We start from the raw sequence: 144,179 nt of genomic DNA on the forward strand, positions 1-144,179 counted from the left end.
CAGTATCATAAACGTATTTACAGACTCTTATCTGTTGACATGACATCGAAATCAGCAAGAGTGAAAACTAAAATAAATAATAAGTTAAAGATAATGAATGTTTGACATTGTGAGTATTCGTGCGTTGAGTTTCATATCCAAAATTTACGTTTACCTGGGACTTGCATTTTCTGTCTATGATTTTTTTTTTATGTCACTAGGTCGGCAAACAAGCGTACGGCTTACCTGATGGTAAGCGATTACCGTAGCTTATAGACACCTGCAACACCAGAAGCATCGCAAGCGCGTTGCCGACCCAATCCCCAATCCCCCCCAGGAGCTCTGGTCACCTTACTCACTAACAGGAACACAATACTGCTTGAAAACAGTATTATTTTGCTGTGATCTTCTGTAAGGTCGAGTCGGGCTGCTCCATATTTTGAGCTGGAAATTCCTGCTGTGCCCTACCTCAGTTACAGTTTTGTGATACATTAATTTTATTACAGAGGCTTAAAAAGGATTCCAACCGGTTCAGATCAAAATGGAACGCAAATGACATAAAATTACGAAGTTTACAAAATAATTTCTGGTGTTATTTGATAGGATTATCATAAAATTTAATTTCAGAGACATTGATTTCGTAACATTTCACGTAAACATACGAGAACATCATCAACGTTCATGATAAATAATGATAAAATCTACCCAAAACAAGCTAAATATTAAAAATTTCAGCTAAAGTAATAACTACATAAGACTAGTGTAGGTATAAGTTATTATATCAAAGTTATTCCTTTACGAACTCAAAAGCGAGAATAATTTTTGATCAGTTCATACCCAAAACGATCACATAGGTACGACAATACAAAAGTATAATGTAACGTAAAAGAGTAACCAAGCAGCATTTGAGTCTACATCGTGAATTCCATTTTTAATGATAATTAATGCAAAACATATTTTAAGCTGGTTTTTAAATGGAATATTTGCATACATTCGAAATTGCGTGATGTAAGTTTCTTAAAATCGAACTGCCAATTCAAAATCATATAGAGGACACTTACGATCGATTTCGGCGTGACGCTGATCCTTAGACACTTAACAAGTAGGTATTGCGCATACGGCTTATATTTTAGCAAACGGTTTCAATGAATCCGTTAGCGTCGGTAACACTGGCAAGGATCACTGTCAATCGTCAAAGTGCACGACACCGTCGGTGGCCGGTGCGTCGCGCCTCGCGTGCTAGTCGGAGCGGAGTGCCGGCGTGCGGCGTCGACTCTTGTAAACAAATAGTTGGTGGGGGGGCCGCCGAAAAGCCTGGTCGAATCACGCCGCTCACTTACGTCACTACCAACCATACGTAAGCCGACTGCTCTAGGAGATTTACCTTCAATTACTCCTAGAGATAAGAGTTTGGACAAATACTTAAGTGTAACTCGGTTACTGGTATATAATTGAAGTAAATACGTACCGGCGTATTTTAACTTGGTTTTACGAGACAACCAATTGGTAAATGCTGTAATAGACGAATAGTGTCTGTAATAAATTGCACATAATAAATAACGTTCAGGTACATAAATTACACTCAAGGTAATATCTTAATTCTTTATACTCAAAAAAAAAAACAGTGGAATTTATTATACCATATTGATATAAAAATATAATGTTCACAGGGGTATTATCTTGTCATTAAGAAACAAGACCATTGTAAATGATTTAAATTGTAATGGTATCTATATATAAGTAAAGCACACACAGCACATAACCTTCACAAAAACTTTTAGACAATAATCCTCAAATTATTTAAAATCCGGTTTTATTCTACAAAATGTAGGTATGTCACTAACCAAAAAAAAGAAATCTAAAATGTTGCAGAAAAATTTAAGTTATAGAAATAAGTTTTTACGGTTGACAAGCCGTAATTAGTACAAGTTGCACAACCTACTTCTCAACATGTCGTCCTTAGACGAATTCATATGGCCAAAGTGTCCAATCTAAGTAATATTGGATATACTTGACATTCGGGACATACATTTTTTTTTAATTTTCCGCAGTCACACTTTGTATACAAAATGTTCACTTATTGAACATCTATTTTTATCAGCAACATAAACTTTACTGAATCGAAATTCATATTTATGATACGTTTATATTTGCTGGGTTCAAAAAAGCAACAAAACATATCAGAAAAATTATCTACTAGTCATTAACTACAATTTTGTAAGAATTAGTTGAAGAAGAAACTCTAAAAAGAACTTTCTATAAACAAATTTGTGTATCAATATAAAAATGGAATAAGATCAGATCAGTCGTTTCAGATCGTCAACATTCTAAAAATATTTCAAGCGTTGAATTTTCTCACTAACGACACAATATATTTGGAAAAACCGACCGTGAAATTGTATCAAAAAACTTCAATTTTGAATCAAAGCTACATATCATTATTAGACGTTTTATTATTAGATGTTACATTATAGTAGTAGCTTTGGACTGTGTGTTTACTGTTGTAAAGTACTATTCGTAATAAGAAACATGAGCCTCTACATTAAAGTATACGCGGTGTTACATATTCCTGCGGCTAGACCTGTTGCGATCACCGCGTACCAAGGCACTATTATTAGAGACACAGCAGAATCTTAGATTCACTAGAGTACACATCTAGAATGAAAGTGATAAAATGCTAATCTCTTAGTTCTATCAGTTAGAAAACGTGTTTATTGGCGAAGACCTATAGGCCATAATATATTTGCAACGCTTAAATCTTACGTTGTAATAAATACTAACATTTTTTTTAAAATTCACTTATAATATTTTTTTATAGTTGAACGTAAGTAGATACATTTTAGTTGATGTGACGCACTTGTATCCGATTATATATTATATTGATTTAGTCTCTGCTTTATTGCCTGTGATTGTAGGTGAATATCGTATTTTATAATATCGTGTGTCATACATAAATAGAAAAAAAATGTGCTTTAGACCACACGACTGAAGTAAAATTTCTTTAGCTTCTACAGTAATATAAGTAACGTAGCTCTCTCTCTCTCTCTCTCTCTTTCTATCTTCAATAACTTTATCTCCCTCTCAACTTTTGTTTGCCTCGCCCGATCACCCTTTTCGTAACGCTCCGATCACCAATTCACCAGCTTACTGCCCAAGTCAAGCGTGCGTGACGAAATTTTACTTCAACATTGTATTTACATTATCAAAGACGGGCGTCTATATATAAACGTTCTTATACACCTATCAGGTTATTAAATAAGCAATTCACTTATATAAACAACAAAAAAGTAATGCAAAAAGCATAATATAATATAAGAATTCTTATATTCTATTCTAGTATGAATAAAGTGCAAAACTAAAAAAAAATAATGAAATACAAAAATATTGCTAGTTTAAAAACAAAATGGTTTTAACATTGTTTTTCATTAAATAAATCTACTTTTTTATACATTACATATAATGTATGTATAGACTTTTTTTTTGATTTACTTATACAATAAATACCTCAATAAACCTGGACTAGACTCTAGACTAATATTAAAAAAAGAAGTTTCTATTTCAGACGTTAAAAGTTTAAAAAAAAAAAAGGTTACAGGCACAAGTTTGACATTTGCTAGAGATCCTTAAAATCGTTGCCGAAAGAAATAGATACAAAATCATACGAATCATTTTTTAATTGGTAATAATTACAGACATGTTAGAAATTAGAAAACAAAGATAAAATGAGATATTTACGTTTTTTTTTTTTTTTTAGAACGAAGATTATACGTAAATAAACACGTGATTTAGTATTTTTCGAAAATTTAATCTTCTGTTAAAAATAAAATGGTGGGTTGTTAAAAATATTAATGGAAAAATCTTTTGTTATTGAAATAGAAGTATAAAAATTTATTAAAAAAAAAAAAAACAAACTGGTGCTTCATTAGTTTTCGAAATTGCTTTAGCCTCAAAAATAGTTTTAGCCTATAAGTTGTACTTGTACCAATAGGAGCATGATATTTTTTTAATTGAAGTTAAAAAAGTCATGATTTGGGCTTTTCTTTAGAAAGTAAAACGAGTAAGTTTAGACATATTGTAAAAGATAATGAGCGATATTTTAACATATAATTGTTTTAAATAAATATTTTCTTATTTTATGATCTACTTCTGCATGATGCCGCCTTCAAGAGCCAGTATTTACATGTTTATAATAACTTATCACTGACACACTCATGACCCACTGTTCCTATGGAGCCTGGTCGTGACCACACTGAATGTAAATCTGCCAAAATGTCGGTCTAAATGAAGTATTACAAGACATGGTGTACAACTCGAGACTGTCTATATATGGAAGTTCTTATATACCGTATGCTATCTAGATGCTATCTACATAATAACATTAGTTTAAACTTAAATGACGATTTGTCTTTCTCGATCAAATATTAATTAAAACAAAAAAATATTTAAGAAACATTAGTCATAAGTTACGACGAAATTCGTCAACGATCATCGTGATCCATTGGAACCTTGGTATTTTATAATAACTACTTACACCTCAATAACTTTTTATTTCTAAGTATAAGGACTTTTTTTATTTTAAACCGAAATTATAACTACCAAGAAATCTGTCTATTCAATCGTACACTACTAGAAATATGATTAAACTATTTTGTGAAAAATGTTTTTGCTGTAAAAAAATATTATGGTCTTAGCGTTAATTTTATCTAATAATACCAATTCCTACTGTATTAATAATGAAGAGTTACCCTCAATAAAACTTGAAAAAAAAAATTAACGCGATCTTTAACAAAAACTCAATTAAAATCTATGGGAAAGTATTAAATTAAAAAATAACACCGACTCTATAATCACTCGTTTAAAAATACCTGTACATCATTATGCACCTGCACAATGTGAACTGGTCCAGAACTGTAGGAGTTAGAACAGGGTTACCACGTAATCGGAAAAATCTAGTCTTAACCAGTTTCTAAGTAAGCTATCAGACCGGACCGGACTCTGCCTATATTTCACCATATATACTGAATTAAATTCCTACCACTATAACAATCACTGTAGACAAAGGCGGCAAGGTTTTCAATTCGGACTAAAAATCTAAATCTTCAAAAAACTGGTCACATGTTCTACTATTATCGAATGTCATTGGTAGATCAGTGGGACTCTGTAGCTTAATAATTATTACTTTGACAGGTTTGTTATACTACTATTTAATCTTGTCATGACGTCATACTGGTATTATCAACAGATTTAAACTGCTCGAAAGTCAAAGGAAGAAGTCATTTACATTTGTCAAAATATTTTGATTTGATTATTAATTTCCTACAAGATGCTCAAATTCTTGACTACGGTAACCCTGACAGTAAAAACTAAACCAAGCGTATGTACAATAAACTCTATTCCTTACAAGGAAAATTCCAACTTCCAAGCACAGACAAATGAACAGTTTGTAAAAAATCATAATGAACGCAAACACGACCGATACTGTAACAATCGTTTCTTTTCTTTAACGCGATTATCGGGTCTGAACACGATCGCAGGAACGTTTATACCTTCCGATAAAACTGTTCACCTCAAAATTTGTAATTCTAAACGTTTACTTTACAATACATCATGTTCAGTGTTGTGATAAAGTGTTAGTGTCTATATTTTCAACCAACTGATATTTTTGTTACTCAGACAATGTACGTTTGAATTGCGTTTGTTTTAAATGTAGCTTTATTCAATTTCCTTTTTCGCAAACTTACAATTGTCCTTTCAAGGTCTTAAGGGTAAGCTAAGAGCCCTTTGTACAATAAATATTATGTATTATGCAATAAAGTATATATATATAAATAAATATAATAGGATTTATTATTATTTTTAACCTCTTGCGCTACTGTGTCCCGCGGTAACATCGTTTCTCACCATCACAGGTAGACTGGTAGAGATCTCTTATAGAGATAAGTTCGCCCTTGGCATCCTTTATAAAAATGATTTATAAGTATGTTTTTAAAGTGAATGATTCATCGAGTCCTTGTATAATGTCTGCCGTGGCTAACAAAGAGGATCTTGTTTCATTATAATGAGTAAAATTCGCGTAAACATTAGAAAACAATATGAATCTACGAACATAAAATTAAGCAAGTAGAACGTAAACACCCAATAAAGAGAAAATTCCTACGTCATTTTTTATGTCCAAGGAATAAAATTTTAGCATTTTGCAAATAAATGACGCAAGCGATTTGGACAATCGCTGACGCATCATTCGGCTAGAACTTCATCCAATACTGATCTCCGTCTAATATATGTAGCCATTTATTTCTCATTACCATCACTACTATTATATGAATATTATATATTATAAATGTGAGTAGAGACCCAGTTTTGCATATTTTAAAACGCATATGTTTTTATATATACTTAAATTGCAATTAATATGTGTAACAATAACTGCTCCAAATTTTTAATTGTATCTTCCATTACCTACACGAGAATTCATTTAAGCTAGTGGATAAATAAATCCATTTACCATTTAACCATATTAAATAATTTAATCCAATACTATATTTGTTTAAAAAATATTACCTCTTTGTTATAAAAACATATTACATTTTAACCCTTATATTGTTATTCAGGAAACCTTATAGAAAGCAAAAAATTATTACAAAAGAAAAAAATCTTAGGGCATATGCCATATGTTCTTAGTTTTTTTTTCTCTCGTCAGGTGCACAGCGCGTCGGGAGGTATACTGAGACCATGTCGTATTTACGACACGATGGAAGTAGAATTATTGCCACGTAACGAGCGTATTAGACGAGTTATCTACGAACACAAAACCACTTTTTGCTTCACATCGCATTACATAGTGAATGTGGTCAAAGACTCGCTTCGTATTGCAGTTTTTATTCGCCGTGGGACGGATTACACTGTTTAAAAATAAATAGTACAAAACTTATATACGGACGTGGATCGGTGGTTTTTCAATCGCATTGAATTCCTACTCAGCGTTCTGTACGACAAAGGGTGAAACTCTAATCACTAAGATTCTTCGGAAACTCAATGGGGAGATTACTGTTGTTATCTAAAGTCTTATATACATTCATATTCTATTTTTTTGGGATAGTCTTAAATAGTAAGAAATATGGCGTACTTCCGACCGCAGACAATAGAGTAATATTGTAAGTATAGTAAAGTGACACAAAGAGCAAATGAATGAACAATATTAATAAGCCATAGACGAATATAAAATTTATTTTATGTTCAAATATTTAACGCTAATAATATATTGCTAAAATTATTTCAAAACCTAATAATATATTGAATATTTTTGCTAAGAATTAGTAGAGGTACAGAATTACGATAAAAAAAAATATATTAATCGAGCATCGAGCATAAGAGGAAACACGTTTATGTGAAATGGTCGGTAAAAAAAGACGTCAAAAATAAAATTTACAAAAAAGCAACTGAGTCTAGAAAAAAAAGTCGACCCTATTAATATTTTTGTCACATTATTTGTATTTACTATGAATAAAAAACCTTGCGCCAGCGGCACACTCTCTAACATCTAAAAAAGGACTAATAACATTGTTCTCCAAGAAGCTCTTATTAGGTAATCCTAAGTCTCATCCTAAAATCAAAAAAGTAGTCTCAAAATTGTTTCCTGTTAACTACAGTAAACTTTTATGCCATTGCTATGTGGCATACTTTAATATTATATGAGATAGCGTTAAAAATGTTCAGGGTGAAATTGATATTCAGAAATATTCATAATATAAAATGAAGCCTTTACAATGGACACTTTACCATAAAATATTGACTTTGCAATATTTTGTAAGGATTATTATTGCGCTCAATATAAAAAAAAGAAAAAAACAATTAATAACAAAAAACAAATTAATAACAAATCGCTTTACGATAACATTATTTAACAAATTATAATTCGTGAAAATTTAAAATATAGGTAGAGAACATGGCCTATTTTATCGCTCATGCTGTTCAATCACTTATACTCATTCACCTCTAAAAATATTATGACCACATCCCTATTTGCTTTTTAAAAAAAGATATTGATATGTCATATTCAAAAATATTAGTTATCAGTACTCTCGGAATTCGTATTATAGTAGTTTTTATATGTTTAAAATTATAAATTGATATTTTTTTAAGTGAAATAAATAGTAAATGGAGTTTTACAAATGCCCGTAAGCTAATGTGTTATGAAAGTGAGTAATAAATGTGTAAAAAACGTGAATTACGATTAACGGGGGTTTGTTTACCAAATAAGACTCTTCCAAAAAAAAACGGAATATAAATAAATGTATCTAGTCAAAATTGGAATAGAATAACCTATCATGACTGTACACGATCACCAAAGCCTTCACAGAGAACAAAGACACCTAATTGCAATAGTGCGGAACTAGAAGCAGTAGAAACACAAACATACTTGGGACTTATAATAGATAGTTGACTTTACTGAAACTATCACGTTGAGGCTATCCGCCTTCGAGACATGTTAGCCAAGTTTTCTTTAATAAAGTAATAAGTCCCGTACAAAATTCTGATACAATTATATAAAGCTTTAATCGAATCGAAAATCTCATGTGGCTTATCCAGATACGTATGAACTTATAAAACTTCCTTAGACTAAATCTACTTATAACAACTGCGAATTTTAAAAATTAAACTTCTAGATAATATCATATAATATACGGATTACCATAACCTATTCCATCATTGCAATATTATATCGATCCACAAAAAAGTACACATACACGTCTTACAGAAGAATATTTAAATGAATAACAAAAAAGTTTAATTATTCATTATTATCATAAAATAGAAAGAAGAAAAAACACTTGTGAACACATAGTGAAAAACTTAATTAACCAGTTGCCATCTTCCTTATTAAAAGAAATCAAAGAATATAACTTAAATCTTAATATATAAATTAATTATTCATATCAGAAATCCCGTTTGGAAAATTGCAAATAAAAAAAAATAAAAGATAAAAAAAATAATTTATGGGACTCGTGTCGATCACTGCTTCAGTTATGTGTATTTAGTAATAATTATAGATTTTTAACAAATATTGGCGATAAATGCTACACGGAAAAGTTTTGTTATAAACTTATGCTGTACCTTAAAATTATATATGTAACAATATGTTATTGCTCATTTAGTAAATAAAATACTAATTTAAAATCGATTAACGTATGATCTCGTAATATAAATGTATGCCATTCTCTACACTAAAATTAGTCAAGTCGTGTAGTCCACATGGGCAACGCCACAGCGTAAAGCTAGTCTACATAAAAATGAAGCATGAAAGATATTGAAATGCTTCAGGGCCTACCTACGTTATATATTAACAAAGTTATAATAATATAAAACCTGTTTGGTGAAGAAGGCTGCAGGCTACGAATCATCACACTTCGGTTTTTAGAAACGGCGCAGTAAACATAAATGCCAACCAATTTGACAAGGGTCAAAATTCTATAAGAATCCCAACAAATCAATCGATCAATCAGTCAGTTGACATAAGAAATCATGACAAAAACTGATACATCATTTGCAATATTTATAACGACAATGTCATATGATTGATTCACGCAAGTAATCTTCTCAATTCTCATACTCGTTTATGGCGTGTTAAGAGGCTCTATTTTGTTTATATGATGCAGCATGAAACAGTTGCTACGCCTTTACAAAATTGTCTAGATAAAGTAGTTATACATATTTATGATAGGCCACAGTACGAAATATCGTCCTGAAAATTGAGCAGCCCAACTGGGTACCTAATCTTACAAAAGTTTCGTGTTGTTTTCATCTGGTGGTGAGGGCAGTCAGAACTCTTGGAAAGATTGGGCCCATTAATGCTCTTGTTTTTGTATTCGGCTATAGGCAAATCTTACTATCAGGTGGACCGTACCCTTGTTACCGTCCTTGTGCTATAAAAATCGTATATAATACGGATTATATAAAATTTTTATTCGCTATTAGGAAAGAAAAGTTTGTAGGGTTTTCTCTAAATTAATAAACTTATGAGCTTAGGACGGAACGGGATCACTTACACACACAAGTTTTGCTTATACTTATAAGTTATACTTTAATCTTTTACAAAATAGTCTTTAGCGTGTATCTTCTTGATTTAATATCATAATACATTTAAAATTTTCTGTCGACGCTAAAAGGCAAGTGTTATATGTATGAAGCTTTGATTTTCGACGTAATAAATTCCAGTTATTATATTATAAAATTGTTATGTGACACGCCGTACATTTTTCCATACGGTGGAATTAATATTAATTTCAAGTATATAATTACAAAGTATATATTCCACAAATATATATATATTTATACTAATATTTTATTACTTTTTATTAAGAATTGCAAACATATATTTCTGGACTCGACATCCACTGGAATGAGTACGTTTTAGTATTGATCCACGTTATATAATAACATAACAATATTGGATTCAATACCAAGTGGATTCAGCATACCAGTTGGATTCAAACGCTAGGCTAAATTGCTGCTGGAACAAAATAAATGGAGCATAAAATTTATATATATTTTTTAATTCAACTGTCGATATTGGTAAAACGTGTAAAAAGGGTACGGCTCATTTGATAGGAAGCAATTACTATAGCATAGACGTCTGCAACACCAGAAGCATCGCAAACGCGTTGGCGACCCTACTCCCAATCTTCCCCCCCAAAAGCTTTGGTCACCTTACTCACCAGCTCACCACACTACTTCTCCAGTCGGGCTGCTTCAGATTTTGATCAAGATATTTCCTTCTGTGCCTTACCTTAGTTAAACCTCCATTTATTGCTCATTTATATCTCAATAAAAAATATCATAAAAGAAACACTTTTTTAAAATGATAATGACTGTTAAATTATATCTGTACAAAAACGTAATTGTTAATACTCATTTTCAAAACCAGAAAACGTAATGAAACTGCGTAAATAAACGGTTACTATGGTTTAATAAATATGTTTTCTCGCAAACGAAAAAGAAAGCGACTTCAAATACATCGACAAGTAATACTAACGTATGTAGGTAGACGAAAAAATAGTAAAGTAAATACGCATTAGATATAATTTAAAAAGTAGTTGTCAAGACATGATTGAATTTAAATAGGACCACATGGCCAGCACCGCCTTTCGTTTAAAAAGAGAATAATCGAAATCGGTACAGCCTGTAAAAAGTACTGAGGAAACATACATAAAAAAACGAATTGAGAACCTTCTCCTTTTTTGAAGTCGTTTAAAAAATAATAACTGTGTATCAAGAACACATATTAATTTCGTTCAATCAAACTTGAATTAAAGAATTTCGTTCACGCTGTCGTGATTTATTTTATCATTAACTGTCATGTGTCTTACTCGTAATTGATCTGCGAAATGTATAATGGCTAATAATTGCTCAGTTTATGATCTTACAAGTTTAATTCCCACGGCAGTACAGAAACCTTAATTCTTTGTCCCTTGTAATGTATTAAAATTCTTTCCTTTCGAACAAAACTGTTCGCTTCTTTAGATTTTGTCTAATCTGGTATTTCCTTTTCAGACGATTTATAATTGATAAATTGTCTCAAAAGAATTTATCAATTTTTTTAGTGACAGTAGTAGTATAGTAGGCAAAGTTTTTTTTTCAAATCGACTTTTTTTACGATAACAATGGACGAGTCACGTCACGTCATGACCACCGACCATGTCCACGAGTCAAAAAAATACAAAATCGTTGAACATGTCATGTATATGCAACTAGTATATAAACAATTGAAAAATTGTCAATTTGATGTCAACTTCAAAAATATTCTCTCTAAATTTTATTTTTATATTTTATTATTTCGATCATATTTCTTTATTAAATTGACATCAAATTGCATAAAATAATTCCGACAATATCGGAATTATATATAAATTACAAGATTCCGCTTTAACGTTTTTTCTTTTTCAGATTTCCTGAGTGTGGCGTTGTCGAGCAATGACGGCGGCCTGAGGCAGACAGCCGGGTGCCCCTGCAGCGGGTCTCCGTGCTGCCGACGCCGCAGCAAAGCCATTACAGTGACTTTATGTGTGTTTATTTAAGTGTACATTGTCTAGTGCGATATTATGTCAAACAGTTTTAAAACAACCAATGTATCTCAACCGGAACTTTTCACTTGTCCAGAATGCACTAACGGTAAGTTGTTTAGAGGCCGCAAAGGCTTAAAAATTCACACCACCCGTTGCCACAGCGATCCATTAGTGCATTCATTACCTATTTTAACCGATACTTCGATCAACCGTAACCAGTGATAATAATTCGGTTCCATTTGAAAAATTTATTTTAAAATGTCACCAAAATATCCCGCATGTTAAACGAGTTCCTAGAGGAGCGAGGATGTCTTTAGCTAGATCTCTATTATCTGTGATTAAAAAATGTATTTCGGACACTGATTCGGCCTGGCAAAATCTTTTTTTGTTTTCCTACAAAATTTTACATGTTGAAAAAACCAAAAATGGTTCTTTATCGACTAAATTAAAACAGAATAGTTTGTTAGACATTCCGATTATCATTCCTAAAAACCCAGGACCTTTATATCCTGATTCTAGTAAAATTATTGAAAATAAAGCAATGGATGGAGATCTTAAGAATGCAGCTCGCATTCTTTTCTCTAGTGATACCCTCGCACCTTTTGATAACAAAACGCTATAAGCCTTACGCGAAAAGTATCCCTTACCGAATCCGGCGTCCTTGCTCCCAAGTCCAACTATTTTCAATAATGTTTTACAGGTTAAAGATAAAGACACCTATGCTGCAATTATGTCGTTCACAAGTGGCTCTGCTAGAGGCATAGACGGCATCACACCACAACATCTTAAAGATCTTGTGGGTGTCTACAAAACAAAAACTTTGGGATATGCCAATAGTTCACAATACTCATATAAGTTTTACGCAAAATCTTACAAGTAACAAAAACCACGCCAGGCTTTTAGCTGTGTCAAATAAAGAGTCAGGTCACTGGTTACACGCAATGCCGTCAAAAAAACTTGGGACACTTGTAGACTATGAAAGTTTTAGAATTGCTCTCGGTCTCCGGTTGGGAGCTCCACTGTGCTTTGAACACAGATGTCCGTGCGGAAAAGAGGTTGATTATTTCGGACTACTGTGCTGTGTGGCTACGGCACTAAAGAATTTAGCCACCCCCTCTCTTCCCGTGGGTGTCGTAAGAGGCGACTAAGGGATAACAAGGTTCCACAACCACCTTGGAACTTAAGAAGCCGACCGATGGCGGAATAACCATCCAACTGCTGGCTTTGAAATAAACAGGCCGAAGACGGGCAGCAGCGTCTTTGGTGCGACAAAGCCAGTACTGCGGTCACCAACCCGCCTGCCCAGCGTGGTGACTATGGGCAAAACACATGAGTTCACGTTATTTTTGACGTAAACTTGTGGAGGCCTATGACCAGCAGTGGACTGTATAGGCTGTAATGATGATGATAATGATATTTCGGACTACACGGCCTTTCCTATAACAAGAGTTCAGGTAGTTTAGGAATTAGTCACAATAATGGCAAAAGACCTGATGGATTAACGTTGGTTCCCTGGGAAAGGGCACGGGCGCTTTAGTGGGACGCAACCTGCGTTGACACATTTGCTCCGTCTCATGTCAGGGAAACAGCCTTAAAAGCGGGAGCCGCAGCGGAAAAAACTGAAACGACTAAATGGCACAAATATTCGTCACTAATTCCAAATTACATACTTGTGCAGAGGGCTGGTGCATTTTTTGCCCAGAGAATCGGCATAGCGATTCAACGGGGAAATACTGCCAGCATTCTTGGCACAATTCCTTGCGGACATGATTTGTACCAAAACTATCTGTAAATATTTAGTTCTTAAGTATATAAACTAAGTATCGATGGAAGTTATTACGCTGAGAATCTATATATGTATTAATACGCGAAACAATAACTTTGTTTCCCTTTTTACGAATAAGGCGCGGACGGAGGAGTATGAAATTTTGTACACTTATAGTTTATGTAGAAAAGGAGTGCAGAATGCTAATATTTTTAAAATTATGCATAAAAATATATTAAATCAATAAAAAAACATTCCAGACACTACCATGTATTCGACATACATACACGCATATTATACTCTTTTGTTTTATTGTCAACGTCTGTAGTCAAAATGAAACATTTTAAAAAAGGTCCTTTATATTCATTATTTTTTTGCTTTGTTTTTTTATTTAAATTTTTATGGTCGAATTTCAACCACTGGGTGACCACTAGTGTATATAATTCGTGTAAGGAATGGTTTCCAGTCTGTCCTATTTATCTGGACATATTTCCCAAATTTCTTTTCCTTAAAACTACAGGTGCACCTGTTACGAATATTCAGAAGAATACTACAAAATACAATTTTAATATTTTGACCAAATGATAAATGCTCGTATGAGTAATCATTTTAGACAAAACTACAAAACGGATAACGAATTCTTAAAGCGCATACCCTCTAGAATTCTGTTCTGGTGATTGGGTTAGCCATAAAATAGAAAAAAAAAACATATAATTAATATATCATTCTTTTAACTTTTCTAATTATATTAATATTGGCACGATTCGAGAAGGTTTCACATTAACTTTGTCGCGGTCCAAATCATTACTTACACAAAAAACCACTTATACCAATCAGAATCAATATACCAAAATACGAACACGCTTTTACCGCAAGAACGGTATGATCAATTCGTCATTTACAATTTATATAATGTCAATCTGTTTCAATTACAACAATTTTTCTCGTTGCTTACATGTGGCTTTAATTAAGATATTGAAAGGAGTAGATATTCCTGTTATTACATCGTAGCCATAAAACTTAAGTGAATTTGAAACGGTTTGAGACGTTCATAACTTTGTTCATGATAAACGAGACTATAATTATGACAGATAATGTGCAACTCACGTAGGTCCATAAGCTAGATGTTTACATTATTACAAGACTATAGTAGAATCATCATCATGAAAATGTATACCCTAAGAGAATTGTGATAAAGAATCAGTTTTTGATAAAATTTCTACTTTTAATGATAGTAATAAGGACGTTTCTACTTTTAATGATAGTAATAAGGACGACTTACGTTTTATGATAAGAGAGCGACAGTTTTAAAATGAAACAGGTATTAGACTTGTACACCGAACTGCTAGGTGCAAGCGTTTTCTATTTAAACACATTTTATTAAAGCTTTTTTTTATCAACATTGTAAAAAGACACGCTTTACTAAACCTACTGAATTGGCAAAACTTTTCAAAACTGAACAATAAACGACGGAGGACTTCTTGCAGTTTGATATTTAAAGTTGTTTCTCTGAATGTTCCTCAGATGTAATTAATAAAATGCAACAATCAAGAAAAATGCATCTACGACCCAAAATAAATTAAAAAAAGTTAAGAACACATATATCTGTTGACCCATCACGTACGCGCGAAAAAAAATACAAAAACGCACTGTTTTCGTACTGAAATGACCGATTCCGGAGTCATTCAAATCGATTTAAGATAGTGCTTTGTTTTATTGCTGTTTTTATCGTTATAGTACGATATAACGTGGAAATAAATATGAATATATATAATATGAATATTCACGCTTTAGTTTATTTTAAAATACGTGCCGAGGATTTTTATTGTCGCCTTTCTCATTTCATTTTATATTCGTTGTAATTACGGAACAGGTGAATCTTACCCTTTATAGTAAATTTGGTGTCAGTTATCTGATCGTAGTCAGTATTCACACATGACCTTGTTATTGTTTGCGAACTTATTACGCTTTAGCCTATTTTTTTATATAAGCTGACTAAACAGCGTAATCATATATTACGAATTTGTTTTAAATCTAATTTAGATACATGTGTTTGATACGTGTATTTTATTCATATGGGCTTTATTGCACAATTTAATGTTGATATATTGATTAATTCAATAACTGATACATTTTATATAAAATAGGAATTTTTTTTTAAAAAATATTATGAGCCAATGCCGAAAATGACTTTATCCATACAAATATTAATTATTCTGTCTAATTTTCAAGATAGTTTAAAAGACCCTAACAGCACTGTTAAAGTAATTACGCAACATTTGAAGTAATTACGCAACATAAAATTTGTTACAAATATTTTATAATGACAACCATGAAATACACATTGCCCAAGGAAACAAAATGTAGATAAATTTCAGCTATTTTATATTCAACATTAATATTAAAAGAGAACACTGCGTCATCGTTTAATATTTGAATCGCAGAATTGTGATCTCCTGTCGACTCGAATTTGACTTTCATGGACCCTTTTAAAATTCATTGTATTTTAAGAGAATGTTTACTGTTAGCGCCTGTAAACCGGCAGGTACGTTTTCGTATTATTTATTTATTTATAGTTTAATTACACGCAAAGAAATATTATTAGAGGCCTATTCTTCTTATCGTAACTTTGTAGACTATTCGTATTTCGATAAAGAGAATAATTATATTTGCTTGCAAACGAAAAAAAAAACCGACTTCAATTACATCGACAAGTAATACAACGTAAATATTAGACGAAAAAAATTAACAAACGCACCAGCCGTCAACTACGATTTTCGAGGGTTTCCCTCGATATCTCTGGGATTCCATCATCAGATCCTGGTTTCCTTATCATGGTACCATCCTATCTGGGATATCTCCCTTGAGTTATCCCCGAACATACATTAAAAAATATATATTTGTATATAGGTTACTCAATTCGACCACACACACACACATATATATATATATATATATATATATATATATATATATATATATATATATATATATATATATATATATATACAAATACTCCTCCTTTTTTGAAGTCGGTTAAAAAACATATTTCAAATAAAAAATGTTCACAGTAATACGGTTCACATACAGGAATATTATATTTATAGAATAAATAAAGCTCTATGTTTTGATCGCGTTGTGGAACTATAAAGGTACATTTTTAGAATTTTACTTGCCTAGACTTTACATGGTAACGCATGTGTATAAATATAATATACATACGTGAGGGTATACCAAGAGACAAACACCATAAACTGCATCGGTTTTACATAGCTTGGCTCAGCATCATCATAACTAAGTATACGTTTTAAATAATAAAAATTATAGATTATTAAGACTTTAGACTTTCTATCTTCGAGTTTAGAGATAAGTTACTTAAATAAATTATTTGGCACACATAACAAATTATCTTGATGCACGATATGTTAAAATAATCATTAATCGGATACACGCGTGCAAACCAAGGAAATATCAGCAAAACGGGCATTGCATAATTAAAATATACCCAATATCGCAATCCGATAATATTTCCTTATGATAAAATATCTTGAGATATATTTTTATACTACTTATACTAGATTTCTGATATATCTATGTGAGACATTTCTAGACACAGCTCTGTGGCCACGAATCGTATCGTAATGCCTAACACTGTTACTAGTTTAGCCTGTATCATCTCACTACTGGGCCTATCTCTCGCCGGTGTTTAGGTACCGTGCACGGACACGCACCACTATACCAGAGCAATGTCTAACACTATGTACCTTTAACTATTTTAAATGAGTGTAAATAATGAGTATGTGAGCTCATTCGCGCAAATTATTAATTTCTCAGTATATTAAATACTTAACGGCCTCTAGTAGGATATAAATCTTTTTCGGAAATAGAAAACAATCACAAACGCCGACACCCTTAGAAATATGTATAATGTATATGGCATATACAAACATTTGTCATGTGCTGGGCAACCGCGACTATTAGCAAATCAACAAGATGCTGTGACCATATCACCAACGCGTCGTCAAAAATATTCCATTACAAATTGTATTCCAGTATAATAAGGTGGATATGGAATAATAAAATGTTTCCGACATGAAATTCAAATCAGCTGATGTAAGTTCAAGGAGAGGATGTTTGGGTCAAAGCGGTATAATTTCAAGAATTGATGTTGTACCGTTGGTTTCACATAAAATTTATATGTATGAAAATAATCGAGAAGGACAAAAAAGTGTTTTGTATAATATTGAGATACTAGTGGTGTCCCACGGTTTTAATAACTAAAGAAGCAACGAATATTTAGGCCGTATTTTTCAGATATCCACGAATCCAGGATGGCTGGCAAAAGAGATTTCCGGTAATTCCTTGTATTGTTGGTCTTGGTTGATCATTATTTTTTAAATTTTTCCTAATTTTAATCCAGATTCAACAATTCTTTATTCTTGATTATATATAAATATATAATCTGAATCTCGAAACGGCTTCAACGATTTTCATGAAATTTAGTATATAGGAGATTTCGGCGGCGATAAATCCATCTAGCTAGGATTCATTTTTAGAAAATGTCGTTTTGTCTCTGTTTTTAGGCAACGAAAAAATGGCTACAATATCGTTAGAATACTAAGGTAAATTTCCCTACCTACTGTCAATAAAGTTGTAATAGCTCAGGTGGGAAATCGGCCGGTCAGAAACGACTGACGACCACGGTTCAAATCCCTGTCTACGTCGATTTTTTTTTTTCTAATTGCACTCGTGATTTTTATTTAAATATCTAGTTCAATTTTTTTTATTATGTCGGTAAAATCGGAAATTATTATTCATATTTTATCAATATGTAATTCGTATTTAAATATGATTTCCAAAAAACACGATTTACTAAAAATAACGATATAATGTGGATCTCGGAAACGGCTAGATTTTCATGAAATATAATTTTATTATTCATGGGGGCGATAAATTGATCTAGCTAAAATTTAGTTTTAGAAAATCGAGTCGAGTCCACCAGTCTGGTTATTTTTTCCCCTTATTTTAAGTTCCTACATTTGTAAGAAAACCTATTATTGGGATCAACGAATCTAATTCATACCTAAGATTATTTAAAAAAAAACAGTTCATATTTTATATTATTATGTCGGTAAGATCGAAAAACATTATTCATATTTCATCAGTATGTAATTCGTATTTAAATATAATTTCAAAGCTCGGTCATCCACGTACTATTTTCATAAAGACGATACAAAATAAAATGCTACAATTACTTTTTTTATATTTTTGGAAAAGCATGCATCTCGTATTACTGACTAGAACATTAATTGCAACAATATATAGGTTTTAACGGAGTATAAAGTTGAGTGTCCAAAACACACTGAAAAAGACGCATTCATTATGAACGTTGGACACTGACACGTAAATTTATAGCGGCTTATAATAATTATATAGTCTTAATCTTCGTACTACATAGTGAAAATATACTTTAAAGTACAGAAATGAGAAATATAATCTATATTATGACGATATCATCACTGAGTGAATTGAAGAAATAGGTATCCCATACGCATGTTCAATGCATAGATAACTGTTTAGAATAGCTTCGTACGTTTTACGAAACGATATAGTAATAGTAGGAAATTGGCCATCTGCAATTTCAAATAAAAAATAACATATTATTTTAATGATAGGATATTGCTGTGTGGCTACGGCACTAAAGAATTTAGCCACCCCCTCTCTTCCCGTGGGTGTCGTAAGAGGCGACTAAGGGATAACAAGGTTCCACAACCACATTGGAACTTAAGAAGCCGACCGATGGCGGGATAACCATCCAACTGCTGGCTTTGAAATACACAGGCCGAAGACGGGCAGCAGCGTCTTCGGTGCGACAAAGCCAGTACTGCGGTCACCAACCCGCCTGCCCAGCGTGGTGACTATGGGCAAAACACATGAGTTCACGTTATTTTTGGCGTAAACTTGTGGAGGCCTATGTCCAGCAGTGGACTGTATAGGCTGTAATGATTAATGATAGGCGGAAACGTTTGCAAATAGCCGTCATAGATGGAGGATATGGAGGACCCTAATCTGTTGAGTAATGATGTAGTTTCTTTCATTTATTCATTCAAATTATTGGCTTCCAATAGTGTCAAAATAGCATAGACAATATCATAGATAAAGATGAGAAACCTTTTTCCAAAACGAGTTTATTTCTTTTAAAAATTGTCCATTTATTATCTGTCGCATATCAAAAACTGTGTGTCAATTTTTCGCAGTCAAATTCCTGATTACGTTTACGACCTTTTAAATCCGCTATGGTTTCCGAACCAGCGTGTAATAAAATTTATTTTTATGCACATATCGTTTATTAAGAGAACAATAAACAGGCAATGGTCTGATATGAATTCAATGAGTTTTCTTCAAAATCTTTTAAATAATCAACTTACAAGACAGTAAATGATGATAAAAATTGAACCTATTGGACATTTACAATTTCTTTTTCCTCTATAATTGTGCCAGATAATTTATATAGGTTTTAAGGCACTTAAGTGTGGTTGCCTTGGCATTTGATAGTGTTCTTGAATATAAAAATAAACTAATACGAGAGTTTACGCTTTCTGCTTAGGAAAGTGAAACGGAGAATCGAATGAGGTAACGTGGGCGCCGCAGCCGGTAAACTAGTGACGGACATCTAGCTGCAATCACTTTCATTGGAGCTTAGATAACTTTACAGTCTCATGTTTCCTGTGATAGACTATATTACTTAGGAAATGTAGTAGTGTGTAAAAAAAATCTGGTGTTGACTACTAAAATAACAGACCAGAAGAAGTCTTGCATTCATAGCTAAAATGTTTCACAACCCAAGACGTAGAGACGCCTTAACTTTTTTTTGTTTTTTGACAGATGCGTTAATGCAACGGTGACAGCACTAGGCTGTTGCGCTAGCAGTCGCGAATTCGATCCCCGCAGATATCATATATTTATATTGGCCAAAGAGATGTTTGCTGTGGTCTGGACGTTTTTGCTTGTGTATTTTGTTAAAGATATTTAAAATATAATCCAATGCAAGTATGTACAGTTTTCCATAAAATATTATGTATTCTAATTAAATAATTGTGTTTCATCGCAAACAAGAAAACAAGAATCAGCAGAAGCGGTATACCCAGTGAGAAGTTATGCCGTAAAGTGAAAAGCCGTGAAAAGTTATAACATAGGTCGACGAAAAAAAAAAATAGGTAAGTAAATACACATTATTTGATATAAACACGAAAAGATTTTGTTAGATCTCAATTAAATAAAAAGGGACTACAGAACACGCTCCATCTACACCGGCGCAATACCATCTCCTCTGCACCTAGGTTGCACGGAAGAGATCGCTTTTCAACGATATACTCCTTTGTACCTTATGATACCTTGATAAAATCAATCTGATATGTATTATTTCTCTTTTGGTGTACAATAAAGTGTATTGTTATGCTATGTTATGGGAAGGAGTGAAGATGACATAAGGGAATGCTCATGAACGTCACAGAGAAACTCGAAGCGAGTTTTTAGGTAAAGAAGAGTATTTATTTATTTATTTATTTATATAAGAGTAGTAATAATCATTATAGATATAAATTAGATTATTAACCTTCAAAATCAAATTGAGCACATTTAAGTATTTAGATATAAAAATTTATATGTATGGTAATGATAGTATATAATGATAGTAATTAGATATTTTTCGCTTCAGCCTGTATTATCCCACTGCTGGGCAAAGGCCTCTTTCCCCATGTAGGAGAAGGATCAGAGCTTAATCCACCACGCTGCTCCAATACGTTACTTAATGTTAGTGACACGTAAGACAAAAACATGAAGAAATTTTTGTCTTACGTGTCACTAACATTAAGGTATGGTCATTTTCAAAAAATCTATTTATCTCTGGTTTTACCTACTAGGGGTAGATTTTCATCACAATTTGTATGGAGCTCACGTCAAAATTCTATCTCTAGCAAGCAAATCCAGAGATAAATAGCATATTGAAACTGGCTGTAAGAGGACAGCTTATTTTATTAATGTGCTTTTACACATTTTTATAATCCGTCAAATAAATTTGATAGTGTTTGTTATCACATATCAATACCTACTGTTAAGAATCTACCATATCTTGTTTTTCCTATTATGCATAAATAAATAAGTGAGCAAAAAACTGAAAATAAATTAGTAATTAAAATTGAATTTCAACAACTATAATCAAATGTTTTTATTTATTTGAACCGTAAAAAAGGTTATTAATAAATATTACAACACTATTCTTTTGTTCAGAACTTGGTAGTAATAATATTAAGCAAAGAATATTTTTTAAGACTTAATAACAACGTTTAAGACTTACCTTTAAAACGAAGGTTCACTGAAGTGTAGCAGGCACTCTCATTACTTTTACTTTCTTACAGAATTGCTAGTTATGATACAAAATATTTAGCACCGATTCTGCGAGTTACCGCGATTACAGCAACACTAATTACAAATGCAGCAAGAGAAACATGAACGAAACTATTCTCGGAATAAACTAAATTAACAATTTGTCGTATATTATTCGATACTACTTCACTCAGAGCCGAATTAGTAACTATTTCGTTACCGCAACAAGAATGCATCACAAATAACGATTTAACATTAATATATTTAACATAAAATAATTTATTATATTATCATTTATATAGTTTATAAAGAATTAGCTAATAATTTAATTACAAATTTGACCTAAATAATTTATTATCGGCATGTAAACACCTGAGAATGACAAAATAAAACTTTGACATATTCTAGGCTATGTTGCCAGAAATTTCTTATCTGTAAAAGTAATTAAAATTAATGATACCATTTCTTGACGTCAATTTTTTTGCATATTAAAGGTAATAAACTTAATGTACATTATTTATGTCGTAATTTAATATTTTATGTATTTACAATGCAAAGCTTACAAGCCTATATAGCTTATATATATTTAGAGAAAATTATGAAAATTTCCGTGATGAATGGTGCCTTTATTGAGTTTTTTTTCTCTTTAATAAAGAAAGATAGAAAATGAAGCATAAACCAAAAATTGTCTGAAGAAAAGACAAAATTTTTATAAATTTACTTGTGGAATTTAACAATTACAACAAAAATCAAAAGCTGAATTTGTGGTGGTGAAAAAGTAGGTACGCTAAAAATCTTTGTAACACTTATTAATCTTATTATCACCAATATTATCACTATTAAACTGAAAAATATTACTATTATTAAAATATTAAACAACGTAAAATTATTTTTTTTATGGAAAGTAAATCTGTACAAACTTAGGTATTTGATTTTATACCTATTTGTTAATTTTTGTAATTGTGGTAAAAATCAAACTGCGCGCTATTGTATTAGTTTACTCTTCAATGTCCATAGCTCCATAGTGCTAGCCACGAAGTATTGTATCTATACGTCTTGGTGTTAACCATCATGTGGTTGAATGACGTACGTGAAATTTTTCAATGTTACCAAAGAGTATATACCACCAGTTACCACCTACCACACAAAGAGTAAAATAACTTGCCTATAATAGGCTATACAGGAGTTACCACGTAGGGTTCCTGATTAAACTATTATGCTCAGATTTTGTTGAATGTAATTTTATGTTAAGTTGGTATCAATTTCACCATTTGTTAACAAAGTTTCTGAAATGTTTTTCATATAATTATGTATATTGCTATGTTACAGACATAGATCAAGTAATAATCTTTTTTTTACTTCATCTATGGTTACAGATTGAAAATATTTATTGTAATAAATAAATATTTATAGTTCTGTAACATACACACGGTCGTCTGTTTCTATGGTATACTCATGTGTTATGGGTAACAACTGGCTGGTGCAGCTACATTTTTTTTTTTCGATAAATACATATAAATAATACGTATATATAAATAATGCAACGGGAATCGAACCCACAATCGCCGGCGCAGAAAGCAAGGTCAATGCCAAATCAATGCAAACTGCGGCAACGGGCTAATCCAATAAATAAGCGTACATAGCTTGTCGACGACCGTCAAATAAAATTTTACTCAATTGGCTTCAGATTTAGCTCAATCCCGTAAATACACTTGTAAACAATCAATTGAAATTGCCAATCACATATAATTGTCAATTGCAAATAATCTTCACTTGAAGACATAGGGGAAAGACTTAAGGGCTCTTTTCACATAGTAACAAAATTGACGTTACAAGTGTACTGTTATGGACAAATAATATAATAACACTAGCTGACCCGGCGAACTTCGTATCGCCTAACACAAACTTTATCGTATAGTATTAAAGTTCAAATTGACTTTTAAGTATTATCACAAATCTTTTGTATGGGAGTATAGAAAAGTGTTGTTTTTAGACTTTTTCGGGAAATTTAAATTTTTTTTTTAGAATTTTTCTCTCCGTAAGAACCATCCTCGTACTTCAAGGAATATTTTAAAAAAAGAATTAGCGAAATCGGTCTAACCGTTCTCGAGTTTTGCGCTTAGCAACACATTCAGCGACTCATTTTTATATTATAGATAATGCAACTTAAGCAGTATGTAAGCCTGGGAAATTTGCACAAAATTGTTATGTCAGCGCTAAACCCCGTCGGTTCCATTTTTTGTGTTACAAGACTATTGTATTTAGTTAGTTCTAGTCCGATTTTGTGTTAGAGCAGTTGTCAGTAATTAAATTAATTTGCAGCAAGTAGATAGTGGTTTTTTAAAAGGACTAACGTAGAGCCATCCTAACAGTACGTAAGAGCGCTCATCGTGTCAACCCACGTTCTTTTCATACGTGTAATAAAAATTTGATTAATTTAGAAATTATTTATTCTCTAAGACATTTTTCTACCTGTGTGGTTAAGGTAGTAAAGAATACAGCCACCCCCTCTCTTCCCGTGAGTGTCGTAAGAGGCGAATAAGGGATAACGCAGTTCCACTACCACCTGGAACTTAAAAAGCCGACCGATGGCTGGATAACCATCCAACTGAAGGCTTTGAAATACACAGGCCGAAGACGGGCACCAGAGTTTTCAGTGCGACAAATCCAGCTCTGCTGTCACCAACCCACCGCCTGCCCAGCGTGGTGACTATGGGCAACACACACGAGTTCACGCCATTTTTAGCGCGAACTTGTGGAGGCCTATGTCTAGCAGTGAACTGAAGTGATGATAAGAATATGTACGATTTTATTTTTGTGTTACCCACATTAGGAATTCTAAACATTTTTGAATATCATATCAAAAATTGACCGCTCCAGCGGGGTTCTAGTGCAGGTAGATCTAGAACTTAGAAATCCGTTTTGGTGTTCACTAATATACATACGAAAATGTCTTTGAAGGACAGGACAAACAAGTGATTCAAATATTTTGCCAAATGCAGAAAGTATTGAGATAGGCCTATAATTTGACACATTTTCCTCAGATCCATTCTTTTAAACTGGAACTGCTTTTGCTGTTTTCCATACTGAAGGAAAAACACCTGTAGAAAGAGATGTATTTAAGATTGTTAGTAACGGATGAACTAATTCACCCACTAATGTTTTAATGAAAGAAGTAGGCACGTTGTCTGGACCTGCTCCTTTATTATCATCCAGTTTCTAATTTAGCTAGACTACTTTCATTATCCAATAATGGCGCGTCAAGGGATATTGAATTTAATTTTAAAGATAAAAGGAAATGTGAGTGGACAACACTGAGTGGACGACACAAGTGGTGTTTTTTTGTAATGATTCTGTTCATAAACAGAGGAAAAATTACTTGTAAACATATCGCATACGATCTTCGTATCAGACGTAGTTATATTCCCATCAGACATACTAGCTGGATATCGACTAGGACCACCTCTTTTACTTTTAACTAAAGACCAAAACAACTTACGATTCTTGGCTAATCCAACTTCTAGCTTCCCCATGTTACACATTGTAACAATGTGTAGCTAGCCTTTCACACCTGCTACCAACAATATATTCAATTCGATCACGAAGCTTGTTATATGTTTGATATCGAAGTCTTATTTTATTTTTTTCTTTGAGATTTTTAATTAATTTTTTACTAAACCACGGCGGATAAGAACTAGTTTTTACTTTCTTTAATGGAAAGAATTGCTCTATTGCCTTATTTAGATAAAACCTGCCAACCATCCCATCAATATCATTATTTCTACTAAGCAATTGTTTCCAGTCCAGTTGATAGAAATATTCACGAATAGAATCATAGTCGGCCTTTTTGAAATTGTGTTCTAGTCTCAAGATTGTATGGCAATCTTTTATCCTCCGACGAATCGTTGGTTGGGTTACTTTTGTTAAATTTGTACGTTGCAGCTATCACTTGATCACGAATCCTGGTTGAAGTCAACTGTACTACTATTGACCTAGAGCAAGTAGTTGTTGCGTTAAGTTTGGCCACGCGGGTACAATTTAAAACATCATGCTCATTCAGCTTACAGTGGATAGTGTTTCCCAGTTGAGAGATAACTGTCAGTAAGTTTTCATTTTCCTTTCCTGTACACATTGAATTTACAAGTTATTGGACCTCGATTGTTGCTCAAGATAATTTATACGTCTTGTGCGATCAATCACTTTAAAATTTAGCTTGTAGTTGTCTTCCTTTACCTCCTTTACGGTCTCAGCTGCGACTTTTTGTTGCCCTTCTATGCAATCAAATCGTTCGTTCATAAATGACATGGAGTCAGTGATGTGTTCCATTTCCTCTTTTATGGGTGCAAGTTGTTCATTGAGGTTTCTAATCAAGCAGTCGCTGTTTCATATACATGGTGTCTAATTGTTCCTTAAGAACATCTTGAACAACCCTACGAACTACATCAGCAGTCACGAAATCAGTTGAAGGTGACGTAGCCTCAGTAGGTGTAATTAAAAGCAACCCTTTTGCTTCCTCTGGTTGTGGATATATTTTTAATGAGGGTAGTATCTGTTTTTGACATCTTTGGCAGTTTACTCTTACACGTTGGACATTTCCAATGATCAGCTTTTCCAACTACTTTACTAAAGACAGGCACTCATAATAACATCTTTTTATACAGCTATTACACCTGATAAAACCCTCATCACCGACCCCATCCCCATCACAGCAACCCCAAGGTGTAAATTCAGACATTATTGCCGAATAACTTAAATATTCTTCAATTTCGAAAATTACAACTTTAAAAATAATGATTAAAAAAATTAATTTTATAAAGATAACGTAAAAAAATGACATTTACAAGTAATACAAAAAATATATACATACAATTAATGCAAAAAAACATGTACAAAAAAATATATAATAATAACTTAAATAGAATTAAAACTACAATTTTTTTTTTTTTTTTTTATAGGAAGTTCATGAGATTCGATTAACTAACATCTGGTGAAAATCTTTACAAATGTTATGAAATCACACCACATGGCCGGCACAATAATTGATTTGTCGAAATTATGAAACCGTTTATACAGAAATGTCTGTGACCTTTAGGCACCTAATGTGCAACGCAAGAAAACTGTCTGATTATTTAAAATAAATCGATTTCTATAGTATAAGCAGTTGATGAGACACTAAAAATAGAATATTTTAAGTGAACAACTTATGAAAGAAAAGACGACGATCTTGAGTCTCACACCATTCGAACTTCATTATACTTGTATATTTTTTTACTTTACGTTTATGTAAACATTCGGCAGTGCTGAGTACGAAAATCCAAAGCTTTTACTATAAATTTCTTTATAATGAAAAATTCAACGCAATTTGCATCCTTCGCCATTTTAGTTAAATATAAAAAGAATAAATACATAAAACGCCGACGCTTCGATTCTATGCCAATGTGAATAAAAAAAATTTACTCCTACATAATATATATCCATGTAATTAATTAACTTTCGCTCACATGTTAAGTCACTCATACCGACATACTCATAAAAATAAATCATATGCACCATATTTATTAAAACATTTATGAATTCACAATTTATTGAACAGAAAATTATCACTATAATATTAAAAGAATATTTAGATTTACAAAAATGCATTAGAAGTATATTTCTTATCTTCTGAACTATGTTATATTCTATATTAAATATGAAATTGTTGATGTTGTAATTTACAGTAATAAATGCATTCCATAATACACTCATTTTCTCATGTTCTACTAAAATGATGGAACAAAAAATTTACTTGTGATTTTGTTACTAAAATAAGTTTCTTATTTACTAACTTACACATAATTCTTTTAATAACTAAACAAACTAATACTAATAAAACTGTTTCAGCTTTTGTTTAGATTATTTAACGCGATCTAATATAGTGTATTTAGGACCTTTATACTATATAATTAAATATATTAAGTTTCTTTAAAATATAATTATATGCAATAAAACTAAATCTATGCACTGGTTTCAAATCGATAAAGTGGTTTGCTTGATATAAACATCCCTTTTACTACAACCCTCGCTGTTGCTAAGATTAATATACTTCCATGCAAAGTTAGGACGGGTCGCTAGTTTTTAATAAAAGTATTACGACATTTTATTGTTTTTATTAATAAGCAATGGTAGGCTGGAAAAGGATATGGCGTCAGATCCGCGTTTTGTATATTTTAATTGAATTATGTATTAAAGAAATATAAAATTTTAGGTTTATAAGTTACAGTACGATAAAACATCAATAAAAGAAGGTTGGAATCATTTCTTTTATATACTGATCTCTTTATATCTTTTTTTCTACCTATACATAATTTCATAGAGATGTAAAACAATATTTATTAATTTACAAAGCTGAACGCATGTAATCAGATTAAAGCTTACATAGGTACCACTTTCTTGTATGTAGCATTGAAACAGTCTAAGCATATCTTACACACTGGTACTTAACAAAAATTTATAATTTTATATATCAAATTCAAAAACATTGTGTTATTCAAAAGGTGGCTTGAATTTACAAAAACCTCTATACAGTTCTAAAAACAAATTAAAAAAATTCAGATAATTAATTAGAAATAAATATAGGAAATGAAATATATCGAATACTTAGAATTTTCTTACATCACTAAGTCTATAAATATGTATGATACTTTTGAAGATATATAGGGCATTTTTTTATCAATTTAAGCACATTCATAACAATCATTTCATCTATTTTATTTTCATAATTGTTTTATTTAATACCAAACTAATTTATGAGTTAAACTAAAATATTATTTTCGAACAATTTTTAATGAGGTAAATAACAAGCATAATTACCTGAATTCGTTAGATATATCAAAGTTGGTAAGTCAAAAGGTTTATAATTTTAATGGAAACAAAATTTATATATTACAAAATGTGTCTTATTTCGAGTAAATGTCATAGAAATATGTCAAGAATTTGATTGTAGATATAAAATGACAAGGTCCAAAACTCCTCCATTCAATATATGACATCCTTCCCTGTGATATTCCTCACCCTATAAATGTTAATCTTTGTTAATGTTGGTGTTATTCCTTACTGTACTCGAATCGAGTCAAGATAAGAGAATAAAATTAGGTTGTTAATAAATCATGTGTCAGTCCTAGTGTAATAAAGTTTGTAATAGTTTAGTTACTAACAGCTATAGTCTTAGTTTAACAGTAAATTTTTGTGTTGTTTTAGGTTAAAATGTAACATTGAAAGTCTGACTATTTTGGCTGTTTTCAAAATTAAAATGGAGACTGTTATCTCAACCGCACCAACCAATCTCCTTTGTGTATTCTCCACTCTAAGTGACATTGGCGGAATGAACTGTGCCCCACTGGCACAACTGAAAGCCATTTACCGAATTAATTAATCAAAATTACAAGCACAGTGCAAGTAATATTTATTTTAAACCAAGCATTTTTTTTTTAATTTATTGATTTTAATTATTGGCTCTCAATAATGCCAAAATAGTATGGATGAATTTGCCCGTCTTTTAAAAATTATTTAAAGAATGTAGGAGACCTAATTTTAGTGTTTAATAATACAAACTCTAAAAGCCAGCAAGTCTTGAACCTCACAAAATCTGTACATATTTTTCATTTTTTTTTTTTTAATGCGACAATTGCCTTGTGATAAAAATTAAATTCAATCAGTAATAAATATTGAAATATAAAATTATATGAATTTATATATATATTGTAATGCTATGTGTTAAAGTCTAATTTGTGGTACTATTTTAATGGCAGATCCTGTAATAGGCTTCTTTGGACTCATTTTATTTGGTGATTGCATCACAACATCCACTGCCCGTCTTAGAATTTGGTGTTCACTTTTCTTATACTCTTCAGTTATTTGAGATAGGTCCAAATCTGCATCAATCATAAGAACCTGAAAGTTAAAAGTATACCGATTTTTAATCATCTAAGATAGTTTTCTTTTTTTTTAAGTAAAATGTCTTTAAACACGTTTGTCTTGGGGAGTAAGCTAGTGAGTACGTGAGGATAAGGTTATGAAAAGTGTGATTGGGCGAGGCGAACAGAAGGTGAGAGGGAGATAAAGGTATTGAAGATAAAAAAAGAGAGTTACGTTTCGTAAGTTTTACTTTAGCCGTGTGGTCTAAAGCACACTCGTTTTTTATGTTACTCCATCAATCAATAAACTACTTTTAGTGTAAGTTATACTTTACAGTATTTAGTATATAAATGTAATATAATAAATAATGTAACAGAATGAATACACAAAACAGACAATTTTAATTACCAATATAATATGTACATATACATAAATATCAAAATGAATCTATATTAATTTATTCATTTGTACAAAAAAAAAGCTAAATTTCATAGTATCTTACAATAGTTACAATACAGAAATACATATTTGAAATGTATATTTTAATTCAGATTCAAATAAATAATGATATAAATATAAAGCAACGACTAAATATAAGTTCATAGCTTTAGAATAACCTGCCAAAAAGTTTTTTATCACAGCATTTAACATTACAGACGTTACAATGTACATTAATATATTTCTCCCCAGTCATTTAAGTTTCCCATTATTTTATAACTTAATACTCGAAAATTCATAGAGCCGAAAAAGTTCCATTAAATTCGAAAGAGCAAACATCAATTTTGACCCACAATTTAAATTACCATACAATTTCAAGGAGTTCAAATCATGTAGACTATATAGTACTCACAAGAATACTCTCTGTAACATAGTTGATGTAAAGTATATAAAAACTACTTACAGGTGCAGGACACTCTGCAAAGGTCCTATTAACAAGCCAGTCTTCATGTAATTTGTGTAGATCCTCTATATAAGACAGAGGCACGCACTGTTCTTCTGACCTGGCCCGCTTTTTTATCCTTTCATGTACAATCAGTGGTGATGTCTTGAGATAAACTGTTGATTACAAGATAGTTTTACTTCTAGTATGTGCTTTATAATTAAGATTATGACCCTAACAACAAGTTTTATATGAAGTACTAGCGACCCGCCCCGGATTCGCACGGGTGCAATGCTGATACTAAATATACTACAGAATGTATTTATTTATAGTATGAAGCTAGCTTATAGCATAGTTATTAACATAATAACAACATTCAAATATACGTCGTTAGATTACACGTTGTTACTGAATGGGTTGAAGAAATAAAGGTTCACTGCACGTTCCCCGTAGGTGATAGCGTGATAATTTGTAGCCTATATGTTGGCCCGACTTCTTAATAATATTCGTGCCAAATTTGAAGTAAATCTATGCAGTACTTTTTAAGTTTATGCCGGACATACATACAGACCAACAGACAAAAATTCTAACAACTATATTTTTGGCTTCGGAATCGATTGCAGATCACACCCCAAGTATTCTTTTAAAAAAATATTCAATGTAGTTTTGACTTTCCTACCATTTTATTATAGGTATGTATAGATTATAGGAAATAAATTGGATAAGTAAAATTGCATAATGTTTAAAAGATGTTGGTATTTTAAATTAGTTATAACTTACCATTGCTTTCAAGTGATTTTATGTAATAGTAACTAAAATTAATGTAGTAACTTTGCTGGATTTTCTACTATTCATTTATTATTAAATATAAGTTTGTTTCCCAAATATAAATAAAATATAATAAAGGGCATGGTCAATTAAGGAAACATAGATATTGTGTTTCCTAATAAAAAATCCATTCCAAAAATTTGATACATATATGTTCAGTAGTTTATTTATCAAAAATATAGCTGATGACCTCACAAAAGTACAGGATGGAAATTTAAAAATATTAAACAAGGCTACCACTGTAAGTTGATATTTTACAAAGTGAAATAATCCATTAAATCGTATAACTAACTGCCTGGTACCTGAAACTTCATCTACTTACTATTTATACTAACATTGCATTATATAAACAGAAGTAAGGCTCTGCTTACAAAATATGTTAGTAAACAATTATAATTATGACTTATTGCAATTGCAATTATATGAACATTAAATTTATTCTATGATCAGAACATCAAAAAGGTTAGAAGTATTTGCTTTCCTCACAAAATTTCTTTGTAAACAATCTTTCTCCTGCCTATATTATTAACCTGGATCGTCTACTTTTCAATATTTTTATAAATGATATACATAAACTTTTCGAGAATTCAGATATACTTCTTTATGCTGATGACATGAAAATTTTTAGGTGTATATCTAATAATTCTGACTGCATACTACTTCGAATGACTTAAACAAATTGTGGGATTACTGCTCAGTGAATTCCATGTATCTGAACATACAAAAATGCTACATAATATCTTTTTCAAGTAAGTCAATTAATTTTAATTATCAACTAAATCAGAAGACAATAACACAAGTTACCGAGGTGGGAGACTTGGGTGTTTACATCAATAGCAAATTAACTTTTAAGTTACATAATAATTTTGGTACTGCTAAAGCATTTAGAATGCTTGGCTTTGTGTTGAGAGTGGAACGTGGTTTTAAGAATGTTGGCACAATTGTTCTCCTTTATAACTCTTTTGTAAGATCTATCTTGGAAAACTGCTCAACTGTATGGAATCCATTTTATAAAAGTCATGTTGCTGAATTTGAAAAAATTAATTATAAATTTAAAATATTTTTAAGTTACAAAGCTTCACTGCATATCCAAGATATACCTTATATTCCTTCTTTAGAAAATCGTCGATTGGAGAGAGACCAAATATTTTTATTTAAGTTACTTCATAATTTTATTGATTCCCCTTATCTACTAAGTAATATATTATTTTGGTGTCCCAAAATAAATACACAGTCATAGTCAGTCCCTATTTTATGTGCCTAGAACTAGGACCAAATATACGCAGAATAATTTTACTTTTAGAGCATGTAAAATGTACAACCAATGTTATCATCACATTGATTTGCCACTTGTTCAGTGCAATCTTTAAGGAGTGAATTACGATATGCAATAAATTTTCAATTTATTATTAATTATTTACATAATTCATAAATTTCTAGTAGGTTCGTTTGATTTTGTTATAAATTCACTTAATTATAATTGTATTGTGGTTTGTTTGATTTTGTTATAAATTAACTTAATTATAATTGTATTGTAATTAGTATAATTCATTTTTAATGTTGTATATAACTGAATTTGTTATCTTTTAATTATTTATTATTTCATTGATAATTGTATTAAATGTATCTATTCGTATATGTTTACCTGATTATTCAATTAACTACTGTTTGAATTATTTATATTTCTGTGTGTATCAATTATTTCTTATTAATGTGTGCTTTTTAGCTTATTGATGAATTGTTTACTGTTAGAAACTTTATTGTTTTATGTATCAGTTGTATGAGATTTTTTTTCCTGGAAATATTGTACTTTTTGTTTCCTAAATAAAATAAAATAATAAACATTATATTCTTAGAACAGATGAAAAAGATCTGCAGAATTAGCTTTGCTCGAAAAAGTTTTTGTAAATAAACAATTCAATGGCTTTGTCTTCATTGCTAGTCATACTAACAATGGATTCTATGAACATAACAAAAACATCATAAAGGTCTTCTGACATATTGTTATGTTGTTTTTGTTATGCTGGCATCCCTTACAAAATTTCGTGGTAACATTATTTAACACATATTGGTAAGCAAATATTTATATAAGAACAACTCTTTATAAATGTCTGATAATTTTTTACTAAATGAAAATTTTACATTAAGAGTTTAATAAGCATTTTTACAGAAATATAATTAAGACTTTTAAATTTTAAAGTAATGCATGCATGCATTGAATGCAATTGAAGACGTCATTAACATGATGAGCTAGATAAAAACATTATATATTATCTAAAAGATAAACGTTATCTGTAATATTATAGAAACAAGTACTAACATGAAACAGACAACTTTTATTTTTTTATGTGTTGCTACAAAAGTTATAATAATATTACCATATAATACAAAAATTCTACTCTTCAAATTAAAATGTCTACACATTTAAGCAAAATTAGCAATTTTCTTTATTTCAGAATTAGTACCAACAATTTTATACATACTACTCTTGAAAGTTAAAATATTGTATCCTATATACACAGTGTATACACAGTGTTAGGTTATTTACTTCTTTCAAACAGAAGGAAATATACTTAATAATCTAACCATATAATAAAATGGTTGGAAAGTCAAAACTGTGCATTGAATATTTTTTTTAAAGAATACTTGGGGTGTGATCTACAATCGGTACCGAAACCAAAAATATAGTATTTAGAATTTTTGTCTGTATGTATGTCCGGGATAAACGCAAAAAGTACCGCATGGATTTACTTCAAATTTGGCACGAATATTATTAAGAAGTCGGGTCAACATATAGGCTACATATTATCATGCTATCACCTACCGGGAACGAGCAGTGAACCTTTATTTCTTCAACGCATTCTGTAACAATGTGTAATCTAACGACGCATATTTGAATGTTATGTTAATAACTATGTCATAAGCTAGCTTCACACTATAAATAAAGACATTCTGTAATATATTTACTATCAGCATTGCACCCATGCGAAGCCGGGGCCGGTCGCTTGTTATAAATAATATTACACCCAAACTCTGGATAAGACTTGAACCCACAACTCAAGAGCAGAAAGTAAACTGATAACAATACTAACAGACATCAACAACAACACTTACAAATTAAACAAAAAATAATAATAAATAAATTAGAACTTATAATGCAAAACATTTCAAGTACTCACCGATAAGATCAACGTCAATTGGTATCTCCCGATGTATGAACCTGAACCACTCGTCGAGAACAGCAAACTGAGCCGGGTGAAGGGTTCCGGTCCTCATCATGTGCTCAACAAAGCAATATCTAGCGCTAAATACTGATCGCTCCATTAACTTCACTGGGGTAGCCGTAGGCCGGCGATGCATGTCTAGCATCGTCATTGTAACGTACGATTGAAAGGGCATTGCCCATTTAACGGGATCCTTGTACATTAAGTCCTGAATTACGAAAAAGTATCGTCAATATTACACGAATATTTCATAATATTATGTATGTCGATTAATAAAGATAAACTCACTAAAAGATTCCACCCCCTTAGATTGCGCCATTCTTCCACAGGTTCAGTAAGTAGTGTTATATCTTCAAATTGTTGAAAATGTTCCAAAAATGTTGTTTTTCCGCTTCCGATATTACCCTCAACGAGAACAGTAAACGGTTTAGAATGAGGTGCGCTCATCTTGTGTAATAGTCGTTGAACTAAAATAAAAATATTTTCAATCAACTAACACTAAGAATGCACCCGGCACCGCGAACACGACACATGAATTGTAAGATTAACGCGGAACGCCTCAATGTTTTCCCGCCTAAATCGACCTATTGAGTTGACCAAAAATAACACACTCAAAAAGAAGCTGTCAAAACGGTAAAAGAGTAAATACACAAACCTTTGTGACAAAATTTAAAAATATTTCCTCGTATCATTGTAAATGGAAATAATATTCTTTTGAAAGTAAAAACATTATAATTATCAACCGTGTTATTTCCGTAAATCACAAAATTTTATGTTATATTTTAAATTCTTAAAGATTTGACCTATTTATTTACAAAAATACCGACATGCTCTTTCGAAATTACAGATTCAATAATGTTCCATAGAGTAAATAATCTACAACTTCAAATGTTTAAAAAGGTTGTTCTGCACGTAATGATCCAATAAGCATAAAGGCATAAGGTTATTCAGATTGTTTTCAAAAGTTTTTGTAAAAATTACGGAAAAAACAGTGTAATGCCTTTTTGTTTTTATGAGATTTAATATTGCGCATCTATAACCATAAAAAATCAACGATGGAACTTACTCCGTGGAAATCCTATTCTCAAAAAAAAAAAAAACACGTAGACAAACAAAAAATGTAAAAATTACCGTAAAGTGGAGAATAATGTTGAGTAAAGTTGATTTCAATGACTTCAAAAATTGCTTCAATCTAATTATATATTTGAGTTAGTTATAATTTATAAACGTTTCTTAATATTTAATCAATTGCTTAACAACGGATTAGCAAAAACCTCACTTATAACCAATTTTTTTGTTTTTTTTTTTCTCATCTAAAAAGTTTGTAATTAACGTGCTTTCAACATTCATTTATTTATTTTCTATTTACTTTTTTTTTAAATAAAATTAGACACTTATTACCGCTGATTTAACTTTGATACAATGAAGTAAGAGGAAAAAAATGTTGTTTTGTTCTATCCTATCTTTCTAACGAAGTTAGGGTATAGCAGGAAATATCTTGCTCAAAATTTGATACAGTCCGATCGGAGAGGTACCTCGACCTTCCAAAAGATTACAGCTAAATAATACTGCCTTCAACCAGTGGTTTGTTCAGTTCTTCTTGAGGTCAGTAAAGTGACCAGAGCTCGGTACTACGGTACGTTACGTACGAGCTAAGGCAATCTCCTTACGCTTACCATCAGGTGAGCCGTACGCTTGTTTATCGACCTAGTTGTATAAAAAAGCTAAAGGCTACAGATTGTTGGGTTAATCATAAAATACAGTGCCAAGTTATCTTGTCAAATAGATTTTTTTTTTTAATTTTAAAAATTAAGTTTTAGACTGAGGTTTTAGACGAGATTTGGTATCCAAGTTAGGCCTGAATTTATTGGAAGTTGGCTTGTTCAATCAGATCTTGACTGAACCAACTTCCCAATGTGCCAAATTTATACTAGAGGAGTTTGTATTTAGTAGTATTAAGTTAAGATCTAGTAATAATTTAGTATTATAATTTAGTTTATTTAAAAATGTTAAAATTGTTAGTTTTAGTATAGGATAAAGTATAGTATAGGACTGTCATGTACAAATGTATAAAAGTCCCTGATAAAGATATTAAAAAATATAAGTTTTACTTTTATCTACGTACGTACCACTGTAACAAACGCGTTTCATTAATTTATCTTCAAAGAACAAATAAGTATGTTACAACATATAATTTACTTTTTAATGGCATTTTTAAATTTAGACTTCATAAATTATTAATTTCAGGAGCCTTCTGATTTATTATATATTTAAAAATATATATAAAAATATTATGAAACTTTTTGTCGTAAAATAATGTTGAGTGTAAAGTTATAAACAAAATATTTACAATAAAATTGGTCATACGTTTTACGGCGGGAAAATCAATTTAACCAATCATTGTAAACCACGAAATCCATTGACAATTCTAGTATCTTGTCCGTAATATTTCGGCCACAATAATTGACGTGTTTGTCTCCCATAGCATTATTCTCCGTGTTTCGATACTGATAAAACGCAAGGATCTCATTTTATACAGTCTACTATTTATTCTAATTATAAGGCGCTGTACAATTAACGCAAAATGTTGTGTTCACGCTTATTAGGTAAGTTAAAAAACTTGTAATGAGTGTAAAATTAGTTTAATAGCAATGAACTTTTGTTGTACCGGTGTTTTTAATTCCTATTTTTTTTCATCTTTTCTTATAGGTGTAATATTATTTATTACGGGGTCGTATGCCCTGTATGATTCGTCTTCAGATGTAGTAGAGCTTTCTCCGAGTAATTTCGAAAGATTAGTTACAAATTCAGATGAAGTATGGATCGTAGAATTCTTCGCACCATGGTGCGGACACTGTAAAAACCTCGTCCCAGAATATAAGAAGGCTGCTCGAGCACTTAAGGTAATAGTTTATACTAATTAAGCAACATTGTTAACATTAAGGCATTCTATAAAAATCTGGACAGATAAAATAAAAAGTAATGTATATTTTTATTTTAACAGGGTATAGCAAAGGTAGGAGCCGTCGATGCCGACCAGTATAAAGATTTTTCTCAAAAGTATGGAGTCACAGGTTTCCCAACTATCAAGATTTTCACAGGAAGCAAGCATACTCCTTATCAGGGACAACGAACTGCTGAAGCGTTTGTTGATGCTGCTATTAAGTCTGCTAAGGAAAAGGCATATGACAGTCTCGGAAAGAAATCCAGCGGATCCTCAGATAAGGTAAACTTTTATAAATAACTCCTCAATAGTATATTAAAATCATTTTAACTGAGGTAGGGCACAGCAGGAATTTCCTGCTCAAAATATGGAGCAGCCCGACTGGGGTAGTACCTCGACAGCCAAATAATACTGTTTTCAAGCAGTATTGTGTTCCTGTTGGTGAGTAAGGTGACCAGAGCTCCTGGGGGGGGGGATTGGGTCGGCAACGCGCTTGCGATGCTTCTGGTGTTGCAGACGTCTATAAGCTACGGTAATCGCTTACCATCAGGTGAGCTGTATGCTTGTTTGTCGACCTGGTGGTATAAAAAAAATATATAACAAAGGCTAAAATATTAACAATATTTTTTTGTTTCTTCTACATTTTCATACTATTGGCAAATATTATATTTTTATTGGCTAAGTACTATTTCATACTAGAATATTTATAATAAGGACAATTGATTTAGCAGTTGTAAGTGAATCAATTATTAGCACGAATATTAGTAACAATATTTTAAAGTCTTATATTAGCCACAAAAGATGTCTCAACCTATCAGAACAAAAACTAGTCAATCTCTGTTACTACGGCTCCTTTTCTCAATAATGGAGTTCAAAAAATTATGTTTTTCATTTGGCTTGACTTGAATCAAACTGACAAACTTATAAGATAATTGGTTTTAATAATTCTATAATTGAACCATCATAAATAATATTGAACTAAAACATTTCTTTAACTAGCAAAAGTTTGTGAATAAATTATATGGTCATTATATACCTTGGAAAAATGTCGGGAGAATGAATCAAAACAAGCAAATTGTACAACCGTATACTACTACACCATTAACAAATCATAGATTTATTGAACTACAAGAACAATTGTTTCATGGAAGATTATTTAATAATATTAAACCAAAAGTTATCATAGTATCAAATAATAAAATTAAATAAAACTCTGAAATCAATTAAATTTTGCCTGATTATGATTTCAAAAAATGTGTGTTATTTTAAAGTTAAAACATAATATAAAATAATATGAATAAAGTATTTTTTATAGTAAGCTGTGTGGCTACGGCATTAAAGAATATAGCCACCCCCTCTCTTCCTGTGGGTGTCATAAGAGGTAACTAAAGGATAACACAGTTCTACTACCACCTTGGAACTTATAAAGCCGACTGATGGCCAGATATCCATTCAACTGCTGGCTTTGAAATACACAGGCCGAAGACAGGCAGCAGCCTATTCGGTGCGACAAAGTCAGCCTTGCGGTCATCAACCCGCCTTCCCAGCGTGGTGACTATGGGCAACACACATAAGTTCGCACCATTTTTGGCGCGAACTTGTGGAGGCCTATGACCAACAGTGGACTGCAATAGGTTGTAGTGATGATGATGATTTTTTATAGTAAATGATGTTAAGAAAAGATAATTTAAAGTTGGTTGAAAGTTAATATAATACAGATCGCTTTAGAAAATATGAGAATTAAGTATCTTTTGATTGTTTTTTCTTTAAATAATAATTTTCAATGATTAAAATGATAATAGAAAATCTTGTTAGTACATAATACAATAAATATTATTTTTGTTTTACTATATTTAAATATTTATTACTTTAAGTGGATAACTTTGTAATAATATCTTACTTACACGCTTAATACAAATTAAGCAGTTAACGGAAATATAAAAATAAAATAATTATTTATTTTAACATAATATATTATGTTAAAAGTGAACTTAAAGCCATACAGCCTCAAAATGCTCATAAAAGAATGTTAGCTACAAAAAAAAAATTAAAACTTAACTAATATAAGCACATTCCATATACTATACAAACATAACACACATATTTTATTATTATTAGCTAATTTATTGAGTACCTGAAGAGGCTAATGACATTTTATCTCGTCTAAACAATAAATTTTCTTATCTCAAATTTGAGAAATTATAATACTATGATAACAAGTAAAAAGTAAAGTTTAATTTTTAAAATCTTAACAAGCTATAGGTACATCTTAAAACAGTCGGAAATTTTTATAAAGATATTTAAAAAAAATTTAGTTTAAGAAATAATCCTTCTTACTCAATTGTTATAAAAATTATACATTAAAAAAACCTACGTAACGTTATTGGACACGTTTCGAAAGCGACGTCGCCCACAAACTCCTACGCATCCACTATCACTTCTCAAAAAGTTATGGACACGTCAGTGTGACCTTTATAAACCTTACTATTAATCGTATGATGATATATTTTATTTATAATAAAATAAAAGAACCGTACAACAGCTAAGTATGACTCGTATTTTTTATTGAAGCTTAGCTAAAACTGTCGAAAAGAAACTACAACCGTATCCCTATTGGTACATACTTTGAAATTAAATTTTGTAATTTTTTTTTTTAATAAAATATTAAAATAAAATATTCTACGCAAATTTTAATCTAATATATAGCATTTCGGTCACAAAAATAAAGTTCCGTGGATAGCGGCGTTACAATTATTTTATACAACAAATAACAACTAATACAAATATTTCACGAAAATAATACCATAAGCACATACAGATTTTTGCTCCACATAAAAAAATTATACAGTTTAGTATTTTTTCACTAGTTTTACTACAATTAGGAATCAGTGATAGAAATGTTCTAAATTGATAAAAAAGTAAAATGCTGAAGCATTTTTGCTTCATATCACTTTCTAGAATGTTTTTAACTACATTCTAATTTTTTTTTTAAGATGTAACTTCGTATAATAAATACACTTTCACAAAAGAAAGTGTGTATGTCAGCTCCGTCTCACCGCTGGAGTTACACCCCTACAGATCGACTGTCTAAATAGGCAAAAAAGGCTTACTAGTCTAAGAAAAAGATTAAGACCATATAAAATGTTAAATAAACGAGTGAACTCCAAAAAATTACGCATATACCCTTAGTGAGATGACTAGCCAAAAAGAAAACTATTAATACACTTGTTTATATCATTGCCCTTTGTTTTAGTTACAATGTAAAACAAAGACTTATTGTTTACAACTAAATTTTATATCGGTAGCCATTTTGCTAGTTTTAATTGAACTTTTTTTGTTTAATTAAATCAATTTAAGCTTGGTGTTACATTACAAAAAAAAAAAAAATATATCTTTGTAAAAACAGTCCTAAGAAAATATGTCTCAACAAACAACCAAACTCTAACGTCAAGAGATTCGTTTCTATGACAATTTTTAAAATCAATTATATAAGTATACCCAATTGAATTTGTTATAAAAGATGTAAATGTCTTAAGTTGATGCTGTAAACTACTTGTAAATGAAATTATATGTATAGTTAACACCAAAGGCATAAAAACTGTGTTTTTTTTTTTTTAAATATATAATTTGTTGGTGGTTCTTATTAAATTAAAAAGCATGATATTGTTCCAGTCTGACGTCATTACACTCACGGACAGCAACTTCAAGGAGCTCGTACTGGACAGTGAGGACATGTGGTTGGTCGAGTTTTATGCCCCGTGGTGTGGACACTGCAAGAATCTCGAGCCACACTGGGCCAAGGCTGCCACGGAACTTAAGGGCAAGGTGGGTTAATATAATACACAAATAATTATTCATTAATTAATTTGAAGTTCTGGCACCATTAATTAGTAATTTATATGGGCTAATTGTAAATTATGACACAAAATCGACGTGATCTTTCTACTACTCCCCTGTCTTTGTCACGGGCTATCACTTGTGTGGGTTTCTTTATTCCTGTTTATTATTGGTGGTAACTAAACAAAAAATATATACGTAATTGTAATCAAGGTGTACATATACTTATTAAGTTAAATGAACTTAAGTTTATTCCAATAATAATTCTTCATTTCTTCCTGTTGCAGTAAATAATGATTTCTAACGAAAGCTAAGTGCTAACTAAATTATACATAAACATATACATATACATTAACACACATAACATTACACTATAACAAAAATAATCTTTTTTTATCACCTTGTATTAAAATAAAATTCAAATTTAAAACTACCTGCAAAATGGCTTGTATAAAGTTTTATAGCTGCACTAAATTTAACAGAAAACTGTTACAGTTATACAATAGTTATATGACGTGCATAATATGAAAGATTTTTCACGGCCAACTTATTTATTAATTTCACAATTTGAATATGTAAATATTTTTTTATTTATTTGTATAAAGTACAATATTTATTTAATACTAGCTGCACACTGCGCGCGTTGCTACGCATTTTTTTTTCTTTCTTTTTTTTGTTGTACCAACTCCGAAACCTTTGTGGGCTCATGCACAACACTTTGCTGAAGATCATGACTTGCTCAAATGCATAGTTTACGATTGTATAAAGGACATATAGACAAAAATTCATTTTTATATATACGTATAGATTACTTGACTCTATAGACAATGGTCCGTCATGTCAACTGTATAAGTATGTAAAACTAAAATAATTGTTACACTTTCTGTTATATTTTCCTAAATATTTAAATTCATTAGAACCTACAAATTATTAGAAAACTTTTAAAGTAATTGCCGAATTCGTCCAGCTGCTCTTTAATTTTGCGTTTAGAAACACATTTAACAATTCATTTTTATTAATAGAGATTATATTTTATCCTTTTAATAGTGATATATTGTTTCATTTTAATATTACAAAAAAAAACTCAGTTTGTTTAATTAAGTGTCATTTGTTATAATAGGTCAAAGTCGGTGCACTAGATGCTACAGTTCACACAGCAATGGCGTCCCGTTACCAAGTACAGGGTTACCCAACAATCAAACTTTTCAACTCTGGCAAGAAAACGAGTGACTCAGTTGAAGACTACAACGGAGGCAGGACTTCCAGTGACATTGTTAGCTGGGCCATGGAAAAATTAGCTGAAAATGTACCAGCACCAGAAATCATTCAGGTAAGCTTGTAATATTATATGTATATCATATAATTGTGTTTGCTTTCAAACAAATAAAAACCCCTAGTAAAAAGTTATGAGGTAAGACACATAACAATACTGTTGAGTTGAGAACCTCCTTTTTTTTAAAAGTCTGTTAAAAATAGGTACATATTTTATACATATTATATAGAAAAAAAATGTGTTTGTCAGCCCTGAGAGGCGATTGGAGTTTTCTCCTTCACAGTGAAGACCATGATTTTTAAAAGTTAATATTTTCTATTTTATTAATTAAATTACACTTAAATAATTTTTTCTATACAACTAGGTCGGCAAACAAATCGTATGGCTCACCTGATGGTGTGCGATTACCATAACCTAATAGACGCCTGCAATACTACAAGCATCACAAGCCAGATGCCGACCCTACCATCAATGCCCCCAGGAGCTCTGGTCTCCTTGCTCACCACTGGAACACAACACTGCTTTAAGAGCAGTATTATTGAAATAATAGAACTCTTAAATATTATATATGCGCATTATATCGTTCTTTAAGGAATAAATTACAGTAAAATATATCAGTATATCTGTACCTATTTAGGAATTTTTTTTTATTACTTTTTTCATACATATTCGATACATAGAAACTTATCAGCAAAATATTTATTTTAGGTTGTAAATGAAGAAACAATGAAAGCGTGCAGTGAAAAGCCTCTATGTGTGGTGTCCATCTTACCTCACATCCTGGACTGCGACGCTGCTTGCAGAAATGGCTACATTTCAGTATTAGCTCGTTTGGGAGACAAGTATAAGGCCAAGATGTGGGGGTAAGTGCTATACTCAGTTTGGTATATCGAATTTATTTTTATTTAAACTTTCATATACATGATAAAAAAACTAAAACCATAAGACCTATATACTGTCAATGAGACAATTTCATCTCGACAATAAAATGGATAATTTATTCATCATCATCATCATCATCATTCCAGTCTATTGCAGTCCACTGCTGGCCATAGGCCTCCACAAGTTCGCGCCGAAAATGAGTGAACTTATGTGTGTTGCCCATAGTCACCACGCTGGGCAGGCGGGTTGGTGACCGCAGGGCTGGCTTTGTCGCACCTAAGACGCCGCTTCCCCTTCTTCGGCCTGTATGTTTCAAAGCCAGCAGTTAGATGGTTATCCCGCCATCGGTCGGCTTCTTAAGTTCCAAGGTGGTAGTGGAACCTTGTTATCTCTTAGTCGCCTCTTACGACACCCACGGGAAGAGAGGGGATGGCTATATTCTTTGGTGCCGTAGCCACACAGCACATAATAATATATTACTTACAGGATAATAATTTATTGCTAAGACTTATTAGGTCGTGTAACTACTTAATAAACTTCAAAAAAAAACTTATTAAATAAGCTAACAGGTAAATTCAGGTCTAGTCTTTAGATTAAGAGCTGTCATTTTGAAGTTAGATAAGCTAGCGTTATTTTTTTTTTTTTAACGAAATTATGTCAATAAATGGTCTAATTTTGAAGTTCAATAGGTTAGGATTATTATTTTTTCTTTGTTATGAAATTATGTCGATAAACGGTCTAATTTTGAGCTTAGATAATTCGACGGCTCTTAATCTAAAGACTTGCCAAATTCAGTTGTAAACATACCTTGTGTCTAAACTTCTACTTATATTTGACTGGTATTTTACATGTAGCCTAGAATTGTTTATAGTTAACAGGTTTTAATTTATTGCCTCCTCATTTAAAATGTTTAACTTTCGTTTATTTATAGATGGGTGTGGGCAGAAGCTGGTGCACAAACATCGTTAGAAGAGGCTCTTGAGCTCGGAGGTTTCGGCTACCCAGCAATGGCTGTTGTCAATGCTAAGAAACTCAAGTTCTCTACATTGAGAGGTTCTTTCTCTGAGACTGGCATCAATGAATTCCTTAGGTAAGAATTTAAATTTTTTTACTCTATGTAAATATTTTAAAGAAAATTAATTAGCAGAGCTTAGGGCCTGTTTCACCGGTTGTGGAAAATACTATTTGATGGAAGGTATCCAATTATTCCTTTTTAACATCGAATCCCACTACATTTGTGAAATATTTCTAATATTAACAGTTCCAGAATATAACTATTTTTTTTACAGGGACTTGTCCTTCGGTCGTGGTCAGACAGCACCAGTCAAAGGAGCCGAGATGCCAAAGATAATTACAACAGAACCTTGGGACGGCAAAGACGGAGAGTTACCCCCAGAGGAAGACATTGACCTCTCAGACGTAGACCTTGAGAAAGATGAACTATAAGTGACTTGTGAAGTGAACTGAGTGTTTTCAAGTGTGTTAACTATAAAACTATTTAGTTTTATAGACTTATCCTAAGTTACAAATCAAATTTATCGTATGAGTTGTTTTGTGGGTCTACTTTATATTTTATTTAAATTTGTATGCGTAATAGACTATTAAATATACATAGATTTCAGTTATATTGTATTCCAGTTTTGTTTTAAACTTTTATAATAGTTTACATATTTGACATATCTTAGAATCTATCATCACATCTCATTTCTGTTTTCTGTGGAAGCCTTTTCATAGTTTATAGAATATTTAGAATTCATTATATATAAGATATTTTTGTGCATTTTTTTACTAATTTATTAAGACTGTTGTAACTGGTATTAAGATTTATAATCAGATTTTGTATGGTTAGTTTGATGTAATGATTAGGTCAAGCATGATTGCTTGCATAATGTCTGGTACTGAAATTGCAGTTTTTAATACATCTAACATTTTTATAACTTTGCTATTAAACTATAAATGATGAATGTAGTTATATCTTCCATATTATTACATTTTTAATATATAATGCGGTCAGAAGATTTTAAGAAAATAAATGCTAATTATAATATACTGACATATTTTTATTTACCACATTGATCTTTTATTTTACCATTTACGTAAGTAAAAGGGTATCTTTAAAATTGTAATAGTAAATATAGAACTTAAGACGAGTATTAACTAATGAAGTCCTCTGGGGTCACATTGAAAACAAAGGCCAACTAACTGACATAGAGCACAGCAGGAAATATCCTACTCGGAATCTGGAGCAGCCCGACTGTTGAACTACCTCAACCTTACAGAAGATCACAGCTAAATAATACTGTTGTCAAGCAGTGTTGTGTTTCTGTGGTAAGATGAGCAGACCTCCTGGTGGGTTGGGGGTAGGTTCGAGTTGTTTGCCGACCTAGTTGTATATAAAAAAAACTCACACTTTTGAACAGGGTGATACGATGTTTCCAATTTAGTTACTAATCAACTGCCTTACGAAATTTTTACGAAATTTTGGCTGTCTGCTCTTGGTATTGCTCCCATCTTTGGGTAGGTGCCCTCAGTTTCGTTTTATGGTTCAACACCCGGGCCATTTTTTTCCAGCCCCAAAAATTAAAAGAAAAGGTAAAAAATCGATTATTTATGATCAATTTTTTCGGCTGACCATTTTTTTTAATTGTTCATTATTGTTAAATTGAATAATTTTTCACATTCCAAGTACGAGTACGTATGCTTGCCTAGCGCCGCTCCTTGAAAATGTCGCCCCGGGCCTTGGCCCTTTTGGCCCTGGCGTAATTACGCCTATGGGTGCTCTCCAATACTATCTAAAATCGAGGCCAAGAAGTTCGCTCATCTGAAACACAAACGTTTAGTGTTTTAAAGAACTCTGATTTGTTGCTACCGTCACGTTTCACCATCTCATCATTCACCTCAGAACTAGATATCATCCACACCAGATAGATGCATAGTATGCATCCATCAATATTTATATATTCATCGTGAAGCTATCATGTTTGTTTTTGCCGGGAACCAAACTGTGAATGCCCGCTGAGGTTTTTCCTAATAGCTATAATTTTGAGGTTTTCAAGCGTCGATTGTACAGACATTTTTTCAGACGTGTTGGCGCTGCAGTCACAGCACTGACTGTTGCTCTGGCCGTTGCGGGTTCGATCCCCGCTCGCGACAGAAATTTGTATTGGCCATACAGATATTTGTCGTAGTTTGTGCGTTTGCCCTTGTGTATTGTGTGTTTCGGACCTTCGACAAAGGCGAAAATTCTGCTGGGGCCGTTGAGTGCAAAGCATTTATTTTTTCCCTACTATAAAGCTGGCTATAAAATCAGTATTAAATTGACCTAACTGTAATAAATGTACCTAATGGGCAAAGGCAAAGACTTAGATCAAGCCCAGTAAGCATGGATGACTACTTACTATTGTTACTAAGAGGAACGTCATTTTCACATCATCAAAATGTTAACATACACTTATACACAACTTTCTATAGTAAAACTTAGGATGGAATCCCTTATGCTAGCAAATCTTTAAGTTTTACAACCTAAAAATATGTAGTGTAAGTCTATATGTTTGTAAGTTTTGCAAAAACCTTGCCGAGTTGACGTGGTTGGAACTCACATAACCCATAGAGCTTACTAATCTATCCCACTAATATACTCCCACTAACATTGATTACAAAGTACAATAGTTAGTGCTTTAATTCAATTCATTTTTAGCATTGTATAATTATTCGACTATACAATGATTGATGATCGATTCAGCCTGTAACATTCCACTGTCGGAGGGTAACCCACCACCATCCCACCACGCTCCTCCATTGTCGATTAGCGGATAACGTATTTATATAATTTGCGTGCAAGAAAGCCCTTGAAGCTTAGGAAGTCTGGTATCAGTGCGTAAACCATATGTACAATTTATTTACATAAGCTTTGTAATTAAATTATGAACGGTCACTGTCGGTCAATCATGTATGTATAGTGCACGCAAACGCATTATTTTTATCGATTTGCGTGTTTGTGCAGTTAAATGACAATATTTTTTTATTTATGTATATAAGAGGTACTATAGCATGTATGTACGTTTGGTATGGCAATTTTTATCTTTACATTTTGTTAGTCAATAGGTATAAATAGTTTATATGTAAAATAAATACAATAATAAAAATAAAAGGAAATGGTTGTTTTATTTAAATATTCGATCAATATTTTTTCAGTCATATTTTTTATATGTCTTGTGGTAGCTATTTCAATTAATGTTTTGTTAGTGTCCTGGCTATGGCATGAGGGCCTTATATTCAAAATCTATAAGTCACTACCACACTGTTTTCTTCAGATACTAAAATCATACCTCGACAGGAGAAGCTTCCAGGTAAAATGTAATGATGACAGCTCTGAGCTCTATGAAATCAACTCGGGTGTCCCCCAAGGTAGCATATTGGGACCTATCCTGTACCTCGTCTTCACTGCAGATATTCCAACAGATGATCTAACCATTACAGCGACATACGCTGATGATACCGCCTTGCTGTCCTCTCATAGCGACCCAGTAACTGCATCACACACTCTGCAAAGTCATCTAAATAAAATAGAAACATGGCTTAAACAATGGAGAATCAAAGCAAACGAAACCAAATCTGCCCATGTGACCTTTACTCTTAGGAGAGATACTTGCCCTCCGGTTAATGCAAGTACCTGGGAATGCACCTAGATAGAAGGCTCACATGGCGGAAGCACATCTGGGCTAAAAGAAAACAGTTGGATGGGAAACTTCGTGGTCTTCACTGGTTAATCGGACGAAGCTCGCAACTAAATAACACCAGCAAAATGTTGGTATATGAAGCAACCTTAAAGCCTATCTGGACTTATGGGATACAATTGTGGGGAACTGCTAGCAGGAGTAACATCGACATACTGGAAAGATTCCAAAGTAAAGCACTAAGAACCATGTTCAATATACCGCAATGTATTAGCAACAAATACATGTATCTTGACCTAGGCATAAACATTGTTCGTGAGGAAATAATCCGGGCAAGCCTGAAATACCAGGATAAACTAGCAACTCATGCAAACGAACTCGCACGGGCTTTGAGTGGAGAGGGTGGACTGCAGTACTGTCGACTAAAAAGACAAGGCGTTCCCAGTCTCGCCCGAAGATTTGTAGACTGAGCCAAGAAGAGGGTTTGCTGGAAATTTCAGCGATTAATTGGCTCTCGATGATAACAATAAGAGTATCGGGTAGTTCCAGCCAAACAAGTGGCTTATTGTTTTCGAACAGATAGCCATAAAGCAGAAAATACATCAAAAAAAAAGTTTCCTGGCGAACCTTAAATTGAGACAAAGCGGACTGTATATATCTGATTTATTAGCCATTCCGGGAACATAAATGGGAGATGCATTAAACTCAGGTTGACATTGTGAATCAATGGTAACCATCGTTCACACTCTTACCATAAATTCCTAGGTATTTTTTAATAAATTCTAGATGGGGTTTAAGAGGCAGGCGTGAACATAAACTTTCTTTTTAACTGGCTGTTGTAAAGGTTTAACATTTGGAGCTTACATGAGAACAGTTAGGTCATATCAACACCTAATGATTAAGCCCATTGTAGAACTACCGAAACACCATGGCCTCTGTTGCATATGTAAGACAGCACAATAAAACAATACTTATTTTGTAGACTGTAGGGTAATATAGTTAATATTAAAACTCTCATATACACTAACAATTGTAGGTCTTGCGAAGATTTTGTTGAAATTTAATAATCATTATTTGTTAGAATGTATAAAGGAATTTATGATTAAAAATTGCAGTTTAAATTTGTTTAGTTTATTTTATATTGTATATTGTTTTTTAAAATTAAAATAAAAGCCATAAATAATAATTTTAATATTGAGCATTTATTACAGATACCAATTATGATAAAAATCAATTAATAACAATGATTCACATTACAATAATTGAGGTAATAATGATCAAATAAAACATATTTTTAAGAAAAACTTAATTAATAAATAGGGCAAGTAATAAAAAATTTCAACATATTTACATGTCATTAGTACTGGTATTTCTAAAAGGCACCATTTTTTCACTAATTTATTTTACTTAAGCTATTATTTTACTAGAATAATCATTTTTATATACTAGCGATAAGTAAAAAATACTGATTTATTGCTAATGATGATTCAATTCAAAGTAAGTACTGATGAATCACTGGAAAAGCAAAACATACAAAATGATAAATCACTGTTTAAGTTATTGGGTTTGACATGTCATTCTTTTACAATAATAATACTAATAAGCACAAACACTCTTATGGTTTGTTTCACCTGGTGAGGATAACGCTATTTGACACAGAGGTCACCAGCAATTTATACTAAGCCAACTCATAAAAGTAAACTTTACAATAAAGGCTTATAGAAGGGTAAAACGTGATATCTTTTATATTAATTAGGAAAATTATTTGAAATATGGTATTTTTAATAGTTAATTTATTCATTACTATTTCACATTTTTTTTAGTACATATTAAAAAACACATTTTACCAAGTTTGCATAAAAAACAAACTTATCTAAAATTCAAGTTGGCGTAGTATAAATTGTTTGTGTAAAGATGATGGTATTATTTATTTATTCATCCTGCTGTCAGTCAGTCAGTCAAGTCTATTTCGACACCAACATTTTATACTAAGCTAATTCATAAAAGTGAACTTTACCACAGAAGCTTATAAAAGGTAAAAACGTGATACCGTTTATATTAATTAAGAAACTTATTTGAAATTTTGTATCTTTAGTAGTTAATTTATTCATTGCAATTTAACAATTTTTTTTAGTAGTAAAAACACATTTTATCAAGTTCCCGTTAAAGAAACCAACTTATCGAAAATTCGAGTTGGCGTAGTATAAATTGTTGGTGTCGATTTGTACTATGTGTAGTATAACTTTATGCACAAGTAAAAGCGACCCTCATACTAATAAAATAAATAATCAAAATGGTAATAAACACGGACATTCTTATTATTATTTATAAAATTTCATCACTTAATCGTATTACAAAATTACTTAAAAAAACCATTCATGAATGATATAATTATGCATATAATATGCTAATAAGTTCACAATTTCCTTAATTATAATTCAGGTGAAAGTAGAACAGTAGTTGAAAAATTTTGTTTATTAAAGCTCTAAATCTCAAAATTACAATGGAAGGAACACATGCACACCTTGATATAATGTATTCTTATTGTATAAATCACATCATTTTCCATGTTCATTTATATTTATTACTTAATATTAAACAAATTCACTTAAAATAATAATACTTAATGTATTTTCTAAGTACAAAAAATTTATGTTTTCTAGAAATACTAGCAATGGTACAATTTAAGTATTTATATTATTTGTTTTAAAAACTGCACTAGCAACAAATCAGTTTATTAATGGGCTTCTAAGTTTGCTGTTATGACAGTGTCTTCATAAAACAAGAAGTTACAACTAATCCTTAAGCTAAAGAAAACTAAAACAAGTCTGATACAATATGCACCACGTCATTTTGCTTTATATTATATTCGAGTAAAATGAGATATATTCGAAATATTGACAATAATGGCACCGCTTATTTTCATTTATCTGTTTCAAATGTGTACTAATCCTAAATATATTTTGTTCTAAGTCATTAAATAATATAAATTTATAAAAATTGGTCCCTTGCAGTCTTTTCCTAAGTCTCGTAACTTTTGTTACAATTATTATATTCACAACCAACAATAATAACACACTCTGTTAATTCTTTATACAATAGTCATTGACATGATCAATACCTTTTCTCTGCTTATAAAGATACAAAATTTACATAATCCCATGTTTAGATATGCATTTGATATTCGTTATATTGTCTTATCATACTAAGCTAACAATTGACATTTTATTAGGCTACAGAGGTCAGTCCCATCATATCATACTTTCGGTTCTTTTGACAAATTATGGGATAGCACATGGAGAAATAGTACATACCCATAATTGCCAAGACAATTGAAACAACAACTATAACAATACCCCATGCTGATAGCCCCAAACCTCTTCTTGCAGGGCCTTGGTCGGAACCTGACGCAGCATTTACTGCTGTTTTTGATTGAGCGTTTTCCTTATTTGCTCTGCTTTGATACTTCGAACCATATCCTCTACCGAAGCCTTCACAGGAATTTATGACCAAGTTTATAACTGAAACAGATGATAAAATACATAAACGTTTCCTTTGTATTGTTCATTATAAACTTATATTTATAAATTATATAACTCACCGAGTAAACCAAGGCAAAGAGGAATGAAGTATTTGAACATGGTTTTTTTTTTTTTTTGATCACTGTATTTTAAACGATTAGCATAGAATTTCTCGAGCTCGTAAATATAGATCGTTACAGAAAGTTATGAATAAATGTTTTGAAATCAAACTATACACGTATGTTTTGTAACAACTCAAAGTATTTTTCACAATTCCGAGCGCAAAAACAGCGTTTGTCCCGCTTGGCCGCTTCTCCAAAAAACAGCACCATAGTCAATTAGTCAGCAGCCATAGTGCAGTGCTGCCAACTTTATTTTTCAAAAGATCGTACCATAATATACTAGAAATTTTGAAGAAATTTTGAAGAAATTTAACGATGTTTTCTAGTAGAAAACATCGTACTTTGCTAACATTTCAAGGAAAAAAGGTACGTTATAAAATTTCAATAAAACGACGAAAACAATTTTTAAACGGAATATCATTATATTTTGAATTAATATTTATCATTTAAGGAATATGAATCAAAATTTTACATTAATAATTTATATATTTTTGGGAAAAGAAAAGTTACTATATTCTAAAATATTGGAATTAAGAATCTCCTCTTTTTTTGATAATTGGTTAAAATCAAATTTCAAATTTAAAAATAAACTTATATTTTTACTTATTAACCAACAAAAATGAATCTAATTAACAAATGTAATGGACTTAACAAAATTTGTATTACTCTTGTATTTTTTTTCACTAGTCACAGTCACTATCAGAGTCATTAGGCGAAGCAGCAGATGCAGGAGTGGAAGTATTTGGTATCCCTTTTTGGTGGTATCATCATACTTGACTTTTACTATTGATTAACTGTAAGCTTCAAATCATGAACAAGAGCTTTAAATGTTTGAATGTTATTGATTAAATAATATATTTTATCGTTTGAAATATACTTCGATACCTTATTTTTTTAATTATATGTATTTCTTTATTCAATTAAATATGGGTTTAACTTGGGTTGTCTGGAAAAAATGGCTAAATAGCCATAAGTCCGCCCATTGTACTTCACAGTCTGTAAATGTTTTTAAATGTGTTTATTGTTTAAAATGTAGTTGTGGTGTACAATAAAGTATAAATAAATAAATATGGTACTTATGGTAGTCTTAAAATTATCATTTTTGTTTTCTCTTTATTTCTAGTAGGCAATAACATTAACTATTAAACGTATTTCCGGTTTGACTTCAATTTGCTGGCGTGTACTTCCGTTGAGTGCGTTGAACTAAGTTGTCAAATGTCAAAAGAAAATGATACCGGCGATGGCTAAACTACAATTTTGCGTTTTATTCGTATTATATATCGCCATTAAGTGCGATAGTGTAAATGTGGATACTATTTCTAGCGATATTAAAATAAAAAATGTCGACCGATCGATCGATATTTCTTCGCAGCTTGTAAAAATAACATCCAAAGTAACATTAGAAAACACAGGTAAAGCGCCGGTAAAAAACTTCTTATTAGCAGTGGAAGGTGCAGCGAGGAACAACTTAGCTTTTATTGGCGCCAAAGATAGTAGTAACAAAGATTTAAAACTTGTAGAGACCACTGTGAAAGGTTATGGTCAAGTCAAATTTTGGCGTGTCGAATTAAAAGATGCAGTTAATGCGGGCTCCTCCGTAGTTATTTCAACGGAATCAGTGTATACTAAAGCATTGCAACCGTTCCCAACAGCCATTACCCAGCAAGAAGACCAACTAGTCAAATACAATGGTAATTTGTACTTCTATTCTCCTTACAGTGTGGCATCTCAAAAAACAAATGTCATCATAAATACAAAGTCAGTTGAATCCTTCACTAAAGTAAAGCCATTCTCTCAACAAGATGGAACAATTGTGTACGGTGCATATGCTAACATTGCTCCTTTCTCTGAAAAGGAACTCAGTGTACATTATAAAAACAATTCCCCCTTCTTGACTGTTACTCGTTTGGAACGTCTCATCGAAGTTTCTCACTGGGGTAACATTGCTGTTGAAGAGGTAATTGATATTGAACACACTGGAGCTAAACTTAAAGGTCCATTTTCAAGGTACGATTATCAGCAAGACCACCACAGTGGCCCGGCCAGTGTCCGCTCCTACAAAACCCTACTTCCAGCATCTGCGTCAGACGTATACTACCGTGACACCAATGGAAACATCTCTACATCAAACATGAAGGTCAAGAAAGATTCTGTTGAACTGGACTTAAGACCGAGATACCCTCTTTTCGGTGGATGGAGATCTCACTACACTCTGGGATACAATGTACCGAGTTACGAGTATTTGTACCACTCCGGTAATGAATACTTGCTCAAGATAAGAGTAGTAGATCATGTTTTTGATGATATGCAGATAGATGAGCTTGTTACAAAGGTTATTCTTCCAGAGGGATCGACTAACATCAAAGTCAATTTCCCATTTGCTGTGACGAGGTTACCGGATAGTTTACACTATACTTACTTGGATACAAAGGGTCGCCCAGTCATCTCCTTCACTAAGAAGAACGTAGTTGAAAATCACATTCAAGATTTTCAGATTAGATACACATTCCCACGTTTGCTTATGTTCCAAGAACCTTTATTAGTCGTCGGTTTCTTGTATGCTCTATTCTTGTGTGTTATTATTTATGTTAGACTAGACTTCTCTATTCATAAGCCAGAACATCCACATAAAGATTAATTTCATAACTGCTTTTAATCATACTATGCTGTCATATATAAGACCTCAATAATTGGTATTTATTTATGGTGCAGTGTGATATATTGCAATATGCAAATTAATTATAATATATGCATTGTCTCAAATTGTCTTGAGTAAAAATATGTAATAATTTATAAATAAACAAAATGTTTTATTTATTTCATCCTATAGGCATTACATAATTAACCTTAGTTTATTATACTAATCAAAAATTAATTATAGTTTCTAATACATTTTTTTTAATAATTATTCAAATTCGACTGCTAGCCTTGGTAAAATAACACTATATATTTGCATAAATTCTTTTTCAGTATATAATAGGATCGCTTTTATATTTTATAAAAATTAAGATAATTACTATAAAAAAAAAATAATACAGTACAGAAAGTATGGTATAAAAGACTTTATTTAAAGAATTACATTTACATATAAGCTATGTACAATAATATAAACTATTATTAACTTTGAGCATCAAATTAAATATTTTTTGATGTTATTTACAAAATGGTCACACATTAATTACATAAGGCATATTTTTAAGAAACAAAGATAATAGGTAAACATAGCTCTTAAACCAATTTAATATCATCATAATGGCAAAGCATATTTTCAATAAATCATTTAGTCCATTATTTGACAATGAACAACTATATCAGTCTGTAACAGCAAATTAAATTTTCGCCAATTTGTTTTATAATAAGAATCAACATTTCTTGTATAGGCTACTCACATTGATAGAATTTTAAGTCAGAAGTTTTGAGAACATCTGTCAGAAACACTACTAGGCGGTTTACAGTCCGTATTCAGATAATTTGAAACGTAGGACGACGGGAGCGCTTGTGCAAGGCAATATTGCCAGCTCGGTCACAACAGCGGTGACGAGACTCGACGGCGTGACGTCATACATCACGTTCAAAAGCGTCAAATTAGGGTTCGACCGCCAGTCTTTCAGAGGTGAATTTTCATCAGTTTTATCGATCAGATCGTCTGGATCACCTGTACATGTTAAAGATTTGATGAGTTTTCCTCACACAATAATGAAAATTTTAGTAATTAATATTCATTTAAAAATATATATATATTATAAACTATTATTATAGAGGTAACGAAAAAACTACTTTCTAGATCTCGATTAAATTTAAATGGAAACACATGACAACCACCAGCTTTCGATTTAAAAAAAAGAATAATCAAAATCGGTACGCCCAGTAAAAAGTATTTTTATTCAGTTAAGTCAGGTAGTGAGCAGAAGCTTATTATACTCTGCTCAAAATCTGGAGCCCATCTAGGAAAGTAGTTCAACCTTCTGGTTTTTCAAGTGTCTATAAATTTGAATGGAAACACATGACAAGCACCAGCTTTCGATAAAAAAAAAGAATAATCAAAATCGGTACGCCCAATAAAAAGTATTTTTATTCAGTTAAGTCAGGTAGTGAGCAGAAGGTTATACTCTGCTCCAAATCTGGAGCCCATCTAGGAAAGTAGTTCAACCTTCTGGTTTGTCTACCGTAACCTGGTTGGTCTACCGTAACCTTCTGGTTTTTCAAGTGTCTATAGACACTTGAAAAACCAGAAGGTTACGGTAACCGCTCACTATCAGGTGGGTCGTACGCTTGTTTACTAACCAAGTTGTATAAAAAAAGATTAGAAGTAACACACTCATAAAAAATATAGTTGAATTGAGAATATTTTTTTACCTTTTTTAAATTCGGTTAGCAAAACTAAAATCAAAACAAATTGATGCTTACTATTCACATCAGTACACTAAATGCTGCTTGACTGCTCTTTCGTTGTTTCACATGATTTCACAATTTTTGAAGGCAAACTTCATTACGGACGCTCGACTTGGAGAGTAAGCTGGTGAATGCGTGACTAGAGCTTTGATCGGGCGAGGCGAACGGAAGTTGAGAGGAAGATATAATTTAAATGGCACTAAAGAAGTTTTACTTCAGTCGTGTTGTCTAAAGCACGCTCGTCTTTATTCACATTACGGGCCTTATTTTTTGAGGAGTATGGTAGAGAAAGTGTAGTGTGTAAGTATATTATCTATTAGTCTCAGTCAGCATTTAAACCGATGCATCGAGCAGCGAGCATCATAAAATAATAAAGTGGGGAAACTCAAGCGACACAGACGTGTTTTAATTACCTACAATGATTACTACGTAGCACTGTACTAACACTACACAATACAAGGCGCGGTACCGCGGTAGAGCGGTGTCGGGCTGGGGCTCACCGATCTCGTTGTGCACGAAGGCGTCGGTCTGCACGGTGTCGGCGAACTTGTGCGTCTCGCACGCCACCAGCAGCGGCACGTTGTGCGCGCGCGCCGCCAGCGCCAGCGGCAGCGTGCCGGCCGGCGCCAGCACCGCGCCGTTGGCCAGCAGCGACGCCGCGCCCACCACCACCTTGTTCACCTGCCGCCGCCGGTCACCCTCACTTACTATCTTTTTATTTACATATAGAATACAATCGAGGGACGGTAAATTAAACTAAAAAAACATCTACATGAAGGATCAGCGCTTAATCCACCACGCTGCTCCGATGCGAGTTGGCGGATATGTTCCCTACTATGAGTAACGATCGCTATCAGGTGTACATGATTGCGACCGCCGCAGTAATGCGTGTGTGTGTGCGTGTGTGTGTGTGCTCACGTCTCGCATGAGGTAGCTGAGCGCGGAGATGTCGGCGTAGGAGCAGCGCACGCCGCGCGCGAGCAGGCGCCGCAGTAATGCGTGTGCGTGTGTGTGTGTGCTCACGTCTCGCATGAGGTAGCTGAGCGCGGAGATGTCGGCGTAGGAGCAGCGCACGCCGCGCGCGAGCAGGCGCCGCAGCATCTCCGTGGCGCCGCGCTGCAGCCGCGTGCCCAGCACGATGGCGCGGAACGACACGCCGGCCGCGTGCGCGTCGCACAGGATGCGCTCGATCAGGGACGAGCTGTGGGAGTTCATGTTGCATATACTATATTGATGATCACAGCCTATACAGTCCACTGCTGGACATAGGCCTCCACAAGTTTACGCCAAAAATAACGTGAACTCATGTGTTTTGCCCATAGTCACCACGCTGGGCAGGCGGGTTGGTGACCGCAGTACTGGCTTTGTCGCACCGAAGACGCTGCTGCCCGTCTTCGGCCTGTGTATTTCAAAGCCAGTAGTTGGATGGTTATCCCGCCATCGGTCGGCTTCTTAAGTTCCAAGGTGGTTGTGGAACCTTGTTATCCCTTAGTCGCCTCTTACGACACCCACGGGAAGAAAGGGGGTGGCTAAATTCTTTAGTGCCGTAGCCACACAGCACAACTAACATACTATATTGGCAACGAGGTAATTAATAGTTAGTAGACGTCCATTAATAACGGATTTTGCGTTAAAGCCGCATTTAAGAATTCAAAGAGCTTTTGCAAGTATTTGTGAAAATCCTTCATTTTTGTGCTACAAGCTTGAAATTTGTCAAGCAGGTAAATAATAGTTAGTAGTATGTCCACTAAAGGTCTAAAGGCTCTCGCAAATTTTTAAAAAAAGTCGTTAACTTTTGTTGCTACAAAACGCTTTAATTAAATTTAATTTAGTCTGCTAAAAAAAAATTAGGAAAAATTATACTTGTAAGTAGGTAAAATAGGGTCTAAGTTTTATGCAAAGTCCATAATTTTTAATTAGAAGCATGAAATTCTATTTTAGGACATGTTTAAAAATAAGTAATGTTTTATTAATAATACTATTTTATTTTTATAATGATAAAGTTTTATTGCTTCTGACTTAAAAAATAAGTAACATTCGAACAAATTTTATTCCTTCCAAACCTTTAAAAGTAAATTTCTTATTAGATATATTTAATAATAATTATAAAATAAAAATAATTTCTTACTAGCTTCTCGTTGATTAAAGACTTTGGGTTTAAATATGATGAGTAAATCTACAACCTACCAACCTACAATGAGGTTTCAGAAACAAAATTACAATTAATTTGATTCTATAAAGCATACAAACCATCCATAAGTGAGTATATTATCATCCGTAGAAATCTTGTTGCGTACAGCTATACTTATAGCCTCGCCCGCCATATCTATTTGTTCACGAATGTATCTGTCAATCTCCTCTTGAAGCCTCTTCTTTGCCTGGTAACAAATTAAATAATTATTTTTTATTTATTTATGAGGCTAATATACATGTAACTTTACAAAAAAAAACTATTAACATAACTAAGATAATATTGGATATATCATCAGTTCGAACAGGCCGAAGACGGGCAGCAGCGTCTTCGGTGCGGCAAAGCCAGTACTGCGGTCACCAACCCGCCTGCCCAGCGTAGTGACTAAGGGCAAAACACATGAGTTCACGTTATGTTTGGCGTAAACTTGTGGAGGCCTATGTCCAGCAGTGGACTGTATAGGCTGTAATGATGATATCATCAGTTACCAAGGCAAACGACTTAATGGCAACCGCCAATAACGCAAGATAGTGGATTATCAGAAGTGTGCAAATGATATAACTTATTGACAATCGCCAATAACGCAAGGTAATGGACCACCAGAAGCTAACAAGTCATATGACTTGATAACAACAAGGTAGTATCGACTCACATCAAACTCATCCACGTTGTTGGGCAACTGTGTGAGTTGGTGACGAAATGACTTGATGGCGTTGGTTTGTGAAGCGGCGGGTGGTCGCACTGACCACAGAAATTCCAAGCTAGCTGCTAGCTGTTCTTCTAGTCCCCTAGCAAATTCTGTCTTCGCTGGGAGGCTGTAGTCTCTCACCATCTGAAGTTGCATCGAGTTATTTATATCTATAATGAGACTAGACAGCATATCTTGAAACATGTTAATTAATATCAATAAGAGTAGTCCTGCTCCATAATAGGTGGGATCTTAGGCTTTTTTAATAGACTTTATTCCTGCTCTGTAATGGGAGAGGTGTTTACTTGACAGTCTTATATTTTTTGGCAGTTACATAAAAAAAAATATGGGTCATATTGTAACGTTATACGTACATTATTTATGGTAGTAATTAAAATATGTTTAAATTTAATATTTAAATACGTGAAATGATTTTTTCTTTAAAAAAAAAATATTAGTTTATTATAATTAAATGAAATGAAAATCTACAGTAATTTATGATACACTATTTTTATCATAAATTTTTTTTTTTTTCTACAAACAAATTATATAAATTCATCAACCGGCATTTATATATTTGCGCGGGCAACATTTTATCTTTTTTTTCAAAAATTCAAATGAATCTTTTGTCTCTGCTTATAAAAACGGCAGTACTGGTCGCCGCCGCGTCATTCATTTTTGGAAATTTGTCTCAAGAAATAGTTAACGCACATCACCTGTTTTATTACGGTCTCTTAATACGGTGGCTAATATATATTTTAGCATCGTAACCGTACTTTATAGAACTGTGTGATCCTTGCTTAGCGTTGTCTTGATTCAAGGAATATATATAGTTTTAGTGTTTATCGCCCCCAAACTGGGGTACGACGTTTGGGTCACCAATTTCAACGTTTGGGTCACCAAGTTCGACGTTTGGGTCACCAATTTCGACGTTTCCACCTAACCCCAACGACGAGAATACACTCCGCCGGGTCTTGAACTACCCGTTCCTGCCGCCCCCGGTCGAAAGCGGAATCCTGCCACGCGACTCCCGGGAATATCACCTGCACGGCGAACCAGGAGAGTACCTGAGCCGAACTGCATTTGGAGCTTGTGTGAATTGAGTGCTCGACCCCGCCCATATACGTACATATTTTATTCTACCTCACCGGGTTAATATTAAGCTAATAAATTTTTTTTGTTCATGGTACCCTGGTTTTATTTACTTCCTCAATAGACCAGGGGAACCGTGACAATATGAAAGTTGTTAATACTAACCTTCTTCAATGCATCTAACAATGCTATACACCTTGCATTAGATCCTGTCACAACACGAGATGCTAACTGAACACCCAGTTTTATGACCGCTGGATGTAAACTGAAAGAAAGAAATGCTTAATTGTTTTATTTATCTACTACTAGCTGACCTAACAGACTTTTTCTTTTAAAATTTGTGTGAAGTTTAGTCATTGAGTCTTCCAAATATCTGGACAATTTCCTAATTTTTCATTCCGTAAGGACTTTCTTCAAATTTTCAGAATACTTTGTACAAAAAAATTGTCAAAAAGGTTCAGTCTTTCTTAAGTGTTGCACTTAGTAACATGTCTAGGGTTTTTTTATACAAATTAGATGAAAAAAAAAGAAACTATATTAAAAGTAATTACTTTGAGTTAATAGCCATTTGTTTAAGAGATTCATTGTCATGTTCCGTGTACAGGTGTTGGAACCAGTTTACTTTCTGCGTACTATGTGGCTTCGGTTTCGATTTTTCTAATATCTTTGGTTTGCTTGACTTTTCCTACAAAAAAAAGGTTACTTTAAACAAATTTTGTATGCTCGCAAACAATTAAAAAAAAAAAAAATTGAATAGTACCATAGGAAATGACCAGCTTTTGATCAGAAAGAAAAAGATAAATTTAAATTGGACGTGCAGTAAAGTTATAAGTTATTGTTATTATTATTGTTATTTTAAAGTCTAACCAACAAAAAAAAGCTTTGGCTAACTAAAACCACATTACTGATATAATACTATACTATGTACTTCTTTAGGTTTTTCGATTTGCTTATTTTGTTGTTCTCTTTTTATTTCTAAAGCTTTTTGCTGCTGCGCAGCTTGTTTCGCTGTCCTTTGTGCTTCTTGCTTTGCACGTCTCTCTGCTCTTAATTCTGCTTTTGATTTAGTTGTTTCTTCAGTCTGAAAAACACATTTTTATTCTGTATATTTTAAAAAACTGTTAAGACAAATCCAATGAAAAAAAAAATATACAGATAATGTTAAGTTAATTTAAATATAAAGCAAATATTCAAATAAAGCAAGCACAAAACTGACCTTTTTAGTAGAAAAGTCAATAGCTATAACTTTATCAGTTACAGCTTGTACCTCTTTAGCAACATTTACAATATCCTTAAGTGTGTTGACTACATCTTTAACAGTTAAATCTGTTTGTGCAACTACTGTCGGTTTCACTTCACTATCTCCTGCTGGTTTCTTCTTAGCTTGTTTAGCTGCCTTCTTAGCGGCTCTTTCAGCTTTTATAAGCTCTTTAGTTTTATCTGCATCTAAATCTACATTTTCAGTTCTAATTACAGCCTTGTCAACTTCATCTTTACTTTTAGGTGGTTCAACTTTTGCTGTAGATGTTATCTCTGAATTTTCTTTTTTTGCAGGAGTTTTAGGAGTATTTGTACTGCTGTTGTTACTAGTAGCAGGTACTTCTTTTTTATTGTCAGCATTATTGGCGACAGGTGATTGGACATTTTCCATTTTAGGGACATTATCTTTATTTACATTATTTTTTAATTTTGCTTTTTGTTTAGCCAACTTTTTCGCTTCCCTTGCTGCCAGTACATCTTCTCTTGATTTCTCCAAACCATTTTTAGAAGACATTTTTTCAGTTTTATCTTCTACACTAGTATTTTTCAATGAAACCTCTAATTTTTTTTTGTTACAAGTAACTTGTGAGATTTTAGGCACAATTTTCTCATCAATAGGTTTAATATATTCTTGTGTATTTATATCAAGACAACTATCAATTTTCAGACTGTTTAAGGCTTTTGCTGCTCTTAACTTTTTCCGTCTTATTCTTCTCTTCTTGGCAGTTGTTATGTGAGTTGAATTACTTTCTTTTTCTACGTTAATGTTTTCCTAAAAACATATTTGCAAGCTTCTTTAAGTACCTAATTTAACAATATAAATGAGACTGTAAAAAAAATAGAGCTATAAATATATATATACATATATATATATGATGTATGTGAGATATTCATAACAAACAATTACACATTTACTTAAACATATAAGAATACTAAAACCGTTAAAAAACAAAATATTAGTAGTTCTTTATTTGTTAGATTTACTTTACAGAATTTTGGATGACAAACATTTTAACAATTTTCTTTCAAAACAGTGTTACAAGAAATTAATCTGAAATATATATATTTTTAATTCAAACATGAATGCTGTTTTACCAATAATGAAGAATTAGGCAACAGACAAGAATTAGATATGACTGTTCTTATATTCAAATTCAAAGGTTCTCCTCTAGTATAGGTCCAAACGTCCTATTTATAAATGACTAGTGATAATTTAAGTGTATATTTTTCTTGCTTAGCCGTGTTTTTCAAAACCATGTATCTATTTACAGTAGCATAAAAAAATTATATTTTACAACATAACCTTTTAAATATTCTACAAGCTATATCATAGTTTAATATTATACCTTAGATAAAGCCATAGCTGCTATTCCTTAGTAAGCTATAAAATAGATAAAATATGAGAAAAATAGACCATTACAGTTAAAACATAGAAGAAAAGCCTGAAGAAAAAACTGTACTCATCAACTCACCAATTTTTGACAAAAAAAATTTCATTAATGATATACAGGTTTATGCCTATAAATAAAATTAGGTGTTGTAAGTATTGTTTATTAAATAAAATTAACAGAAAACTTACTAGTTCAAAATAAAAATGACGAAATTATAATTTTTTTATTAATTTCAATTTTGAATGGCCATTTGTTACGTTTACGATATGACGTACAACAAAATGTTGCTATTCGCTAAATTACAGTTACTTCATTACTTGTTTATTAATTTATTTTTCACTAATTATATAACAGGTGAAAAATCTTAAACCCGTTGATAATAAAAACATTGTTGTTTATGTAGTTGTATACTTCTTATTTTACATATAGTATATTAATTTTATCTCTAATTAGTTATCTTTCATTCAATTGTTCATCTGTTTTAGGGTTTTGAATTAAAGAAGTATTGCCGTCCTTACGACACATGATCATAGTCGTAGCATGATTTGCATCCGTAATAATTTATTTATTTATGTGTTATTCAGATATTGTACTATTTGCAATTTTTAATTTAGGAAAAGAAGAAATCAATATAGATTAAAGAAGGACAAAATTCTATTGTACTTGTTCTCGCTGGCTTCGGTCTCAAACGCCTGTGTGTTGCATTTTATTGATATATAGGAACACAACGACAAAATACAAAATATTTTGTCAAGGTAAGCAAAGCTGTTGGATATACAATAAAAACATTTGTTTATCTGTGCCCATCCACTCTAATTTATATTTTTGTATATGGTATCATTCACTGTCCTCGTGTCCTCGATGGCGACTAAAGATGTCTGTTAATTAATTGCTCTGCTTTGTATTATTTAAGTCCGCGTGTACAAAATAAAGTATAGAAAAGCAAGAATATAAACGCCTATTATTAACCCAAACCCAATAAAAGCAATATACAAACTTAAAAAAAAAGTTCAATTGAAAATGGAAGATAATGTGTAGTAACTATACTTTTTAGCATTTTTTTAATTTGTAGAATTTCAACATTCACGCTTAAACCCAGGTCCTACATTAAAAAACGAATAGTTTTTTAAACCAAGCAATAAACGTTTACTAATACAGATTACTAAAGTATAGTGTAGTTACTTTTTGGTGTTTATTTTTACGCGCTTTTACTACATTCTATCACGCTTTTGCTACCTTCATCTGTATGTTTGTAACTAACGCCTTTGGACTTTATTTTGACCCACTTCAAACTTTCAAATTTCATTTAAATTTAGAGTAGTCTACTAAGTTTAAATGAAATCTGAACTCTCTTCACTAAAGTAGAGTTATCGAGGACCGATGACAATACACTAAGATAAGATTATTCCGTTTTTGTTTGTTTTTTTTTATGAAAGCGTGTTTTTTTAAAACTATTATTTATTCTTTTTATAGACCGGGTCGAATAATGAACATAAATGAACGTCTGGTAAGAGATACCAAAAAGAATTTAGCCACCCCCTCTCTTCCCGTGGGTGTCGTAAGAGGCGACTAAGGGATAACAAGGTTCCACAACCACCTTGGAACTTAAGGAGCCGACCGATGGCGGGATAACCATCCAACTGCTGGCTTTGAAATACACAGGCCGAAGACGGGCAGCAGCGTCTTCGGTGCGACAAAGTCAGTGCTGCGGTCACCAACCCGCCTGCCCAGCGTGGTGACTATGGGCAAAACACATGAGTTCACGTTATTTTTGGCGTAAACTTGTGGAGGCCTATGTCCAGCAGTGGACTGTATAGGCTGTAATGATGAAGAGATACCAGACTCCATTTTGGTAAACGAATTAAATTCATTCAAATTCTAACAAAAAGGTAGTTTGTAAAAGTTAATTTTTAATAGGTAGTTTTGTTTATAATACCAAAATGCGTAAGTAAGACGGATAAGACTTAATAAGACGGTAAGTAAAAATACTACGCCAAAGATACTTAGCTATATAAAATTAATATACTTAAGTCTTTTATAATTTAAAACTTTAGCTGTATATCTCTTTATTGGTGCTTCATAAACGTTTCTGTATTGTTGAATGTACGCGTTATACAGCTATACAAATATTAGAAACACGCTAAAAAAAAAAAAAAAAAAAAAAAACGAAATAAAACAAGAATATTACTTATACAATTATTTATAAAAGTATATGGTAATCAAATAAATAGATAGTGCTACGCGTTTACAATAAATTATGTAAATTTATAATAAAATGCATTTATTAATACTCATTCTTACAGCAAGTTATGTATGCTTAGGTACTATCAACTAACACAGTACTTAAAGTAGAAGAATTTTGGCAACAAGAAAAAATTTATTTAACTTTTAAATTTACGTATTCAAAATAACTTCTTACGTTCTAAGTAACATAGTTTATTATATAACTAATTACAAATAATATTTTTTTTATATTTAAAGTAAAATAAGTATAAAGTAACTATATAATAATTTATTTAATAACAAACTATTATTTTATATATTAATTACAGGCATTATATAAAAATATTCAAAAAATAATTAGGACAATTTATAAAATACGAAACACATAATTTTACATAGTAAGGCGTCGTAAGTAGTAGTAGGCGTAGTCGGTAGTAGGTATCTTCCATCTTTTTTTGATTTAAAAAATGTATGGAAACCTGCTTTAAAGATTGATAAATCATGTTACACCATACTCATATAGTTTTAAGATACTATAATGAAGGTAACTCTTGTTATGTTTTTGTCGGTGGTTGACTGCAACAACTTAAAAGTTATGACAAGAATAATATTTTTTTGATTAGATTATTTATTAGTATAAATTACAGCTCCATAATTAGGACTAGTAGCAAACACATATGATTTTGCTTTGGTTTTGTCGATTTTGCAATGCTTAACATAAAATTCGTCTACTAGTTTTTCAATATATTCATTAACTTTCGCTCTTGGGCATAAAGCGACGACGCAGCCGCCCCATCCAGCTCCCGTTAATCTTGAATGGACGTTCAATTCTCTCGATATTTCTACTAATATATCTAAATTTTTATGTGAACATTCATAAAGGTTTTTCAAGCTCTCGTGGCTTTTTGACATTAGCTCTCCTAGATTACTTAAAACGTCATTTTTACTACCCTTCAATTCAAAAGTTACGCCATTAGCAGATCCATTCGTTTTTCCGTTCATAGATTGCGCACAAATCTTACGAAATTCTTCTACTCTCATAGCTTCACCATATACATGTAAAGCTCTTTGTTTTAATTTAAATTCGTTCAAATGTCTCGTATTTGGAGTTAGATAAAATTCCTCCATCTCGTCTTCAGTAATTTCTAACATTTTACATACTTCATATTTTAGATAAATATCTTTCGGCAGACTACATTGGACAAGATTTACCATATCTTCTAAGCTTTTATTTAAAAGTTTCTGTACTTGACTCAAGGTAATTATAGTGTGATTAGTTTTTGGGCGTTGCGAATCCAACGATAAAATTTTAGCGGCCAGTCGACATTCAATAACTCTTTCATTATAGTCATTCGTAGCTGCTTTGTTGACTTCGGCTAAACTATGAGCTACAACGAAAGTAGCATCTTCAGGTAAAACAACTTTTGTAGCCTTTAAGGGGTTCCACGATATATATTGTGCGCAATACTTTTCTGCTAAGAATGCTATAGCCTGATCCATACCCCCTCCCTGAGTTCCGATATATCTTTCACAATTGGCACAAAGTGAAGCAATTTCTTTTTTATTTAAATTTTCTTTCTGAGCATATAAAAATGCTAAACAAACAGCACTGACTAGAGCCGAAGAACTCGATAAACCTGAAGCAGGGGGAATATTTCCATCTATACAAAGTCTAAGACCGTTGATTACCTTATTATTTAAATGTTCCAATGCTCCTTTTACACCGCATAGTACATAATTGTACCAAAAGGGTTTACCGTTCGAGTCTGCTTTTATAATAATTTCACTATACGGTTTTATTTCAATATCGATCTTATCATATTTACAGTTCTTATTACGAACATAAAGTTTGTGTTCTTTAATAAAACCCGCTGCAACAATTATATCTTGTTCTAAAGCCATAGGCAAAACTGGATAACCGCAATAATCAATATGTTCGCCAATCAAGTTAACCCGACCCGGCACTCTTGCGTAGAAATCAGGTTCACTTCCAAATTCATTATAATAATGTTCACTTAGCTTTTGTATTCGCTCTCCTGACGGAATATTTGTTATCGGTACTTCGTCACTATTTCCGTTCATTGTACTCTGCTTCTTGTTGTAAACAAATTAAAAATATTCACTGACCACACTGTGTACTGCCGCTGCTGGAATGTGACTGAAACTAACCTATTCGTTGAAATGTTATTATTCTTATCAACATATAGATTACAAGTGATTCGCTACGCTCTGTGGCTTTCCACAAGACACACACAGACAAAGTTTTATTAAACACAATATTGTTTACGTTGCTACACCATAAATTGTTTCTTCGTTTAAAACAATCTGGAAATATTAACTAGTAAAGCCTCATAATCACGTTAAAATTATCTCAATTAAAATTTAAATTATTTGAAAACATGGATATACGATAATATTTACGGTAACCTTGAAATCTTAAACATAACCTAAAAACTTAAACTAATGATAGCACCAAGCCACCAACTAATAGCTATTGGTCGCAATAAACTTGACGTTTATCGTCTCCGTACATGTGTAATATGTATTCGTGTCAATGTACTGTTACGATACATCAATATGTAGTGAAACAAGTTTTTGAAGAGTAGGTACCTAACTAATATTTAAAATAAATATATGGGAGCATCTGAGATTCTCAGCAACACATTATGATGACATGACATCAATATCAAAGATTAGAGAAATACCTACTCATTTTATCTTTTGAAGGTAGAAATGACGTCGATAATTTTTTTATACTGAAGAAATTTGAAATAAAAATAAATAATTTTGTAATAATAATTACTTTGAACTTTAACCGTAGATGAATGTTTGATGGGTATATGTAATTATTATATCTAAGTAGATATGTAATCACATTTCATTGTGACTTGCTCGGTACTTTATAAATGTAAGTATTGGCCATGTGACAAGAGAACCAGTATATAAGTGTAAATTCTATGGACAAGAGTGCTGGCGTATATACGGAGTAGGTATAGTACCTACACGTATAATCTAATATATAAAATTCTCGGTGAAATCGGTGTTTGTAGTTAAACTCCTCCGAAACAGCTTGACCTATTCTCATGAAATTTTGGTTGCATATTGGGTAAATCTGAGAATTGAACAACATCTATTTTTCATCCCCCTAAATGTTAAGGGTAGTCCACCCCTATTTTTTTTTAATTTTTAGATAAATTATTTATTTTTTATTTTATTATGATTTGGCGTTGAAAAATACATACAACCCTAAATTTTCACCCTTCTACCACAAACCCCTATGTTTAAATAGCGTTTAGCGGCAAGACAACGTTTGCCGAGTTAGCTAGTGTAACTATATATGCAATACTGTATAATGTATGGATTATGGAAAAGTACAAAATGTGTATAGATTAATATATGTACTCGTATAATACAACATACAATAAAACAAACTAAAAAAAATCCCCCAACGCCTATAAAAACTATTGAACGGATTTTTATCCAGTTTTTTATTGAGAAAACAAACACTAACAATTATCATCATATTTCAATCAATTTAAAGCACATTAATTAATGATATATCTAAGATTCATTTATGAACCTCTCTTTATTGGTGAAACTGCATTTCTGGTGTCGTTTCTGAGTTTATCGCTAACAGACAGACTTGACAACTTTGATTTATAATACCTATGGAGTGATAGTGAAACATTATTTGTACAAATTGATACCAATATTTAGCTGCTACGTTATCAAGTGCTTTTAACACAATAATGTCGACAGTACCTAATACTTAAGATTAAAAGAACTTAATTATCAATGATGTTCGATTTCTCAAGAGCCCAAAAGTGGGGAAAGGTTTTATCAGCTATCCTATAAAATGAAGTGTACCATCAATGCTAACAAACTTGACCAGTATCAGAGTATAATCAGATATAACGTATTGTTGATTGATTAAACTACACTGTACTAAGCACTCGTTACTGACCTGACTGACCGTGTGACAAAGGCTTGTCTCATACTTGTATATAAGAGAAGGGTTGGAGATTATATGCTAGTGCCTTCACAGCAGGCAGGTATATTTTAATTTTAAGCTGGGACTTATGCTTTTGAGTTTTGATTAGAATATAGCCACCCCCTCTCTTCCCGTGGCTGTCGTAAGAGGCGACGAATGGATAACAAGGTTCCAGTACCACCTTGGAAGTTAAGAAGCCGACCGATGGCGGGATAACCATCTAACCGCTGGCTCTGAAACACCCAGGCCGAAGACGGGCAGCAGCGTCTTCGGTGCGACAAAGCTAGCCCTGCGGTCACCAACCCGCCAGCGTGGTGACTATGGGCAACACACATGAGTTCACGCATTTTTGGCGCGAACTTGTGGAGGCCTATGTCCAACAGTGGACTGCAATACGCTGGAATGATGATGATGCTTTTCAATGCTTAGGACAAATACCTATTTCTTAATTAATTATTGGATTCAGCATGAATCGAACCCACGGCCATCGTTCTTAAGCTAAGTCAGATAAAACCAAACAGATATACTTGAATAGGCATTTCATATGTTTATGTGCACTAAGGATGCCGAATCATTGAAACTTAACTATTTTATTAAATGATTGATGATGATTATTAGTTATTTTTAAATACTATGATACAGAAAATAAATAACTGCACCGACAGTTTCGAAATATGTGATATCAGATTACGAATTTATTGCAGTTCATCCTCGAAAAATGTTCGCATTGTCATTTCATTGGGCTTCAAATCACAACGATTCTAAATAAGTTTCACTTCAATACAAAAATAAATCTGTTTTTTTTTGTTTGTGTAATTTATAGCGACAACTAGTCAATATATGAAGTATGTATAGTTAGGAAGTTTATGACATCCTATCTAAAACCAATATATATTTTAAGTACACCTACAAAGAGAATTATAATAATAAAATATGCTATACTAACTTGACACCATAATGTCAGCCAGTCAGTCAGTCAGCTCAGCCTATTGCAGTCCACTGTTGGACATAGGCCTCCCTAAATTTGCGTCAAACATCCCGGTTTTTTGCAATCCTCATCCAGCCTACACCGGCAATCTTACGTAGATCGTCGGTCCAACGGGCCGGAGGACGACCCACACTACGTTTGCTAAGACGTGGTCTCCACTCATGGACCCGTCTGCTCCAACAACCATCGGTCCTGCGACACAGATAGCCAGCCCATTGTCAGCCCATGTCAGTTACTTTCGTTCTCTCTCGGACAGACTCATTTCTAATTCTATCTTAGAGAGACATAATGTGTCAGTTAATACTTATTCCTATAAATTCTGTTTCATTTAATTTGCTTTAAGAATCACTATTTTTCTATGTGTGATGCCTCAAACTTTACAGAAAAATTGAAAATCATGAATGAATTTAGAATTAATGGCTTTCACTAGTGCCTTGAAAATCATGTTCAAATCGAATTATACGTGAAGTCTGTCATTTGTCACTGTATTCTAGCGGTGGGCGTTATTTAACGTAATCGGTTTCAGTAACTAGTTACGAAGCTAATAACCATATACGTAGTTTCGCCGATACGAATGTAACGATTATTTTACGTACGCAGTTTTTTTGCGTACGCAGTTTTATCAAAAACTTGACACAACGACCGGCGCATAAGCGTTTTGCCTAATAACGTAACAGGTTACTAATATTAATCATTACAATACGCAGATACGCTTACGCGTAGGATAAAAAGAGATGGCTATAAGTACTATAGATGCATCTTTGTTTTCGAATATGCTCATGGGATTTTGTACGCAATTGACTATGAGCTTAAGTTTATTTTAATACGCACAGTTTTTTTAAAGAAATTTTAATTTCGGTCGTGTTTCTTTTTAAATATTTTCGAATTTACTATTTAGCATTAAGTTAAGACAGTTGACGAGTGATTAATTATTAACGATTAATGTTATTGTCTCGTGTTGAAGTATATACTAAAATAGTATGGGTTTTTTGTTGTATTTTTAATTATATGTATGTATTTCGAAAAATAATTAAAAACTGTACATAAAATCAAATGAACTTCTAAATACGCCTGCATCGATTATTATGACTATACAAAAATCAAAAAGTAATTTAAATAACATGTTTTGCAGCCAGTCGTAAGCCTGGATAAAATATGAAGGGAAGTTAATTTAATTATACTATCTATCAATATTAACGTACGTAACGGCATTCGTATATGTTACAAGTTATAACATATAACTACTTCATAACCATAATACAAACAAAAGTAATATAACGTCGCCGTCCCGTACTGATACTGTATACAAAAATAACTAGTTTCGAAAAATAAGCAGTTTCGAAACTAGTTACGCGTATCCACGAAACTACGTATAACCGATTACACATAAAAGACGTTACGACCCACGACTACTGTATTCGAAATCATACTGTTTGTATTATGAAAATATAATTGTAAGAAGGTTCGGTTCGACGACTCGCTCGACTTTATCCTATGTGAAAAAGTCTCGATACGAGTAGCTATTGTAGTGCGCAGCTGTAAAACCTATCTGTAAATCTATGGGGGTTGTGAGTGAATATTTCGCATGGATTGAGTAAAACTTAATTGAACATAATTTTCCAGGAATTTATCGTTGCGTTTTTGACCAATCGAATGAGAGATAACATTCACAATTTGACATTGACAGTTGTTTTTTAAAATTCCCGCCATGTTTTGGTGAAAGCAAATTCTGACCTTTGACCAACCTCTGACCCACCTATATTTTGTGTGCGAAGTGGGTGCGATTGGTTCGAACAGTGGCGTCATCTACGACGTCGAGCGATCACTCGCGATGACCACGGCTTTAGGTGGAGCGATTTGAACGATAGAATGGGCGTTGCGGCCGTTGCGGACGCTTAGTGGAACGCGACCTTTGTAGACACTTAAGAACAAAGAGCAACACGGAGGGGAGTAGCCATGTACAGGCGTTCCCCTCTGTCAAGGTATAAGGCCAAATGGCCATATGCAAACAATAAAACTAGTTGCCGCCGCACTGATCACTAGACTAAATCTAGTTGCGCGATTGAATCAACGTCCTTCAAAAAATGCCAAATTGTCCTGTTTTTTACTGCAAAAAAAGATCTGCCACGTCAAATTGACTAAAACATGGCTTTACCTTTCATACGCAAGTATTTTTTAATCACATTATTACTTGTATACTTCTTTTAAACCTTTTTTAAACTTAAAAATTACAAATATTATCGTTCGTGTTGACTCGATTTGTTCACCAACACAGACCGCTCGCCCGCATACAATATGCGGATCAGTCGAGCGACTGATCGGAGTCTATTTCCGAGAAGTCACTGTCGCCGAGCGATAGTGTTGTTACCGGTTTGTTTGTAGATGGTTATCGATAAAAATGGCAAAGACAAAAGAGGAGACAACATTTTTGAGATTTTGATTTATTTAAAATATTATATTGCTAGCTTTTTTTAATAAACATAGTTATATAATAAAATTGCATTAAATTAAATATAATACACGTATTATGAGTATTAATACATTTTACTAGAATTACTTAATGTGAACTTCCACCATAATGTTTTATACGAAAATTTGGCAGGTTTTCTAAAAATCCAAATTTAAGCGATACATGGAAAAAAATGGTAATAACAGATTAACCTGGACGCCCACAAAAAATAGTGTAATTTGTTCAGATCATATCAATACAACTAACTTTTAAGTGTTCGCGAACAATAGAAGGATTAGTCGAGGGCACCAAACCAACACTAACGCCACACTGTTTTTGTCCCGTAAGTTTTTTTTTTGTCTCATGTACAAGGTAATCAAGATATGGTTCACTTTAGTCATAGTAGTGAAATGAAGCTTAGATTTATCAACTTTGAAAATGAACAATGTCCATCCTTTCAGAGTCATCAACAAATCATTAAATCTAGCAGATGACAAGCTATCATCTTATGATGCCATTAGTGTTACGCTCCCTACTCCCGATTCGTTGAAATCACCGTGCACATCATCAACTCCTCAAAATGTATGTTAACTTTAAATCGTTTATTGTAGAATGGCATTGTTTGGCACAACAACGTTGTACCAAACGTATTGTGGCATAATTATAATAGTTAGACATAGACTGTCGCGACACTTTTTAACTGACTTCCAAAAAATGTCAAAAATCCTGTATGTTACTTCAGAACTTTTGACTGGGTGAACCGATTTTGATGATTTTTAATTTAACAGAAAGCTAATGTTTATCATGTGGTCGCGTTTAAATTTCATTGAGATCTGATAACAACTTTTTGAGTAACCTTGATAACACGTATATATTACGTATATTTTGATAACGCGTATATATTACGTATATTGTACTGTATTTTTACTTGTCGATGTAATTGAAGTCAGTTTTGTTTTCGTTTGCGAGCAAATATAATTATTGTAGATAATGATGTGTTGTACAAAGTCTTACTACATTATATATTTCTATTATTATTAGTTTTTGCAGCGTACGCAATGCAAGGAATTTTTTAGGTTATTTTTTATCCCTTGGGTTACATTATTGGAGTTTTAGTAAGGATCCCTAAGATTTTTGAAAATATAGTATAACCTATGTCGCTCAAAGATAGTGTAGCTTCTCAACGGTGAAATGAGTTTTTGAATCGGTCCAGTAGTTTCGGAGCCTATTCAATGCTAACAAACAAACAATCAAATCTTTACTCTTTATAATCGTTTATTTTACATGAAGATGTTTGATTTGTAGTATATAATAAATTAAGTCTATTTTTATAATAACATCTTACCTTTGTATCACTTTAAAAACCTTATTACTCTAACCGAGTACTTGAATTTATCGATAATGCATATCGACAGTTGTTACAACCATAGCTCTAAGCAACTTGTCAGTGTAGTTGCGACGTGTCATTATACTGTAATGACACATAATGTATCTATGTGTGTGTGAAAAATGTAAGTGTGACTTTAATTTAGTATGTGTGAGTTTCGTAGTGACAGACGATTATGTTTGTGTGGGAATTAGATAAAGTGTGCATGTGTGTAATTTCCCCCCGCAAAAAATGACAGACAATTTTGTATCGGTAGCAGACGCAATGGCTACTCCCCTCCGTGTTGCTTTATGCTTAAGAAGATAAGACAGATACAATAAGTATTACTATACTCTGTGGTAGAAGACAAACACTTAGCAATATAACAAATTGTTTGTTTGATTGATTATCGCTGTTTTTGTAGCTGTAAATCCAATGTATTTTTACTATTTTTGAAAGTTAAGTTAATATGGCTCACATGTTAGATTTCAAGAAAATATGTCGAGCTTGTCTCAGTGATGCCGGGCCTCTTAGAGAATTGTTTACAGCTTGTTCCGCTGGTGTATTTAAGTATTGTACTTCCGTTGAGGTACTTGTAAGAATTAACTTAAAAACAGTAGTTTTGTAATACCGAGAAAGGCTTTTTATCTACTTAATCAAAGAAAGAAGACTATAAACCCCGTATATATTGTAGTTTTCTTGGCCTTGAAATTCTATTGTCTTGAATATATCTAATTATACCTACATATTGTTTTGTTTATTTTTAATTTACTTAATAAGATATTCTTCTATTTTTGGTCCATAGCGTACCTAGTTATACTTTAATTGATGATTATAAAAGACAATTGAAAGAGAAATTTCATTTATTTCAACAAATTTTAAACATACTCATAATTGTAATAATCTAAATTCTTTATTAATTTATCTTGTGTTCAAAACCAATACTTTGGCTTACATTAATACTTAAAATTATTTAATTCGCAATGGACCTTAATCTGGAAATATAGATTTCACTTTTTTGTAGTTAAAATAAAAATAATGATATAAATATATACACAAATAGTAAATATGGAAAAGTAACTTATCATAGCAATTTTTTATAGCAATTATAATACCTTTATTATTAATAGTATTAATCTACAAACAGATTAAAGGGTCTTCTTGCTTTAGATTTCAGATATAGATCCACTACCAAAGTTAATCTGCCAGACATGCTTAGACTTGTTAAATAAATTATATTACTTCAAGCAAGTGGTTGTGAGGTCAAATGTTATACTGAAACAGCAGTGCAGACTACAGGTATAACAGTTATTTAAATATGCAATTTTTTGGCCTGATTTATGCATTTCTGATAAAACTAATTAGCCTATTCTGTTGGGTAAAAGTATACACTATATATGTTTGTATTTGTAATCTGTAAATCTAAAAATTTTGGTATATTATATGTACATTATTGAGGTTCTTAAGATTCTGATTTATTTCCTTTTTATAAAAGGTATCAGTTACATAATTATGTTCAAGCTAACTTTGTGAGCAGATGTTGAACCAGACCCTTAATAAAAACGAAAGTAATTTGAATTCGACACTATTCAAATGGACAAAAAAAAATGTACAGTAAACTGTAAAACCTTACTTAAATCATCAAGCTAAATACAGATTAAAAATTTAAATACACAATAAAATTTCATCTATAAATCAAATATATAACTAAATGTAAGATAATCCACTAATTAACTGAAACAGGGCATAGCAGGAATTTCCTGCTCAAAATATGGAGCAGGCCGACTGGGGTAGTACCTCGACCGTACAAAAGATCACAGTTAAATAATACTGTTTTCAAGCAGTATTGTGTTCCTGTTGGTGAGTAAGGTGACCAGAGCTCCTAGGGGGGGGGGGGGGATTTGGGGATTGGGTCGGCAAAGTGCTTGCGATGCTTCTGGTGTTGCAGGCGTCTATAAGCTACGGTAATCTCTTACTATCAGGTGAGCCGTACGCTTGTTTGCCGACCAAGTGATATAAAAAAAAAATGTTGTCTGTTTTGTAAAAATACATTAAGTGTTGTACAATAAAATAATTAAATTAACAAATAATGAATATTGTTATTGACTTTTTTTTTAATTTTATTCATAGAATTTACAGAGTAAAAATGATCCCCAGCCAAACGATGGGAGTGAGATAGTTGAAGTCAATATCACAGAACTCAACGAAGAGGTGAAAATGCATGAAAATAATCTTTCAAGTGATAACGGCGAAAATTTGGACAGTACAGAGAAACCCTCGGCTGATGCAATACTTATAAGGTGAGAACAGTCTTTATGTTACAATTTAATTAATAGTAACTGTGTCTGGCTATTCTATATACATCTACAAGAGAATGGGTAGTTCTTTAACACCTTACTGTTTGAAGTGACACTTCTTAAGAATCATTGTGATTAGAAACTCGATGAAACGAAAATGAGTCACGATAAAGAAACAAACCCATAAATTTATAGGACAGAATGAGATGAAATATATTACACAGTATTTTATATTCTCGGTGGAAAAAATCTCTCTTAGGTTACTTTCCAGAAATTTAACTTCTCCCATGTGTGATAGGCATACACACTCACACTTTTTCTTTTTATACCTGGTTTATTTTTCATCTAATATTGAAACTAAATTTAGAGTCTCTAAGAGTATCTACTATTGACTGTGATAGAAACATTGAGTGACTTGAATGCTAAAATATGCATTTCATATCTGTTTATAATTAATTAGTTCTTGTCAATGTAGCTCAACACTTGAATAGTTATTCAAAATCAAAATTAATTATAAGTAGTATTGTAATATTTTACGTTTTAAAATTCTTACACTTGGATAAAATATGTTACAGTCAAATCCTATCAAGGCGAAGAAGACGAGGGCCCGGACGACCACCAAAAGATCCCGACGGTCCTAAAAGAAGGCGAGAGCGCATGAAGTGTATGAAATGCGGCAAGAGTTTCCAGAAGTATGAAAATTTCGAAGCACACATGCGTGGACACTTTGGAAAGAAGGTAAATTATTGCATTGATACTCTATACACAGCTTTTAGTATCACATAACCAATGTAAATGATCAAATCACTTGGTAAATATTATTTGTTTGATCAAACGTTGAGTTTTTTACACATTTGTTAAACAGCCTATGTGTATTGAAGGGAAATTTGTTTGAAATAATCTTGAAGGTGCATTTATTGTTAGCAAATATGTCAATCAACAAACAATACCGCCTAATGGCCGCTGTACAATTTAAAATTAATCTAAATCAAAACTCATTACGTATTTGTATGTTAATCAAACATAAATTTGATTGTTTACAAGGGTCTGTAGTTGCTTTAATCGGTTCCTGTCTGGGAGTCTGATTAGTTTTTGCTTCTGGGGAATCAACGTACACAAATAATAAGGTAATCGTCAATTCCAGCCTGACATTAAATGCAAGCACTGCGAGAAAACGTTCCTGTCCCTTCGGAGCCTGAGCAGCCATGTGCGGATACACACCGCGGTACGCAAATATCAATGCCTGACCTGCGGGAAAAGCTTCGCATACTTGAACGTTCTCAAAAACCATGAATTAATACATGCTGGTATCAAGAAACACCAGTGTCACCTTTGTGATGCTAAGTTCGTCCAGGCTTACAATCTAAAGGTTTGTGCCAAGATATGATGGCGCTACGTGAGGCGGTTATATATCTGGCAACATGTATAACTGAGGTAGGGCACGGCAGGAAATATTCTGCTCAAAACCTGGAGCAGTGGGACTGGGGAAGTACCTCAACCTTACAGATTACAGCTAAAAAATATTATTCTCAAATAGTATTGCATTTTTGTGGTTAGTAAGGTGACCAGAGTTCATGTTTCTGGTGTAGCAGGCGACTATAAGTTACAGTAATTGCTTACCATCAGGTGAGCCGTACTTGTTTGTAAAAGGACTTAGTTGTATAAAACAGAAAAAAGTCTGCTGTGAGTAACATATGGATAGAGTTCTAAGCTTTTTCTTCATTGAAGTTACAGTACAGCACAATATAGGTAGATCTTAAATAGGCAAACAAATAATTCTCTCATAAGTTTTCCACGTTCAAGGCCTCACTTGAAAGCAACAGTAAAGGTTTGTGAGTTTTTAATTAAAAAATTATGGAGTGTCAACATCAGAGTATGGTAAGTATTTTTTGATCATTTTATAATACCTAAATGTAATGAACACAAAACTTCTAACTAAAATGCATTCTAAAGAGAAGTATTTGTACATATGATGCTTTTTGTATGCACAGATGCACTTGGAAACGCACAACAACCAGAAAAACTATAGCTGCTCTCAGTGTGGTAAAAAATTTGCACAGCCAGGGAACCTGAAGATTCATCTCATACGTCACACGGGCATCAAAAACTATGCTTGTACTATGTGTGAAATGCGTTTTTACATAAAGGTTTGTTTTAAAATATACATATTAGTGTACAATATTAGATAGAAATATTTAAAAATAGAAAATTTTGATTAATACTAGCTGATAGCTATATATGTTATTAACCCCATATAATACCCTCCCTTATAACGGAGGGCTATGAAAAATAGATGTTGGCCGATTCCCAGAGCTACCAGACATGGACACAAAATTTTATAAAAATTGGTCTAGCCGTTTCTGATGAGTATGGTAACTAAAATTGTGAAACGAGAATTTTATACATAACTAGCTGACCCAGCAAACGTTGTTTTGCTATATATGTTAACCCCCTTAATCTCCTCCCTTATAACTTAGGGGTATGAAAAATAGATGTTTGCCGATTGCCACACCTACCCGATATGGACACAAAATTTTATAAAAATCGGTCCAGCCATTTCGGTGGAGTATGGCAACTAACATTGTGAAACGATAATTTTATATATAAGATATTTAGCATAAATCTATAATATATATAAACGCGAAAGGTCATTCATCACGAAATCTCCGAAACTATAACACCCACAAACTTGAAATTTGGCAGGTAGGCTCCTTATAGGATGTAGACATCCGCTAAGAACGGATTTTACGAAACTCAACCCCTAAGGGGGTAAAATAGGGGTTGAAAGTTTGTATGAGAGTCCCATGTTTTTGAAGTAAGAGATTTGAAATTTAAAATGTATGCTCTATAGATGGTGAGGAGGCGTTCAAATAATGTATAGTTAGAAATCAACCCCCTTTTGGGGTTAAAACGGGGGATGGTAGGTTGACTTACTCATCACGATATCTCCGAAACTATAACACCTACAAACTTAAAATTTGGCAGGTAGGTTCCTTATAGGACGTAGACATCCGCTAAGAACGGATGTTACGAAATTCGACCCCTAAGGGGATAAAACGGGGGTTGGAAGTTTGTATGAAAGTCCTATGTTTTTGAAGTAAGAGACTTGAAATTTAAAATGTATGCTCTATAGATGGTGAGAAGGTATCTAAATTATTTGCCTTTAGAAATCAACCTCTTCTTGGGGTTAAAACGGGGGATGGTAGGTTGACTCGCTCATCACGAAATCTTCGAAACTGTAACAGATACAATCTTGAAATTTGATAGATAGTTTCTTTATAGGGTGTAGACATCTGTAAAGAACGGATTTTACGAAATTCGACCCCTAAGGGGGTAAAACGGGGGTTGGTAGTTTGTATGAAAGTCCTATGTTTTTGAAGTAAGATGCTTGATATTTAAAACGTATGTTCTATAAATGATGAGAAGGTGTTCAAATAATGTATATTTAGAAATCAACTCCCTTTTTGGGTTAAAACGGGGGATGGTAGGTTGACTCACTCATCACGAAATCTCCGAAACTATATCAGCCAATAACTTGAAATTTGGCGGGTAGGCTCCTTATAAAGACGTAGGCATCCGCTAAGAACGGATTTTACGAAACTCGATCCTTAAGGGGGTAAAACGGGGGTTGGCAGTTTGTATGAAAGTCCTATGTTTTTGAAGTAAGAGACTTGAAATTTTAAATGTATGCTCTATAGATAGTGAGAAGGTGTTCAAATATTGTATCTTTAGAAATCAACTATCTTTTGAGGTTAAAACGGGGGATGGTAGGTTGATTTACTCATCACGAAATTTCCGAAACTGTAACAGCTACAAACTTAAAATTTGGCAGGTAGGTTCCTTATAAGGCGTATTTTACGAAACTCGACCCCTAAGGTAAAATGGGGGTTGAAAGTTTGTATGAAAGTCCTATGTTTTTGAAGTAAGAGAATTGAAATTTAAAATCTTTGCTCTATAGTGAGGAGGTGTCCAAATAATGTATCGTAATCTATATATATATAAAAGAGGAAGGTCACTGACTCATTCATCACGAGAACTCAAAAACCGCTGGGTGATCCATCTATCCAGCATGGACAAAGATAAAATTTTGGCAGGGAGGTAGATTTTAGTAGACGTCCGCTAAGAACGGATTTCGCGATATTCCACCGCTAAGGGGATTTGATTGAGGTTGATAGTTTGTATGAAACATGTACAGCAGCTATAAGTTCGCCTGATAGGTTGTTATTTATACTACAGCTTGAAAATAAAACTAAAAATGTGATGTATAGAGGTTTTATAAAAATAACTATAAAATTACACTAAATTGTGCCTTTTAAAAAGTTACTCAGTGTGATAAGCATTTCAAGTCACTGAAATAAAAAAGAATTTGCGTTAAAAATCTTTATAGTAATGCATATCTTTATAACCACGCGGACGTAGTCGCGGGCGACGGTTAGTGTATTAAAAAACAAAGTCCCCAAAAGTGTATGTGACCGATTCGCTCAAAATCTACTGAACGGATTTTCATGCGGTTTCACTGATGGAGAAAGGGCTTCAAGAGGAAGGTTTACGGAACGGCTAAGCCGATTTTGATGAAAGTTTCACTGGAATGTTCCTGGGAAAACTTTGTGACACACTGATTTCAACGCGGGCGAAGCCGCGGGCACAGCTAGTTTTTCATATAAGTTAAGCCAACATAAAATGTGACATGATTATAAAGGCAGCTATTTTATAAAAATTATTAAAACAAACTTATTTTAATTAAAAACTAAACTTTCAAATGCTTAATAGAAATTATTTGCAAGTTATATTTATTTTCGTATATTTTTAATATCAGTGATTTTGTGTTTCCAGGCTGATCTTGTAAAACATATGAGATCTCATTCTGCAGAGAAACCCTTTTCATGTCAGCTCTGTGATAAAACTTTCAAAAGTAGAAGTTTTCAAGCGATACATATGAGGACACACACTGGTAAGTTGATAAATTTTCAATTTTACTTGAAGTACTTTACATTTATCAACTTGATCTCGGTTTTATTAGTTTTCATTTTAAACAAAATTATTAACGTTTTTGAATATCATATCAAAAATTGACCGCTCCAGCGGGGTTCGAACCCAATTTTTGATATGATATTCAAAAATGTTTAGAATTCCTAATGTGTGGGTAACACAAAAATAAAATCGTACATATTAACATTATTAACGACTATAATTAATTAATAAACATATAATTAATAAACGACTGCCATTTTTTTCACTATGTAATTATAATAGGAGACAATATTGAGTTTTAAATAAAAAATAATTGTGGTTGCTGGCAAACGAAAAAAAAAAACGACTTCAATTACATAGACAAGTAATACAACGTAAGTAGACGAAAAAAATTAACAAACGAACTAATCGTCACTACGATTTTCGAGGGTTTCCCTCGATTTCTCTGGGATTCAATCATCAGATCCTAGTAATTAGATCCTAGAAAGAAATATCAAAATCGGTTCATAAACGAAGTTATCTCCGAACATACATAATATACCGTATATATAAATATATATATACGGTCGAATTGAGTAACCTCCTCCTTTTTGAAGTCGGTTAATGATTTCAAGTGTATAAAATTATCCAAATTTTATATTAGTAAATATAGTATCAATTGATATTTATTAAATTGTAAAATAGTTACTAACAATATTTCTTCTAAAATTAAACCAGAAAAGATGTTTTGTAATCTTCACATTTTCATTTTAAAAAATGGCCAATGTTTCACGTTAGTTTGGATGTTCTTGCGTAAGCTATTGGATCCAAAAATGGAATGGATCCAAAAATGGAATGGATCCAAAAATGGAATGGATCCAAAAATATAAAATAGAATTGAAGAAAATTCAAATTTAAATTTTTTATATATAATTAATTATTTCTTAATATGAAATAAATAAATTTAAAGAAGATTTACAGAAAATCACAAAGTGCATAATTAGAACTAATATTAATATAATAGAAGTATACTCTAACATACTTTGCATTTGAATCAGGTCATTATAAAAACTTTATCAAGATTAGTAGCATTATGCAAGCGTTTATGGAATTCCCAAAAATGCAGATCAAGTATTTTTAATCTGCAAGTAAAAAAAAACCAAACTCAAATAACCGAACAAACCAATAAAATATCCCTATCTCCATCTTATCTTTTGTACTGTTAGAATTATTATTAATAATAGTTTATCTCGCGTATAAGTTTCTTAGCCAAAATTTAACCTAATTTGGTGAACTCAATAAACACTGTATAATTATGTTTTGTTTATTGTCGTCAGCTTACTAAGTATTATGTATATATGTATGTATATGTTTGTATATGTTTGTATATGTTTGTATATGTTTGTATATGTATGTATATGTATGTATATTTGTCGGAAGTATTGTCCGGCGGAAGAAAATTTTGCCGCTCTCTTATTTAGATAATTTTATTGAATGTATATTATACATTACATACATTTCGGCACTTCACACGGCATCTTCGGAGAACTTTTCGGCAAAAACAGTGTCATCATTATTTTGCATTGTACGGGTTATATCTATACATCTATACAATAAATAAATAAATAATAGAGTGTCTCTTTGTAATACTCAAATAGCTTTTTACTAAATGCATATGGATGGATTTATTTTTGGCTTATCGCTTTTTTACGTGGTACCAAAGTCAACAACGGTATTTATGAGGCTAGAATAAGTACAATAGCAATAGTTATCAACCACAGAATACGATTCTGGATGAATAAGAGCAATTTTTTACTCACCGGAGAGTTATAAAAAAGTCCAGATCTTTTTCTCTGTGGTTTTGCGATAGTAAATTCTTGTTGTCTGATACTCAGAATATTGGTCCGAATCAATGGTTTCAATTGAAAGATAGGATAGCTGTCTCTTCTTGTATGTAAAAGAAGTTATTCTCGCTGATTATTAGTCATAAACGGGGAATTCCCACAAGTTAAGATGTTGCCAGTCGTTACAAAATATCATTGAAACAAAAGGGATTCCCTGACTTCGCCACAAAATAAGTGATTAAAAATTCCGTACTCCTTTCATTCGGTTCGAATTTGTAATTGCGATAAAAATAATAATATAACATGGTTCAAATATTTCAAAATATTTTTATTATATAAGTATTGTTAAATTTTGCTGCCCCCCTAAAAGTGCCGCCCGGGTCGGGGCGCCCCTGCCGCCCACTACGCTACGCTACTGATATTTGTATCTGTTTATGTCTGTATGTATATATGTATGTATTTGTATAGTATGTATATGAATTATTTGCTCTTGTATATAATATAACGATTGTCATTAATTTTAACTTATTTTTTCTCTTTTTTTTTCTCGTAATGTGAATTTTAGTAATACCCAATTCTGCACACCTACAAACATCCGCTCTTGTACGTCCTAAGGTTGGCTGGTAGAGAATGCTTTTATAATTAAGCCCACCTTTTTACCTATTCTTTAATGTATAGTGCAATAAAGTATCAATGAATAAATAATTTACTGATAGGCTTTCAGAAATTATAAGCTATTTATTTGAATAGTAATATGATGTCACATAACATTATTTTCACTGTCCAGGTGAACGACCATATGCTTGCGACTTGTGCCCCAAGAAATTCATGGCAAGAAAAGATCTCCGTAATCACCGCATGATTCACACCGGTGAGAAACCCCACAAGTGCCAGCTCTGCAATCAGGCATTCATACAAAAGTGTGCCCTCAATAGACATATGAAGGGTCATGGTAAAGCTAATGAAGATGCCCAGAACTTAATCCGAGCCCCGCTGCCACCGGTGAATAATACGCCATCATTGCCAGTTACATACACTCAGTGGCATAACTGATTGTCGTGTTGTAGTGATGGGACACAGTTTTATTGATAGTGAAAGTATATATTGAGTGTAAATGAAGATGCACAGAACTTAATCCGAGCCCCTCTACCACCGATGTTACCACTTGCATATACTCAGTGGCACAACTGATAGATATGTTTTAGTAATGAGACTCATTGTTGTGGAAGATGAAAATATAATTATATTCGTTTGTATTTAGCTCTCTCTAATTGAGGATCTCTAGGTGAGGTTCTTTATATTAACTATCATTTGTGCTTAATGTCAATTGATTGTTGTATAAATGATGAAAGTGTAACTCAGTTATGTGTCCTAAATTGTTTGTACAAAATTACCTTTTGTGATAAAATATTCTTCTGTATCAGAACATTTCTCAAACTTTTTTATTGTACTCCATCAGAAATTTAAGGATTAATGAAATGAAAAAAACGTGTTCCTTAGTTTTCCGTGATAAAGGGTCTATGCCACATCATTCACCAATTTTATTTAGTCCTCATCAATGTTGCTTAAAATTTCAATCATTCCTTCAGATAGCTTAAGCGCCCATTTTGAGGTTACTGTTCACTTCGAGAACCTATGTTCTGTACACCTAACTAAGGAATTAATTATATATTGGTTGTGTTTTTTTTATTTTATTATTATTAGAATATTGTTGCCTTTTTAAAACTATAATTCTTTATCGTGTAATGTTTGATCTCAAAATTTTTAAATAATTATAGTATTTGGATTAAAATTATAAATAAATAATAGTTTCAAAAGAAATATTAAAATTTATAGAGAAACTTAAAATAAATGTATATAAAGATTTCAAAATTTCGTGGTTTCGTAATTTTATAGTTGTGAGTAAATATATTGTTATAAATCTTGTAAATAGTGTTAGGAAATACAAACATTATGTGAATCATTAGCAGAATATTTTAATGTTGGGATATTATTATTTTTTTTTTATTAATAATGGCAGCTGTAAAACTTTGTACATTTTTCCACAAAAAGAATTTGACCTTTATTTTATTTAAGTTGTAAGTATACAGGTATAGTTCGCGTCATGTAAAAAGAACGCTGAAAAAAACTGGAGGGAGTGCGTTTGCGCATGGGTATACTCGCGCACAAAAGTACTACTGTTTTATTTTTTAATTAGGCTTTCACTCGCGGCTTCGTATAATGGTTATTGGTAGGTACATTAAAAAATACTAGAAATAACAGTTCGAATAGTATTGCATACAATTTACCGACGACGCTGAGGAGGCTTATACCACGGTAATTTCTGCAGTCCTGCCGTGACTCTTTTGCCTTGTACAATGGGACGATTACGGCTTTGCACCAGTCTCCCGGTAATTGCCCATTTCACCAGCACAAATTGAAAAGGCGGTACAGCTGGCTAGCCACTATGCAATGTCCGGCTTTCAGCATTTCGACGGTAATCCTGTCATACCCTGCAGCCTTACCTAATCTCATACTTTTCACCGCTTTCATAATTTCATCCATGCTTATCTCACTTTCATCACCATTTATACTCTCTTCCATGGCAGGTGCCGTATGTTGTACCTGCATTTTCTCTCTTTCGAACAAACTTTCAAAATACTCTTTCCATCTCTTTAACACACATTCTTCTTTTATAATGCTGCCAGAAATTATTCCTTTTTATTGTTACTAGGTTTTGGGTTTTAGTTTCGAAATGAGACTTTTATGTAATAGATATATATATATATGTGTACATTGTTGTTCCGTTTGGATTCAATTTCGATACGTCGCGTTGGCTACGTTCTGTAAGTTTGGTAAGTTTTTTTAATCTTTAATTGTATAAAGTTAACTTTTTGTCTTTGTGCCAGTTTATATGTTGTGATTTTTCAGTATTTACAACACTTGAATGTTTATATTCAGGATGATATTGTATTATCGACTCTCAATAAAGTTTTGTATAATTTTATAGGTAGTTAATATTTAGAAGTTATCAAATTGTACACATTGTGTTAGCTGATAGCTGTAAAATATTGCATATGATTATGTTTTGGAAATATTACCTTAAAATTGTTTTATTTTAAGTAGTGTTAAGAATTTTTTGTCCATCTGCAATCTATGCAAATCCAGTGCAAAAATTTTATTGCTGGATCTAAGAAAATTTTAGTCAAAGAAAAATATATTTGTTATTAAATAAATTTTAAGTCACATAAGTTCTGTAAAGTATTTTATTCATTGTATAATATCACACAAAACGAAATTTATGCTTAATGCTAATAAATATGTAAACTACGAAATATATATTTATTTCATTTTATTACAATTAATTAAAGGTTGGTTATGAATTTTCATATGTCGTGTGAGTGTTCCCCTTTGTGTGAAGCTGTGATCACAAATTGTGCATTTGTGTGGCTTTTCTCCTGTATGAGTGCGATGATGTTCCGACAAACGCTTTTTTGATATAAAACTCTTTGGACAATAACTGCAGGTAAACGGACGTTCTCCAGAATGTATTCTTTGATGTTCGATGGAAATTTGACGTGTCGAAAAAGATTTATCGCATATTTTACATTTAAAGTATTTCTTTCCTTCATGCGTTTGCAAATGCTTTGATAAGTTGTATTTATCGGTGAAAGGGTAACTGCATATTTGGCAAATGTATTTTCGTCCAGTATGACATCGAGACAAGTGAGACAGTATGCATTTCTTTGTAAAGAACTTTTTGCCGCAATGTTCACATGTGTACTGACGCTCTCTATTTTCTTTGTGGGTTTCTAAGTGACTCTGGAATGGATATTAAAATGGAATAATTATTTAAAATTTTGAATTCGTGTATATGGAATAATTTTCTATATTTTTAACCGACTTCAAAAAAGGAGGAGGTTACTCAATTCGACCATATGTATATATATAAACTTCGTCGTTTATGAACCAATTTTGATAATTCTTTTTTTGTTGGAAAGGAGATATCCTAAGTGTGGTAGTACCATGATAAGGAAACCAGGATCTTAAGATGGGATCCCAGAGAAATCGAGGGAAACCCTCGACAATCCGCATAACTTTTTACTGGGTGTACCGATTTTGATGGTTTTTAATTTAATCGAAAGCCGATGTTTATCATGTAATCTTTGATAATGCGTATCTACTTTTTTCGTCTACCTACGTTGTATTACTCGTCGATGTAATTGAAGTCGATTTTTTTTTCGTTTGCCAGCAAACACAATTATACTAGCTGACCTGGCAAACTTTGTTTTGCCATATATGTTATTAACCCCTTTAATATCCCCCCTTATGACTTATTGGTATGAAAAATAGATGTTGGCCAGTTCTCAGTCCTACCGGATCTGCACAAATAATTTCATAAAATTCGATCCAGCCGTTTCGGAGGAGTATGGTAACTTACATTGTGACACGAGAATTTTATATATAAGAAAGAATATAAGATATAATTTTGTTTGTTTTTTAAATCTTATATTGTGTGCATATCAGGTAGGTCAACTTAAACATATGACTTATAAAAATTTGTCAAATAGTATAAGGAAAAATAAGCAAGTTCTTAGGAATGGGAATATATGGGGTGGTAGTGCAATAAAAACTTATCATTAAAATTTTGTAAATAGATGACATCGACTACATAAATGACTGGTGACCCCCATGGCGTTCAACGTGTTAAGTAAATTCTGAACAGATTTGAAAGTAATATACAAATACTCTATTGTTCTCTAATTGTACATTTGTCTTATCGTTAAAAGAGCGTTATAATTTATGATTAGAATTAGCATTTTTCGAAATCTATATTTTTTTATCGAAATTTTTTCTTAGATTTAAAAAATAAGTTAACGCAAAAATGCAAACAAAAAAGCATCTTTATAGTTTATACAGCAATATTTAACAAATATTTCGACATATATATCAATACCCACATATAAATTATTGCTGGACGTATAGCTCTTTCCGCATACATTACAAATGAACAGTTTTCTTTTCTTATGTAACTTCTTATGTGCAAGTAATGACTCCCTGCTGGTAGTTATTTTCCCGCAAGTGTGGCAAGTTACATTGCTGAGACTGACTCTTGAGTGCCAGTTAGCATGGTGTCGTCGTAATCCACTCCATGTTACAAATGTTTTGTTGCAATGCTTACATTTGATTATCATCTAAAATGAATTAAATGATACAAGACAAGTCAGTAAGACTGCACTACTGCGCTAATCACAACTGTATTGTATTTTAGACAACTTTGATTAAATATACATCCTACAAAAAAGTTAAATATTTTAGCATTGATGAATATTATGGCATTTGATATTGTGATATTTCTTATTCCATTTCATAAGTTGTATATAGTACCTACTAACTTTAAAAATTTTCTATATGACTAGGTTGGCAAATAAGCGTAGGGCTCACATGATGGTAAGTGGTTACAGTAGTCTATAGACACCTGCAGTACCAGAATAATTGCAAGCGCATTGCCAACCTTACATTGATTCTCCTCAGGTGCTCTGGCAAACTTACTTGCCACAGGAACACAACACTTGAAAGCAGTATTGCTGTAGCTATGATCTTCTGTAAGGTCAAGATACTTTTCCAGGTAGGCTGCTCCAAATTTTAAGCAGGACATATCCTACTGTGCTCCAACTCAATAAGCTAATGCTTATTAATAAATACTACTTTAACCTTTTATTTAAATTAACTTACAATTTTCTTTTGGTGTATTGATTTATGAATTCTAAGCTCGTCAAATTTTAAAAACTCTTTGTTACAAAACTTGCATGTATATTTTTTCCTCCTTTTCGAAAGCTTAATTTTTAGTCTGAAAAACAACAAACTTATGATGATGAAGCTCTTTATAAATATACTTTAAGAATGAATATTAACAAATAATAAATTAAAATACCTCTCATGATCTTGGTCCGTATTACCAGCACCAGCTAATGCTGCAGTATCAAGATCTATAAAGAATTGGGTGAAATAAAATATAGAAACACAGTTTTTTGATAAAATACATATTCTTGTAATTAAAATGTATGATTGTCCAATATATCTGGACCGTTAAGTATTCCACATAGTTTTAATTTACCATTTTCACAATTATTCACTAATTCCTTGTGCTTCATTACTATATCTTCGCTACATACATTGTCAGTGGTGAAATTTATTTTTAAAGGTTCATTGTCAAATGGCCAATCGTCTATTTCATCATTGCTTTCAAGGGTCTCCTGAGGCTCAATTACTTCTACTTTATTAACAATTTCTTTTTTAACAGATCTAAACGTTATTAATATTTTTTGGGATTTTATACAGGTCCTTTTAAATTCCGAAAATTTTGATAGTAATTCACAGCAATTGTTGCATAGTGTTTTTGGCAGTTCTTCATTTTTATCTATCTGCAATAGGTGTTTCATTATTTATTGATTTTATAATTACAATTTATAAAAATGTATTGTCAGAAAAATAATAATTTACTTGTATAGATGTGCAAAACGAATAATCGTCTGCTGATACATTATCAAACAACGTATATTTAAAAGAGTCCATAGTTGTGAGACACGCTCGACATAATTTACTAAAATCATACATGTTAGATGTAAGCCACTGATGTTTTTATATTAATATTAAAAGACTGTAATTGATTTGATCTTGTATTATTAATACAGATTTAGAGAAATGTCTATAATTTTAAATAATAAACAATAAACATTAATAAAAGTTAACATTTGAATGTCTCGTTGACATTTGTTGACATGATAATCGGGACTGACAGTTAAGAACCGAACATTTGTGGGGCCCTTTATATTAAAATTTTTAACGATCAATTTTTATTTTTGTTTGTCAAACTTCAAGCTTTCGATAAATAGTTTACGCGATCGAAACATTATCAAAGTTTATAATAAAACAATTGCAATAAAGGAAAATATGTGACATCAAACGTTTAAACAAAAAGACAAATTTAACCAGAAGAAACAAAGCGTATATGGTTCTGAATTTAGTATTTTCAATATTTCTAGAATTTTTTTAGTACTACCCTTATACAAATGAGTAGACTTTTTTAAAATAATTTAATGTTCGGTACCGTACCGATATTTTTTTATTTCCTACACTTTTTACGCTTACTTTCGAATAAAGCTTTCGTGTATGAAAGTTGTCAAATTAAATTAAAATTTTAGATTAAATTTAGTGATGTAAAACAAACCTTGAATCTTTTTATTAAATAATTTATTTTTTGTTGTACTCGAGCTAATAGTGGATATTAAAAAAAAAACAGAAATAGTGTGTACTCATTTTAGATTTAGAGAAAAGAGAATAATGATTTCCGTCTAAATTATTAACGACAAAATCTTGTTTTTGTAAGCGAATCCTTTACTAGTGATAAACCTTATATTGAAAAATTCAATGCTTGAATTTAAATATTATTTATTTAAAAGTTTAATTATTTGAAATAAATGCGAACATTAAATAAAAACAAAATCTTAATGAAAGAATTTTTTATTTCATATTAAACAAATATTTCATTTAGAATCTCATTGAACATCAATAAAGTATTACATTTAACTGTAATAATACTGTATATAATATAATCTCTACATTTTGAAATTGTGGAATAATAACAGCCTTCACCCAATATACAAATATAAGTAATAGAATATAAAAACTTTGTCATAAAAACTCTTTTCTTAGACTACAACAATATTTTAAGTATAAAATTCTCATAGGTATAACATTCATTATTTTGTCTAACTGGCCTGTCAAGTGTTGCTCTCAAAAAATAAAAATAAAACTACAACATGAATTATAAATAATTATAAGTTACGTAGTAATTATTTTAAAACATTAATGTAGAATCTGACATCAAGAACTGAACAGTTTGCATAACATAAATATTGTTGTTTTTTATTCAAATAATATTTTAAGTAGTTTCTATTGGTATTACACATTTTACAATAGAACCTCTTTTGATCTAACACATTTTACAAGTGTTGTGTTTTAATGTTGCCATGTTAAAAGTTTCGTATTTGAATCAAGATTAAATATTGTCATGTTATTATTATTCATCTAGATCACCCTACTAGGCCAGTATACTAATCATTTATCACCCAAGGCACTACATTTTATTTTTAAAATTTAATTATTTCTATATTTATCATTAGAGTTTGCCCTGCATGAGTGGCTTTAGGTAGGTGTGGAAGGTCTTATTGACCGGCTCGGCGTTGAGCGGGCTCTTCATGGCTTCCTCCATTAAGCGTTCGTAGGCGCGACCATCATACGCTCCGAGCGCTGAGTTGAGAATCTAAAGAAATAATTTTTATTAATTCATAAATAAATTTTATTTGTATCTATTTCTCCGTTTTTGTTGCTTGACCTGATCAACAAACTCATATTAACTTTATAAAAGTAATTATTTTTAGTTTTAAGTACATTATAACTTCAGAAATCGTTCGAATCAGAGGCAGCTTCACATTAAGTATAATTGGTTTATTAAAAAACAACTGACTGACTGACTGATTAAAAATAAAAAATATAACAAAAATTTGTATAACATTATTTTCCACTTTGACTAGGTACTGTATATAATTTTAATTTTGTATATAAAGTCTTTTTTATCTATAAAGCTTATTTATGATTTATATAAAATATTTTGTAAAATTAATCATATGAATAAGTTTTATAAAGAGAATATTTTCATACCTCATCCTTGATGTCGAACGCGTCCACCAGACCGACGGCGTTGGGCCTCAGCTGCGTGAGTAAATCTTCATACCAGCTCTGAAGCGATTCTATGTCTCGCTCGGATATCGAAGTGAACTGTAGGAATTCAAACATATATAAAGGTTAAATATTTCAACAAGACGGGAAAGTATAGATAAAAGTGAAGATAGTAAAGTGTATATATTGAGTTCTTAAATTAAAAAATGCAATAAAAAAACGCGTGTGCTTTTAGCAATAGGCCTGTACTGTGTCTTAGATATACGTAACGTGACTGGCTATGAGAGAAAGAAAATGTGTGGTCGAACCTTTCTCTCTTTTGCTTCGTTCGCCTTTCCCGACTACACTTTTCGTAACGCTCTCGTCACGCATCCATCAGCTTACTCTCCAAGTCAATCGTAAGTAAAGAAATTTGACTTCAAATATTGTTAATTGATTATAAAAGAATTTATAACAAGTCAACCTATATACTAGGTGTCACCTGTGTTATTGGGATATCTCGCATAACCACCGAGGCGAGATCGTGCGTATACGGTTTTGTGTGCGTGCGTGCGTGCGTACGTGCGTGAGCGTGTGTGTGTCTGTGTCTGTCTGTGTGTGTGTGTGTGTGTGTCTGTGTGTGTGTGTGTCTGTGTGTGTGTGTCTGTGTGTGTGTGTGTGTGTGTGTGTGTCTGTGTGTGTGTGTGTGTCTGTGTGTGTGTGTGTGTCTGTGTGTGTGTGTGTGTCTGTGTGTGTCTGTGTGTGTGTGTGTGTGTCTCTGTGTGTGTGTCTGTGTGTGTGTGTGTGTGTCTGTGTGTGTGTGTCTGTGTGTGTGTGTGTGTGTCTCTGTGTGTGTGTCTGTGTGTGTGTGCGCGCCTCACCCGCAGCAGGTCGCCGACGTACTCGAGCGCCCAGTACACGACGTACAGGTCGACCAGCTGCTGCAGCACGCGGCGCAGCGCCGGCGACGTGCTCGCCGCCTGCTCCGCAGTCTCCTTGTGATACGTCGCCAGCAGGATAGCGCGGCAATGGGCCTACAAACAATGCTATTTTTTAAGGTAATAATTCTTCATTGAAGTAGGACACAGCAGGCCATATTCTGCTCAAAATTTGAAGCAGCCCGACTGGGAATGTACCTTACTTTCAGGCTTCAGTAAAGAAGTTTTACTTTAATAATTTTATTAAAAGACATAACGCAATTGGTAACCTATTAATAAATTATTCTATACAAATAAATAAAATTGGAGTGTCTGTTTGTAATATTAAAATAACCGCTTTTTACTAAGTGCATATGGATGTATACACAGTACATATACCTACCAAAATGGTAGGCTTCGCTTAGCTTCAGCCTGAATATCCAACTCCTGGGCAAAGGCCTTCATCCCCATGGATCAAAGCTTAATCCACCACGCTGCTCCAATGCGGGTTGGCTGATATATTCCCTACTATGAGTAACGATCGGTATCAGGTGTACATGATAACAACCAGGAACGACGGCTTAACTTGCTCTCCTGGAAGTCGGCTTGTTCAATCAGATCTTGTCTGAACCAACTTCCCAATGTGCCAAATTTATACTAGGGTTTGTAATTAGTAGTATTAAAATCTAGTAATAATTTAGTATTATAATTTAGTTAATTTAAAAATGTTAAAATTGTTATTTTTTGTATAGGATAAGTATAGTATAGGACTGTCATGTACATATGTATAAAAGTCCCTAATAAAGTTATTAAAAAAAAAACTTGCTCTCCGAGGCACGGTGGGGTGACACAAGGACAAGGACTGCACAAACACCCAGACCACGGCAAACATTTGTATGACTAATAAAAATGTTTTTCAAGACAAATTATCTATTACATAATTCATATTCATACTGGTAATTTTTAAAAATTTTTAGGCGTTGAAAGCGGATGCCGGGCACTTATTCTTTATTAGTTTTTAACTGTGTTGGCAAAAATTAATCGCCTTTGCTTCTGGGGTGTCCATACTATCTGAGACTTTGTAGTCAAGTCCTGTAAAGGTTTTCTGTTTTATTGTGATATTTTTGAGTTATTCAAGTGTTTAATAATAAATTTAATAAGTGAAGACTATGCACTCTCAAGCTGTTATTATTTAATATATAATATGAGATGGATATCAACTAATAACATAGGTTTACCTCAGAAGCCGCCGTTAGTTGAACAGAGGTCATGTTCCACGCGTCCTCGTAGCACATGCCGCTCTTTTGACGTTTTTCGATTTGCGCAACGCAAAGACCGAGTTTGCTATTGGGATAAATGATTACAAATTATTAGTTAAATAAATCAAAATTTAAATAAAATAAACATAAGATACGGCAATGTACAATTTTCATATTTTAATTAAAATTTTACAGGTTTTAAATGCGTTAAATAAATACCATTATACGTTATTTATTACACGATAGTCATAAGGCAGTGATTGTTGAAATAAAATATTAGTCGTTGAAGTTTGTTGTTATTGTTGACAGGATTGCTCTATAAATATTCTCTTAGATACCCTCATCTTAGTTAAAAAAAAAGAATATATTAATTTTAAGAACGCTATCTTTAGGATCTGTGGATGATATGTCTTTATTTTCACTTCCCTGTTGCGTAAGCTTCATCAATAGACCAATTGTATCTCAGATAAAATATCCTTTAAAATAATGGCATCAGTATAAGAATGTAGAAGTTTAATATGATAAAATCCAAAACATACCCGGCAGCGACCCTCTCGAAGCCAGCGATAATGCCCTCGATGGTGTTGTCCCAGGGAGGCGAGCGTCGTCCACTTCTGACCACGCTCAGGTACGACACCGTAGGAGTTAGACTGTTCCCACTGGCCGCCTGCTGCCACGCCTTCACAAGGTACCTTAAAATTAAACATATAATTAAGCTTAATGCTTCACGGAATATACAGAGACTAACACCTAGACCACGACAAATATTTGTCATGAGCGAGAATGTAACGTGCAACCGCTATTGAGATGTATGTGATTGTTTATAGTAGATATCATCATTCCAGCCTATTGCAATCCACTGCTGAACATAGGCCTCCAGAAGTTCGCGCCAAAAATGCATGAACTCATGTGTGTTGCCCATAGTCACTACGCTGGGCAGGCGGGTTGGTGACCGAAGGGCTGGCTTTGTCGCACCTAAGACGCTGCTGCCCGTCTTCGGCCTGTGTGTTTTAAAGCCATCGGTTAGATGGTTATCCCGCCATCGGTCGGCTTCTTAAGTTCCAAGGTGGTAGTGAAACCTTGGTATCCCATAGTCGCCTCTTACGACACCCACGGGAAGAGAGGGGGTGGCTATATTCTTTGGTGCCGTAGCCACACAGCACACACACACAGTAATATTATGCATGTGTAAGTACCAAGTTATCGATATTAACAAACAAATAATTGGAATAACAAAAGCACGGGCATTATAAGCCTGTGGATATATATTTTTATATATAAAAAAATATTTGTCGTGAGCGAGAATGTAACGTGCAACCGCTATTGAGATGTGATTGTTTGTAGTAGATATAGTGCTAGCAAACTGTCAAAATTCTCGATTATAAGCAACATCTCTCTTTCTATCCAATAAAAAAAAAATTGCCGTTGAAAATGTTTCTACCATTCCTACAGTGAGCTCTTAGTATAGCTACATGAGCGGTGTTACGTGACGGTCACCTGGCGGTCTGCAGCAGCATGACGGTGTTCTCGCCCTCGTAGGTGCAGGCGGCGGTGACCAGCCCGTACGTGGTGGGCAGGTTGGACGACAGCATGTAGCCGTGCCCGCCGCACGCCAGGCGGCAGCGCTCCACGCACGCCGCCGCGTCCGCCGTGCTCAGCGCCTTCAGGCAGCACGACAGCGCGTGCAGCTGCGCGACCGCGCCGCGGTAGTGGGTATCATTAGTGGCCAAGCTTCTTATTTAGGAACATTTGTGGTCAAACTTCTTATTTAGGAAAATTAGTGGTCAAACTTCTTATTTAGGAACATTCGTTTTCAAACTTCTTATTTAGGAACATTGGTGGTCAAACTTCTTATTTAGGAACATTTGTGGTCAAACTTCTTATTTAGGAACATTTGTTATCAAATTTCTTATTTAGGAACATTTGTGGTCAAACTTCTTATTTAGGAACATTTGTGGTCAAACTTCTTATTTTGGAACATTTGTGGTCAAACTTCTTATTTAGGAACATTAGTGGTCAAACTTCTTATTTACGATCATTAGAGGCCAAACTTCTTATTTACGATCATTAGTGGTCATACTTTTTGTTTAGGAACATTTGTGGTCAAACTTTTTAAAATCATTAGTGGTCAAACTTTTTATTTAGGATCATTAATGATTGTTATTTAGAATTATAAGCGATTGATATTCGTATTTAGGGCTATAAGTGTTTAAACTTATTTAGGGTTATTTGTGGTCAAACTTCTTATTTAGTGTAATCAGTGATTGAACTTTTCATTTACAGTAATTCGCAAACGATAGATAACAAAGAACCATGTAAATTATTTACAAATAATGAGCAGTATATACCTCAGGCAGACGCTCCATATCACCGGTTTCCAGTTCTGCGGTGACATTGTTGTACATGTTCCAGAGCCAGTTGGCATTGATACGGAAGGCATGGACTGAGGCGATACCCACCAATAGTTTATGCTGCTGTGTCAGATAGTCCAGGATTTGAGGTTCGGGCTCACTACCGAAGTAAAATATAATTGTTTGTAATTGTGTTTGTTCTCAAACAAAAGAAACCGATTTAAATTTACATCGACACGTATACAATACGCAATAATTATTAATGATCAATCAAAAATTACTCGTTAGATCTCGCTCATTGAGATTAGCCCACAACACGAGCACTACAACAAAATCGGTTCACCCAGTAAAAACTATTTGAGGTAACACACATAAAACAATATAAGTTGCATTGAGAACCTCATCCTTTTCAGTTATCTCAATATAATCGATGACTTTAACTTTAGCTTACTTTAAGATATCTATCTATAATGACTAAAAGCCTATTAATAAAATATTTTAAGATTTTTTTTTATACTTGCAACACATATTTTACGCTTCAGCCTGTAATATCCCACTACTGGGCAGAGGCCTCTTTCCCCATGTAGGAGAAGGATCAGAGCTTAATCCACCACGCTGCTCCACTGCGGGTTGGCGGATATATTCCCTACTATGAGTAACGATCGCTATCAGGTGTACATGATAACAACCGGGACCGACGGCTTAACGTGCTCTCCGAGGCACGGTGGGGAGACCCACAAGGACTGCACAAACATCCAGACCACGGCAAACACCTGTATGGCCAATACAAATGTTTGTCATGTGCGGGAATCGAACCCGCAACCGCCAGCGCAACAGCTACAATCCATGGCTGTAACCGTTGCACCAACGCGGCGTCACACGCAACGCGCGGCATCACATATTTTAATATAAGTAAATTACAAATTTTACGTTTTGTATACTTTACTCCTAAACAATATGCCTTTGTTTTGTTCTAATAATAGTGTTTAATTATCATTTATAATTATTCAAATTTAATGAATCAACTTGAACTTAGGCAAATGACACACGCAACAGTTACACTAGGCACGGCTACAAATAACACGTAACAATTACTTTTACACATCATTAATATTAAAATTCTCGGGGGCATCAATTTATATGTATAAAAACTTTGTATTTTACTTGCAAATGAGACAAAGATATCTGAATGAATAAGGTTTTTATTAATTTATTATTGAGGAGATTATATCACTAGAGTAGTAAAGATTACCGTAGCGGTAACCGTAGTCCATGGACGTCTGCCACAACAGAAATAGCATAAGTGTGTTACCGACTCTACCTCCGATCTTAGTTACGGTACTTTTCCAGTCGAAAAGTCCTACTGGGACTTACTTCAATAAAAAGCAAGCAAGATATTTAAGATAATTAGTGAAATTAAAAAGTAGTTATTAGTAGCAATCAAGGCATTGGGTATCCTACTGCCCAAAACAAGTGACACATTTTTGCTCAATAGTAATTCTAACGAAAGCTGTAATCGTTTTTCTCATCTAGTAATGAATGGTAACAGGATTATATCTATAGATCTTTTTTGGTATAAAGTCCTTAAGAATCGATTTTAATATAATTCCCCCGGTATGAAAAAAATATTAGGAGTAAAATCTATTGAACGAATGACCCCGTTACGTTTATTTTCGCCATCTATCGGAAATCAGAGTAGGCGTTACGACGTTTTCTAATAACGCCATCTATCGATGATGGCGTTGTTTGATTAGTTTATTTAACATTTGATATGGTATTAATCTTTTTCTTAGACTAGTAAGCCTTTTTTGTTCCTATTTAGTATTTAGACAGTCGATCTGAAGGACTCCAGTCGTATGTCGGAGCTGACACACACACTTTTTTATTTAACTAGATTTCAAACAAGCGTACGGCTCACCTGATGGTAAGCGAATATCGTAGCTTATAGACGTCTGAAACACCAGAAGCATAGCAAGCGTGTTGCCGAACCTAGCCCCAACTCCCCCAGGACCTCTGGTCACTTTACTCACCAACAGGAACACAGCACTGCTTGAAAACAGTATTATTTAGCTGTGATCTTTTGTAAGGTCGAGGTACTACCCCAGTCGAGCTGCTCCGTATTTTGAGCAGGAAATTTCCTACTGTGCCCTTACTCAGTTAGATCTAGCATTATTTCTGGACTTACTCAGGTTTTGGCTGAGACTGTCTCCTGACAGCCGAGTATCTGGTCGCGATAGTGACGGCTTTAGCCATGTAGTTGCACATGTCGTTGACGAGCATCACTCGCACGAACATCATAGTTCCGTACGTCAGTTTCGAACTGGGCGAGTTGACGTATGTGCCGTCCTGTTGAGAGATGAAACATCCAAACTCTATTACAATATAATTTATTAAGGTTCCATGACAACCGATTTAGTATTGTGGCGCACGGGATCGCCTGAAAGCAGTCACTTAACGTCTGATTTTCGCTCGGGTTGGATATCTGTATTTTTATACAAATACTAGCTGATCTGGCAAACTTCAAAAACAATAATTTTAAATTTTGGTTTAAAGATCGCGGTAATCAATCGAAATATACACCCTATAATTTTATGTTAAACAATGTCCATAGTGTTATATCTTACGGCCTGTTACTGTGGAGTAATGCTAATGATATTGAGACTGTATTTATCTTGCAAAAAAGGGCTATTCGCGGCATTTACGATCTTGGAGCTCGAGTCTCCCTAGGGGGTGTTTTTCAAAAGGTAGACATATTACCAATTGCGTCGCAGTATATTTATAACAATATTATGCATATTCACCAGAATATTCATTGTTTTGAAATAAATAGTAATATTCGCATTGTAAACACGAAAAGGAATAACAAAATTGTAACTTAACGTAATTGTGTAGTGTGTGTGTGTGAGTGGTGTGAGTATGAGTGTGTTTTGGTGTCTGCGCAATAAATTTTTTAAGAAGTGCATTCTATCCCCAGTATGCCTTGAGGAGATCTTCAGTTTTTTGGTAGTCCAGCGAGGACAGCCACTTGAAAACAATCGCTTTGAGTTCTTTCAGGGATAGAGTATAGTAATTTAGTATTTTATTAGCCCGATTGTACAAATAAATGGACAGATAATTGCTCTGTCTTCTAGCCGGAGCAGTGCGAACCTTGGGCAGCATAATAACATTCCTAATTAACGCGCTTACCGCTGCTCACACTAGGGTCGTACGGGGTGTACTGATGTTGACGACCAATAGACTGCATTATGAACAGTTGTCTAACAGTTAATACTGAGCATTTCTTATACAATTCCACAGTGGGAAATCGGTAAGGGCTGTATGTCATAGTTTTAAGCACGGACCTTTGAATTCTCTCAACTAATATCATATGTGATTTAGAGGCTGCCCCCCAAACAACCACGTAGCTTAAAATAGACTACAGAAATAAATTATATTACGAATATAGATAGGTATACAAATGTGTCATACATTTACAAGCATGTACAAGCTATATTAAAAACATTACTAATATGTCGATCCATAATTATTATGAGTGTGCTATAAACGTAATGGTAGCGGCAATTAAAAAAAATTGGTTGTCTGTAAAGTTGGTTTACAGAAGATAGTTTAACGTGATAACATCACAGCAAAACATCTCCTCGGACGCATAGGCCAATCGAGTGAAAGAGAGATAGATGCGGTGCAAGCGTATTAGCGTACAATGAGCGTAACGGGATAATGAGTCATGCTTTTTCGTGCACGGAGCCGGCGTTAATCGATTTATTAAACGTTGTCACGTCAAAAAAAATTGTATTAAATAATGCCTACTTAGTAACAATGTCATGTACAAAGTGAATATATGGCAAGTGCGGACGTTCCCACGTCGACATGTTACATACGTGTTCGATACAAAGACCATACAATTTTACTTCGAGGTATTTATGATATATATTTACTATTCTGAACTAAATGCATAATTAACTATAAACTAAAAACTAGATATGTAGAACGGAGATCATACTGGTCGCAAACGGGTGTATTTACATTGTTGCTACGCTCGACTGAGCAGTGAGAATAGAAATGTCCATCGTTGTTCGTTATGGTTAATACCTTCATAGCCCGGTAATGATTCTGAGAATCATTTCAAACAGTAGGTTATTTAACGAGACGGTAGACACAAACATTGTCAGATTTTACATAGAGTTGACCAATTTTATAACTGTTTTTGTTTGTTCGTGATCTCGATATTACCTAACGGGTTATTTTATTCGTTTCTCTCAAGTATCTCCTTACACCTGCTATCTTATATCGTTTTACGAACTTGGTTTGGTTACTCCATAGTAAATTATTTATTCATTACGTGATGTTTTTAGAAACTTTTTAACCTCGGTGATATTTGGTGAGGTTTGGTGAGGTCAACTCAATAATCATGTGTTTTTTAGTGCAAAGTAAATTGAATATTTTCAGTAAATTATCTTTAAATATAGATATATATCTATCTCACTAAACTTCGAAAAATTAAGCATAGTGATAATAATTTCTAGACCATGTATGTTGGAGTTGGTTGATTTTTTAGTTTAGTAATCATGCATTCAACGAAAAATAAATATACGATGATGATATCTCAGTACAGCACCCCCCCCCCCCCCGTAATGTTTCGTGATATTTTATCCCAACCCTCCGAGTCTCACGTGATTAATGGACGACCATTCTGAAATACAATGGGCGGACTTGTGGCTAATTAGCCATTTTTTTCAGACAATTCAAATGATATCTTTTAGTATGTTCATATAAATGAGCAACTAAAACGGATTAGGTCGTCGAGCCAACTATACTAATATTATACAAACTATTACTATACAGTATACTAATATTATACAAAGAAAAGATTTGTATTTTTTAATAATTTGTAATAAACAAAATCAACTATTTATTTAGGATAACGCTACGTTAACACTTACTGATATAGGCTATATTTTAACATAAAAAAAAACAGGGAAAATCGTGCAATCTAGTGACAAAACTAGTAATATATCAAACAATTATATTACCACTGACCTCTAAGACCTTCGAATTCTTCATTAACATATAATCTCTGGGTATCCGAACTTGGTCGAAGCCGAGGAAACCGTTGTTCGTGCCGTTCATGCCAAGCTTGGCACCAATCTCGCCGACCTTGATACCGGGGAGTGGCATGTGGGTCTCCTCATCTCTTAGCTGGACTATGAACGGGTGGATTCCATGGCATTTACCCTTGGTGTACAGTTGGGCCATGACGATGCAATAGTTCGCTGTGTGGGCCACTAAAAGAAAGGATCTCTTTTATTGCCTTGCTTGGGTGAAGGGTTGGACCAAAATTTAGGTTATATGGTTATGTTTTTTCTCTTGAATATTATATTGGCGTGTTGGCGCAGCGGTTGCGGGTTCGGCACATGGCATACATTTGTATTGCTCATACAAAAGTTTGCCTTGGTCTGGCGTTTATGTATTGTGTATGTTTCCGGACCTCCGACACTAGAGATATTCATAATGGTGTACCGTTAAATGTGAGGCGTTTATTATTATTATTATTATTATTATTATACAAATTATACATTTTTTGAAATAGGAAGGAAGTGGTACAGTCGTAACATTAACCCTTCCAAAACTGAATTACACAAGTAAAAATTATAAAACATAATGCCAAGTGTACCTACAATCAAGCTTTGTGATGTTAGCACCGTCGAGCGCGTCAGCGCTCACATCAATGTAACAAAAAAAATCTGCTATTTTAATGGTAAGCTAGCAAAAAAATAATCTAAAATAAAAATCTAGATAAAACTGCGCTAGGTTACTGGAAAACAAGTTTTATGCTATTTTTATTAATAAAAGTTCTAGAAGTAGTTTTCAATATTTTTGCTTCACCTCCTCCAAGGAGTTCAAAGTGCAAAGCAGAATCTTGAGGCCAGACCCTTATTTAATTACAATATAGGTAAACGTACAATTATTCACGCAATAAGAAAAACCCGTTTTAAAATGCATAGTCATTTTTAACTTCAAATGAAGTCGTAAAGTCGTTATATGGTAGTTTATTCTCCATTTTACGTGACATTGGCCAAATCATCGTATGCTATTTTGTTACTTTCGAAAGACATTAAATAAAAATAATCAATTTATTTAAATACATGCATAGATTGTTTATAAAAGTGTAGACACGAGTTTTAAATATCGTGTTCGAAATTTAACGGTTAAAAAAATTCTCACATCACTTCAGCCTATCGCAGTCCACTGATGGACATAGGGCCTCCATAAGTTAAACGGCGTGAATTCATATATTTGTGAATAGACCAACCAATCAAAAAAATATCTTATCCAACGCTGATAACAAATATTTTAATAGCTGTAAGATTGATTGTTTATTTATCACGTAAAAATTATTTTTATTTAGGAATTATGTAATTTTATCTATAAACAGGATTTTGGTTAGTTGTTATGAAACTAACCTTCGATCGCTAATCTATTGAAGTCATGGAAGGTTCTAGTAAATATATCTATTCAGAAATATTGTTATCTATTTATATTGTTTATCTTAACGTATAGATTGTAAAACTACTACACTAAACTACTATACTACTAGAATAAAATTGTATAAAAAAAGTGTGTATGTGTCACTATCAAGATTGAATGTGTATCAGATTTTAAGTTAAATTTCCAGGGACCAAGCTGTAAAAAACGCATCCAATGTCGTGTAGGATTTTACGTGTTTGAATATTTGCGTGTAGTCCTCAACAACGTATATTTTTTATCTGTGGTTCTATTAAAATTTGATTATTGAAATATTAAGTAAATAATATTTTTACTTACATCCACCTGGCCACCATTTGTAGGAAGTGAGCGTAGGACTGTGTAGTATAAACTCCTTGGTGCTAGGATCATATGTGGCAGTGGTTTCCAAACCACGAATGAATGTGCCGTGACCAAGCTCCGTCTGATAGAAATATCAATAATTTATTAATAGTATTATTTTACATGGTACATATATAAATTTAAGGTACTAAATAATATAGCCACTCCCTCTCTTCCCGTCGTAAGAGGCGACTGAGGGATAACACAGTTCCACTACCACCTTGGAACTTAACAAGCCGACCGGTGGCGGGATAACCATCCAACTGCTGGCTTTAAAATACACAGGCCAAAGACGGGCAGCAGCGTCTTCGGTGCGACAAAGCCAGCCCTGCAGTCACCAACCCGCTTGCCCAGCGTGGTAACTATGGGCAAAACACAGGAGTTCACGCCATTTTTGGCGTGAACTTATGGAGGCCTATGTCCAGTAGTGGATTGCGAAGGGCTGCTGTGAATATTTCTTTTCAGATGACTGTTGGTATCAAAAGTGTTAGTTTATTAAAAACACAATGCTAAATATGACAAGAGGGTTTTTTAAAGAATAGTCCCTGAGAATATATTTTATATATTCTAGGGGTCCCTTGGGGCAAATTTATATACAAAGCCGATAACGGAGCCTTAAAGTAAATATTTGATACAAAGGCGGACGGACTAACCATGCCAATATTTTAGTAGATACACCTTTGACTTTCTATCAAAAAGTTTAAAAAAAATATGAAATATTATTCTGACCTGAGCATAAGTTCCTATAATATCGAGATTGAAAGCTCTGCCAACCCAATAGGCCTGCTGTTCGACAGTTCCTTGACCCATTACCGTCGGTATAAACATCACATAGTGCAATAACAGAGGTGAACCATCACTCAAGATTGCAGTACCTAAATTACCGCCAAGAACGGCCCTGAGAAAAGAAAAGTTTTGATCAAAAAATTATACGACTACATAGTTACGCTAATGTATAATCGCAGTATATTTGGTTCTTTTTACAGTTTTAATAAGTCTGTATTACTTTGCACCAAATTGTTAACGCCCTGTGTAAGAATTTTTTTCTCTTAAAAAAAAGTATTTCGGCTGTCACAGAATATATTCCGATCTGCTTTATTGATATAAGATAGGTGCTGTTCATAAAATCCGTCATCCTAAATGTTACGTTTTATGACCCTCGTAAGAATTACAATTTTATTTCAATTTCTGCGAGTTTCTTTTGAAAGTTATTGTATGAGTATAGTGAGCCTAAGTTCTAACGAGTTTAAGCAAATGATCATACGCTAAGGTGAAGACGTTTGCCTCCCTCTTAGAAAATAAACTCACAATTACTCCACATAAATTATTTATCATTTTATAGATAATTGCTTGCTCTACTGGCATCCACAACTAAAAAATTCATTCTTGTTTTTGTTTTTGGAAATTAATTAATTATTAAAATTATATATATGACGGCTTCAATTTTGAAACAACGTTTTCAAGATTGACGGTCGGTAAATTTTTACTTTTTCTTCTTATTCTTCAGGTTTCGGCCAATATGGCTTTCAATAGTGCCAAATGAGCACATACGATTTCGTTTATTTAGTGAGAATTATTCGCACGTGTATTGTTAATATTTATATTTTTATCATAAATTCAACATAATTCTTCTAAAATTAACAATGCGAAACTACAATGTTTATTTGAAGAACATTGATGGGCTAAATCGTATTGAAAATATTGAATATATTTTAAAGACAATAAATTTATTAATGTTATTATTCTGATGACCTAAATTGTATTTTATCGACGGATATGAATCCATAATTTAATTTATCAATTTAAGTGAAATGAATAGACCTATGTTTGTAAATGATGCAGCGAATACTTTTTTATTTATATGTTCTAATCAAATACTAACCAGCTCAGCATCGATCAATGAGTGGTATAGAATAAAAATATTTTTTGAACGCATTATATATCTTAAAAATGGCGGCAAATTTCTATATATTGCTGAGATAATTCGAAGGTTTCATTAATGCGTTTTGTTTAATACTAACATAACATTATGTCAAAACTTGGTGACTTGACAACGAGTTAAAAACCTGTTTGTTATGATGATCGAGTTAAATCTGATTTTAGCACTAGATGATAAATACACAAGATATAACTAAAGCCTGGTTATCATAAACCAAATCGAATGTTTTATTAAACAATTCCAGAAAAAGTGGGATGTTTTCAATTCGACAATTTATGTACGTTATCTCAGAACTTTTGACTAGGTGGACCGATTTCGAGGTTTTTTTTTAATTTCAATGATGGTGCGTCTTATGTGTTCCCATTTAAATTTATTCTATGACAAGTACTCTGAGTTATCACGAACATACATAAAAAAAAATTACAATCGAATTGAAAACCTCCTTTCGGAAGTCAGTTAGTTTAAAAAAAATATTGGAAGAAAAAAATGGTGGCACAAAATTCGCCGGGCCTTCTGTACAATGTACATATCTACTCTGCGGTATCGCGGCACTTTTGCGGCCACATCAACCCTTGGCTGGTTAAATGTGAAAGTAAGTTTGTTTTCTTTTACCACACCAATCATAGTGAAAGGCACATGAACGTACGTATTACGTGAACGATATAAAGTCCTCTTCGTTTTTTAATAATTTTAAAATTCTACAAACGGTTAGTTACTTACGAAAACGAAGAAACCGAAAACCGAAATTTTAATGAGACAATTTTTATGAGGCAACATACATTAAATAAAATACAATGGAATTGAGAACTTCATGCTTTTTTTTTAATGTCGGCTAAAATAGCTTATGCTATCTCTGTTTATAAAACTGATTAATTATTTCAGCTAGATAATTATATTACGAAGATAACATGTAATACATTCCGATATATAGGTAGTTCCAAACCTGACTACTTGATCTCTTCTGTGCTTTGTGAAATACGCTCGGCTATCTATGAGTTGTAGCGTAATCAATTTTAATAATTTTTCTTAATAAACAGGTTTTTTAACGTAAAAAATTACTGTGTTACTAATATTCTACTAGTACTGGCCGTATCCATTATTAATGTTAATAAACACGGGCTGTTTTCCGCAACTCTACGCGCGCCTATGCGCCTATTTTGCGTGAAAAATCAAAAAATGACTAATATTTGTCTACTTATGTATAACAAAGTTGGAGGAAATTAGAAAATATTTATATGGTGGTCACGATCACGGTTATAGGCTATATATCATCATGCTAAGATCAAAAGGAGCGGAGCACCAATGATGAATGTTTCAAAATGGGGAGTACTTTTTTCCTTTTGTGAGCTTCCGCTGCGTGCGCTGTGAACAGTTAAAGTTTCGCAAAAATCATGTATGACAGAATTGATCCTCTTTAAATGTTCTAAAAAAAAGTCCGTGATAGCATATATCTATCTTTTAAGGTTGGCTCACTATAACCTATTTAATGCTAACCAAGTTTGTTCTAAAACAATGCATTATTTGCGAAGATGTTTTTATAAACATGATATTAATCCTTATCTAAAAAAATACGTTATTCATCACAAGTATTTAATTTGAAACAAAATAGCCTTTTACATAATTCGATTTCAATGAGTATCTCAGGAGATATCGCAGTTTTAAAATAACATCGCAGCAAAATAATGATCAAGTATTGCGCGCGCGTCTCTGTTCCACGCGGACGAAGTCGCGCGCAGAAGCTAGTATATCTATAAACATGATATCGAAAATTTGTTTTTTGATACATCTTGCAACATTTGATGTTAATTAAATTAACAAAGGTGGTAATCAATTTAGTTAAGTCTTACATTTATAAAAGTTCTCTTTCATTATTTTTATTTTGCCCTAAGGTCATTCTGAGGTGTAACTTGTACAATGTATTTAGCATATTATAAAATTAAGCAAAACAAAAACAAATTGTTTACCTATAATTTTCCATTCCAGTGTTTTCTTCTTCCTGCAATTTCCTTATCATCTTAAACAGGAGACAAGCCTTTTTCACAGCTAATTCATACTTTTCCTTGTGGCTTAAGTATACTGATGGTACAGAGTCGATGTGCAGTTGTTCCTTAAGAGCCATTTCCACTAAAAATTAAATAATAAATTTTAATAAAAAAAATAAAAAAATAAAAATAAAATACTATAAATATCCCTATTTTTCTTGGTCATACAACTAGAAAGTATGATGTTCACTACTTTTTGTAAAGGTTTTTACTGAACGAAAAATTTAGATAATTATGCAGAAAATTAAAAAAAAAAATGTCAGAGAACTTAACAGCATTTTAGGCTTTCTGCATATAGTTTGTAAGTTAGGACAATGTCTTCCAACTTAGCATTGCATAATTTCTACCAAAACTAAAAATAAAAAAAAGTACTTTAGAATTTCTTTATCTATTCCTCTTAGCTTTGTGTTGCTGTAAGAATTGTTTTATACATGTAGACAATAAGCTAACAGGGTCAACTATGCAGGAATAGATAAATGAGATAAGAGTAAAGTATTGTTTATATTCTAGCAGTTATTGTAATATTAAACAATAACTTCTATAAATACATTATTATCTATCTAATACTATTAAACGAGCGATTCTTGTATATATATATATAATCTGAATCTCGGAAACGGCTCCAACGATTTTCATAAAATTACTATATACGAGGTTTCGGGGGAGATAATCTATCTAGCTAGGATTCATTTTTAGAAAATGTCGTTTTATCCCTGGTTTTTAGGGAGTGAAAAAATATCGTTAGAATACGAAGGTAAATTTCGCATTTGTCAATTTAGTTGCAATAGCTCAGTGGGAAATCGGCCGGTCGGGATCAACGGAGAAGATCATGGTTCAAATCCCCATGTCCCCGATCAATTATTTTTTCTTTTTTTCTTATTGCACTCGTAATTTTTATATAAATAGTCAGTTCTAATTTTTTATTATTATATCGGTAAAATCGAAAAATATTATTCATATTTTATCATTATTATTTTTTAATTATATTTTATTTTTGATTTTTTTTTATATTTATTTATATTTTTTATTATTGTCAAATATGATTTCAAAACAAAGACGATTTGTTGGAGCGCCTATCAATTTTTGAGAAGTAATTACTCTCAATCTTGTAATTGTCTAATTTGTATCAATTTTTAATTTTACGTCATTTTTTATTTTTATTTTATACATTGCCCCTGCCTTGCGTTTGTACGTAAAATTGCCGGTGTAGGCTGGATGAGGATTGCGGAAGACCGGGATGTGTGGCGCGAACTTGGGGAGGCCTATGTCCAGCAGTGGACTGCGATAGGCTGAAGTGATGAAGTGATTGCCTTTGTTACACATCGTGCGTTAATTCATTATTAATAATTGTGTTTGCAGGCAAACGAAAAAAAAAACCCGACTTCAATTATATCGACAAGTAATACAACGTCGGTATATGGAAAAATAGTCAAAAAATACACATTATCAAAGATTACTCCAAAAGTTGCAATCAGATCTAGAAGATATATGACCACATGATAAACATCGGCTTTTGATTAAGTTAAAAATCATCAAAATTGCTACACCCAGTAATAAGTTATGTGGATTTTCGAGGGTTTCCCTCGATTTCTTTGGGATCCCATCACCAGATCCTGGTTTTCTTATCATGGTACTAAACTAGTGATATCTTCTTTCCAACAAAAAAAAATTCCATACTAGCGACCCGCCCCGGCTTCGCACGGGTGCAATGCTGATACTAAATATACTACAGAATGTCTTTATTTATAGTGTGAAGCTAGCTTATGACATGGTTATTACCATAATAACAACAAAATTTAAATATGCGTTGTTAGATTACACGTTGTTAAATGTGTTGAAGAAATAAAGGTTCACTGCTCGTTCCCCGTAAGTGATAGTGAGATAATATGTATCCTATATGTTGACCCGACTTCTTAATAATATTTGTGCCAAATTTAAAGTAAATCCATGCAGTACTTTTTGAGTTTATCCCGGACATACATACAGACAAATAGACAAACAAACAAAAATTCTAAAAACTATGTTTCTGGCTTCGGTGTCGATTGTAGATTAAGTATTTTTTAAAAAAAGTATTTTTTAAAAAAAATATTCAATGTACAGTTTTGACTTTCCTACCATTTTATTATATGTATAGATGATACTAGTAATAAAATTTCATAATTGTAATAGCTTCACTATAAATTACATGATGTTATATGATTATGATTAATATAGTAATTAAATGAGTGATAAAATTTATTATTAAATTTTAAAATCACACACAGTTATTAATAATTATGTATTTAAGTCATTAATTTTGTTTTTTTTCTTTACTTTGCTGTGATAAAAAATTTGTTTTTTAATTTTTTTTTGTAATCAATAAATTGTATTAAATATAAAATATAATTATATAAGTATTAACAAATAAAACTTTATCTTGTCAAGCCGATTAGAAGATAAAAGTTGATCAATGTTGTTCAAAGTTCAAAGTTGATCAGAAAATAAAAAAAATTGTCTATTATGATATTTAAAAAACTTGTAACTTTCAAACAAAAATAATAACAGTTTTATAAAAAAGTGTTTCTTATTTTTAAGAACACCATTATATTAATAATGAAAATAATTTGTGACTGTTCAAAATTCAAAAAATATTGACAAAAACAAATTAACATAATATGATAAAAACGTAATGTATAGATGAGTATAAAGACAATTCGAAGTGAATTTAGCATAACAATTAATAAATGTCAGAGATTACACAACCTATTAACACGTAGGATAATAATTATATCTGTAGTTATTTACCTCTTTTTCTCCTTTCATCAGTCTTTTCAACGCCTCCATCTATTATATTCGTCAATTCTTCTACATCAAATGTACATTGATCCCTCTCTTTTTGTAGATCGACGTTTACTTTTGTAGTCATTCTATAAAACTTATTTAAACTTTAGACTAATTACGCACGGAAAATGTCCGGAATTATGCGATACACAACACGCACACTTCACTCACTGCGGCCAAATGCTTACTAATTGACTAGCACGCTCAGTGTAGAGAAAACTTGTCCGAAAAATACATACATCAAACCAGTTTGATTATTACAAATCGTGCGCCTCCCACAATTAGACTTTAAACTGTTTATGAACTAATGTTATCTGGAAGGACATTGGCCTTAAATGATAAAAGACAACGTTCTGATTTTTATTGTGTAGAAATATTTGTCCGTAATCATATATTTTTTTAATTATTTGAGAGATGAAGAGATGACGTATGATGTTTTTGTTATTTCTTTATTGTGAACATACTTCACATCCTATAGCTTGTTTAAAATCGTATAAATTGACTATTTCTTTTAAAAATTAGTAATGTAAGCTGTCAATTAAATAGAATGTATTTTTTCATTTGTTAGGTATAAAAATCCAATAATTGCAATATTTGTCTATTTTAAATTCAAACAATAGGTAGGTATCAGTAGATATTGTCAAAAAGTTCAAAATTACAAAGTGTGTCAATGTCAAACTCAAGTTTTACTGTCAAAGTCAAAAAAAAAAACAAGACTATATGATACGATCAAATTAATATTTAAATTTTTTTTTTTTTTTTTTTTTTAATATTTAATTACTTTACTTTATACATATTTACAATTCACAACTTAAGAACTAAATATTTACAGATAGTTTTGGTATAAATCATGTCCGCGTGGAATTGTGCCAAGAATGCTGGCAGCATTTCCCCGTTGAATCGCTATGCCGATTCTCTGGGCAAAAAATGTACCAGCCCTCTTGTCACCAGTGGAGGCAATAAGGCGAGGTGTTATCTCATTTAAAATATTTTTAGCACTGCTACTCCAAGGTCCAAGTGTTTCGACTGCAAACGGCACAAAGATGTAATTTGGAATTAGTGACGAATATTTGTGCCGTTTAGTCGTTTCAGCTTTTTCCGCTGCGGCTCCCGCTTTTAAGGCTGTTTCCCTGACATGAGACGGAGCAAGTGTGTCAACGCAGGTTGCGTCCCACAAAAGTGCCCGTCCCCTTTCCCAGGGAACCAACGTCAATCCATCAGGTCTCTTGCCATCATTGCGACTAATTCCAGTTGGCTCGATAAGAGCAGGAACGTCGATGGTGGCAAGAGCCCTTTTTATGGTATCGTTTAGGGAACCGTGGCGGGAAAACCTACCTGAACTCTTGTTACAGGAAAGGCCGTGTAGTCCGAAAGAATCGACCTCTTTTCCGCACGGACATCTGTGTTCAAAGCACAGTGGAGCTCCCAACCGGAGACCGAGAGCAATTCTAAAACTTTCATTGTCTAAAAGTGTCCCAAGATTTTTTGACGGCATTGCGTGTAACCAGTGACCTGACTTTTTATTTGACACAGCTAGAAGCCTGGCACGGTTTTTGTCACTTGTAAGATTTTGCGTCAAACTTATATGAGTATTGTGAACTATTGGTATATCCCAAAGTTTTTGTTTTGTAACGTCCTTCGGGATATCGCCATTAGGACACATTAACTTCCAGTTTTTTATTGCATCTGTAGCATCTGTAATTTGGACTGAATTAGATTTTAAGATGTCAGAACATAAACCCTTGATACTATGCACAGAAGCAAGAAACGCAGGAAGAGCGACACTAGAAATTTTTCTCACGCCGATGCCACCATCTCTAATTGGTAAAGTAGCTTGGGTCCATGAATTTTCATCAAAAGATAAATTTAGAATTTTTTCTAATGAATTTTTTAAAGTGGCATCAAGTTTTTCGGTCATTCCAGGAAATTTCCAAATTGGGCTTGCGCGTAAAATATACATTAATTTTGGGACAAATAGACAATATTTTAATATAGTGTAGGCAATATGAGAATTTAGAGTGCCCAATTTGTCAGTGTTTACAACAAATATTTTAATTTTATTATCCAAAATTGGCTGTATGCCTTCATCAAAAAGCGGTGCACCTAGAAGACAAAGTGTACTTCTTTGAAGTATTTTTAAATTAGGAGCAATTTTATTAAATAATTCCGTTGCCAAATTAATTTTGGAAAGTGATAGAATATCTGTGAAGAAAATTTCACATTTTGAAAAATTTAATTTGAGACCAATTTTATCAAACTCGTTTTTAATTTTAATTAAGTCTTCAACGACATCGTCCACTTTACCTCCTATGGTTCCATCATCTAGGTACCATATGTTCAATTTTGATTTTAAATTTGAGATACATTTGTGGATACCTAGACTAAAAAGAGCCGGACCTAGTGGGTCTCCTTGCTGAACGCCGACATTAGAAAAAATTGTATTTTCGCCAAAAAGTAGTTTAGATGGTGAACTGTAACATTGCCAAACATAAGGATAAATTTCAGGAAGATGTAATGAAACTTCGTTAAGCAAGGTTGCTCTGTCTAAAGAATTAAAAGCATTCTTTACATCAACTTTCAGCAGAACTTCAGCCTCATTACTTTTTAAAAAAGTACGAGCCGCGTGAACTGCTGCTTCACAGCCTCCTTTGCTTCCAAAGCCCAATTGTATTGGTTGAAATTTTGTTTTTAGGCTGAAGACTATGTGTCTACATGCCAATTTAGACGCCAGACGGCGAAATGTGGTCCCAATAGCAATCGGACGGATACTACCGTCTTTTTTGTTAAAGGCACATAGTCTTGCACCGTAAATATGAGACAAAAAAGATGAAGATACCTTGCCAGATAACATGAAATTACAAAGATTGGTTATGTCATTCAAGAGAGCCCTGCCAGCGTCACCGGCTGAGACACTCACAAGATCTTTAAGATGTTGTGGTGTGATGCCGTCTATGCCGCTAGCAGAGCCACTTGTGAACGACATAATTGCAGCATAGGTGTCTTCATCTTTAACCTGTAAAACATTATTGAAAATAGGTGGACTTGGGAGCAAGGACGCCGGATTCGGTAAGGGATGCTTTTCACGTAAGGCTTCTAGCGTTTTATTATCAAAAGGTGCGAGGGTATCACTAGAGAAAAGAATGCGAGCTGCATTCTTAAGATCTCCATCCATTGCTTTATTTTCAATAATTTTACTAGAATCAGAATATAAAGGTCGTGGGTTTTTAGGAATGATAATCGGAATGTCTAACAAGCTATTCTGTTTTAATTTAGTTGATAAAGAACCATTTTTGGTTTTATCAACATGTAAAAATTTGTAGGAAAATAAAAAAAGATTTTGCCAGGCCGAATCAGTGTCCGAAATACATTTTTTAATTACAGATGATAGTGATCTAGCTAGAGACATCCTCGCTCCTCTAGGAACTCGTTTAACAAGCGGGATATTTTGGTGACATTTTAAAATAAATTTTTCAAATGGAACCGAATTATTATCACTGGTTACGGTTGATGAAGTATCAGTTAAAATAGGTAATGAATGCACTAATGGATCGCTGTGGCAACGGGTGGTGTGAATTTTTAAGCCTTTGCGGCCCCTAAACAACTTGCCGTTAGTGCATTCTGGACAAGTGAAAAGTTCCGGTTGAGATACATTGGTTGTTTTAAAACTATTTGACATATTATCGCACTAAACAATGTACACTTAAATACACACACATAAAGTCACTATAATGGCGTTGCTGCGGCGTCGGCAGCACGGAGACCCGCTGCAGGGGCACCCGGCTGCTTGCCTCAGGCCGCCGTCATTGCTCGGCAACGCCACGCTCAGGAAATCTGAAAAAGAAAAAACGTTAAAGCGGAATCTTGTAATTTATATATAATTCCGATATTGTCGGAATTATTTTATGTAATTTGATGTCAATTTAATCAAGAAATATGATCGAAATAATAAAATATAAAAATAAAATTTAGAGAGAATATTTTTGAAGTTGACATCCATATAATACATATTTAAATTCAATATTATATTTGTTCCTCGTGCTCGTACAAAAATCAAATTGACTACGTAAAATTTTCATTAAATATATTTCATTATTTATTTATATATTTTATATAAGGTTAAACATTTTTCAGTGTGTATTTGACTTGTTTTAATATTTAAAATTGTTGACGACTGACGTATCTGTTGCGTTGACTGACTGTTATCTATTACAAAAGCGCCATATTTCTTTCTTGTATGCGTTGGATCTCACCGTGTCACGATGAGGTTAGTTTAATAAAATTAACAAGTTTATTTATTGATTAACTATTTAATTTTAGTTTCTTTAAATTAATAGAATAGTCTTGTATTGGTTAAACGTATATTTAACTAGGAAACGTGCAATATTCAACCGAATGTGATTATCAACAATTTCGGCCTAGAGAGCCATGTGGTCTACAAAAAATATTTTTCAATTTTCAGTTCCTTAAAACTGCAGAAGAGGCTTGCAGCCTCTGTTATGCGATGCGGTAAAAAGAAGGTGTGGTTGGATCCAAATGAAATCAATGAAATCGCCAACACCAACTCCCGTAAGTATTTTCATAACCACCACGCATTACTTGTTTATACTTATTTCAATGTTAGTGATGCTATTAATCATTCGAAATGCCTTATCAGGTTATTATGTGTGCGGTCATGGAAATTTATTTAGTTAAAAAACTTGTGTTAACCCTTAGGAACTAAAATGGGGTTGGGCTACACCTGTACAATACTGTACTTAAGGTTTTTTAATAATATAGGTACTTTATTATATTAATCCTTTAAAATATTTACCCATTGTCCTTAGAATTTCAAGTTTAAGTGACATCAATCATAACACAAACTGTTCATTAACATGTTAAACGCTGGTTTGATTTTTAGTTTTTCTGTTTGGGCCATTATGTAGTTGACACACAATTTTTCCGTTGGTGCTGCGGGGGAAACTACTTGAACGCGAGCTAGGATCAGTTTAAAAAATATGATTCAGAAAAATTTGTCATATAGTGTAAGGAAAAATAAATTAGATCTTTAAGAATGGGTATAGTAGTGCAATAAAAACATAAAAATTTGTAAATAAAGACTTAAACTGACCCCATAGACTTGAACAACAAGTGAGGCCCAACTGGAGTCCCCCATGGCGTTCAACATGTTAAAAATGTTTTGAAAGGGACTAGCTAATATGTAAAGGTTAAATTTCTGATTAATAATAAAATCATCGAAAGCTAAAATTAAATTATTTGTGTAGATACTAAATTTTATATATGTCTGTAACTTTACTCAATATTTTTAATTCAAAAGAGAACAATAAAAAGGGTTTATCAATTAAGGGTTTATCAAGTACATAAAATTTTCAATTTTTTTAAATCTACTACTATTAAGATTCACCCACAAATTATGTTTATAAACAAGAAAGCAAATAACGGTGCTTCTTTTCATTTCTTGCTGATTCTTCTCTGAATCTACATTCTGAATAATTCAGTTTTAACTAATTAATTTATTAGGATAAGTTTACTTTTAATTTGTGAAATGTCATGATGATTCGAAGGTGATTTTGAAGCCTATTTGAAATAAGTAATTTTTTATTTTGATGAGTAATAGAATTTGTGACAAACATTAATGGCCAGTTTCAATACTCTATCTATCTCTAAATTTGCTTACTAGCGATAGATTTTTGACACAATTTATATGGAGTTAACGTCAAAATTCTATCTCTAGTAAGCAAATTTAGAGATAGATAGAGTATTGAAACTGGCCATAAGTCGAACTTAATGTAACAATGTGTTGGTGCAGTGGTTGCATCTAACTATTTCATAAGTGGTCATAGATCTGAACCCTTGGGTATAACATCATTTAGTTACATAACTTCTTATCTTTCTACTGTTCATTTTAGGTTTATGTAAAGGTTTTATTGTCACTTAAAATAAAACAATATAACAGATTTATTAGTATTTGAAATTAAATTTTTAGTTCATTATTTTAAAAGTACTTTCCTTCACAAGTTATTTCAATTATAAATACTTAAATAAATCTTTTGTGAAATGCCCAATTTTTTATCCTTACAGAAAACTATTTTGTAGTTGTTTCATTGAGACATAGATTCAGACATAGATTCAGACTTGGCATGTAAAATTTGCTAAATTTGCCAAGTTTAACTAGAACAGTAGAAGTTAGATTATCTGATCATTTGTATGTAAAAAGTTTCAACCTTTCTTAATCTATGTGTTGGATTTTATCGAAAATTTTATCATTTAAAGAATGAAATGTTTTGGCATTTTATTGATAACTAATTTGAATATTCCAATTAAAATTTACTTAACCTTTTAGGACAGAACATCCGTAAGATGATAAAGGATGGTCTCGTCATCAAGAAACCCGTTGCCGTACATTCGCGCGCTCGCGTTCGCAAAAACACAGAGGCGCGTAGAAAAGGCCGTCACTGTGGCTTCGGTAAGAGGAGAGGTACAGCCAACGCGCGTATGCCTCAAAAAGTAAGTTTGAACACAGTAATAAGTTAATAACATTAAGGGTCTATTTTACCAATTGTGGATAAAGAATATATTGTGCACATAAGGTATGAATAGGCATTAACATAAGGCAGATTAGGCCTATTTTGCCTCAATTAGGAAGTATCCCATAAATATAAGAATATCATATATCTTTATCTGTTAGATACTGTAATCTGTCAAATAGCATTAATGTCAAGTGGTGAAACAGGTCCCTATTAATTTTCTGTTAGTCTGTCCCTAACCTTTTTTTACAATAGATAAAAATATACAACTTTTTTTGACAGACTGATAATTGCTCATATGCTAAGGAGTTCAATGCTCATTTTTTATTTTAGAGAAGGAATTAGTTTTGTGAAAGGAATCTAGAGTCTTAAAATCTACAACGTGTTTGTCCTAAGGTACGCTTTAATATGACATAACTTTAATAAATCAGTATCAATACAAATTAAAAACTTTAGTAAAGTATAACTTTTTCATATACACAAAATGAAACCAATACAATGTATATTATATTATACATTGTTAAATTGATAAAAATTATTATAATAAAAAAAAAAATTCTCTTTAAAATAGGTACTAGTTATAAACCAAGGAAGCTTGATTCCAATTTAATCTATGTTCAATCTGCCTCAGGAATTATGGGTTCAACGACAAAGAGTACTTCGTAAATTACTCCTCAAGTACAGAACAGCAAAGAAGATCGATAGACATCTTTACCACGCCCTGTACATGAAAGCAAAGGGTAATGTGTTCAAGAACAAGCGTGTGCTTATGGAGTACATCCACAGGAAGAAGGCTGAAAAGGCTAGGACCAAGATGTTGAGGTAAGGCTTCATACAGTTTATTTAAAATTTAATTTTAATACGAATATATGGCTTATTATTTTTTTTTAAGTAAAAAACATTCCATGACAAGTCTATTTACTTGATTTACGTCACACGCATATTTTATACTAAGTTACGCTTCAGCCTGTAACATCCCACTGCTGGGCATAGGAATCTTTCCCCTGTAGGAGAAGGATCAGAGCTTAATTCACTACGCTGCTCCATTGCTGGTTGGTGGATATATTCTCTACTATGAGTAACGATCGCTATCAGGTGTAAAATGATAACAACTGGGACAGACGGCTTAACATGCTCTACGAGGCACGGTGGGGAGACCCACAAGGACTACACAAACACCCAGACCACAGCAATCATCTGTATGACCAATACAAATATTTGTCATGTGCGGGGATCGAATCCGCAACCGCCAGAGCAACAAACCAGTACTGTGACCTTTGCGACAACGCGGCGTCACTAAGTAAATAAATCACTAAAAAAATCACTAAACACAAGTGTGGTGTATTAATTGTAATGTGTATGATAATTGCATGATATGTATGATGTGTATGATAGTTGCTGAATATCTAGGCTCTGAAATAAATATTGACCTTGTGAGAATTTTGTTTTAAAAAGTAGCATAATTTTCAGTATTGTTCTTAGTTTTATTACTCTACTCTGTACAATTGCCTGTCTTGATAAACAGTGGTACTTACAGACTTTTTGATCATCACTACCACAGTGCTATTTTTTATTTTAATTTTGAGTGATTCTATTCATCTCTTATTATTATGGCCAATCTATTATTAATATTATTATTTTATATTATAGGCAAAACACATGAGTTCAAACCTTTTTTGGTGTGAACTTGTGCCTATGTCCAGCAGTGGATTGCGATAGGTTGAAGTGAAGTGATGATTCATCTAATATTATAATACTAGCTCGTTTGACACGTTGCCTTATCTTATTACTGTCAAACGCATTAAAAACTAAAACGTATTAAAAACTTTGTAAAAAAATAATAATGTGTTTGCTTCAGCTGATCTCTAGTTGCCTTTGCTTAGTAGCACAAGTACTATTTTTTTTTTATTTATGTTTAGGAAACAAACAGATATATATAAAAAATCATTAATAACAAATGAATAGTACATAATCCAGCAAAGTTTCCACCAATTATTATTACACAAAAACACTCGCAAGCAATGATAAAGATAAGAACGAATAATTTTTTTTTTTAATAAAAGGGTTGGTTACCATAGATTATAGACACCTGCAACGCTAGCGCTAGCAAAGCGTCTCAAGTACGTGCCAGGTTCCTGGCACGTCCAGCGCGGGGGCGCCAGAGGGTTATGTCAGACTCCTACTGACTAAAACACCACCACGTGTGAGCAGTCTCCACCTTGCCCCGGCGGTTCCTTGTGCCCTACCTCAGTTAAAATGCCGTATCTCTCCCACAGCGACCAGGCCGAGGCCCGTCGCAACCGAGTGAAGGAGGCTCGCAAGCGGCGCGAGGAGCGCATCGCCGCCAAGAAGGAGGAACTGCTGCAGACCTTCGCGCGGGAGGACGAGGCCGCCGTCACAGCCAAGAAGTGAACTTTATCGTTTAATATTATCTAAAAAATGGTTCAATAAATATTGAGTCGACACGCTTGTGTTTTATTTTACGTTACGAAGCAAATAAACTAAACGAGCGTGTTTTAGTGACGTATCTCGCGCCTGGGGCACAATAGGTCTGATATTAAAGTCTCTGGTCACCTTCCTCACCACAGGAATACAGCACTGCTTTAAAGCAGTTTTATTCAGCTAAGATCTTCTGTAAGGTCGAGGTACTTCCCCAATCGGGCTGCTCCAGATTTTGAGTAGGATATAATATCATGCAGTGATATTCAGGATTCCCGGGTAGAAATTCCTAGACCGTATGTCGGCTTTAGCACTTGGGGGTGCAATACCGACCAAAACCCATGCGGGGCCTTCAGCCGCTTTAATTGGAGGGTCCCGGATCTGCAAGCAACAGGGTCCTTCCAGCGACAGGCTGGCCTCGGCGAAAAGGCCAGACTTCTCCATGGGGACTGTCCGGCTCACCTCTGAACATCCCGACGACGCCGTGTCTAGCAGGACCGGGTTCTCATCCCGGCCCGACACGGGCATAGGGGCGTTACTGGAGGCGCATTAAGAAGCGCCTTCTACGCACTCCCTTTCCGTCGCCTGTCTCGCAGAAGGAGACCAGCGACTTCCAGGACTCATCGCTGAGCATCGCGGTGATGACGCTCGGCAGTGACAAGTCCTCTCCGAGGACAGTCGTCAAATCGCGACGCAGCGCCGCCCATCTCGGGCACACCTCGAGGGTGTGCTGAGCCGAGTCCACCGCCGCACCACAATCGTGACATTTAGTCGCCAGCTCCCTTTGGGCCGTCCGACACAAGTATTCACCAAAGCAGCCGTGCACGGTGAGAACTTGCGTCAGACGTCAGACGGTGAGGGGCTTGCGCTTACGGTGTATCCTCCGCCCAATGACCGGGCCCAAGGCAGCCGTTACGCGTGTGCCATACGGCTGCTCTGCCAGGTCCTCCCCCCACCTCCGCATTAGCGCTCCTTGCCCCATCCGGCGAACCCGTAGAATCCCGTCCAACGTGGGGTTCTCACCGAGAGCCCTCCTACCCAAGACGTATGAGTATGTCTCGGCAAGGACCCCCGCCACGAGCTCCTACGGGGCCGCCGGCTAGAGCAGTAGCTGCAGCCCACGATACCGTACGGTACCCCCGGATCACCCTCACCGCGATGATCTTCTGCGCAGACCGTGCAGCGCGGCCTTATTCCTCGCAGTGAGGCGACCCGCCCAAACCAGGGTACCGTACGTTGCCATACTCCGGCAGACTGCGGAATATAGCTGCCTGCAGGCGGCGCTGGGTCCTCCGAGGTATATCATGCTGTTAAATATAAATGGTGCTGTGTTGTAAGCTCGGATGACAAGTTGGCTAACGTCTTTGAAACCTTTTTCGATAAAATACCCATAGACTTAACTTCTCGACTGAATTCATCTTCAACTGATTCTACCCAACTTCTTAAAAATAACGTAAGCAAATGTAATGTTGATTTTTCATTCTCACAAGTTGATTCTTTACATATTCTAAAAGCATATAAGAGTCTTAATATTAAAAAAAAAAACAAATGATCTGTGGGGCATTTCAGTTAAATTAATTAGTACTATCATTGATGACCTCGCTCCGTACTTAGCTTTAACTTTTAACAATGCTATTAAAGTGGGGTCTTTTCCAGATTTGCTAAAATGTAGTAAAGTTTTACCACTTTTTAAAAGGGGAAGTCAAAATGATCCCAGTAATTATAGACCCATTTCAATCCTACTGTCCTTAAGTAAAACATTTGAAAAAATTATACTAAATCAACTTCTTTTCCATTTTAAAGTTGATTGAATTTTTCACAGTGAACAATATATATATTTCACTAGAGGTCGCTCTACGACAGATGCTGGTGTGGCATTTCTCAAACATATATATGACGCTTGGGAAAAATCACAAAAAGCTATTGGTATATTTTGTGACCTATCAAAGGCATTCGATTGCGTGGACCACGGGATCTTATTAAGTAAACTTGAGTATTACGGCGTTAATAGTAAAGCTCTTAATCTAATTGCTTCATACCTATCTAGTAGAATTCAACACGTATCAATAAACGGAACGAAGTCTTCTGGATTTGTGCTAAAAATGGGCGTTCCACAGTGTTCGATTCTGGACTCATTTCTTTTTTTAATATATATAAATGATCTGCCATTTTATGTTAAATATATTTGTGATATATTTAACATAAATATATATCTATAATCTATATATCTATAATCTATAATATCTATAATCTATAATAATATATATAAAAGCGAAAGGTCACTCACTCATCACGAAATCTCCGAAACTATAACACCTACAAACTTGAAATTTGGCAAGTAAGCTCCTTATAAGACGTAAACATCCGCTAAGAACGGATTTAGCGAAACTCGACCGCTAAGGGGGTAAAACGGGGGTTGGAATTTGTGAATGAAAGTCTTATGTTTTTGAAGTAAGAGACTTGAAATTTAAAATGTATGCTATATAGATGTTGAAAAGGTCTTCAATTAATGTATCTTTAGAAATCAACTCCCTTTTTAGGTTAAAACGGGGGATGGTAGGTTGACTCACTCATCACGAAATCTCCGAAACTATAACAGCTACAAATTTGAAATTTGGCAAGTAGGTTCCTTATAGGGCGTAGACATCCGCTGAGAACGGATTTTACAAAACTCGACTTCTAAGGGGATAAAACGGGGGTTGGAAGTTTGTATGAAAGTCCTATGTTTTTAAGGTAAGATACTTGAAATAGTATGTAGTATGTAAGGATCGTGGCAAGTGGAAAGAAGTGGTCTCTGCCTACCCCTACGGGAAAGAGCCGTTATTATATGTATGTATGTATGTACTTGAAATTTAAAATGTATGCTCTATAGATGGTGAAGAGGTGTCCAAATAATGCATCGTAATCTATATACATATAAAAGAGAAAGGTCACTGACTCGCTCATCACGAGAACTCAAAAACCGCTGGATGGTCCATCCATCCAAGATGGACAAAGATGACGAGGACGTAGATTATAGTTACAGACATCCACTAAGAATGGATTTTACGATATTCAATCGCTAAGGGGGTTTAATTAGGGTTGATAGTTTATATAAAACATATACAGCAGCTATAAGTTCGCCTGATAGGTTATTTAAGCAGCCTTAAAATAAAACTAAAAATGTGTATAGAGAGGTTTTATAAAAATAACTATTAAATTATACTAAATTGTGTCTTTGAAAAAGTTACTCAGAGTGATAAGCATTTCAAGTGACTGAAATAAAAAAATAATTTGCGTTAAACATCTTAATAGTAATGCATATCTTCATAACCACGCAGACGTAGTCGCAGGCAACAGTTAGTGTATTATAAAACAAAGTCCCCACAAGCGTATGTGATCAATTCCCTCAAAATCTACTGGACGGATTTTCATGCGGTTTCACAAATGGAGAGGGCTTCAAGAGGAGGAGAGGTTTACGGAATGGCTTCACTGGGAGTTTGCCGGGAAAACTTTGTGACAAACTGATTTCAACGCGGGCGAAGCCGCGGGCACAGCTAGTAATAATATAAAGAGCTTTTAACCTCATATGGCTAAGCCAATTATAATTTGTTTTTTTTTAAATCGCTATATCAAAGAAGACCTGGTGGCTGTTGCGCGGAAACGTAATCTAAATATATTCGATATCGGTTACTCTTCATCCTCTATATTCTATATAAATGACCATCTAACTCAACATTATGAAAGTTTACTCGGAAAAGCCAAATTCCGTGCGAAGGAGGTTGGATTTAAATATAAAGATTTATAGGAAAAGTTGTGCTAGATCCGTTAAGGGCGTGGAGTACCCATCATTTCTGACTTATTTCACTATGAAATACCCTATCCTAAACTTAACCCTTTAAAATAACCATTTTTTATCAGAATGCACGAGGATTACGTTCTAAGACCTCTTGTTTTAAAAGGAATGTGCTACTTAATAATTATGACGTGATGTCAATTACTGAGACGTGGATGTTGGGAAGTGTACACGACGAGGAATTATTTGATGATTCTCCAACTAATCAGTCACTGGGAGGGGGTGTCTTGTTAGGTATTCGTCGTGATTTGCGATGGTCGGTCGTCCAGAGTGGCATTCTACGTCTGAGGACCTATGGGTGATTATTATTCCCTGCACAAATGGTAGATCTTCTGCTAAAATACATAAATGTACTCTTTACCTGTGTGAACAGAACATGGGCAACTCTTCCTCTGTGCGACTAGAAAATTTCTCCTGAATGACGAATTCATTATTATGGGGGATTTTAATTTGCCACATATAGACTGGGACTCACAAGGAAACTACTTCACATTGAGTGGAAAATCCCTCAGTAGAGCTCAAATAAATTTTATTGACACCCTAGCTCAATGCGACCTCATTCAGCGTAGTTAGGCTTGTGACAATAAAAATCGGTTCTTAGACCTAGTTTTTTCAAACTGTGAACTCGATATCAGTCCCTGTGACGACCCCCTCGTACCTGACGATATACCTCATCACAGATCATTATGTACACGCCTGCCAGACAGTCTTGAAAGTTCCTTAAAATCAAAGAAGAGACTTAAGTACTTTTACAAATTTGGCGACTTTAATTCTATTAGTACTTCTAAACATTTTTTTTTAAATATCATACCAGAAATCGACGGTTCCAGCGGGGATCGAACCTGCCTCCCCGACTGATCGTGTCGGTGTTCTAGCCAATTAAGCTATGGAACGACGTATCCGTTAGATCGAAATTTTTGATATGTTGATTTTTATATTCGGTCTAAGCGACTAAGGAACATCCTTAGTTTAATTTTGTTTTACTCTCAATATATCTATAGTTGTTAATTGTAAAAACTTCTAAATGGCTTTTAGTTTCTAATTAGATTTCTAATTTGTTATGTATAGCTGTAAGATTTTCTGAATAAATAAAATAATTAAATAAAACCTTAAAAAATAAATTTTAAGTACAAATATTAAAGGAAAAAGTTGCACAAAGGTATACCTACCTATAAAAAGAACATTAATACATAGAATAGATTAGAATAGATACATACTAATCTATGCTAATATTATAAAGCTAAAGAGTTTGTTTGTTTGTTTTAATGCGCTAATCTCAGGAACGGCTGGTTCAAATTGAAACATTATTTTCGTGTTGCATAGTCCATTTACTGAGGAAGGAATACATAAAAAAATAATATGACAAACTATAAAATTATTGATTTTTGAATAATATCGTTTGTTTCGAAGTTCAAAATTTTTTTTTCAAAAAAAAAAACTTGAATTAACGTTACAAATAAAATTTATTCCCGCCAATTCCAGAACGGACCGATTTTTTTCTGTTTCTTTTATTTAATTAAAAAAAATTGTATAATTTAAAAATGATTTTTTTTTTCACTTTTATGTAATAAAATAAATGTAATTCAACAATATTAAGGTATTACATATATTTTCAATTTGTCGGCTAGCGAGGACACATTTTTCTGACTTCAAAAAAAGGAGGAGGTTACTCAATTCGACCGTAATATATATATATATTTTTATATAATATGTTCGGGGATAACTCCGTCGCTTATGAACTGATTTTGATAATTCTTTTTTTGTTAGAAAGGAGATATCCCTAGTTTGGTACCATTATAAGGAAACCAGGATCTGATGATGGGATACCACAGGAATCGAGGGAAACTCTCGAAAATCCGCATAACTTTTTACTGTGTACCGATTTTGATGATTTTTAATTTAATCGAAAGCCGATGTTTATCATGTGGCTACATTTAAATTTCATCGAGATCTAATTACAAATTTTGGAGTAATCTTTGATAATGCGTATTTACTTGACTATTTTTTCGTCTACCTACGTTGTATTACTTGTCGATATAATTGAAGTCGGTTTTTCTTCGTTTGCCTGCAAACACAATTATCTCTCTTTCTTTCACAGCCAGTTACGTTTCGTATATCTAAGATGCGGTGCAGGCCTATTTTGCAGAAGTGCAGACTATTTTTTTGTTCGTTTTACATTTATTAAGAACAAAAAGCTGATTTTAATTTATTTTTCATTTAACCACATTAAAATTATTCTTTAATTTAGTCTTTATTTCATAAAGCTAGCTCAGGTACGTAGAAAGATATTGAAGATTTTCTAATCGACCCTTTTTCTTTGCGGTCCAGTTTCCAATTATTATTATGTACTATGACCCAAAACAACTAGCTCCATCGCAAAAACTACAATTTGGCTCGTAAATATTTAGCCACTGATGCCAGTTCTCAGTGAGTCGGTTCCGCGTACAGTCGCTTAACAATGTCCGATATAAATCAAGATCTATTGAAAGAGAGATTGAGGTGCACTTTCGATAGAAAGGAATTGACGATACTAATTGATGGAGGTCCTGATAAACACAGAGATAGAAAGGAAAAGGGTGAATATTTTTATCACAATATCTGTTTTATGATTTTCCTTTAAATAGTTCACTTAAGAGTATTTTAATCGCCTTTTATAATAATAATTAAATTTAGTGTCTAAATTGATGTAAGCTATTTTCATGTAGATAATGTTTTTACTTGAAACAGGTTTTGCTCTAAAAATAACACATAATATGCACTCAAATAAGTCCAAATTCTTATAATTACTGTTTCACATGAGATAAATAAACTTTATACAATTTACTAGACGATATTTGTGTGTTGCGTTCTCATTTAAAAATTTTACCCGAATTAGCGATATATAGATTTATATTTATTATAATAAAGATTTTTTCTCTAACTTGGTCAAAGAACGAAAGTGACCAAACAACCTAAGATCTATTGCGTCCGTGCGTGCCTCAGTGCAATAACCTTTTCACTGTAACATTGACGTATCTGATATGAAAGTGTTTATGTACATTATTGCTTATTTATTTATTAAATTATTTGATGGCTATAAAATCAAAGGTTGGAAGAATAATTGTGTTTGCTCGCAAACGAAAAAAAACCGACTCAATTACATCGACGAGTAATACAACGTAGATCGACGAAAAAATAGTCAAGTAACTACGCGTTGTCAAAGATTACTCAAAAAGTAGTTATTAGATCTCGATAAAATTTATATGTGACCACATGATAAACATCAGCTTTCGTATAAATTAAAAATCATCAAAGTCGGTACACCCAGTAAAAAGTTATTGCGGATTTTCGAGAGGTTCCCTCGATTTCTCTCGGATCCCATCATCAGATCCTGGTTTCCTGGTATCATGGTACCAAACTAGGGATATCCCCTTTCCAACAAAAAAAGAATTATCAAAATCAGTACATTCAGTAGAAAGTTATGCGGTATAATACAACGTAGGTCGACGAAAAAAGCGTCAAGTAAAAACGCATTATTAGATATAACTCGAAAATTAGTTGTTCGATCTCAAATAAATTTAAATGGGACCAATTAAAACACATTACCCTTCGATAAAAAAAAATTGTCGAAATCGGTCCACACGGTCAAAAGTTCTTATGTAACATACATTAAAAAAAATACAGTCGAATTGAGAACCTCCTCCTTTTTTGGAAGTCGGTTAAAAACACAATTAGAGTGTTTATTGAGTTCACATGTTGATAAAATATAAATAATATTTTTTGATTTTACCGACATAATAATAAAAAAATATGATCTGGCTATTTAAATAAAAAATAACGAATGCAATTAGAAAAAAAAGGAAAATAAACAACCAATCTCGAAACATGGGGATTTGAGCCGTGGTCTTTTCGGTCGATCGCGACCGACCGATTTTTCAGCTGAGCTACTACAACTTTATTGACATTTGCGAAATTTACCTTCGTATTCTAACGATATTGTAGCCATTTTTTCATTGCCTAAAAACAGGGATAAAATGACATTTTCTAAAAATGAATCCTAGCTATACCGATTACCTATCCGAAATCCCCTGCATACTAAATTTCATGAAAATCGTTGGAGCTGTTTCCGAGATTCAGATTATATATATCTATATTATAAATATTATAAAGAGGTAAAGTTTATAACTTTGTTTGTATGTAGGGGGTAATCTTCGAAAATACTGATCCGATCATGGAAATTCTTTCACTAACAGAAAGCTACACTATTCAGGAGTGACATAGGCTATATTTTATTGTAATTGAACAAAAAATTCAGTAAATATGAAAACTATTAAAATATAACATCAAAATGGTAAATAAACTAGCGCCATCTATCGCTATTAGAAAACAATTTATTAGTCTTTCGACGTTATTAATTTAGTCTTATTTTAGTCTATCGACGACGTTTTCTCGATTTTTGATAGATGGCGTTGGAGCAACATATTATTTACTTAAGTGCTATAAAATTTGTTCTTTAAAGTATGTTATTTGGTTAATATAATAATAATTAACGCCCAACGTAGTGGGCACGGGTCGGCTAGTATATCTACTATATAGTTAGTGCCTGTCATTGTAGGGGGCGTAAAGACAACTGTCGTTTCAAGATTACGCGCCGACACATATTGAGTGAGTAAATAAGGATCCGTATCCGTATCCGCGGATCTTGACACTAAATATCTGTATCCGGATCCGTATCCGCGGATATACATTTTTGACGATCCGGCACATAGCTAGTTTTAAGTTATTAAAACTTTGCCTTATAAATTCGTGCGGCTCTTAAGAGTACCTAATTAAGACATTTTTGAGTTATTAAATATTTAAGTAGAAAATTTGTGTGGAATTTGACCGTTTCCCTCCACGGACATCTTTGGTAAAAAGCTAAAGCTATGCATTTTGAAGGCAAACTATGGCATATGTCCAATTTCAATTTGATCGAAATCTGACGATTCATTTTGGCCTATTCCAAATAATTCGTATTTATTTAGATATTTATGCGACTACCTACATTGTATTTTACTTGATGTAAATTGAAGTCGGTTTCTTTTGTTTGTGAGCGTAATTATTTAACAATCAATAACATAACATCATTGATATGAAATTGTTAAAAAGTTCATCGAGTAACACATTGTTAATATTTATATATGTTTGACTTGTTTGCATATTTTTAAATGTACATTAATTAAAAAATGTCGGTTTGGTGTCAAGCTTTTGTAGATTAGAGACCGACAAATTAATTTGTAGTCGATTAGCTAGGCGGCCATTAGTCAGCAAAACACCATTTGTTCTGTCTCAGTTTATTTATTTACTTGCATGACTGCTTGTATTGTCTAAAGGAAGCGTAGCATAGGTCATTAGGTATTGAAATACAACCGTAATGTTCATCTTTATTCATAAAATAGCTGACCCCGCAAACGTTGTTTTACCATATATGTAATTAACCCCCTAAATCCCCCTCCCCTTCTTTATAGCTTAGTGGTATGAAAAATAGATGTTGGCCGATTTTCAGACCTACCCGATGTGTATACAAAATTTTATTAAAGTCGGTCTAGCCCTTTCGGAGGACTAACAGTAACTAACATTGTGACACGAGAATTTTATATATAAGTCTAGCTGTCCCGTAACTTTGTCCGCGTGGAATTTAACAAAAAAATTATTGTTTAGTTCACAGAGTTATAAAATAAATAAATTTCTAAAATAAGTAGCCTAAGTTACTCCTTACTACATCAGTTACATTTTGTTTAACGGTAAAAAAAACTGTTTATCTCGATTTCCGGCTAAACTACAAGTTCAATGGAAAAAGGTTAAATCGCAAACTTGTAGCTCACAAAAAGATCTACAAATTTTGTATTCAAACTTTTGTAGAACTTAAAAATTCTTGTGAAAAATTCAAAAAACCAAGTTTTTGATTTTTGATTTTTCTTTTACAAAAAAAATGTATACAAAATTTGGTGAAAACTTACCTTTTTACGTCCCAAGCACACTGTATTTATTTTGTTTTAAAATATTTATATTTTTCATCTTATTTTGACCTCAATATCGAAATAACACCCTAATTTTCAATTAAAAATTCTCACGTCAAAATATCACTTTTTTTTTTAAAGTCGGCGGCAGGTAGTAAGGCCCAGACCTTCTATATTTGTTTTGATCACAAAAGGTATCGACCCTGATCTATTTATACTTTACTTATTTCAGATTTATAATATGCGATTTAGTTTAAGTGTATTTTCTATGCGATTTATTTCTGCACAAGATCGTATCACCGTATGTTTGCAGAACGTGCTGGCAACAGCAAATAAATATATTAACAAAGGAAGATTAGTTATTCACATTTTTTATTAATTAAAAATAAATAAAGAAATTATTAGTTCAGGCAATGTAATTGTTACGTCTCAATATATCTTAAATGTTTTCCTGTCATATCGGAAGTAGAAATTTTAGAAGCATGAAATTTTATTTTTGGTCTCTTGTTTGCCTTTAACATTAATAAATATTATTTTAAAGTATTATTTTAAAGTATTATTTTTAAGTATTATTTTTACTTATTTAATAGGACTACTTAATTTAAAAGTAATTTATAATGTGCGACGAAGAAGTTGCCGCGCTGATAGTGGACAATGGATCCGCTATGTACAAGGCCGGTTTCGTCGGAGACGATGCGCCTCGCGCCATCTTCCCGTCAAATGTATGCCGCCCACGTCCCCAGAGTGTGATGGTTGGTATGGGACAGAAGGACTCCTACGTAGGAGACGTGACCCAGGGCAAGAGAGGTATCTTCACACTTAAAAACCCCATCTAACAAGGCATTGTAATCAACTGGGATGATATGGAGAAGATCGGGCACCACACCTTCTACAACGAGCTGCATGTGGCGCCCGAGGAGCACCCCGTGCTGCTCACCGAAGCTCCTCTCAACCTCAAGGCTAATAGCGAAAAGATGACACAGATCATGTTCGAGACCTTCAATACGCCCGCCATGTACGTTGCCATCCAAGCCGTGCTCTCTGTACGCTTCCGGTCATACCGATATCGTGCTGGACTCCGGCGATGGTCTTTCGCACATGGTCTCCATCTACGAGGGATACACGCTGCCACACGCAATCCTCCTACTTGATGAAGATCCTCACCGAGCGCGGATACTCTTTCACCACCACCGTCGCAACCTTTTTCACACATGAGCCAATGTAACACGTGGTTCAATAAGTCCCGAGACTAAGTACTAAAAAAAGGTCTTTTTTATAAAATTAATTTTTATTCATCAACATAGTTTCCTCCAAGAGCGAAAGAGTCCCTCCAACGCTTTTCTAACTTTTCTATCCCATGTGTGTAGAACGATTTGTCTTTGGCTTCAAAATAAGCCTCCGTTGCTGCGATAACTTCACTATTTGAGTCAAATTTCTTACCCTGAAGCATTTTTTTGAGGTCTGCAAACAGCCAGTATTCGCTGGAGGCCAAGTCTGGCGAATAAGGGGGATGAGGAAGCAATTCGAAGCCCAATTCGTTAATTTTGGCCATCGTTCTCACGGACTTGTGACAAGGCGCGTTGTCCTGGTGAAACACCACTTTCTTTTTGTTCATGTGAGGCCGTTTATCCGCAATTTCGTACTTCAATCGCTCCAATAAGCACATGTAATAGTCACTATTTATATTTTGCCCCTTTTCAAGGTAGTCGATGAAAAGTATTCCATGCGCATCCCAAAATATAGACGCCATAACCTTACCGGCCGATTTCTGAGTCTTTGGACGCTTCGGGCGGCTTTCACCAGCCGCTCTCCACTCCGCTGCCTACCGATTGGATTCCGGAGTGAAATGGTATATCCAGGTTTCATCCATTGTTACATACCGACGTAAAAAATCCTTTTTATTATGATTCATCAGCGCCAAACATCGCTCTGAATCATTGATACGTTGTTCCTTTTGATTAGTTGTAAGCAAACGCGGCACCCACTTAGAAAAAAGCTTTTTCATGGCCAAATTTTTATGTAAAATAGTGAAAACACTACCAGCTGAAATCTTCACTATCTCGGCTATCTCTCGCATTTTTACCTTCCGATCTTCCAATACGATTTTGAGGACTTGGTTAATATTTTGTTGAGTCACTGCTTCATTTGGACGACCTGAGCGTTCCCCATCATTGGTGTCCATGCGACCGCGTTTGAAGTCGGCATACCACCGACAAATGGTTGCTTTAGAGGGAGCTGATCCTGCATAACATTTTATAAGCCATTTCTGTGCTTCAACGGTATTTTTTCTCATTAAAAAACAATGTTTTATCAACACGCGAAACTCGTTTTTTTCCATTGTATCGAAATTACAACCGTAGCGTCACTTAAATGTTTCAAAATCAATAATTTTATTGTTCCATTTTTAAAAATTTGACATATTCTTGTATTGATAGCCAGTACTTTTTAAAAATCAAAAGAGTTTTTAATATATGCGCCATTTCCAGGTTAGTCTCGGGACTTATTGAACGATCTAGTATATCACGTTAAGCCTGCCTAGTGTACGTCATCATTTCACAAATATGACAAATCAATAATATTAACCACGTGGGACGGTGAGCACGTAGGTATATATTTAGTGCATTTTATTTCAGATGCTGTTATGCTCCATTCAAAATTCGAAGGTGTGCCGGAAGACTATTTAAGTTACGTGGAAAAATTTGAAAATTCTATTAAAGAATCTGTCGAAATGTTCTCACGCGTGCGTCGATTGCAGGAGCAAGGCAAAACTACTATGAATAACTACAGGTATATTGTGTTTTATTAAAAAGTTGACTCAATGAATGGTTGGTTTTTTATTAGAGATTATGTAATAATTAATATATAAGTTATATGGAATAACAAAGGCTGGAAAATTCATCCACCCTATTTTTCCGCCGCATTAAAATTATGTATTTTGTAAATGATAATAATGAACTTTCAAAATGAATTTCGTGGCCGTTTTAAATAGTTGTGCAATGTAATGCAATTGTAATGCATATTGTATCTGATTTTATTCTAATTGATATGTAATCCTAAGTTTAAAAAAAATACTGATGGTCCTTAAACATTTAGCCGGTGAGGTAAGTCAGGCTCGTAGTCAGGCAATCAATGCATCGATAAGTAACTGCCATTTATGTAGAGAGGTAAAAAGTACATTTTAATATTGTGAGGCAAAGAATACTATTAGTAAATTTGGTGATTGTTATTTGTTTGAATATAGTACGAATATACTTTATTAATTTACTAAAAATCTTTGATAGTCATTAAAATATATGTATGAAATGAAATATTAAACAGTAATCGCTCAAATATAATTTATTTAAGGGAAGTTATGGCAAACATTTTGCGATCGACAGTAGTGCGCGATGGATCTCCCATGGGTCTCCACTATTTCATGTTTTTGCCTGCTATCATTAATCAGGGAACTGAGGAGCAACAGGCTCAGTGGCTTGACCGAGCTTGGAATTGCAACATTATCGGTAGCTATGCACAAGTAAGACTATAAAATATTATTTATGTTGCGGAATAGTAGAGAAAAATAATCATAAATATTGTTATAATGATAGAGACTTTCCATTACATAAAGTTCGGCTATAGTCAGGATTTGATTGAATATTTTTGTAGAAAAAATATTATCAGAACTATTTTTGCAATATTTCTTTTATGACACGAAATCACAATTCTGATCCTGACCATTTAAAAATGATTTAATAGTATATCACTTCAATATAATGTCAGGTTATAACTCCGGGAAACAAATAGCTAACATGTTTGTTTTACACCAAAAGACCCATTTTTTCATTGTAAAAGAAAAGTATTTTTGTTATAGAATAGTTTTACGACAAAATCTTTGGACTACTTCATTTTTATTTTGTTTTTGGATATTCTACAGACAGAGTTGGGTCATGGAACATTTATTCGTGGATTAGAGACAACTGCCACTTATGATGCTGACACCAAAGAGTTTGTATTGCACAGTCCTACTCTTTCGTCCTACAAGTGGTGGCCAGGAGGTCGTAAGTAGACTACGTTATATATTTTTATATAATAATACAAATGGACACACAATCCTTACATCTTATTTAAATCACTGAAATGAGATTCAATTCTCAACCCATAGCGAATAATTTTAACCAAATTTACCGGACAAATACAATTTTACCTAATTTATTGCGTCATTTTCATATACATTTATTTAAGTAGTCGTGTGAGGATTAAGTCGTGCAATCGTTTAAACGTAATTTGAATTCTAATGGCTCTGATGAGATGATCAAACTGGTTTTAGCTTTATGAGGTGTTAAAAAAAAAGACACGCACACTTTGAATGTACTATAGTAAAAAATTAAAATTATAATTTTAACGAATTCGTACCAACAAATAACGTGTAGGTTCAAATTTTTAAATATATAATTATTATTTTTGTTACAGTTGGCCACGTGGCTAACTATTGTATCTTAGTCACGCACATTTAGAATATACTATAGTAAAAAATTAAAATTATAATTTTAACGAATTCGTACCAACAAATAACGTGTAGGTTCAAATTTTTAAATATATAATTATTATTTTTGTTACAGTTGGCCACGTAGCTAACTATTGTATCTTAGTAGCTCAGTTGTACACTAAAGGAAAATGTCACGGAGTTCACTTATTTATTGTACAAATACGAGATGAAGATACTCATGAGCCATTGCCTGGTATTAAAGTTGGTGAAATCGGACCAAAGCTTGGATTTAATTCAGTTAACAATGGTTTCGTAGGTTTTAATAATGTTAGAATACCTAGGAATCAAATGTTGATGAGAAATTCACAAGTCTTAGAGGTAGTTTTAAGTTTTTTGCATTTTATGGACTATGGATATATTAATAATTTAATGTAATTATTCTGTATAAGTCTCATTCGCCTAGATTCCTTCTGCTTTTTTTAGATAAGTTTTAGGGAAGTCAAATAACTAGCACTTATTCACGTTGCTTGGCTCTTTGCAGTAAATATTAATTATTTGTGTAAATAGTTTTTAGTTTTACTGCTTTTCAAATAAAAATTTGCAGGATGGCACTTATGTAAAATCAAAAAACGATAAATTAAATTACGGCCCCATGATTTTTGTGAGGTCGGTGATTTTTGGTGATTCGGTGAACTTCTTGAGTAAAGCTGTCACCATAGCGGTACGATATTCTGCCGTTCGTCGGCAGTGTCCGAGGAAATCTGGGTAAAATTTTTACTCTATTAATAAATATTACAGTTATAAATACTTATTGATATTTGTATATATAAATACCCGCTAAACGCTTAATGAAATTATTTTAGAAAAATTGTCTAGTTTTCCCTGACATTAATTTTGTTAACTCAATTAAATCTTCTGCTGAGACTTAACAATTCACCATAGAGATTTTTTTACATCTACTGCACGTATATACGTATATATGTTCCTCACAGTATCTGATATTTCCCTTTGACATAATATTTTGAAATGTAGTTATATAATATTTTAGTGAACCAGAAGTTCAAATCCTCGACTACTTGACGCAGCAGCACAAGCTGTTCATCTCGATAGCCACGTGCCACGCTATGCGGATCACTGCTAATAAACTGTGGGACATTTTTAACGTGGTGACCAAGGAACTCCATGATGGTACCTACAAAAGGCTGTCTGAGGTGCGATTACACTGGCCCACAAAAAAAGTGCTCTGTACCTTTGACCAGACCCGGATCCATTTGGTTCCTAGGTACATTCCCTAATTTTGAGTAAGTTCCAAAAAAGCCAAAATGGCTAAAATGAACAAAAAATTCATCTATGCAATTTTTTTTTAACTAGCACAAATATAATGGGATTTACATTTTATGGAATTTACTCAAAGTTAGATGATGTAGGGACCAAACGGACAAAATTCAGATTCAGATTCAGTGCATCGAAATACACAATCCAAAATGGGTCTGGTCAAAGGTACAAAAAAAATTTCTTGGCCTGTTTTATTATTTGTTTATTGTATAGTTTACTAGACCTTTGTGGGCTCATGCAAACACTTTGTTGAAGATCATGACATGATCAAATGCATAGTTTACGATCCTATAAAGAACATACAGACAAACATTTGTTTTTATATGTATCTATATACCTATACTAGCTGACCCCGCAAACGTTGCATTTCCAAATATTTTATTTACTCCCTTAATCCCCCCTTATAACTTAGGGGTAAGAAAAATAGATGTTGACCGATCCTCAGACCTACCCGATATGCACACAAAATTTCATAAAAATCGGTCCAGCCGTTTCGGAGGAGTACCGCAACTAACATTTTGACACGAAAATTTTATATATAAGATAGATTGTACAAAATTACATTACAAACAGCATAAAGATAGTTAAAGCTAATTGGCCATGAGCTTCTACACAAAACAAACATAGATTACTTAATTTTCGAATTTTATTTCATTAACGGTATCTTAGTAATGTAGTGAATTTTATGGTAGAGTTGGTTGAAGTCACAAAGCGTTTATTAACTTAAATAAAAATTATAAACTAAAAGTAAATGTCAAGAATATCTTCTTGTCATGGTCATTAAGAACTTAATGAGGGTTGCTCTATTATTTACTTTTAATACATAGCTACTTATGTTTTCATTTTAAGCTATTTTTACATATTGTAGTTTTTTTTCCTTATATGATTACTTACTGCACATAAATATCGGAACAATTGCTTATATAGCAGGTAAGTTAGCTTTTAAAGGTTGCGTGTTATGTGAAAGAAATGCTATTTGTAAAAATGTGCTAATTATAATAAATAGCACTGTAAACTATTAATAATATAACAATAATAATTGCAGTAGCTATAGGTCGGTTGATACGTTTCCCTCAAAACTGCGCCTGACGAAGCATACGTATGGAAATATTTCGAATCATTAGGCATTATACCATATGCGAATACCTGTAAATAGCTTAGTCGAAAAGTCCAGTTTGTACTCATATTATAATGTCTTAGGTGCTGTTAGTGTTCTAAATAAAATAAAATAAAAATAAAATAAAATTTTATAATTTAGATGTTTTTTTTTATGTCACTAGGTCGGCAAACAAGCGTACGGCTCACCTGATGGTAAGCGATTACCGTAGCTTATAGACGCCTGCAATACTACAAGCATCGCAAGCGCGTTGCCGACCCAATCCCCAATCCAGGAGCTCTGATCACCTTACTCACCAACAGGAACAATACTGCTTGAAAACAGTATTATTTTGCTGTGATCTTCTGTAAGGTCGAGGTACTACCCCAGTCGGGCTGCTCCATATTTTGAGCAGGAAATTCCTGCTGTGCCCTACCTCAGTTGACCTACAGTGATACTTCAGTTGATGTGTGCTGATGATGTGGAGCTCCGTAAACGTATCCAAATCTACCGGATATTCGAAGTTACAATTTATCCGTAGCAGTAATCAAATTCGATAAACAAGTTTCGAATATTTTTTTTGTTGATAGGGTTCTAAATAATCGACTAAACTACTTTTTAGTCTAAAACGTATTTGTTTGTAATCGGAATTTTTTTTTAAATTCTAAGCGAGTTTTAATGTTATTGTATAGTTCCTAACGTTATTAAAACATCTATTTTTCTATATTTTTCGAACTTTGTTCTTTGACTTCACGATGCCAATTACATCTAATATATAAAATTCTCGTGTGGCGGTGTTTGTAGTTAAACTCCTCCGAAACGGCTTGACCGATTCTCATGATATTTTGTGTGCATATTGGGTAGGTCTGAGAATCGAAAAACATGTATTTTTTATTCCCCAAATGTTAAGGGTAGTCCACACCTATTTTGTTTTTAATTTTTAGATAAATTATTTATTCTTTATTTTATTATGATTTGGCGTTGAAAAATACATACAACCCTATATTTTCAAATCTCTACGATCAACCCCTATTTTTAAATAGCGTTGAGCGGCAACAGAACCTTTGCCAAGTCAGCTAGTATTTAGGTATATATAATCTGAATCTCGGTAACGGCTCCAACGATTTTTATTAAATCTATACTAATATTATAAAGCTGAAGAGTTTGTTTGTTTGTTTGTTTGAACGCACTAATCTCAGAAGTTACTGGTCCGATTTGAAAAATTCTTTTTGTGTTAGATAGCCCATTTATCGAGGAAGGAGGAGGAGGAGGAGGAGGATGAGCTATATACCATCACGCTAAGGCCAAAAAGGCCGGGGGTTGTCACATGATCGATTATTTTTTTCCCTTTTGTTTTCTAACTGTACTCGTGATTTTATATTTAAATAACAAGTATTTTTTATTATTATGTCCATAAGACCGAAAAATATTAGTTATGTTTTATCAATACCAATTTACTAGAAATATCGAGCTAAGCTCGGTTACGTAGATACTGATATTCCAATGTGTGGTTAATGTATATTCTAAATGTTTCCTATTAGTGTATATTTCGACCTCTAGGCGACCACTAATACAATATAATTGCATATTATATATAATCTTAGTTGATGTTTCTTTTGTTGGCTATTATTATACAGATATTTAAACAATATTTTAAGAATATGACTCTATCCTTTCTTTTAATTATTTCGCGTAAATTATTTTTACAATTTGCCACTCTTAGCCGATTTTCACATTCGAGGCGATCATGCATGTTGTGTTCTTGTGGTAAATAAAGTAGCTAGAGCTCTTGGGAAAGGTTGGGAGTAGAGTTATTAACGTAATTCCAAGGCTTCCAGTGTTGGAGGCGTCTATAGTCTACGGCATCCGTCTACCATTAGGTGGGCAGTACCCTTGTTTGCCACATTTTTAGTGTACAAAAAGTTACTTCGTTGCCAATTTTCAACGAAGCTTAAACGAGCTGTACTCGTAGTCATATATTTGTTCTAGTTACACGCACTAGCCTGCTGTCTTAAAGCCGTCGGTACGTCAGACGCGGCGTCGCTAGTGGAGCGCTGTCGCCTGGCGTGCGGGGGGCACGGCTACATGCGGTCCTCCAACCTGCCCAACATATGCCAGCAGATCTCTGCTGCTTGTACCTACGAGGGTGACAACACTGTGTTGTTGTTGCAGACAGCTAGGTACGTCATCTAATATTATTTATAACAAAAACGAGTGTGCTTTAGACCATACGACTGAAGTTAAAAACCTTTAGCTCCAGTTAACTTATATATCCCTTTCAACTTTGCGTTCGCCGAGCCCGATTACGCTTTTCATATCGCTCTTGTCACGTATTCACCAGCTTACTCCTCATGTCGAATGTGAAATTGACATTTATCAGACTATTTTATATTCATCTTGGCAGTCTATGTTTTTTTTTGATAGTGCGAGAATATCTATAAGGACAGGGCTTTAAGTATTTTAAATAATAGAACATAACAAAATCGAATTAATGACAGTTTCTCCTATTAAACTTAAATCAATTTCAGATTCTTAATAAAAACTTGGCAACAAATTGACAGCGGAAAATTGACACCAACTGTGGATTATTTAAACACTGCCAGAAGTAAGAGTCATCCTGGAAAGTGGGTCAACAGTATCGAAAACATCGTCCGAGCGTTCGAAATCGTATCTATGAGGTGGATTTAAAAAAAAATATTTCATTTTATTCTTCACTGTCGTAATACGCTTTGAAGGGTTACGCGTTGGGTGGTAAATAATTGTGTTTACTCACTAACGAAAAAAAAAACATATTTTAATTTACATCGACAAGTAATACAACGTAGATACGCGAAGTATTTTTGTGCATCTTTGCTACCTGGCATCTTCCAAGGCCACCATTAGCTTAACATCATATTTGGCCATTGCGTCTACCTGAGTTGAGAGCATGCGCTTAGAAACTTTCAGCTTTTATAAAATGATAAAGGTCTGGTACTCGCAGGCTCTTGGATTATAAAATAAACCAGTTCCACAAAACCGCCTAGCGAAATGACAACTATGAATTTAGGTATATTACCAACAAAATAACGGGTCTTCTTTATTTGGAGCCGGTTTCGAATCGCTTTTGATGATTAATTTGCGTATGATGATTTGGTCATTCCTCTTCATCACAGCTTTGATATTTTAAAAACTTTAAAAAAGGAGAAGGATGCTATCTGATAACTTTTTGTTGGGTGTACTAATATTGATGAATTTTTTTAAAATTGAAAGCAAGTCATGTGGTCCCATTTAAATTCGATCGGAGTACATAGGCAATGTCTGTTTTGCTTGTCGATGTAATTGAAATCTTTTTTTTTCCATTTGTGAGTTACCAGAATTATAAGCATATCAATTCCTGATTACAGACTTTGCTTTTGTGGTTAATTTGAACACAAAATTTGCGTTAATTTAATTCGTTCATGTGATTAGATTAGATAAGTTTTCATTTTTGTCTATAATTCTATATAGCCATTTTCTGTCTATTACTTAGTTTCCAAAAAAAAAAAAAAAAAAATATATATATATATATATATATATATATATATATATATATATATATACCTACTCTATTCTCATTCTTACTTGTTATAATTCTTGTTTTCAGAAAAATATCTTCATGCGTAGAAAATATGGAAAACAAAGTGGCATCAGGTGTGACATTCGAAGATACATGGAACATGTGCTCAGTTCAACTAATATCTGCGGCTGAGGTAACATTTAATTAATTGAAAATAAAATTAGTCTGTAACTACTATTAAATAGAATTATGGTCGATTCAAAAATATCATTAAAGACACAGTTCCGTCAACGAGTACGCTCATTTCTTAAAAAATGCGTGTGACAAATCTCTCATCCCATCTGCTGAGGAAACTATATTTTTTGTCTCTGTCTGAGTCTTTTTATTATTTTTAATTCAGCCTGTCACAGTTCTCTATTGGTCAAAGGTGTCTTTTTCCATATAGAAGATTCGAAGCTTAATCCACCACGCTGCTTCACTGCCTAGTCTTTATTATAAAATTGGAGTGTCTGTTTGTAATATTAAAATGAACGCTTTTTACTTAATGCATATCGATGTATACACGTCACGTATATATACTGTCTGTTTGTTTCGGCTAATCTCTGAAACGGCTGGGCCGATTTTGACGGGATTTTCCATGGCAGATAGCTGATGTAATACGGAGTAACTAAGGCTACTTTTATTTTAATTTATTTATTTATTTTGTATCTGCGATCTGAACAATATATTTTTTAAATTCCACGCGGGCGAAGTCGCGGGCACAGCTAGGTATATAATATATTTGTTTTAATGAGTATTAATTAATGAGTATATAATGTTTTAATGAGAACTTTGTTTGTAAAATTGTTTCAGGCACATTGTCGAGTAATACTATTAAGTTCTTTCTACGAAGATATTCATGCGTCCTCAAAGACAGTCTCACCGGAGCTGAGGGTAGTTTTGAATCAACTGTTGGATTTGTATACTGTTTATTGGGCTTTGGAGAAGCTTAGCGATTTGCTTCAGGTACTCAAATATACGTACAAATAATCTCGTGACGTTAATGTTTCACGTACGAAATATTTTTTGTTTGTATTTGTTTTTTTGGATTTAACTCCTTGAGAATAGATTTTCATATAAGGCCGGGGCAAATTTGACTTGAAGAGTCAAATTTACTGATTGAATGACCTCGATAGTCGATACGTTTCTCGTAACGCCATCTTCATCATCATTAGATCTTTTCTAATAACGCCATCTATCGATACCTAATAGGGTTACAATAGATGGCGTTATTTGATTCGTTTATTTACCATTTGATATGGTATTAATCTTTTTGTTAGACTAGTAAGCATATATTGTGCCTATTTAGATGTCGATCTGAAGGAGTTAACTCCAGTCATGTGTCGCAGCTGACACACACACTTTTTTTTTCGCATATAACTTAGGCTATGCTGTCCCACCGTCCTGATCTTTAGCAATTGATCGATGCCAAAGCTTTAGCTTCTAATGCAATATAGTTGAAGTAGCATTTTCAATTTTTACAGAACAGAAGTCAATAAATACACAGTTAAGAATAATCGTTGTTCGGGCAAGTTTTTTAGCTTAATATAAAAAAAAAATTATGCACCATTCAATTAGTTCCAATTTTTCTACAATTCATCACAACATTAGATACTTTTTTGAATAATCAAATATATATATAAAAAAACAAACATGTTTTTAATGTTACAGTATACATCAATAACATCGGAAGACGTTCAAAGGTTGCAAGCATGGTACGAAGACACGCTGGTAGCCTTGCGACCGAACGCCGTTGGACTGGTCGATGCGTTCGATTTGGATGACATGGTTAGGCAGCCTAGATGGAATATTTCAGCCCAATGATATTGTTAATTTTATAGTTGTATACGTGTTTCTTACATTTCAAATAATTTTTATTTTTGCAACCTCTTAGTAATGTTACTGGACTTACTGGTACGGATATTGAGCGCTGACCTTCAAATCTGTACTTTAAAATTTTATAGATTTAGATACGTTATCAGTACTAAATATTTTTGCTTCTTTTTTTATTTTATTTTTGTACTGAGCAAAACGATTTTGTTTGCGATCTGTCGCCGAGCGCTTTACATCCATGTAAACCCTATATTAAAATTGTAATTTGCCGATGACACGACGAGTGCAGACACTTAAGATGATTTAGAAAGAAAAAAAAAACTTTAAGTGATACCAACAGAAGATTAAATTAATTATTCTTAGGATTTTTGTCGGTCTATAGGTTCTCTAATCACGCAAAAAATACTGGAAGAAATTAAATGAAGTTTTCACAACTGTATCCAGTTATGTAATCCTATTTATGCAATGCTGCGTAATGACTCCTACTATTGAACACATCTCAAAGACAGTTTTATCTGCATTAGGGCTCATATAAGTTAAAGTCCTCCGAAACGGCTTGATCGATTCTTATGAAATTTTGTGTGCATATTGGGTAGGTCTGAGAATCGAACAACATCTATTTTTCATCCCCCCAAATGTTAAGGGTAGTCCACCCCAATTTTTTTAAATTTTTAGATAAATTATTTATTTTTTATTTTATTATGATTTTGCGTTGAAAAATACATACAAGCCTAAATTTTCACCCTTCTACCACCAACCCCTATTTTTAAATAGCGTTTAGCGGCAGGACAACGTTTCCCGAGTCAGCTAGTGTTAGTATAGAACACAAACTACAGTAAGTCTGTGGTATAAAAGTATTATACTATTACTTATACGGGACCGCATTTTTTACTTTATGATTACCGATATTTCGGCTTCGATGCAAACGTCTATCATCTTCATCATGATCTTCGAATATGAGAACCAGAGAGAGACCATGTTAACTTAAAAATTTATATAGAAGTATATATTTTACATATAATTATGCTAAAATAAATTTAAATTTTAGGTGTTAGGCTCAACGCTCGGCTCATACGATGGCAAAGTTTACGAGAGGTTGATGGAAGATGCGCTTAAAAGTCCTCTAAATTCTGGAAAAATTAACTACACTTTCTACAAATACCTCAAGCCTTTCATGGAGGGAAAACTGTGATAGTTATGTATAAGAGTTGTAAATATAGTTCTCATTTCTATAAAATTATGTAAATGTGGTGTAGTTGAAAATATTTATACATTTGTTACTATTTTTACAATAAATTGGTCGGGTATTTCCTTGTGTTTTATTGTAAGTGTAAAAATTTCGTTATACAATTACAATTATGTAACATAGTAGTTATCTCTATCTAAATTTGCCGCTTAAAATTGTTTTACTGTTTAATCTGTGATTTTTAGATGTATATACCTTTAAAGTATTTCAATAACGGTTTATTAAAAATTAAAAAGTGTCCTTATCTATTCAAGTAAACTAGTTAATTATGTAAGTATTTATGAATGTAACATTGACAAAAATTAACGATTGCGTAGATAGTTTTCGCCTGTTCTAATAGATGCCGCTACAGTAGAATTGTTATGTTAATATAGTAAACAAATTGGTAGGCAAAAAATGTCGCAGATTCATTTTAGAGAACGTGTTATTTGTGATTAGATGACAGCTGCGTGCCTCTTTTATCTGGGTTCAGTCAATTTTAGATTTTATAAGAAAGTGGTGACCTCTATCCGTAATAGTTAATTTAATCAATGTCAATGACATAAGCTAAAAAAGGTAAGTGGCATACTCATATTGCATGTGAGGCGATGTCCTTAAACGGGGCATGTGTATAATATTTAGGATAGACTTTGGCGTGCCAATACATTATAATTACCTATTATAATACTATTTTTTAGTAATCGCTGTAGCTTGTTTTTAAATCGTATGTTCTTAAATCTATCTTAATAATATCAAAAATATAACCAATCATGTAACTTGAATAGAAAAATAAACGGTATAAATACTTTTCATTAAGGTATCATTTTTTTATTAAATATCACTTGTAATCATTTATTTCACACAACTCTATATAATTAAATAAAAACTACAAAATTTACCTATAAATAATAAGCTGTTCGGTTTTTAAACCATTTCGTCCGTTTACCATAAATACATATGTATTTATTTATGTACTTAAATAATAAGAAATTAACTTACGATATTAAAATAATTGATAGTTATATCAATTATTTATAACTTAAAACAATCTGAGATGTAAATGTCTTTCGCACACACATTAAAAGTTTTTATAAAATTGTGAATTTTTTTTTTATGTCACTAGCGGCCGAACCCAATATTCAATCTATCTCTGGTTATGTCCTACTAGAGACAGAAATATCTATCTATCATTCATTTTACTGACCCAATAAACTTGTCGACGATAGGCAATCTTATCCTTCAAAGCTGTCTATCGACGAGAGGGAGGATAGCTTACCAGAGATAACAGTTCGTATGAAAATGACAGTGTAAGCGTCCCAATAATAATAGAGTTCTATCTGTCAGTAACGTTGGTTATCTTTAGTAACAACAATATCCGATCTATAGTTTTCGGGGGATAATTAAGATTTATTAATTGAATAAGTATTTTCTTTGTTTAAAATAAAATTAATTTCGAGTGAAAAATAATGGCAGACTCAAGTTCAAGTAGCAGTTCAAGTGATATTGCACTTTTGCAACAATTATTTGAATAAAAATAATAAGTTTCTTGTGAAATAATACTTACTTTACTCATCTTGTGAATAAAAC

At 33.1% G+C, this 144,179-nt stretch overlaps 10 protein-coding genes and 1 long non-coding RNA gene across 11 annotated transcripts in view; 5 read left to right on the plus strand and 6 right to left on the minus strand.

Annotated features, from left to right (window-relative positions):
• The window catches only part of LOC123655298, a 2,454-nt gene extending 1,339 nt beyond the window's left edge, over positions 1 to 1,115 (minus strand). The window contains exon 1 of the long non-coding RNA XR_006743378.1: positions 1,041 to 1,115. This is a non-coding gene — a long non-coding RNA (uncharacterized LOC123655298). The remainder of the gene's footprint in view (positions 1 to 1,040) is intronic.
• Positions 1,116 to 29,619: 28,504 nt separating this feature from the next.
• LOC123655306 (deoxynucleoside kinase) lies at positions 29,620 to 35,466 on the minus strand. Its single transcript, XM_045591121.1, has 4 exons — positions 35,308 to 35,466; positions 34,975 to 35,227; positions 30,989 to 31,143; positions 29,620 to 30,123 (listed from the first exon to the last, which is right to left on the minus strand). Exons 1-4 carry the CDS (start codon positions 35,464 to 35,466, stop codon positions 29,947 to 29,949), a joined length of 744 nt encoding a protein of 247 aa, XP_045447077.1. The 3' UTR covers positions 29,620 to 29,946.
• A 2,137-nt stretch (positions 35,467 to 37,603) lies between these two features.
• LOC123654453 (protein disulfide-isomerase A6 homolog) lies at positions 37,604 to 46,004 on the plus strand. Its single transcript, XM_045590376.1, has 8 exons — positions 37,604 to 37,625; positions 37,729 to 37,922; positions 38,024 to 38,245; positions 41,636 to 41,788; positions 42,921 to 43,130; positions 43,782 to 43,936; positions 44,887 to 45,045; positions 45,245 to 46,004. The coding sequence occupies exons 1-8, from the start codon at positions 37,604 to 37,606 to the stop codon at positions 45,399 to 45,401; spliced, it is 1,272 nt and encodes a 423-aa protein (XP_045446332.1). The 3' UTR covers positions 45,402 to 46,004.
• A 7,467-nt stretch (positions 46,005 to 53,471) lies between these two features.
• Positions 53,472 to 55,075, plus strand: LOC123655327 (dolichyl-diphosphooligosaccharide--protein glycosyltransferase subunit 1). Its single transcript, XM_045591142.1, has one exon. The coding sequence runs from the start codon at positions 53,503 to 53,505 to the stop codon at positions 54,910 to 54,912; it is 1,410 nt and encodes a 469-aa protein (XP_045447098.1). The 5' UTR covers positions 53,472 to 53,502; the 3' UTR covers positions 54,913 to 55,075.
• A 246-nt stretch (positions 55,076 to 55,321) lies between these two features.
• Positions 55,322 to 63,421, minus strand: LOC123655316 (translation initiation factor eIF-2B subunit delta). Its single transcript, XM_045591132.1, has 10 exons — positions 63,244 to 63,421; positions 61,854 to 62,669; positions 61,566 to 61,718; positions 61,189 to 61,316; positions 60,803 to 60,902; positions 59,510 to 59,689; positions 58,917 to 59,044; positions 57,690 to 57,867; positions 57,167 to 57,347; positions 55,322 to 55,929 (listed from the first exon to the last, which is right to left on the minus strand). The coding sequence occupies exons 1-10, from the start codon at positions 63,256 to 63,258 to the stop codon at positions 55,724 to 55,726; spliced, it is 2,085 nt and encodes a 694-aa protein (XP_045447088.1). The 5' UTR covers positions 63,259 to 63,421; the 3' UTR covers positions 55,322 to 55,723.
• Positions 63,422 to 65,825: 2,404 nt separating this feature from the next.
• LOC123666703 (N-acetylgalactosamine kinase) lies at positions 65,826 to 67,676 on the minus strand. Its single transcript, XM_045600798.1, has one exon. The coding sequence runs from the start codon at positions 67,591 to 67,593 to the stop codon at positions 66,136 to 66,138; it is 1,458 nt and encodes a 485-aa protein (XP_045456754.1). The 5' UTR covers positions 67,594 to 67,676; the 3' UTR covers positions 65,826 to 66,135.
• Positions 67,677 to 74,584: 6,908 nt separating this feature from the next.
• On the plus strand, positions 74,585 to 84,827 carry LOC123654531 (zinc finger protein 32-like). The gene is made up of 8 exons (XM_045590460.1): positions 74,585 to 74,894; positions 75,476 to 75,604; positions 76,436 to 76,605; positions 77,178 to 77,340; positions 77,747 to 77,971; positions 78,594 to 78,749; positions 81,436 to 81,553; positions 84,184 to 84,827. Exons 1-8 carry the CDS (start codon positions 74,775 to 74,777, stop codon positions 84,447 to 84,449), a joined length of 1,347 nt encoding a protein of 448 aa, XP_045446416.1. The 5' UTR covers positions 74,585 to 74,774; the 3' UTR covers positions 84,450 to 84,827.
• Positions 84,828 to 86,627: 1,800 nt separating this feature from the next.
• LOC123655338 (zinc finger protein OZF-like) lies at positions 86,628 to 90,166 on the minus strand. The gene is made up of 6 exons (XM_045591153.1): positions 89,880 to 90,166; positions 89,494 to 89,800; positions 89,311 to 89,365; positions 89,112 to 89,226; positions 88,337 to 88,570; positions 86,628 to 87,197 (listed from the first exon to the last, which is right to left on the minus strand). Exons 1-6 carry the CDS (start codon positions 89,991 to 89,993, stop codon positions 86,718 to 86,720), a joined length of 1,305 nt encoding a protein of 434 aa, XP_045447109.1. The 5' UTR covers positions 89,994 to 90,166; the 3' UTR covers positions 86,628 to 86,717.
• Positions 90,167 to 90,883: 717 nt separating this feature from the next.
• LOC123666815 (probable peroxisomal acyl-coenzyme A oxidase 1) lies at positions 90,884 to 110,963 on the minus strand. The gene is made up of 13 exons (XM_045600874.1): positions 110,253 to 110,963; positions 107,391 to 107,550; positions 104,217 to 104,385; positions 103,446 to 103,569; positions 101,661 to 101,905; positions 98,809 to 98,969; positions 96,621 to 96,783; positions 95,770 to 95,960; positions 94,812 to 94,964; positions 94,252 to 94,357; positions 92,978 to 93,130; positions 92,100 to 92,216; positions 90,884 to 91,701 (listed from the first exon to the last, which is right to left on the minus strand). Exons 1-13 carry the CDS (start codon positions 110,371 to 110,373, stop codon positions 91,558 to 91,560), a joined length of 2,007 nt encoding a protein of 668 aa, XP_045456830.1. The 5' UTR covers positions 110,374 to 110,963; the 3' UTR covers positions 90,884 to 91,557.
• Positions 110,964 to 114,445: 3,482 nt separating this feature from the next.
• Positions 114,446 to 119,277, plus strand: LOC123666906 (60S ribosomal protein L19). The gene is made up of 5 exons (XM_045600936.1): positions 114,446 to 114,552; positions 114,748 to 114,854; positions 116,629 to 116,792; positions 117,444 to 117,634; positions 119,089 to 119,277. Exons 1-5 carry the CDS (start codon positions 114,548 to 114,550, stop codon positions 119,222 to 119,224), a joined length of 603 nt encoding a protein of 200 aa, XP_045456892.1. The 5' UTR covers positions 114,446 to 114,547; the 3' UTR covers positions 119,225 to 119,277.
• Positions 119,278 to 125,510: 6,233 nt separating this feature from the next.
• LOC123655348 (probable peroxisomal acyl-coenzyme A oxidase 1) lies at positions 125,511 to 142,625 on the plus strand. The gene is made up of 13 exons (XM_045591163.1): positions 125,511 to 125,662; positions 131,698 to 131,851; positions 132,410 to 132,578; positions 132,978 to 133,101; positions 133,663 to 133,907; positions 134,134 to 134,294; positions 134,578 to 134,740; positions 137,950 to 138,140; positions 138,489 to 138,638; positions 139,583 to 139,688; positions 140,348 to 140,500; positions 141,206 to 141,322; positions 142,416 to 142,625. Exons 1-13 carry the CDS (start codon positions 125,545 to 125,547, stop codon positions 142,557 to 142,559), a joined length of 1,995 nt encoding a protein of 664 aa, XP_045447119.1. The 5' UTR covers positions 125,511 to 125,544; the 3' UTR covers positions 142,560 to 142,625.
• The last annotated feature ends 1,554 nt before the right edge of the window (positions 142,626 to 144,179 follow it).

Source organism: Melitaea cinxia, chromosome 1, assembly GCF_905220565.1.
Source record: "Melitaea cinxia chromosome 1, ilMelCinx1.1, whole genome shotgun sequence".
Lineage (NCBI taxonomy): Eukaryota > Metazoa > Arthropoda > Insecta > Lepidoptera > Nymphalidae > Melitaea > Melitaea cinxia.

What these genes read in the sequence shown, in the direction of transcription:
- LOC123666815 (XM_045600874.1), bottom strand. Translation starts at nt 110,373, where the DNA reads ATGACTACAAAAGTAAACGTCGATCTACAAAAAGAGAGGGATCAATGT. An exon ending in TTATAGGAACTTATGCTCAG is followed by an intron (nt 103,570 to 104,216) that starts GTCAGAATAATA and finishes TATTTCTATCAG; the next exon opens with ACGGAGCTTGGTCACGGCAC. An exon ending in ATATGGAGCGTCTGCCTGAG is followed by an intron (nt 95,961 to 96,620) that starts GTATATACTGCT and finishes GCGGTCGCGCAG; the next exon opens with CTGCACGCGCTGTCGTGCTG.
- LOC123655338 (XM_045591153.1), bottom strand. Translation starts at nt 89,993, where the DNA reads ATGTATGATTTTAGTAAATTATGTCGAGCGTGTCTCACAACTATGGAC. An exon ending in CGTTTTGCACATCTATACAA is followed by an intron (nt 89,801 to 89,879) that starts GTAAATTATTAT and finishes CACCTATTGCAG; the next exon opens with ATAGATAAAAATGAAGAACT. An exon ending in CGTCCAGCAATAATTTATAT is followed by an intron (nt 87,198 to 88,336) that starts GTGGGTATTGAT and finishes TATCCATTCCAG; the next exon opens with AGTCACTTAGAAACCCACAA.
- LOC123655348 (XM_045591163.1), top strand. Translation starts at nt 125,545, where the DNA reads ATGTCCGATATAAATCAAGATCTATTGAAAGAGAGATTGAGGTGCACT. An exon ending in CAAGTGGTGGCCAGGAGGTC is followed by an intron (nt 133,102 to 133,662) that starts GTAAGTAGACTA and finishes TTTTTGTTACAG; the next exon opens with TTGGCCACGTAGCTAACTAT. An exon ending in CGTTCGATTTGGATGACATG is followed by an intron (nt 141,323 to 142,415) that starts GTTAGGCAGCCT and finishes TTTAAATTTTAG; the next exon opens with GTGTTAGGCTCAACGCTCGG.
- LOC123666906 (XM_045600936.1), top strand. An exon ending in AATCGCCAACACCAACTCCC is followed by an intron (nt 114,855 to 116,628) that starts GTAAGTATTTTC and finishes TTAACCTTTTAG; the next exon opens with GACAGAACATCCGTAAGATG. An exon ending in ACGCGCGTATGCCTCAAAAA is followed by an intron (nt 116,793 to 117,443) that starts GTAAGTTTGAAC and finishes AATCTGCCTCAG; the next exon opens with GAATTATGGGTTCAACGACA.
- LOC123655306 (XM_045591121.1), bottom strand. Translation starts at nt 35,466, where the DNA reads ATGAGCGCACCTCATTCTAAACCGTTTACTGTTCTCGTTGAGGGTAAT. An exon ending in TAAGGGGGTGGAATCTTTTA is followed by an intron (nt 35,228 to 35,307) that starts GTGAGTTTATCT and finishes TTCGTAATTCAG; the next exon opens with GACTTAATGTACAAGGATCC. An exon ending in AATTGACGTTGATCTTATCG is followed by an intron (nt 31,144 to 34,974) that starts GTGAGTACTTGA and finishes TGTAATCAACAG; the next exon opens with TTTATCTCAAGACATCACCA.
- LOC123655327 (XM_045591142.1), top strand. Translation starts at nt 53,503, where the DNA reads ATGATACCGGCGATGGCTAAACTACAATTTTGCGTTTTATTCGTATTA.
- LOC123654531 (XM_045590460.1), top strand. Translation starts at nt 74,775, where the DNA reads ATGGCTCACATGTTAGATTTCAAGAAAATATGTCGAGCTTGTCTCAGT. An exon ending in AGTATTGTACTTCCGTTGAG is followed by an intron (nt 74,895 to 75,475) that starts GTACTTGTAAGA and finishes TTCTTGCTTTAG; the next exon opens with ATTTCAGATATAGATCCACT. An exon ending in GCTGATGCAATACTTATAAG is followed by an intron (nt 76,606 to 77,177) that starts GTGAGAACAGTC and finishes AATATGTTACAG; the next exon opens with TCAAATCCTATCAAGGCGAA.
- LOC123666703 (XM_045600798.1), bottom strand. Translation starts at nt 67,593, where the DNA reads ATGAACGGAAATAGTGACGAAGTACCGATAACAAATATTCCGTCAGGA.
- LOC123655316 (XM_045591132.1), bottom strand. An exon ending in TTGACTTTTCTACTAAAAAG is followed by an intron (nt 61,719 to 61,853) that starts GTCAGTTTTGTG and finishes TGTGTTTTTCAG; the next exon opens with ACTGAAGAAACAACTAAATC. An exon ending in AAATCGAAAAACCTAAAGAA is followed by an intron (nt 61,317 to 61,565) that starts GTACATAGTATA and finishes TTGTAGGAAAAG; the next exon opens with TCAAGCAAACCAAAGATATT.
- LOC123654453 (XM_045590376.1), top strand. Translation starts at nt 37,604, where the DNA reads ATGTTGTGTTCACGCTTATTAG. An exon ending in CCACGGAACTTAAGGGCAAG is followed by an intron (nt 41,789 to 42,920) that starts GTGGGTTAATAT and finishes TTGTTATAATAG; the next exon opens with GTCAAAGTCGGTGCACTAGA. An exon ending in TATAAGGCCAAGATGTGGGG is followed by an intron (nt 43,937 to 44,886) that starts GTAAGTGCTATA and finishes GTTTATTTATAG; the next exon opens with ATGGGTGTGGGCAGAAGCTG.